The sequence below is a fragment of the Aricia agestis genome, chromosome 9, assembly GCF_905147365.1.
Source record: "Aricia agestis chromosome 9, ilAriAges1.1, whole genome shotgun sequence".
NCBI lineage: Eukaryota > Metazoa > Arthropoda > Insecta > Lepidoptera > Lycaenidae > Aricia > Aricia agestis.
This window is the reverse complement of record NC_056414.1, coordinates 11,734,329-11,866,727: the sequence shown is the minus strand read 5'-3', so window position 1 is coordinate 11,866,727 and position 132,399 is coordinate 11,734,329. Positions and strand designations below refer to the sequence as shown.

The following is a 132,399-nucleotide window of genomic DNA, read 5'->3' as shown; positions in this document are numbered from 1 at the left end:
TAAATCAATCTGCAAACATTTTAGAATTGCAGGATTTTGTCACACACATGGACACTTACAGCATCAGAAGAGCTGCAGGTGCGTTGCCGGCCTTTTAAGAGGGAATAGGGTAATAGGGGAGGGTAGGGATGGGAAGGGAAAGGAATAGGGGAGGATAGGAAAGGGAATTGGGCCTCCGCTAAACTCACTCACTCAGCGAAACACAGCGCAAGCGCTGTTTCACGGCGGTTTTCTGTGAGAACGTGCTTCTTGTTGTAGGGTAGTCTTGGATAAAACTTTTTGTTTATGCTTTTCTTTTTGTTTTTCTTGTATCAATAATTATAAATAACTAAAATAAAATGAGCACCATAAGATGAGATGTTAAAAAATATGATAAAAATTTTGGCTTACATGTCAAGCCTGCTTCAGAACACTCGACTTCATCGAAAATTCTGAAGACTGGCGATGTGATCCCACTAGACTGCCAGCGCATTGTAGGATAGAAAGTTATATTTTTAGGAGTGCGCTTCTACCTTTTTTATTAAAAGAAAAGCGAATAAAATATGACCATGTCACATTATATAGGCACATGTCAACCGACTTACATAGCTAATCGAGTGCGACCGGCGCGGGCGCAGTGACAGAGCCCCGATATTTTCACAGTACGTGAGCACTGCAATTTCTGCATTATGCAGTTCCGGCTTAACTATTCAGGACTAAGAAATCTTCGCTGACCTTATTGTTGCCGGGTAAGTATTCGAAGTGAAAAGCGGAGTTGGACACTTTTTTGGAATCAGAGAAAATTTTAAAATCGCAAAAGAACACGTCGTTATGTAACAAAAATTTGTATAAGGCGGAGGCGGCGCAGACTTTGCATAGGAGAGAATATAATGCCCCCCAATCTTAATTATACCTCAAGGCGAATATGTTTACGCTATCTGATATTCTCTCGTTATTCATTTTTTATAAGAAGGGTTTTATTTTGTAGTCTAATGAGATTCTGTGTATGACTGTTTTGTTAAAGTGATGACAAAAATCCAAATCATATTCTGTGAAAACTTGTTGTATATCTTATAATGATAGAGATAGAGACAACTGTCACAGTCTGGCAGCAGACGCCCGAAACAACGGACAGACAGATCGACAACGAAATCTCATCGACAGGATTCCATTGTCAACCGTAAAAAAACATTTTTTTTTATGCGCCAGATCGCTTCGTAGCACGCGTAGCATTTGAGCGTGATTGCGTTAAGAAAAGACTTCAACGCGGTCGTGTCTCTTAAAATTTTAGATTTCTTTAAACATTAATAATTCTCACATATCGGAAAACTTTAAAAGAATAATTTAAAATTCTAATAAAATTAATTAATTTAAAAGCCTATAAAAAGTAGTCAGCCATAAAAATATGCATAATTCGTTTTTGTCCATTTTAAAATGCAAACGTAACGTTGCAATAAAAATAATGCATGTTATGTAACGTAAGTGTCAACTTTCTCATTATCTGAAGACAAATTAACGACACTGACTTTCAATTAAATGGGTTTTAAACTGTGTGAAAGCACTACACTTTGCAACCTAATTTTTGGTGTAGTTAATATTATGTCATGTTTTTAGATATATTTAATGCAGCTTATATAAGTTATAACAAATAATTAGCAGTCAACACTCGTTATCAAATTGTACTTATTAAAAAAAAACTCAATAGTCTTCTTGAATCTGAAAAAAATATTTTTATCATTTGAATACAAAATATAATATCAAAACAAAATGTTTAATTTATAGAAGATCATTATACGAAATTTTATAGGTTTAAACTTTAAAATATTACAAAAATTAATGTTCCTACTTTAATTTGTTTTAGATTACAATTTCACAGAACATGCTATATAGGACAGCTGCAGTTATTAAGTGTAATAGATTTTTCTAATTACTACTAATAAAATTAATATAGTAGAGTACATTCATATAAGTTACTAAACGCAACATCATTCTATATTCGTCCTTATCTATCATATAACAGATAGTATGGTGTGAAAGAGACACGTGGAGTAAAAGCGCGGCTTATCCGAGCGCATGTCGAAATTAAAACAGAAAGTAATCTCCGAATTCGTGCACTCACAATGGGCAATTTGACGATTTCACTCTTTCCGCCAATTTCATATTTCTGCGGGCGCTGTTACGTTATGCTGATAATGATGTTATTTCATTACTTTTTTTATGAAATAAGGGGGCAAATGAGGAAACGGGTCACCTGATGGAAAGCAACTTCCGTCGCCCATGGACTCTCGCACCATCAGAAGAGCTGCAGGTGCGTTGCCGGCCTTTTAAGAGGGAATAGGGTAATAGGGGAGGGTAGGGATGGGAAGGGAAGGGAATAGGGGAGGATAAGGAAAAGAATTGGGCCTCCGGTAAACTCACTCACTCGGCGAAACACAGCGCAAGCGCTGTTTCTCGCCGGTTTTCTGTGAGAACGTGGTATTTCTCCTGTCAAGCCGGCCCATTCGTGCCGAAGCATGGCTCTCCCACGTATATTTTGATTATATTGGATTGGTATGATAAAGATTGATCAAATATATTTTCCGTATTGATCTAGATCTACACTGTTAGTATTAATTCATAAAACGGATATATATTTTGTTTGTTTCCACTTCCACTAATTCCTATAAATAACCATTGGGCCGAATTTGATAACATTTGGCACATAATATGAAATATTCAAGATGATTTCAAAAGGATGTCTTTGATAGATTTTTGGGCAGCTAGACAGGCAGTTTCGAACTCTCACGCAAAGCGGTTAATTTCTTTTTACGCTTTGCTACAATATTATTAGGAGAGTGGGTTTTCACACCTGGTAACGATAAAAACTAAATACAGAAATCAACTATGTACAGAGTCAGAATAAAGGTAAAAAATTGTCCAAAATTACTCCTAACATTGAATACATTTACGAAAAGAAACAAGCACATCTATCATATTATTAGCATCAGAAAGACATTTCTTTTGAGTGTTGGCACTTTATGTGTTACCTTTTATTCAAATAAAAACCTTATTTTCTTCAACAGTCAGTTTTATACCAGGGTATATCATTAGTAAGGGGTTCCCTGTCACCTGGAAATTTTACCAGGGGTTCGTGGAGCCGAAAATTTGAGAAACCCTGCTGCAGGGTAACGGAAAAAAATTTAAACGCTCATTATAAATAATAGGTTCTCGGGCTATGCTTTCTTTCTAAAGATAATTTTGACCTGCCTGTCATTTCTGTAAAATAAAAATTACTGAGCACTATAATTAGCAATTTGGCTTTATCTGCTGTTTACTCGAAATTAAATTTAGATCAATTCATTTTAATCTTAATACGATACATTTTAACTGACCAATAATGTGTCATTGTAGGTATTTCTTGCTGGAGGTTAATGCTTAATGCGTATATTTTTATTGGTAGCATTTTAACCCATATTAACAAGTTTGATTTACATTAATTACATTCAAACAAATTAAAGGAGAGTGTAGACTGTAGTCACAACAAAGCCGTAAGTTGGCCAAACCCCTGGCGGAATTCGCGAGTGTTGTCACCTTGCCAAGTTCCGCGGCAAGTCCGCCTTGCACAACCATGTCACTTGGGCCAGATGCGTCACATGATGTGACGTGACGCGAATGTGGGTCACGCCGAAACTGACAACACAATGAGACAGTAATTTTGTAATTAGAAGACTGTAAATCTCATATTGTTTACTCTAATTTCAACAATTGTAAACAATTTTGTTTGGAGAATCCACACTTATATTATAAAAAATGTATCTTTCTACCTGTTACCTCCTCTCACTTTAACCGCTGAATCGATTTTACTAAGTTTTGTATAAACTATGGAAAAAAAGAGAGACTTGGAGAGCCCGTAAAATATGATTTAAAATAGGACTTATGCTGAAATGTAGGTAAGTATATAGTTTTGACACCTCCGTGGTCTAGTGGTTTCGAGCGTGGCTCTCGACTAGGATGTCGTGGGTTCGATTCCCGCGTTGGAAACATGTTATTTCCATATTTGGTTAGGACAATGCAGGCCGATCACCTGATTGTCTGACAAGTAAGATGATCCATGCGTCGAATGGGCATGTAAAAAGTCGGTCCTGCGGCTGATCTCTCGCCAGTCGTGTCGGTCTTCCGTCCCACTGGGTTATGAGATTGAAAGGAATAGAGAGTGCTTTTGTGTACTGCGCACACACTTGGGCACTATAAAATTACTCCTGCGTAACAGGCCTAGTTTTAATTAAACTGGCCACCGTCACCAAAACCGGTGTGGGGAGAGTATTATCATCTATACTAATATTATAAAGCGGAAGAGTTTGTTAGTTTGTTTGTTTATTTGTTTGAACGCGCTAATCTCAGGAACTACTGGTCCGATTTGAAAAATTCTTTCAGTGTTAGATAGTCCATTTATCGAGGAAGGCTATAAGCTATATTTTATCTCACTAAGACTAATAGGAGCGAGGAAATAGAGGAAAATGTGGGGAAAACGGGCGGAAATTATTTGAAAGGGCTCTAGTAGTCTAGAGCATTTTTTTTGTTATTTGGATCAGATAAGAAGTAGATCACGTGAAGGATCATAAGCTTTTTTTGTGGACTATATGAGAAATATCTCATTTACGTGGGCAAAGCTGCGCGTATATTTCGCGTGGTCACGACATCACGCGTAAACAGCTGGACCCATTTTGCTGAAATTTGGTATAAAGATACTTTGAGTCCCGAAAAAGAACATAGGATACATTTTGTCCCGGAAAAATGTACGGTTACTGCACAAAATACTTTATGATTTGTGCATAAACTATTCAATCTATATTGATGGAATTTGGTATCGAGATACTTTGAGTCTCGGGAAAGGACAAGGAATACTAATTTTGTCCCGGAAAATATACGGTTCCCGCACAATAAACTTTTATGATTATATTCGCCTAAACTATTCAATCTATTTTGATGAAATTTGGTATGGCAATACTTTTAGTCTCGGGAAAGGACAACGGATACTTTTTATGCAGGAAAATACAGGTTCCCGCACAATAAACTTTTATCATTCTCGCCTAAACTATTTAATCTATTTTGAGGAAATTTGGCATAGAGATTGAGGATACTAATTTGAATCTGGGACAAGGACTGTTTGTCACCGACCGGAAAAATGTGCGGTTCCCATACAATATACTTTTCTGATTTGCGCGTAAACGATTCAATCGAAGTACGGGAATAACTATAAACTTAAGTCCACGCGGACGAAGTCGCGGGCAACAGCTAGTTATAATATAGTTTTGGAATGACAAACTATTTTTGGTGCAACGAAGTTGCGGGAAAACTCTTACTTTTGAAATTAAGTATATTTTTACGAAATAATTTAATATAAAATCTTTTTTCCAATATCATTAAATATTCTAATGTTTGAATTAATAATTGATCAGTTGTTCCACATACACTTATAAGTACACATTGTCTGCCGTAGTCGGTAATCGTTATTTAATATTTAATTACGCATACAATGAGTGCCATTGACCATTATGTATTATAGCTTATGTAACTGCTGCATACCATACATCATATTATTATATAGATGTCATACAGTGCTTTCAGGGTTGATAAAAAATGTATTTCTAGGAAAATCTATTTGAAATTCTTTCAAATTGTCATGTTGATAATTTAGTGTGGAAAAACCAGCAATGTTTTATGAAATACTGTTTTAGATTACTTAGTTAAATTGTATTAATTTTGTTTTGGGTTTTATATTTAAAACAAAAACGTTATTCAAGTTATTTTGAATTTTATCTTTCTGAATTTAAATTTTCACGACTTTGTTAATCCCCGACGATAACAGCCCCTCCGTTTTATTAAGTTTGTCTTCCTATCTGTGTGTGTGTCCATGGCATCGTAGAGTTCTTAGCCATAATTAATTATCATAAATTCGCTAGAGTGCTGGACAATTTTGAAGGTTTTTTTTCTAATCATATATTTTGTCAGCCCTAGCGCATTGGGGCAGACGGATATGAAATCATAGTTATGACTGATGAGGGGACGAATCATAGCGGGGGACGAAGTCGAAGCGGTGTACGATGCGGGGGACGAAGTGTTTCATAACACGCACCTCGGAGATAGAACCTTGAACGGAGTGAAAGTGCTACGCAAAAGGGAACTTAGGATTGAGTTATCGCTTGTAAATAAATCTGAAAACGGATATCCGGGCTTAGACATAAATTAACTTCACAACATAATATTATTCTTCTCTACTCGTATAAATATATCTCTCTTAATGTAGATGCAACGATAAATGCAAAATTAGATCTATCTCGTCAACAGATTAATATTATGGGGAAATCCTATCCTACTATCCTACTTCCTACTTATCCTATCCTACTAATATTATAAAGGCGAAAGTTTGTTTGGATGTATGGATGTGTGGATGTATGGATGTTTGTTACTCTTTCACGCAAAAACTACTGAACGGATTTTAATGAAACTTTACAATAATATAGCTTATACATCAGAATAACATATAGGCTACAATTTTAACCGACTTTCAACATGGGGGAGGTGTTATGTTCATTTTCTTATGTTCAACGATTACTCCGCCGTTTGTTAACCGATTTTCAAAATTTTTCTTTTGGTATATAGGGTATCATCCCAATTTGGTATTATTTGCACAAAAGTGGTGATCTGATGAAGGATGCATAAGTAATCGAGGGAACTCAAAATTTATATGGAAACATGTGGTGACTTCGGTTTCGTGAGAAGTATTCTAAGCATATGCTACCAACAAGTAAGATTTTGCACCGAGATATACCTGGTATACCGTGGTTCGGAAGGTGCTGAGAGAACTCCTGATTCTTTATAGATACAAGTTTGGGAGTTTCGGCGTTGTTTTAAGAACGGAAAGCATATGCTACTGTGCAAATTACATTCATCATCATCACTATCATCACTACCATATTATTATACCATACATCGTCCCATGGTTATGACTTATGAGCCTATAATGACCCTGTCATTGGTACTTTTCATAGTCTTTTAGATCAAGACACGAGTTTGTCAAGCGATAATTGAAAAAAATCTATACTTAATATTATAAACCTGAAGAGTTTAGAGTATGTTTGCTTGAACGCACTTATCTCAGGAACTACTGGTCCGATTTAGAAACTTATTTCAGTGTTATATAGAGCGCTAATTTATCGAGTAAGACTATAGACTATATTATTTTATCACGCTAAGACTAATGCGACCGAAGAAACTCAGGAAAATGTGGGAAATATGTGGGAAATATTAGAAATTACGAACTATTGGAGCAATTTTTATGGCAATATTTGGCACAGATATAGAGTAGACCAAGTGAAGGGAGTAGGGACATGAGAGCTATTTTTTATGGGAAAATGTACGGTTTCCGTAAAATTCCTAATTTACGCGGGCGAAGCCGCGCGGGACATCTAGTTCTAATATATAGCCCGGTATTTGCCTATGTTTTTTTGTCTTATAGACTTTATAAAATCTCTTTAAAACAACTACTTCTCAATTTTACTTCGATCTTGTTAATTATCCTTACATTTCACAAATCGTGAACTAGATTTTTACAATCCAGTCTGTAATTTCTAATGCGTTTTGTGTAGAGTAATGAGTGTGTAGAGATGACACTGAATATTCATGGCATTGTCTCGGTCTAGTGTTAATCTCGTCGAATCAGCCATTAATTAGACTCATGGGATTTTCACGGACCTAGAGTATACTTTCGCTACGCCTGCGCATAATGAGTTCTTTTGTAAATAAGTTTTGTCTGTTTGTAACGTGATTATTCACACAGGTGTCGGCTGCGTTCTTATTTCTTAATTTAATTATGTCTTCAAGATATCAGGAGCTTGATAGTACTGTGAATGGATGGTGATGGTGCTGTGAATGGACAACAGTTTTATAACGAATTGTTTTTAGTTTTTCGATATTAATTGAAACAGTGCGCCAGTATCACGACAAATAACTATAAAATAATGATTTTTCCGTTATCCACAGGTACAAGCTTTGATAAATATTTTTATAATTTCAGGTAACATATTATAATATGTAAATAGAAAAGAAAGATATTTTGAACCTACAACTAACGCAATTTGATTGCCGCAAGAGGACCTATAATACCAAAGTATGTTTCTGTAGGATATGACTGTATGACATTAAAATAAATTCGCCGCAAACGAGGTTGTATATTACATCACGTTACATTTGAATTGAATCATTGTGTCGGATATGGCGCGTGTTTCACAATAGGACAGCCCAGCAGTCCAGCGTAACACGTGACTCACGGAGAAAGTGGTCTCTATTGCTAAATTACTCTATATTAAAATACAAACCTCAAGAAAAAAGGTCTACAGTGTATGCAGACGTTAAGGTTATGCAATGTTTACTACGTCTTAATACTGATACGTTAGAAAAGTGACGCAGACAACGATTAAACACTGTAGGTATAGGTAAATAAAACTTAATATCAGTGTTAATCTTTAATGAAGTTCAACGTTTTATTATACTTTATTTTTTTTTTATTAAAGTTTAATTTTGTAATGTACGTTCCTTCTTTTATATTTCTCTTTAACTGAATACAAAAATTCTTAAGTATCTACTTTATATGAATAAAAACTTTCTTTCTGACATAAGTGGGAAGTTGTTACATCATATTATGTTCTATTGTTTAATAAGTACTAAAGACGCTTGTTACATGACTAACATCCCAATTTAGTACTTAAAACGCTTGTTATATCCCAAGGGCCCTTCAGACGTTGAGACACGATTAATAACCATTATTGCTAAGCTGTCTATGCACAACATACCTCTTCACACGTTCGCAATCGTTCGCAAAATGTCCCTACATTGCAGAGAGGCTGCATAGAAAAGTTGGTCTCCTATATTCACTAGACCGAACACTTTCATTACACGCGTGTGGAAAGTAATAATTATATTTGATTTAATACGATTGACTTTCGTTTTTGTCTCAATTAATGCCCTTCACTGTGTAGTTAAAAGTAGTTAAGCTACCGAAATCTTTTGGTAATTAAAACGACTTCGAGAAAACCATGCAGTATTTCTGTAAAAGTTATACATAAAAGTAACAGAATAATAACCTCCTCCTTTTTTTAAGTCGGTTAAAAAGGTCAGATTTATCCTCATAGATGTGTAGAATCGAATAGGCACTTGAAGGTTACCAAACTTGTTGCTTAAATGATGAAATATTTATTTCTGCTAGGAACTCACAGCTAAACAATTATCTAAGTTTTTTTTAATGATATAAGGGGGCAAACGAGCAAACGGGTCCCCTGATGGAAAGCAACATCCGTCGCCCATGGACACTCGCAACATCAGAAGAGCTGCAGGTGCGTTGTCGGCCTTTTAAGAGGGAATACGCTCTTTTCTTGAAGGTTTGCAGGTCGTATAGGTCCAGAAATACTGCTGGTGACAGTTTGTTCCAGAGTTTTACAGTGCACGGCAGAAAGTTACGCGCGAAACGCACGGTGGAAGGCTGACACTCATCAACGTGATGAGTATGGAAAAAAGTGGAAAAAAGTTACATTATAATCTATCCATGTACCTAAAAAAAGGTGGATGGTTTAATTTTATCCGACAACGATGTACTTCTATGGTATTGCTAGGCCAAAAGATAGGTCAGAGCATGATTTTGGCAGTCTATGTACCTATGTAATCTTTATACATAAAACTCAAAGGTGACTGACTGACATGCTGATCTATCAACGCACAGCAAAAACCACTGAACCGATCGGGCTGAAATTTGGCATGCAGGTAGATGATATGACGTAGGCATCCGTTAAGAAAAGATTTTGATCAATTCTACCTCCAAGGGGTTAAAATAGGGGATGAAAGTTTGTATATAATAATACTTCTTAACGCGAGCGAAGCCGCGGGCAAAAGCTCGTTATACATATTTTCTTACACCGTAGCGCCAGTAGCAGCCGTAGTTTTTCATTATTTCAATAATTAAGTCAAATGTGGCTAATCTATTTAATTACCTTAATCTAAGCAAATTGTCTTTGCCCGGTTTCTAATGTTTTTTGACTGGAGTTTATACATTCACAAGTTCTTTTAATTGGCAAACTTCAAAATATTAGCCAATTAACACTGCTGGGAATAGAAAAATTGTTAAAAAAACTTCTCAGAAACTGGACACCAATTTAAGAAAATGTTAGACAAGTTACCTTTTAAAGTTTTGAACTTTTGATTGTATAGGTACTTTGTATCTTTAGGGCCTGTTTCACTACTTCCTGATAAGTGCCGAATAGGCTATCCACCACTTAACTTGACAGAATATGGAATATGGAGAATCTGTAAAAAAAAGTTGTGCCCATACGGCACTTTATCACAAAGTGGTGAAACAGGCCCTTAATATTGTAGGAGCATCTTAACCAATAGTAACACCGAATTAAGTAATGTATGATTAAGTCACTCGCAAGCCGGATACATGACATAAAGGCAGTAACGTAGCGGGCAGACAATTGCCTACGTCAGTGAAAGTCCAACAAGAATGTCTGACATTTTCTAATTTTACTCGACTATGCCATTTTGTGATATTATACTTGTGTCGTAACCGCGGATTTAACTGCCTCGTTTAACACTTTGTTAGATTAATCCCTTATGATTTAAATGGTTAGAAATTGTGTCCAAAATAACACAAAGCGGTATACTAAATTTATACTAATATTGAAATGCCAAAGTCAGTCTGTTTATTATATTTTTATGTTTAACCGCTCAACCGAATATGATAAAATTTGGTATAGATATAATATTAATTATTATATACTTTGAGCCCGGGGAAGGCAAACACAACAACACAAAAACAAAACGAAAAACGTGCCTTAGAAAAAATTATACATGTATTATTAAATGACTTAACAAGTCGAATGTTTTGAAAATGAGTCAAGTATCTAAAAATAAAAAGATATAAACCATGACGTCAATAAAAACTTTTATTGTTGTTCCAAATACAATGTTCGCAAAGTTGTCACGTATTAGGAAATCAGAGAATTTAAGAAGAGATTATGTTTGTTCCCTTCAAGAAGAATGTTTTTAAATAGATTTTAACTGACTTTCCACAAAGGAGGTGATATTCTTTTCTTTATTTTTTTTCCTGGAATTCTCAATTAATTTAACCCTGTTTCACAGCCTGGCTGTAAGTGTATGGTCTGATCGGGCTGGCTTTTCCCTGGGAGTCGTAGAAGGTGATCAGCTGCTTCACGCTACCAGGCCCCGGAGTCGTGATGGGGTTCGCAGGCTGAGGGGGGTTAACCGGCTTCGGCGGGATCTGGGGTGGGGTTGGTTTGTGTGGTACCGTCGGTGTGGGCTCCTGTTTAGGTACGGGTTTGGGCGTGGATGGGGTATGTTGGGTTTGTGGTGAGGATGGTGCTGGCTGTACTGGTTGTGGTTTAACTGGTGCTGGTGCGGGGTTTGGAGCGCGGACCCCACCAGCCTCCATGTTTATGAAGGCGGTGTTGGCGCTCTTGTCGATCGGCAGAACTTTGCGACCTGTAATAAATATACACGGTTTAGAATTAACCATTAACTTAGCCATTGAAGTTATGCAAGAGACTTTCTGAGATCGACATAAAATTGCTTCATGTTAAAAAAGAAAAATTATCTTGTTATTTTATTTACGATTAGGCACTGTGTAAGCACTGTCAATAACTCTACATTCTACACAAAACACCCTGCAATCTAAAGTTTTTAAAAAAAACCGGCCAAGTGCGAGTTGGACTCGCCCATGAAGGGTTCCGCAGCAGCAACAAGGTTTATTTTTATGAAATTAAAAGGTTTTTGGTTTATTTTTATATTTCAATTGATTTAATGAAAGTTAATTTAAGGTTTACCATTTATGACGTATAAAAAAACTACTTGCTAGATCTCGTTCAAACCAATTTTCGTTGGTAGTTTTTATAGTAATGTACATCATATATTATTTTTAGACTTATCATGCCCCTACTTTAGAAGTAAGAGGGGGGGGGGGGGGGGCACAAATTTTTCTACTTTGGAAGAGTCTCTCTCGCAAACTATTCAGGTTACAAAAACATTATATAAGAAACTTCAATATGATTTTTAAAGACCTATCCATAGATACCCCACATGCATAGGTAGATGGAAAAATTTTTTTTTGTTGGTTTAAGGTTTACCATTTATGACGTATAAAAAAACTACTTGCTAGATCTCGTTCAAACTAATTTTTATTGGTAGTTTTTATAGTAATGTACATCATATATTTTGTTTAGACTTATCATGCCCCTACTTTAGAAGTTAGTGGGGGGGGACACACATTTTACCACTTTGGAAGAGTCTCTCTCGGAAACTATTCAGGTTAGAAAAAAATGATACTAGAAACCTTAATATTATTTTTGGAGACCTATCCATAAATACCCCACACGCATAGGTTAGATGAATTTTTTTTTTTTTCAGTTGTACCTATGGGGACCCCTAAAATTTTTTATAATTTTTCCATGTTTGTATCAAAATCTTAAGGCGGTTTACAGATTACATCTACTTACCAAGTTTCAAAAGTATAGCTCTTACAGTTTCGGAGAAAAGTGGCTGTGACATACGGACGGACAGACAGACATACATGACGAATCTATAAGGGTTCCGTTTTTTGCCATTTGGCTACGGAACCCTAAAAAAAGACGGCTAATAAAGCCCTGTGACACCATCAATAAAATCGTGTCTTCTAAACATTACGTTGTCAAAATTAGGTATAAAAGCAAAAGAAACATAAACCAAATAGTTACAAAACACGCCTTAGCTCACAGAAAACCGGCGTGAAACAGGGCTTGAGCTATGTTTCGCCGAGTGAGTGAGTTTACCGGAGGCCGAATCCCTACCCTTTTCCCTTCCCTGCCCTCCCCTATTTCCTTCCCTACCCTCCCCTATTCCCTTCCCTACCCTCCCCTATTACCCGATTCCCTCTTAAAAGGCCGGCAACGCACCTGCAGCTCTTCTGATGCTGCGAGTGTCCATGGGCGACGGAAGTTGCTTTTCATCAGGTGACCCGTTCGCTTGTTTGCCCCCCTTATTTCATAAATAATAATAATAATAAATGCATAAACATGATAAACATACAAAGGAAAGTGTTTATGCACTACTTACGAGTATATTTTTTAAATTCACAATTAAAGCAGAGACCCACGACTGCCTTGATGCGAAAATTTCTAAGCCATTAATTTACTCATCTCAGATAGTATCAAGAAAGTACAATACTCACAGTCACCATAACAAAAGACAAACAGAAGAATTAAGAAGCACTTCATGTTCACACGACGACAAAACTATTCTGTGTTAGAATTTTAAACGATATGGCCAGTGTTTGGCGTTGCGAAAGAAAAAGAATTTTAAAATTCGAATTTAAAAATAAGATAAGCCGGCCAGGGCTTGCTCGAGTCTTAATGTTGACTGGCAGCAGGTTGGGCATCGAGTGACCTCTGGCAGGCTGACCTTGGTTGAGCGATAATGTTCCAAGAATATGCCGAGATGTAGATATATTATGATTTATGTGTAATATAAGCCATTCGGATTGTGATCATGTATTCGATTTATTAATTAATATTTTAAAATTTTCGTGAATTATTCTTAAATTTGTAAATGTGAGAACGTGGTATTTATCCGGCCGGCTCGACCGGATAAATACCACGTTCTCACAGAAAACCGGCGTGAAACAGCGCTTGCGCTGTGTTTCGCCGAGTGAGTGAGTTTACCGGAGGCCCAATCCCCTAACTCCTACCCTATTCCCTTCCCTACCCTCAACTATTCCCTTCCCTTCCCTTTCCTACCCTCCCCTATTACCCTATTCCCTCTTAAAAGGCCGGCAACGCACTTGCAGCTCTTCTGATGCTGCGAGTGTCCATGGGCGACGGAAGTTGCTTTCCATCAGGTGACCCGTTTGCTCGTTTGCCCCCTTATTTCATAAAAAAAAATTATAGCTTATTACGATCATTAATGGGTGGAGCATTTGGCGATTGCATGGAGATATTTGTTTTTTCTTGTATTTACTTACTTAGAAACTACTGGTAGCAAAATGTAGTAAGTACTTATATTATAACTTACTACATTTATCTCACATATTTAAGTTACATAAAGTAGAAAAAGAAAGTAGTTAGTAAATATACATAGCGAACGCATTATCACTTACAGATTGAGTAAAACTATATCTTTCCTACATTTTAAGTGGTTGGAAAACAACGCTTTCAAAATTTCGCTCGGACGCCATATCGTGATGACGACTATCTTTATATTTTAATCTCAGGTCATTAATTAAAAACTTAGGCTTTTCAAATTTAAAAGACATGTGTAATTTTCTCTTAAAGTTTAGAAATTAGTTATTTATATATTTCCTAATTTTAAAGTGGCAACATTTTATAAAATTTTAGATTTCTTGCGTGAAGTGATGATATTGTTTAGGTTTTCCTGCTTCCTAAACTTCAAAAGACCCAATAGCTTTGTCCACATTGTGCCTTTTTCTGTTCATCAAGGGCATGCCTTATAGCGCATGCCCGTAACGCGCGTTGAAATCGTAGCGCGCGCTATGACACTTTTCTTTCGAAGCGGGTGGATTTTGACGCGCGTCACGGGCATGCCGCATGCCACACCTTCGCTGTTGACTGCGCTATAACGCATGTTGTTGAACAAAAAAAGGCACAATGTGGACAAAGCTGATTAGGCAGAAAAGCCATCATGATTATTATTATATTTTTATTATATAATATTTTATTTTTAGAAAGATTAAGAACCCATTATGCCTCTGGCATAACACTTTGTGCAAGCTAGTCGCATTAACAATATATCTAGTAGGTGAAAATTTCCGAGATTTCTTCTCAGGAGGGCAACGAACCGCTCCGCCCCCTGTGTTATGGTATGAAATAGGGTTAACACGTCTAAAATAATAATAAATTTACCTCACACGACTCACGAGCCATCATCAAGATTGAACCTAATAATTATTATCGGGTCTTTAATTTATTTTCTATCAGAGTAGGTAACCAAGTCTACTCAGAGGCTGACTTTTAATATTAACTCTTGTTTCTTTACAAAAACAGAATCGTTAAAAATATTAAGAGTGTCAGATATAAAATTAACGATAGACATTTAGGTGGCAGCCCTGCCTGTGTATGTCAATCAAAAACTTTTTTCTACCCACACCGACTGACATTGAAATTAAAAGTTTCTACTAACTCAATTATCAATTTATGCGAGTTCCCAAAATTAATTGGACTTATGTCATTCTGTCTAGCAAATTAAAATGTTCACCTTGATGTTTTATAGTAGTAGTAAGATGTTCTAATATAAAAGTATTCTTTTCTCCTTCTTATTTTTTTTATCTTTATCCATTCTTCTTAGGGTACTTAAGTAGCCTTTAATGTTATAAAAAAATGTATGTGTTTCCAGGCAATCTGCTGATGGTAATGCATAATACATAAGATCTTTCTCGCACGCAACGCATTGCAGCGGCTCTCTCGCCCGCGACCGCAGGTAATGCCCGCAGCCCGCTGACTTTCAAACAAAATGTATATTAGCCGATTGTGCTTTCTTTATTAAAAAATCAATGAGCCGTTGCGAGATGTGATATCGAAAAGAGAGGGAAGGAGTCAGAGAAGTTGGTGAAAGAAGAGACGTGTTTCTGAAGCAAGCTTCAACTTTCGCGTCGTGGCATAGAACTTAAAAGCAATATTCTATCAAGGAGCCAGGATGATTTACATTTTCAAGCATTCTTAGGTATCTAGATAACCTAGATAAAAAAGTAGTAGAGCTTAAAAAATCCAAATATGACAGCAACATAGCACACCATCGTCATCGGAAGTATACAAATACATCTAGGACACTAGCGCGTATATCATTATAAGTAGTTCCAAGGTTGAATTTGTTTACTACTGCATTACCTATTCAGTACGACTACAAAACTGGAAATCCGCGAGTTGAATCTCGATCGTATGATGACGTCAGCCAAAGGTCGGCAGTGTCGGATTCGGCGGGCGCTGGTCACTAGTGCGCCGAGATCGCGCTACGACAAACGTTGCCATGAAGTTAACTATAGTTCTCCTCGTCCTGGTCGCAGCGTCCAACGCGGACGACCTAGCGTCGGCCGCCGGACAGATCTTCAAAGGGATCCTACCGAATCTCATCTCGAATGGCGTGACGGGCCAGCAAGGAAACTCCGCTACCAATACCCTGCAAACTATCGGTACCGTCGTCGGCGGAGTCGTGGACTATGCCAAGAAGAAGAGCTACGAGGACATGCTCCGCCAGGTCCAGGACTCTACCACTGACGAGGACCTGCTAAAACTCAGCGATGAGATGTTCAACACGGATATCAACAATGCACTCAACTACATTCAGGTTAATTTGCAAGGCAAAACCAGTCCGATGTCTAAAAACGATGAAGCGCAAAGCCAGTAAGTGGAATACGCTATTTGTTTAATTACTTTATGTAACTGCTTCTATTGTGCTAGATGTTGAGCGAAATGTTTTAATATAAGTATAGTGATCTAAATAATAGATTTCTATTCTGTCATTTGTGAATCTTGAGATTCTGTGTCATAAATCTTAACAATTTACCTCATTCATTCGTCAGATTTTATTCTCCATTCTAGAATTCCTGGAAACTAGATTTATTGTATGAGATACTAATTATCATTATCGAGTATTTACTCGGCCAATAATAATCACTTCGAGATAATTGGGTCAATCAATGTTATACTTATTCCGCGTGTTATGTTATTGGACACTATCATATTAAGCGTGGAACATTACACTATCTGCAAGAATAAGTATGACATAAATTCTCACTATAGCTAGTAGCTGCTACTGTATAGCGTCCGTAGTAATTTGTTTGTTAGTTTGTAGTGACTAATGCTTACACAGTCTTTGTGTCTATACTTGTTACTACATGAGACATGTAGTGTTACTACATGAGACAAAGACTGTGTTCTATCTTTTTATTGTGATTAAAAAATTGATATTTTTTTCAAATGGTATTGAATTAACATTAATTATTAAATGAGTTAATTTGTACGAAACTGAAGTTACTATATTACAGGCTTTGGCCCACCACACACTCCCACCACTGTATCTCCTGTGTCGCCAGGATCGACAGCGGTATCCAACCACGTAAAATGTACTTAGTCAAAGCCACTGAAATTGTCAAATAACTTTGTGACTGTATGTTGTAGCCTCCTGAATGTCCCCGAGAACGTGTGGAACGGACCCACCATCAGGCCCTTCGCAGCGCTCTTCGACAACTACCACAAGAATGTTATCAGGCCAGAGTTTGTCACGCCTAATGTAAGTTAAGGTACAAGTTGGAAGCCGGCTACATGAAGCGGCAGCAGACGACGTGTCGTCGCGACACTACTGGTTTCTATGTATTTATATGAAAAGTGTCGCTAGCTTCGTGTCGCAAGCTGCGCATGGTATTTCATAGAAATACATACAAACCAGTAGTGTCGCTGCGACACGTCGTGTACGTTTGCTTAATGTCGCCCGCTGCCAACTGGCACCTTCATAACTAGATTTATGGCTGGTCTGAAGAATTTGACAGGAGTTTATCTATCGGTTATTCTTGTCAAGTAAAAACATAAAGTTAATTACCTACCTACATACCTAGTAGCTATAATTGCAGGGATACTTTATAAAGTGATTAACAGACTTGATACCATGGCCATCGGTGTCACAGATCAGAAATAAGTTTATGTCAGTTGGGCCTGTATAATAATTATAGCCATTGTAATGCGCTTGAAAATGTACTATCAAGAAGTTTATTCATAGACAAATGGCTGACCTACGTATTTTGGTCGCGTTAAATCAAATCCATCCGATAGCTCACAGCTAAACATTGAATTGACACAATCCAACCAAGTGACGCAGGTCCATCAACTGCCTATGATTTATGAATAAATTTCTTCGATGGTACTAAGCTAACCTGCTGTCAGAAAAACTCAGAAACCAGGCATACCTAAGTGCTGTTTCACTTTGTAATGGTAGCGGGTGCCTCTATCGCTGGAATTTGATCATTACTGTATCAATATATTATCATAATTATATTGTTACATAACATGGAGTAGCAGGAACGCCGTCGTATCAATTTGGACACTTATCATGTTTATATTAACGCAAAAGAAAATTGATGATTTCATGCGTCAATCTGGTCTCATGGAAAATATCCGAAACAATTGAAATTGAAGTAGAAAATGTCCGCATCGGAGATCAATTTAATGCCTTAATTCCATTGGTATCTACTCGATAGTATTACAACTTAACGCCTTTGTACGTACGAAAAAAAATCATAGCAAGTCGAACTAAACATATTTTGTCTCCGCAATCGAGTCGAGCAGTGATGAAAGAGTAACTTTTTTTTTACATTTGTAGGTATGGGGAAATTCCTGACGTAGAGGGGAGCTTACCCATACAAGCGCTGCTACTTTCACAGTGAACTCTATACAAGGCAGTGCCGTAAATAGGGCGGTGCTACCGGTGCCCAGGCACAGGGCGTAGACTCTGGGGGGGCGCAAGAATGGCCAGACTAGGCAGACTCTTATTCTTTCGAATTGCTCCCGATAAGTACTTCCCGCTGCGCCCCAGAGATGTTTTTCAATGTAGTAAGTAAAAATCTACAGCCGAATATCCTCCTTTTTGGAAGCCAGTTGAAAGACAAGGGTGCAGTTATGCAGCTCGCACAGGGCGCAAAAAAGGCTATTTACGGCACTGATACAAGGGACACCCTAAAGTATTATCACTTAGTTCTGTTACGCCCTGTGTATATACCTATTCGTTTTTTGTCCACAGGAAGAAACGGAGCAGGTGACATTCATCAACACGATCCTCGCCACCGGACCCATCAGGACGTTAATGACATTCCTCGCCAATAAAGGTAAAAGGATTTCTTATGCTAAATGCAAATATTGTTTAGGGCTCTAAACGCTCACGGATTTTGTCGCTTACGCTTGCCTTTTTCCCGCTGCTTTGGTTACTTTCATTCAGTACATACTTCACTTCCGTTACATCGGTCTCTGGAAAGTGACCAAAACGCCGGGTAAAAATATGCGTTGCAACTTGCAACGTTTAAATGTATAAACATTAGCCAATTCTAAAGTTTAGTGGTCTTAGACCTTAGTGGTACCTACCTGGTACCTAGATATAATATCTACTTACATAACAAATCGCTCGTGATTTTTCATCCAAACATGATTTCTACGCTCGTTTGCGAAAAGGAAACCGATATCTAATAAAGAATGTAACATCCTGACACGGTGATATATTAGTCATTGGCGGCGGACAGTAACAAAGTGGTTTACCATCAACAGGCTTGTCCTCATCAATAACTAGCGAAGAGGTCAAAACATTGCTGTTTTAAAAGTTTTTTCCCCTACCTATTTTATTAGGTACAAACACTACAGTCTACAAAGTATACTCAACTACAAGTACTAGCTCTGGGGTTCCCAATCTTTTTAAGAGCGCATATGACCCTAACTTGACTACATACTTTAACCTAGATCTCAAAATCTGTAAGGCCTAGAAAACTGATTTTATGACACAAGTAACTTCAGTTCATAAAGATGAAATGCTCAAGACGAAAACACGATTAGGTACTCAAAAAATGCTCGATAGTTTCTTTTTTACAAAAAACCTTTTTGGTTGGACCTTCGAAGTTTGCTGTCTTTTCTTTAATATTTTTTCATATCTAAAAAGGTATTGATAAAACCTAAATTTGCTCAAAACACTTTTTTCATAATCATTATACTCGTAGTTCGTCTTTTATTCAAGTAAAACTAACTTTGCGATGATTCCGCGCCGTCATATTATGCCAGGTGAAAAAGGACGGCGTTACGACCTACTCGGAAGTACAATTGAAAACATAAATTATATATTTCTTATCATACTTAGGTCTATCAGGATCTGATGTCAAATTTTGACAGCAGATTTTCAAAAAATATCCTTGATCATTGGATAAATTTTTATATTTGCATGTTTAACACACAGAATAAGCCGCTATATGGAAAAAAAGGGATCAAAATGTTTTATACCAAGTACCCCGGTCTTGCTAGTCAATTTAATTTCTCACTTTTTGCCTTCAGATTCTGGTAGACCTATAACAATCTCATCTCACATTTCCAAAGTTTCACTTGTTTGTTGCATGGTCACTATCAAGTGAGATTTCGCTGATCAGAAAGTTATTGCACAATGCACAGTGCACTGGCAACTAGAGCCATCTAGTAGCGAGTTGTGAAAACAAAACTTCGAGAGATTTCCGCTAAAAACAACTTTTGGTTGGAAATTTCTAATTGGAAATTTAAGCAAACCTTTTCTAACCTACGCATCAGTTATTTTAAGACCAAAACTAATGTTACCCATTCGCTCTCTTATTGCAATCCATTAATAAATATAAATATTGTGAAATTGTGAAACATTTATAGGTACTATCACAATGTAGAGTTTTGGCAAACTCTACAGTATTTTTACCCAATATACTTAGAATTTTCTCACACAGAACTACCTAGTCAGTGTTTCAACCTTTCAGCATTCAACATTAATCAACATATCCCCCAACTTTTTAACCGACTTCCAAAAAGGAGGAGGTTATATGTTCGGCTGTGGATATTTTTTTTTATTTTTATTTGTGTATGTTTAACGATTACTCCGCCGTTTGTGGACCGATTTTTGAAATTTTTGTTTTGTTGTATTAGGTTTCACTCCAATTTGGTACCATGTTCACAAAAGTGGTGACCTGATGATGGGATCCATGAGTAATCGAGGGAACTCTTCGAAATTTATATGGAAACATATGGTGATTTTAGTTTTATAAGAAGAATCCTAAGCATATGCTACCAAAACGCAAGACTTTGCACCGAGGTATACTATGGTTCCGAAGATACTAAGAGAACTCCGGATTCCTTATAAATACAAGTTCGCGGGTTTAGGCGCTGTTTTAAGAACTGAAAGCATATGCTACTATGCAAATTACATTCATCATCATCATCATCATTACCACGTCAGGGTCACCAATGTCACCAAAGTTAAACATAACAAATTCAGCCTTAACTCCAGAGCGTAAGGCACACATTTGACATTACTTATATTATATATATTAGAAGTAAGCTGTTTCGATAATACAAGTAAGTACATGCATGTCTCCGAGGGATATACGTGGGAGATACATGCTTCGGCACGAATGGGCCGGCTCGATAATTTTGAAGTCTGGCACCGACTTCAAAATTATCGAGCCGAAATTCCAAAAGTTTCAAATATTCTGGCAGACTGAAGATTCAGCTATCTGGTACCGACTTCAAAATGATGAAGATTGAGTACAGAAATAGTAGAGTTTTAGCCGAATTCGGAAAAAGGCACTATTAGATAGGGAAAAATATTTAATACTTTTTAGTTCATATTATAAGGATATTATTATTCTTTTACCTTGGAAGTCGGTTTTAATTTTTTGTTAAAAATAATTATTCCCTCTATTCTTCAGGTTTAACCCAACTGAACGAGTACAATGAGCAAGTGGAACTGCTGAAGAAGATCTGGTTCACGAAGTACGCGCGCCACTGGACCGGCCTGTGCAAGTGCAGCTGCGCCTTTGAAAACATCTTCATGGCTGAACTCAAATCTAATGAAGTTTTGGGTAAGCATACAATAGATTATAGACAGGGTGTAACAAAAGTAAATGATATAATACTTTCGGGTGTTGATGTGCTCCTCCGTATATAAAGTAGAGCAGTTTTTATTGTGATTTATATTATGGGTAACCACCAGCGTCCCCAGTTGGCTGCCCCCCCCTGGATCATGTTGACGTCCCTACTAAGTATCTTATCTAGTACTTTTATCTATAAAAATTAAAAATTAAGGAAACGAATTTTTGCCATTTGTTTGCAATACAATATTTTAACAATTATGTACTAAAAATTATTAACTTTTTATTCTTTATAAACACCCTAGCTTATAAAAAATCTGATTTGCCCCCCCTGGCCCAGAACCTGGTACGCCCATGTGGCCACAGCTTCTTGAATTTATACTTACCCACATGTGGGTAAGTAAATTCAAGAAGCTGGGGCGCTCATGCGCGCATGATCGAAAACACAAAAAATTGCTCTCTCAGCGCTGCTACTTTCACGGTGGACTCTATATTATATTAAATAAGGATCACATACACATCCTAAAGTTAGCATTTAGTTTTGTTACACTCTGTATTTTATGCTAAATAAAAAGCATTGCTGTAATGCCCTTGGAAATTGATTTTCGGTGTTAGGGTTAGACTAAATTGAAATGAAAAGCCACAGGCAAAAGGTTATCACAATATCATGCCCGGATCTACGTTTTAAAAAGGGGGGAGCAAAATCCCAATTTGCCGCCCTCCAAGCAAAAATAGGTAATAATTTTCATGGTCACATAGGTTTTAACCGCAGAACGAGTTCTACGGAACTTTATTGAATTGAAGTGGCGATGGTGAGAAGTCACCCCGAGGTCCTTGGCGACAAGGGACGCCTCCAAGTCTTTTAACAACAGATATAATTCTGCGAAAAAACGTTGACGGGGTAGTTGGAGGTGGCCTCCGGCCGCCCCCCAATCTTTGCCGCCCGGGGCAAGTGCACCCTTTCCATCCATTCCATAATATGATCCATGCGTTGGATGGGCATGTAAAGTCAGTCCTGCACCTGAACTCTCGCCAGTCGTGTCGGTCTTCCGTCCCACTGGGTTATGAGTGCTCTTGTGTAGGTACTGCGCACACACTTGGGCACTATAAAATTACTCCTGCGTAGCTGGCCTGGTTTCAATGAAACCGGCCACCGTCAATGAAACCAGTGTGGGAGCTATTATTATTCTTCTGTCTGTCTGGGTCTGCTGCCCCTTCATGTAGCTGGCTTCCAACTTGTATCTACCTTTACTATAATTACTATTAATGACGTTATCTTTCATAGGTCTTCACAGCTGGTTGTTCTTCGCCAAGCGCGAGATGGACAACAAAGCCAACTACTTGGGATACATCGACAAACTAGATCTCAATGGAGTAAGTAACATTACATTTAAAGGTGGATGCATATTAGAAAGCTGACCTATTAGTGTGTTCAACCATTACTGACTACAACCTGAATCCTTGCGCCAGAGGCGTAGTTAAAGTTAAGGTTAAAGTTATGGTTATAGTTAAGGCTAAATTTAGCTTTAACTTTAACCTTAACTTTGACCGGAGAAATTGACAGATGACAGCTGGTCCAACAAGGTTATAAATGAACGTGGGCGGGGGCGCTACTGGTAAAGGAGAACTGTCAAAAATGGCGTTTTTGTATTATGACAGCGTTAGTTCCTTTTTTCGCCACGTGCATTTAAAACCTTGTCGAGCTCTATGGTTAAGGTGAAATATGGCGTCTTGATTGCGTCCATTTTTAACTTTAATTAAGATTTGACATTTTGCATTGTATTTAAAGTTATAGTTATAGTTACAGTTACAGTTGGTGCAACCCAACCTTAATCAATATTTTCATATTGGGGGCTTATTTTAGTCTTGTTCTTATTTTAGGCGTAAGTACCCCAAAACTCGTGTAGAAGAGTACAAAAAATGATGAAACCATCCGAAAGCTATACGCCACTGCTTCTTTTGTAATAGAATTATATGATTATAACTAATAATATTATATAAACTTCTGCATTACAGAAAGGCCTCATCCTGAAACAACACTCCGTGCTTAGCGAGACCAAAGACGCCCCTCAGATCACCATGTTCGTGGGCACCTCACCCGAATTGGAGCTGGCGTTATACACTGTGTGTTTCATGGCGCGACCGGACAGGCCGTGCAGAGTCACAGCCGGTAATGTACCATTCACTATCCAGACGAAGACACTAAAGTCGGATAATGTCCTGCTCATTGATACAGCGTACCCCGTTTTTTAAGTTAAAGTTTTAATAAATTATTAGTTTTTGGGTTACTGTTGTTTTATTTGTAGGTGAGTGGTTGTTTTGTTAAACATTGTGTGTCATAAAACGATATCAATAAGGCAGTATGAGGCATTAAACAATGATCATAGTGATAACATGATTATCGTCGATGTCGGGCATAACCTATAAGAGACAGAATAGCTACTACACTCAATCTATGGATAACTAATGCCTGTTTTCACCGCCTCCTAACGCTAAGTGGTCCCCTAGCGGCCACTAAGGGTATATATCCTTCAAGATTTCACGAATTCTTGTGTGTCACGTTCGTCTTTAGGGCGTAAGAACTTTTGCAAAACATTACTTTTTTTTAATGTGTTTGTTATAAGAGATATTTGACCCGCAAAGATCGCTAGGGAACACTTAGCGTTAGGAGACCGTTGGTGAAAACAGGCGTAAGAAACTCAATTGTATTGAAGAAGATCAATAATGATTGTATTGTGCATATAACGCTTCAATTTTATTGAATAGTTTACTTGATTAGATTGAAGGCGCGCAATATTTAATATCAACCCTAGACGGTCAATAATATTACGCAATATGTGATATTATAATATATTATACTTACCTTAATCTGTGACGTGATATTGCACAGTAAAGCCGAGTCTCCACTAGGCAACAATTCACGCGCAACATGCTGGACAACAAGTTGCCCAACATGTTGAAAGTCAGCGCGGGACTTTTGATGAACAACGTTGTCTGTCTACGCATCTACTTTACGTCAGTTGTCGCCAACATGTCGCCAGAGGAACTTGTGTTGATTTTAGTGGCAGTGGTTATAATTTTTTTTATAGTATCTGTGAGCAGTATCCCATAGACTTTCATAGTTTTGGTACAGTTCGCTTAATTTGAGCACTTGTTCGTTAGACCACACTACGGACATTGTTGCGCGCGTCTCCACTTGACGACAATTGATGCAATTCTCTTTAAACAAACAACAAGCCGCGCGTCATGTTGCGCGTCAGCTGGCAACATCGCGCGCTGTTGTGCAGCGTTGCCGTACATGTTGAGCGTCACGTGTCGCGCGCTAAATGTTGCTTAGTGGAGACTTGGCTTAAAGTTGCTCGTCTAGGTTAACTTAACGCTTAACTTTAGCGTTTAGATAATAATATATAAATTTTTGAAATAAAATTTTGAAAGTCATTTCATTAAACTATGATATCTGCTGGAGCGTAAAATTATTTTTAATTCCTAACAAATTAATTCCAAACAATAAATAAGCTGGGTCATACAATAAATAAGCTCAACTAAATTTTCAACATGTTTATTGTCTATAATGGCACAACAAGGTTATCTATCAAAGGTTGCGACACGATTAGCTATCGCGCTAACGACCAACGACTTATCGCAGCAGCATAGCCGATAGGATAAATCTTACAACGAATATACTGGCAAGAATAAAACTCAACAATAAACTAAATGAGGTAACATGAGAATACAGAAAGAAAATTCGTCTAAAAATATTATAATGTAAATGCAAAATAACTATTAATAAAAACATAGGAACATTCGAGTCAAATTTATTACAAAGCAATAAATATGAAATTAATCTGTTTCTACATTTTATATACAGAAATAGATATTTTACATTTTAACATGAGTTAAATTATAATGAGTAAAATAACAAGGAAACTTAACAACAAAACTTATAATAAATCTACTATTTCATAACAAAGTCCTATTGCAATTTCGTATTGATGTCGAAAGCTAGATAATAAGATATTCGAAAGCATAATAATATTATTAGATAGAGTCCGGTCGTAAAGCATGTAGTATTCGTACATTGACACATCTACCCATCCCTTTCACTCACGCACGAATAGCAATAATAAATTCTTGCGCGAGTGAAATGGCGCACGCACTTTAATTGCACTCAGATCTTTCTGTAAGGTTTTATACAACACTCATGAAGCACACCATTACACATCATATTATCTGGGAGCACGGCAGTGCTCCAGCCAAGCTTTTTAGCAAAGGCACGGCCGTACCATACTTTTCTCGAAGCGGTTCGCGGCTTTTTCACACCCCCTTTATCTTCGATGTTAATATTATTTTTATATTGAATATTTACTAAACATTAAAATATTATCATTTTGTATTAATATCTATCGAGTAAGATTAAAAAAGCTGTAAAGAGATATTACGGATACAAAATTCTACAACATATTCAGTATTTTTGACATAGTGTTGAAACGATATATGCATGGTCTAACAATAATAATAATCGGTTTTAAAAAAATTCCAAGATTTCGACTAATTTGACAAGATTTATTAATATTTCCTAATTCCTAGCAAGCAAATATACACATACATTTCGCTTTAAATTGTAATTTCGTACTAATTTAAACAAATCTACTGATTGATATGAGTAAAATTGACTAGAACCTATGGCTAATAATAATGTTTTGTTAGGTAAATGTTTAAAAATATACAAACTTTAAAAACCTTTATCAAATTTTAAAATATAATGTATGTACTTACATAAAAATGTAAACGTTTTAAAGTATACATTTATTTACAAACAACAATATACATTTATTTACAAAAAGTATACATTTACTTATAAAAATTCAATTAGAAAAAGTGGAAATGAACCCGAATTATAAACTGTGGTATATCTAGAAATAATAAAATTATTTGTTGCAAAAATAAAATATCATAAACACTTTAAGCAACTATCCAACAACACAAGCAGGCCCTTCTATTCTAATTAGATCTTGTTTGTAATCATAAAACGGATAAAAATTCTCTAAAATATTCTGAGTTGATATTCTAAGTAGTAATACAAAATATTGTCGTTGTAAAGTATCTAGAAATACTGCCTATTTAATACTTATGAAAATAGTTTACAATCTACCTGAGGCATGATCTTCGTCTTTTGAATCTCGATCCTCAAAAATCTTGCGCGAGTGATACAGGCTGAGAATAGAACCAAGATCCATCCACAGATAACTTTGAATTATAATATTATTTAAAAAACGTACATATAATATTTGCTTGACCAATACTCGGCGGGAAAATTAAAATGTTAGTGTTGCCAACCTATTACTATTTAGGTCGAATGTCAATGTCACTTTGACATTTAAAATGTGAACCATAGAGCAAAAATATTTCTACGAACAGACGATGATTAGACCTTAGTTTTAGTCAACTTGAACACATGATATACAAAAACAGTTTTACTTACATTTATCCTTACTGACAACACAGTTGCTTATCTACATCGATTCGATTTCGTCCGCTTATTTCGACTGATTGAGTCTTAATCTATACGAAGTAAGATCCATATTCGTGTGGCATAACACCACGTCGGGGGTAGAATGTGTGCGTGAGCGAGTAGTTGAGTAGGTTCCGTATATTGGAGGTGTATATGTCGGCGAAACGGAACAGTCGCCGGGAGAAATAAGTCGGGTTGTGATACGTCCGGAACACAGAGCCGAACTGCGGGTTAAACACCGACTTCGTCTCGTTCCTGAAAAACAAAATGGCGGTTAACACTTTGACAGATACGCCGTTAGCACACTGACGCCGCAGACCGCAGATAAGCAGTTGATAGATTTTCTTTCCAAAATATCAAACGATATTAAATGCGAGAGAGAGCGAAGCCACAAACAACAAAAACACAAAACGACGCAACGCATTACGCAAAGTTGCAATCCGTTGTTTTGCGTCAACGCTGCGTTGTTTCACACATAACTTTTATTTAGATGATATAATATTTCATGCTACATTCATACGTTACGTCGTCGGTTTATATTTCGTTGATGTTTCGTCTCAATTGGACGTATGAGGTGTACCGCAACACCTTGTTTTTAGTTGTCGCGCGTCGACATAATGCAGATTCGATGTACCATAAAAGAAACTGATTCAAAGGCTATTATATAGAACTATTTCATTTGGTTCCCAAAAAAATGTTAGTTGTGAATTGTGATGGGTCAGCTGGGTTTGACATAACGCGAACGTAACTAAGTCACGTATGTGCCCATGATTTATGAAGTTTAGTATGAACCAACTTCTCTGATGGCACAATTGCGACGACGCAACGTAACGCAGAAATGTGGGCTCGCTCTGAGCGATAGACGATCAATTTTATTGTGCAATATCACGTATTGTATAGAGTTAGTATTGAACGCCTTTCAATGTTGTTGTCAAATAAGTTGTTCAATAAATATTGTGTGTGATATTACGCAATAAAATTGATCGTCTAGACTCTAGGGGCTGGCTCTCTTACATCACGTTCTATTGCTTTATCGCCGCTTAATCCGCAGTTTGCGACATCAGTGTGCTAACGGCGTTATCTCCTGAATAAGACGAATTAGTCCGATACAGTACTTCCTGCTTTTGCCGATTTTTGGACAAGCGTGAAAACAAACAATTTACATTGCAACAGACGTTAGAACCAATCAAATACTTACTTTTCTCTGACTATCAATTTGGATAAAATTATTTTAGGTACGCCAGTTTTCGCAAAAGCAAAACATTTTAATTACATTTAACGAAATTTTGATATACCTCATATAGAACAACTGACTTTTATTATAACGACAATTTGTACAGTTTCATTTTTATATTTTATAGATACGGGCAATCTTATATTATACAGTGTGTAACAAAAATAAGTGAGTAAGTATTAACTTTAGGGTGTGTACGTGTTCAGAGAGTTCACTGTGAAAGTAGCAGCTCTGAAAGACGATTTTTTTTCACTTTTGTATGGGCAAGGGCCCGTGCGTCACGAGTTTCCCCATACAAAAGTGAAAAAAAATTTTTGGTCTTTTAGCTCTGCTACCTTCACAGTGAACTCTCTACAAGGAACACCTACACACCCTAAAGTATTATCACTTATTTTTGTTACACGCTGTATATATTACTGCACAACATCATTTCACTAACATGTCACTAAGCATCAAGTTGCGGACAGCAGACGAATCATTAGTACATAAATTATTATGTTCAAATTAATTAATAAAGCTTAAGACCTGTTTACATTAACCAATTATTATTTACATTTTCACAATACAAAACATTGATCCGGTACCATAATAGAGGCGTTTGTCCACAATGGCTCTATTCAATACAGAACAAGTGACGGTCTTGCTGAATATTGGCCAATCAGAGCGCAGTTTGCTGTGCATCACGGGTTTAGCGGAGTTTATCCATGCTAATATTTAAATTCAAAAGAGTGTTTGTCTGTCTATTAATTGTGACTGCTACCTCTTCACGCTATAACCGTTGAATAGATCTTTATGAAATTTGATACGATACTTTAAAGGGCTGTTTCACCACTTCCTAATAAGTGCCGGATATGCTATCCACAACTTATCTGACAGATACTTCATACTCTATCTGACAGATACTCTATACTCTGTCTGACAGATAATCCATACTCTATCTGTCAGATAATTTGTGGATAGCTTATCCGGCACTTATCAGTAAGTGGTGAAACAGGCCCTTAAGACTAGGGTTACACGGTCAGCCTGGCGTCAGTTCAGTCCATCAGTCTCAGACTGACGCCAGAATGATAGCCGGAAAGTACATAATAAAAAAAAAATCACAGACCGTCAATCACACGGTTACACGATAATTCTTTCGTCAAGGCATTTAAAATTCGGTCCTGCGCTTGATCTCTCGCCAGTCGTGTCGGTCTTCCGTCCCACTGGGTTACGAGAGTGAAGGAATAGAGAGTGCTCTTGTGTACTGCGCTCACACTTGGGCACTATAAAAATTACTCCTGCTTGGCCTGGTTTCAATGAAACTGGCCACTGTCACAGAAATCGGTGTGGGGAGTATTATTATATATACCTGAGCTGGTCTCTCTCGGCCATCCACTCCGCGAGGACGGCGACGGCCTCGGGGTCGGTCTGGTCCTGATGGTCCTCAATCAGCTGGGTCAGCATCTGCAGCCAATTGGCATTCTTCTTGAACTTCTCCATATTCAGCGTGTTGATCTCGTGCTGGAAAGTCGACAAGACTGGTAAGTTATACTAATGGAAATTAATGCTATTTTCTATTAATTTAGTTGTGTAATTTTAGTAGTGCTAATTTTCGTACATAGCATGCTAAGCTATTGAGTTGCTATTTGCTAAAATCGCAGCATCGAGAATTCTCAGGCTTATACTATCTTGAGTTGTGTGTGAACAAATAATAATTTATATATTTATAACAAGTACCTAAAATCCCGGGCTGCTATATTTAAATAAAAAGAACAGTTGTAAGGTATAATATTCGAGACTTTATTTTACAAGTAGGAATGTTTATTGTTTTAAGTTGTCTTGTTAAAAATTTGCAATATAACTCCTCCTTTTTGTACAATTTATATTTGAAACTTTGTCCACTAAAGGTGATCGCACATTTATCAGCACGCACGTGCCGAACGCGCCGCATTTCGAGTACTATGCGGTGCGTTCAACGCGTACGGCGCGTACGGTGCTGACGAATGTGCGATCAGCTTAAAAACTCCTATACAAGTACCGTGAGCTCGTTAATGCTGACGCTTGTTAAGGCGTAGCGCAGACGACACACTATCCATGACGCACTTTTTAGTCCGTGGAAATAGACGACACGACGCGCAGCGCAGACGTGTGCGTTACTGCATATAATTGCATACGTTATATTTCCATGGACTAAAAAGTACGTCACGGATAGTGTGTCGTCTGCGCTGCGCCTTATGCTCGCTAATTTTGCTCTATAATGGTACGGAACCCATCGTGCGTGAGTCTGACTCGCACTTGGCCAATTTTTATCTACCTCCAGTGGTCTAATTAATTCAAAACTTTGCATACGCATTAAAAGCCAATAACAATGCAATTTTTTTAAATTATAGTTTGTGCGTTCTAAGACTGGGTTGCACCAGAGGCGTGGGTAAAGTTAAAGTTAAATATGGCGTCCAAACACCCCATATTCTCATACGACATCTGTCAATTTTTCCGGTTATAGTTAAGGTAAAAGTCAAAGTTAGTTGGTGCAACCCAGTCTAAGATGATATGGGTGACAGTTTTCATGTTCCTTGCTACGGGTTTTTTTACAAGAAAACAAAAAAAAACAAAATGTAATAAATTATAATATTCCATCTACAAAAACAAATGTTTCCTATAATTATAAATGAATAAAAACGAAAAGATAATAAATGCTAACTTATTAATAAAAATTATAAATATTAACTGTGAAATAGGAGTATAAAATTATTGTTACGAAAACATTTGAAAAATGTCATATGCTTGAAACGGAACTTATGTCAATAGAGATTGACTCTGTTGAATCGAAATCAAATCGATAAAAAAGGGCTGCCATCTTAAATCGCCGGCACCTCTGAAATGTCAGTACGAAATCGATAATTTCGATTGCAATTCTTTTACGAAGTGATTCGATATTTTTAAACTATCGATTAATCTTTGTTAGGTAACTTCCCTACTATTGTCAATTATAATGTGTCACGCATATCATCATAAAACGCACAAACTATAGATAGCTAACCTCCGTCGAATCGACGGACGGCGCAAACTAATATCGCCATATCTTTTTAATTTCGCGTCCAAAGTGCAGCACCTGGTGACCGCACCACCCCGTCAGCTCCTGCAGCTACAGCACCGTGCCCCGGAGACATGAGCTGTGGTTGTGTACTCACAGTGAGCTCGTTGATGATGGCGCCGGTCCACCAGCCGTGCTCCAGCGTGACGTCGGCGAGGTCGGAGTAGGGGTGGTCGCCGAAGTACAGCACCTGGTGACCGCACCATCCCATCGGCTCCTGCAGCTGCAGCACCGTGCCCCGGAAACATGAGCTGTGGTTGTCTACTCACAGTGAGCTCGTTGATGATGGCGCCGGTCCGCCAGCCGTGCTCCAAGGTAACGTCAGCGAGGTCGGAGTAGGGGTGGTCGCCGAAGTACAGCACCTGTTGACCGCACCACCCCGTCAGCTCCTGCAACTGCTGCACCGTGCCCCGGAGACATGAGCTGTGGTTGTGTACTCACAGTGAGCTCGCTGATGATGGCGCCGGTCCGCCAGCCGTGCTCCAAGGTAACGTCAGCGAGGTCGGAGTAGGGGTGGTCGCCGAAGTACAGCACCTGGTGACCGCACCACCCTGTCAGCTCCTGCAGCTGTTACACCGTGCCCCGGAGACATGAGCTGTGGTTGTGTACTCACAGTGAGCTCGTTGATGATGGCGCCGGTCCGCCAGCCGTGCTCCAGCGTGACGTCGGCGAGGTCGGAGTAGGGATGGTCGCCGAAGTACAGCACCTGGTGACCGCACCACCCCGTCAGCTCCTGCAGCTGCTTCACTGTGCCCTACAGACATCAGTTAAGTTTGAATATGCTATGAATATTATGTAAGTACTAATAAAATTGTTTATAGACAGATAGCTGTTTTACCATGCCCTGGGGACATTGGCTATGTGTGTATGCTTTGAATATGTACTTATTTTTCTTAAGTTGATGGCTGTTTCACTCGATGAAGACATTACATCTATTCTATAAATGTTATGAATATGTGCTAATTATTCTTAGGAAATCACACCCATGTTTGAAGATTCGAGAAATCGACTTATTCAATACACCACTCAAAATATTATCACTTTGTTTTGCTTAGATTTTTAACAAACAAGCTTTTATTAGCTTGAGCTGTATGTATGTAACGGAATCTTTGAGTACGATTTTCACCCATCTCCAGTAGTCTAATTAATTCAAAACACGGGATAATTTGTCGTTTCGATAGATCGTCATGAAAATAATCCAATCGATCTTTTGACCATAAAATCGTTTGCGATATTGCTACACACGTACAATTTGTCGTTCGATTTTAACATCGAGGCGACAAATCGTTACGATAATTGTCCTGTGTATGGTCATCTTTAGAAGCCAATGACAATGCAATAAATTTTTTTTGTTTTTTTTTTTTACTATTATAATATTATTATTAATGCTCAAAGCCTACCTCATAGTATATAACGCCTTTCTCTAACGAGGTGACCTTCTCCCAAATATGGCAGTTGGCGTTCTTGTCGAACACGCGTATCGGCCGCGACACTTCCGTGAAGAACTTGGGCTTGTTAGCGTTCACGATCACCACGTCGAAGAATTCCCGCCAGTCGCGGCCTACTAGCATCTCCATGCCGGCATTGCTGAAAAATTTTTAAGTCCAAACGATTTTTAAGCTATTGCATAGCTTTTATTGTGGGCTTTGAGTGCGGCGTCCGAATCAAGAGATTTCGTAACGAAAATTAACCTAACAACCCCCACTCCGACCGGCACAGCGGTGCAGCATTGAACGCCGTGCATCGTCTAGTGTCGATTAGTTCGGCAGACTTCGGCACGGTGTTAGTATGCGTGCGACTAGATGTATGCGTGTAGACTAGATGTTAACTGCTCATAACTGATTCTATCTCTTACAGACACAATGCTTTTTTTATTTGTCTGTCAAAATATTGTATAACAATAATGTCTTTCAAAACACTATGCCGATCTATTTATATTTAGGGGGTTTAAATACATCGTTTAATACTACCATTTAACTTACACAAAATGATAGGGACTGTTGGTCACCAGGAACAACTTCTTGCCTCCCTCCTGCAGCAACTGGAAATATCGCTTCAGGTCGGCGTTTGGCCTGATGTATTCTTCCACATTTTTCGCCACTATCTGGTGCATAATCGGGTGACAGCTTTGGACCGAATTCTGAAAGTTACAATGTAACAAATTAGTGGGCTGAGTGTCAGTATATGTCACATCATGAGAACGTAAATTACAAAGGGGTATGAAGATTTTTATATGGAGCCTGGCCGACCTACTGTCCGCCATTGTGTTTTTCCGCGTTCACGAATATATTATTTCAAAAATGGATAGCCAAAGTTGCATCATCATAATATTAATACGCGAACGAAAAACTTTGTAACCCTTTTTACGAAAATTTGGGAAACGTAGGTGCATGAAATTTTGCACAGTTATAGTTTATATGGTGAAGGAGTGCATCGAACTAATATTATTTTGAAATTATGATTTTATCAACCATTTTTTTAACATATAAAACATTACACACACTACAACACACACACATGAGAAATGACAGATTTTTGAGTGACAAGCCTATACATACGAATTATACTCTTTTATTTATGGTTGAAGTCTGTTGACAACAAGTTGACAAATTGAAAATGGATTATAGTTTTTTTTATTGTATCTAAGATACTATTAGACAATTCTTACACGGCCAGTCTGAGATCAGCTAAGACCCAGAGACAAGAGTTGAAAAAAAATTATAAAGTCAATATGTCCTAATGTCGTTAAAACTAAGGTCGAATTTCGACCATTGGGCGATCTCTAGTTATTTTAAATTGGTAAAACTTTGGCCGCTCATATCTTCGAAATGTGACACTTTACGTGGTTTTGTCCAAGATAATTTTTTGTTTGTATTGGTATTAGCTATCCATTTTTGAAAAAAATATTCGTGAACGCGAAAAAACACAATAAGTGACAGTAGGTCGGCCAAAATCTTCATAGCCCAAGAATCAAAACAACATGCCTAGTGGCAAACAGTACTAAGTGATTCGACGTCATTTAAATTTTCGTTAACGTGTTAACGCTAAGAAGTAACTAAACTGACATTCAGGGCTCCGTAGTAAGATGGTATTGTCAAGAACCTCTCCATCCTTTTTCTCAGTAACGTACCACAATAACGTCGCACAACAAAACAATACTTATTGTGACTGTATGTATGACGTTATCAATGGTTTTTCTGTAAATTCACTACTGAATTACGTAAAAATTAGTTCATTGACCTATACTACTTATCTCTTTCACACACTCAATATAATTATATTTTTATCTCGTTTTGTCGTATACGAATACGATAGCTAAGCGAGATGGGAATATTTTTCTATAAAGATATAAGTAGCGATAGGTATGTACGAATTTCTTCATGATTCAGGATCGGCCTATTTCAATCTATTATTCATTATTCAGGATCGGCCTATTTCAATCTATTCTTCATGATTCAGGATCGGCCTATTTCAATCTATTCTTCGTGATTCAGGATCGGCCTATTTCAATCTATTCTTCATGATTCAGGATCGGCCTATTTCAATCTATTCTTCATGATTCAGGATCGGCCTATTTCAATCTATTCTTCTGAGAATTAGCTTACTCTATACTGGGATAAAAATAAAACAATACCTTCACATCTAAAAATAGGATCTCAGGGTGGTAGTCGATTTGGTTCTTGATGAAATACTCGGCGACGTTACACAGCAGACCCATCTCGGGCACGGAGAACAGATCAGCCAAGTGTACCATTTTCGCTCGACTCGCCTGGAAATAGAAAATAAAAATTTAAAACAAATCTACTACAAATTGCAAGCCACAAATTCTTTCAGAACAGTAATTGTATACTCTGAACTATTGAAATACGCAGCATTTATTCCAATAAAAATATCTTTGGGCTCTCATAAAACAATGTGTCTAGGCGCTAAACAAGTTTTTCTATGGTAATGACAGGATAAATCGATAATTTGTCATTTACCGGGGACTCGCATATTATCTCCGTAACATAATTAATCAAAATCGATTCGATCGAATCAAAGAGATAACAGCTAGACTTTTCCATTTATATTATTAGCTGGATAATCGGATGACTTTTTTTTTATTAACTAGATGACGCCCGCAACTCCGTTGCGCCATAATTCGTTATCGCGCAGGAACCATACATTTTCCCGGGATAAAAGTATCCTATATGTCCTTTCCCAAGACTCAAAGTACCCCATACCTAATTTCAGCAAAATCGGTTCAGCGGTTTGGGCGTGAAGCAGACAGACACACTTTCGCTTTTATAATATTAGTATAGATATGGATTTTATGCCGTTTTTATAGATGCACTATAATGCACATCACAAGTACAAGGGGGAGTGATGAATTGATTGCTGACAAGTGGTATGATTGCTCACAGCGTTGCAGCTGTATTAGTTACAATATTCTGATATATACGCACTGTTTTATTACCCAGTGGCGTAGCGAGAGTTTGGAGGCCCCGAAATTTGAGGGCTTCCAGTCTAAATATTTTATATTGTACAGTCCACAACCAATAATATGCCAGGGCCATTTATCCTACAATAAACGTAATTTTATTTTTATTGTACTTTAATCGAGAAAATGTAATTTTAATTTATTTAACTAATATTATTTTCTTACGTTTAAAGCTAAAACGTTATAAAATATAAACGAATAATAATTTATAGCTAAATCTAGTACAGCATATTTAAAATTTACAACTCATTAGGTGTAACGAATCGCCGTTTCTTTGCCAACTACACATAATATGTTCTGCCTACGTGCATAATGATGTATATATGTATAGTATTATAGCTTGGCGTGACACCGTATGTGAGGGACGACACGTGCGAATTATTTACTAAAATAATCAGAATCACACATGTATGTAGACCAAGTCAATATGTTCTATACGTCTAAACATGATTACACCATCATTCAAACTGATTACAGTTCATTCTCATACTGCTCAACCGGTGACGATTTTCATGAAATTTGATGGTATTTTGAGTTCGAGAAATGGACATGCGATAGTTTTTTTGATAAATAAAGTACGATTCCCGATCGATGCGCATTTGATGGCGACGAAGTTAGCAACATAAGAGTACCTGATTAAGGACACGAAAACCACAAAGGCTATTCAATATACTGTACCAATTAGAAACCTATATACCTAGTAGCCTTTAAATAATAAATATCTATAGCATATTAGGTAGATAGCTTGTTTACGATTCTCAGATGATGAGATTTGACTGCCTTTTTAGTGATAGAAAAAAAGCTAGTATTTGCCACTTGTATCTGTAATAGACCAATGAATCTGTGGATTCTATGGTCTCCCAAGAATATCACAGACGAAAGACATCTCAAGTCTCAACTCATATATATTTACGACACATCTAGATTAATGCAAATTTAAATTTTAACATTTGAGTACATGTCACCTTATTTATGGCCATAACAAGGTCAATACTCAATTATATACAACTAGCTGTCCCGGCAAACGTTGTTTTGCCATAAAATTATTTTCCCTATTTTCCTGCTTTTCTCTTGAAGGTTTTTCTGATTTTTTTTTCTATAGACCTCACGGAGCCCGAGACCTTTCCAACGAATGCAAAACCGTGGAAATCGGTTCGTGCGTTCTGGAGTTATAGCGCCAGGAAGGAAAACCGAAGGAAAATGTCGTGATTCTAGTGTTTCGCCATAAAGCAGGGAGCACACAATGGCTCTGGTGGCGGAACCAATAATGGCAATCTTAGGTATTATTTTCGGTTAATAAAAAATTTTCGAAAATTAATGTCTAAAACAAACAAATATAACAGTACCTGAACTTTGTAGACATTTTACAAAAAATAAATACACTTCCGGGGGAGGCAACATGTGCGCAATAATCATCAAAACCTATTTCAAAAATGCTTCATAAAAATAAACATAATCAATAAGTAATAAAATAAGTCTTGTCTTCTAAATTACAAAATTATAAAAATTCCCGGTGACTCTGCTGGTAATTTTCGCCGGTAAATTTGTCATGACCTTCTTCGCCCTTTGACTCCTGCAAGATGACGTCTCGTACTTTATCGTCTAGTCTTGCCGGTTCAGCCAGCTTCCGACGTAGTGTGCGGTGTGGCGGTCCGGCCGACGTACAAATGTTTCGTATCAGAAATTTCGGACAATGTGCGGCCGGGCTAAAGGTCTCAGCAACCAGGCCATAAGCTCCAAAAAAAATAGTTGTTACACTATTTGACAGGATTGGACAACAAATGTTTGACATGTAATAAACAAATCAGCATCTACGAGTATTGAAATGATAAAGTATTCATTAATCATTACACATTTCGAGTATTCATTGTTTTTAAGATGTATTCTGCTATTCGGGACGGAAACATATCCAACAAATCAAAAACCATGGCAATCGGTCCAGCCGTTCTCGAGTTATAAGTGTTGTAACAAACACGACTTTCTTTTATATATATATAGATTTATAATGACATTAAAACATACCTTATTAGCTCTCATATCTCCTTCCACATATGCAATTGGAATTATTCTGTTCTTGTATATCTTAAGAACTTCCTCTGTAGAGACGGGAGTAAGGCCTCTGTATACGGCACCAAACTGGATTTGGAGAAACGAGTCCAGCTTCAGAAGTAAACCTTTTTCAATGTCATAATGCAGACCACGTACAGCAAAATGGGGCTTGTATTCCAATTTTGAAATCTCTGGAGGATACTGTGAGAAAAGGATGATATTTTAAAATTACAATGTAACACAAACAAAAAATCATGAGACTTTATTTGATGACACCGGAATGGTGTAGTTTTATGGTATCACCAGCTGAGTCTCAAGACATTTTAAGCAATTGTTAATTTTAATATTACTATTACTAGTTACTAATTAGTGTACTATTTAAATACAACATAGTTTAAAAATTAAAGTAAAGAACCTTAAACTTTCATATTCTTTAATCACTGCCTGGTTTGTTTCAATCACATTTTTTACAGTTAGTAAGTTTTAAATTTGACTTTTCTTATCCCAAAGAAAAGACATAAACACAGAACTGAAAATCAGTATAATATTAGGTATATTAAAGGCTACTTGCACACCAATTACGTACATATATGTATAAGATTCTACATTTACACGGCTTTCTTCTTTACATATTATTCTATAAAATATACTTTCACAAATATATATAGTTATATAATATATATTACCTTACACATAATAAGAACAAAGTTATTAAATCATTATTTGCTTGACAAACTTTTCTCTTGTGGCAAGCAAGGAAATGCTTATTGGTAAGGAAGCATAATATTTTGCTTATTAAACTTGCATGAAATTTTTAAACAGTATTTAGAAATTATAATGTAAATTGTAATCACTAAGCTTACTATGGCGTTTTAAGATATGGGTGACAGTTTTCATATTCCTTGCTACGGGTTTTTTTACAAGAAAACAAAAAAAATCAAAATGTAATAAATTATGTTCCATCTACAAAAACAAATGTTTCCTATAATTGTAAATGAACAAAAATGAAAAGTTGCTAAATGCTAACTTATTAATATAAAATTATAAATATTAACTGTGAAATAGGAGTATAAAATTATTGTTACGAAAACATTTGAAAAATGTCATATGCATGAAACGAAACTTATGTCAATAGAGATTGTCTGTTGAATCAAAATCAAATTGATAAAAAAGGGTGGCCATCTTAAATCGCAGGCACCACTGAAATATCAGTACGAAATTGATACTTTCAATTGCAATTCCTTTACGAAGTGATTCAATATTTTTAAATTATCGATTAACTTTTGTTAGGTAACTTCCCTACTATTGTCAATTATAATGTGTCACACACCATCATAAAACGCACAAACTATAAACAGTTAGCTTAGGCCATAACATATTCAGTTACCTTATATTTTTCCAGTAGCATATCCCTTCCTAGATTATAAAGTAAATGTTCTAGAGTCGGTTTATAGTGTGCTAAAGTGTAATCATAGTCAAAGCCATAAACATGAACCTCTGTAAGATCCAGCTCATTACAAGCAAACACACCCTGTGGATTCACATCCTGAGGCAGCTTTTTAGCTAAAAAAATTAAATGTAAGAAATTTCAACACCTTAAACATTAAATTATTTTTTAACTAGATGGGGCCCACAACTCCTTTGCGCCAAAATTCGTTTGAAAACCGTAATTTTTCCCCGGATAAAAAGTATCCTATGTCCTTTCCAGGAACACAAAGTATCTCCAATACATAATTTTAGCATAATCAGTTCAGCGATTCTGACGTGAAGAGGTAACAGACACTCACACAAACAGACAGACACTTTCCCATTTATAATCTTAGTATCCATATAAAGATTTTAATTTACATATACGAATATTTAAAGCATTCCACTTACATCTGTATTTTAATCTTGTTCGACAGTAAGCCTCCTTCAGAAGTTCTTTGGTCGAGTAATATTTGCAGGAACCTCCTATTTTAGTCGACACATTCTTCTGTGATAAAGTTGATTTAAGATTTTTGTAGATTATATTTCTTAGACTCATTTTTGTTTGAATTTTCTTAGCACTCTTGTATTTTTATAAACATGACACAAACATTCGTTAATTAACTTTTATTAATGCAGCTTCTAAAAGCTTTTATTAATACAATATTGTACACGTTGCATAATTCGAAAATAAATCCTTGTACATTGTATAACCATTTTATTTAACGAAAATATGAAATGAGACGAGTTTCACGATCACACGTTCGCCAATAAATTTATGACTTTGAAGTTTGAGTTTTGACAAGTTACACTTCACAAATCACAATAAAACGCCACTGTCAAAATATGGTAGCAAATATTTTTCACAATGGCAACAATATACCAAAGTGTGTTGTTGGCTTGTAATATACCTACTCTACCTAAAAATTTTGATAATAACAAACAAAGAAAAATAGTCTGTCAAGAAAGTAAAGAAATTAAAAAGTGGCAACATCATAGTGTCATCCCTTTCAAATCAATCTAAGAAATTTGAAAGGGATGACACTACGATATTGCCACTTTTTAATTTCTTCACTTTCTTGACAGGCTATAAAAAGGATATTGCGCGGGAATTTTACATTTTTCTCGGATTAATTTCACTGAGTACCTATCTCAATATTTAATTTCAACAAAATCGATTTAGCATTTTAAGCGTGAATAATTAGGATTTTCTTATTTATTTGTTTCGTCAAATTCACCGGTTCCTGTTATACCGGTCGTAGTCATCATAATATTATTCAGACCGACACTTGCCCAAACTGGGAAACAATATTTATACTTATTTATACATATTATAAAACAAAGTCGCTTTGTTCCCTCATTTCGATTTGTTCCCTTTAATCTTTAAACTACGCAACGGATTTTGATGATTTTTTCAGTGTTAGATATAAGATAGCCCATTTATCGCGGAAGGGTATAGGCTATATTTTATCATGCTAAGACTAATAGGAGCGAATAAATAGAGGAAAATGTGGAAAAAACGGGGAAAATGATTTGAAAGGGCTAACTTGAACGCTCTAATCTCAGGAACTACTGGTCCGATTAGAAAAATTATTTCAGTGTTAGATAGCCCATTTATTGAGGAAGGCTATAGGCTATATTTTGTCACGCTAAGACAAATAGGAGAATGTGAAAAAAACGGGGGAAATTATTTGAAAGGGCTTATCTCGCGAACTACTGGAGCAATTTTTGTTATTTGGCACAGATAAGAAGTAGACCACGCGAAGGATCATAGGTAGGTTAGGTTAGTGGCTATATATTTTATACCCGTGCGACGCCGGGGCTGGTCGCTAGTTTATAACAAAAGCAGGATTAAGTTTTTATAAAATGCTTAGGTATATGATTTTAAATATAAATAAAAATCGCCCAAGTGCGAGTCGGACTCGCGCACGAAGGGTTCCGTACCATTCAAAATTAGGCCATGTATTTTTTGTATGGGAATTAATTTATTTTATTTTAAAATTATTATTAAATATTAATGTACACATATAATTAAGGACTATGAGAAAAATTCAAGTACCTACCTGTTGTAATGACAACAGGTAGGTACTTGAATTTTTCTCATAGTCCTTAATTATATACTTTTTTGCTCTATCAATAATGATTGATAGAGCAAAAAAGTCCAAAAAAATCATGTTTGTTGTATGGGAGCCCCCCTTAAATTTAAATTTTATTTTGATTTTAGTATTTAGTGTTATAGCGGCAACAGATATACATAATCTGTGAAAATTTCAACTCTCTAGCTATTACCGTTCTTGAGTAACAGCCTGGAGACAGACAGACAGACAGACAGACAGACAGACAGACAGACAGACAGACAGACAGACAGACAGACAGACAGACAGACAGACAGACAGACAGACAGACAGAATGACAGACAGACGGACAGACAACGAAGTCTTAGTAATAGGGTCCCGTTTTTACCCTTTGGGTACGGAACCCTTAAAAAAGAAATCGGATCGAGATAATTGTTTAAAAAACCATACTGCTTGCTAGAAAAATATTTATTGTAATAAAAAATGTTGATGAAGATATTTTAAACATTAGAGAAAAATAATTATAATCAAGGCTCTAGAATCTAGGGTAAGCGCTACCGATATAGTTTTTACTACGATACCTATAATTGTGTGTCAGTATGTCGACATCTTTTGATCCTAGCTTGAGATTACAATCTTTACCCTCTCTTGTAACGTAGCATAAAGTGTAGAGCGCCATTTCTAGTTCAGGCGAAAAACCGATGAAAAAGCTTCCCACTGGTTTGTGAAGTCCTTGTTCAATATACGGCAATGACAAAACGCTTCCCTTCTGAAAATGGATACAAAATTAAGTTCATTTCAATTAATTATGTACATTTTTTCATAGGTAGCCCATCGACATAATATCAGCGATTTAACAAGTACCAACTAACAGTTTTTTTAATAATTTTTTCCTTTACCAGATTAAAAACTTCATATTTGAAACCGGTTTTATTAGTTGATAATTATTCAATATAACTAAAAAATACTTACGTCGCCTAAAGAAAGGTACTTAAGATATCCTAAATAATTAACACGATTTGCAGCCTCTTCCTTTGAATAATAAATCCAATTGTGCAGTCCTGTAAGAGAAACATTAAAATTAGTATTTTTGACAGGGTTAAAAATATCTTTAACTCAACACTAGGAGTCACCCGCGGCTACACCCGCGTGGATGTAGGTTACCGCTGCAAAAAGCCTACCCAGGAAAGACTCGGTCAGCAAAAATATGATTCCGAGGTCAATTTACAGACTCCAACATTAACAACGACGACACAGTCATTATACGCAGGTTGCACACTGCACAGCTATATACATATAAAAAAGTACTCTGTGCTGCACAGATTGTCTTCCTCCTACACGCACACCCCCGCCTTGGTGACGCCTACTACGATAGTGGGCGTCACCAAGGTTTTCGCCATAATTTCAAAACCAAACGTCAAAGGGGTTTGGGTAATATTGGCGTCATTTTCAAATTTCGCGGCCACTCACCAAACCGGCATATTATGAAAAAACATAGCAAGGGGAGTAAACTTTATTATGGGGGACATATAGCTAAACTATATCGGAGCCGAGATGTTAGGCATTTTAAGTTCGTATTTTCAACTTAAAGTAAATTAAATCATAACATGAATACTCAGGAAAATAAAAAAACGGCATTTTTATTAGCTTAAAGCCTTCCTCGATATATGGGCTATCCAATTCAAAAATATTTTTTTAGATTTTTTAGAGATTAGCACTTTCAAACACACAAACACTTCAGCTTCATAATATTAGTATACAGGGTATAACAGAACTAAGTGATAATACTTTAGGGTGTGTACTGTGTACGAGTCTCGTATATAGAGTTTAGTGTAAAAGTAGTAGCGCTGAAAGAGAACATATTTTTTTCACTTTTGTATGGGGGTACTCTGTACGCCAGGGCGCTTGCCCATGCAAATCACAAAAAAAAATCAATAAAACATTCCTGCAGCTACACGTGTATGAGCCGGAAAGTAGATTATAAGCTAGAATAAAAATTCTGTCGAAAGGTGGCCTCTGGCGTCATAACTCATACTGAACTATGGCCAAAATTCTGGGGTATGTTTTTCATATTATATCGTTGCCTACAACACATTAATACACAAGAACAATAATTATAATTGCCTAATATTGCATCCGGCCCTTTGAAAACCTGTCTAGTGAAATATAGTCTCAAGTCTGGCTATATTTTAGTTGGACGAGAGTTAAACTGAGTGTGAAAATATATATGAAAAATTATTCATATTAGGTATATTTGACGCGGACGAAGTCGTGGGCAATATCTAGTGAGAAATATATATCCAACAGATTAATATACCCTTCCTATACCTGTTTGTTAAGGATAGCTCCATAAAGTAACGTTAATTACTATTGATTTTGTGAACATAAGGCGCAAAAATAAATACACTAAAATAATCGTAGCTCAGCCCCGATATTACTTAGAACAATTTTTATTACTATTATATGTTTCTCTAATGTAGTGCTACAAAATAGTATTGGTTTAATCCCTGGCCGCTGGAAAAAAAATGACGCCACAGGTTCATACAAAGTTACTCAATGCCCTTTTAATCATTCAAATACCAATATAATATTATTTACATAAACTGTACTTAGTGATGAAACATTTTTTTTTGATAAAGATTATTAGCATGAGTAAAATAAACGCGTTTAAATGTAGTCCAAAAAAAAATTAAGTTTTTTAACCTCTTATCCATAAAAAAAAATGGTTATTGTGCCTCACTCGAGAGATATGTATACTTAATAGTGTGTCGCGGACTTTTTTGTAGATTATAAGATCTACAATTACTTTTATGGTTCTATCTTTTATAGTTTAGGCAGCGTACGCAAAATAAGTAACATTTCTGGTTGAATTTTTACACCTTGTGTCCGAAAAACCCAAATATCTTACGGAACCCCTTTTTTCTCCAAAATAAAATTTAGCCTATGTTCAGCAGAAATAATGTAAGATTTCAATGATATAAAAAATTTTCAAATAGGTCTAGTAGTTTCGGAGCCTATTCAATTGAAACAAACAAACAAAAAATCAAATCTTTCCCCTTTGTAGATAGTTCAGTTTTAATTAAAGGAGGCCTTAATGGCTTTTTCGCCTCAAATCTCAATATAACAACATTTCTAGAATGGTTTTATCTATCGATTACCTAATGTTTTTGGAAATTATAATCTTACCTATAGGTTCACCGTTCTTGAGTTCAGACAAAAATACATGTTCAAAGCCAGAACTACTTATTTTTCCTTGACCTCTGGAGTACATACCAAACCACATTTGTTTAACAAAATCTCGTTGTTGCTTAGGGTCTGGTGTTACGTAACCTGCAATTTTAGTTCAAATAAAAATAAGACGTTGCATTTATTAAAAGGAGAAAAAAAAAACTACGCTTTCAACTAACCTTTCTCTTTTAAGAACGTCATTAAATGGCGCATTACAGAAGTAGACATAACAGCATCCATGAATGCATTTTCTTCGGTTCTTTCCTAGAAAACAAATAGTAGAAATGTAATAAATTTGATTATAATATTCTAGCTAAATAGATTATAGAAAGACGAAAAATCTAGAACATTTTGTAGGTATTAGGTATAGATAAAAGTATAATAATACAAAGTAATTTAATACCAATGCGGAAAGCACGTACGTCGGTTTACGAACGGAGTACAAAGTGTTTAAATAATATGTAAGTAAGTATAATGTACAGAATGAAAAGAATATAAAAAAAAATACAAAACCTGCGCTGTAACATATTCATTTACTGTAGCATCTCTTTCATAGTTATCTAAAAGCGGTAGTAGCAATTGCACTGTTGGTATATTCCATGCCTCAGGTGCGATCGTGAGTAATCTGTAAACAAAGGTTGATTGATCATGCTTTGATTCGACACACATTCGAGGTTTTTAAGGATGATATCATAATATTATTAGGTTATTGATATATAGGTTTTTTTTTTAATGAGATAAGTGGGCAAACGAGCAAACGGGTCACCTGATGGAAAGCAAGCCCATGGACACTCGCAGCATCAGAAGAGTGCGTTGCCGGCCTTTTAAGAGGGAATAGGGGTATAGGGGAGGGTATGGAATAGGGTAGGGGATTGGGCCTACCCTATTCCTTTGTTCCTATCTCTCAAAATTGTGTCAACAAAAATAGGCAATAGTGCCTGTATAACAAGTTTTGATGTCCTACGACCTACACAATATGTAACACAACACGTCGTTTTACCTTTTTAACCGACTTTCTAGTATCGATTTTGTTAGAGAGGATATGATTTTAGAATGTTGAATATAGCTTACGATATACGAAGAAATTAACTCCGTATTAAGTACCTTAGGTGCTCGGATTTCGTGAAGACCTTCGGCATTGTAATCGAATTAAAGCGATTTTTGTACAGCTAACAATACGAAGGTAACTTTATTTCAATGAAGATTTCATTTTGTAACTAAGGGCTATTTGAAGGCAACAAGTACTTAAATCTTATACTTACGGCAATGGAGCCTTGTCGTCTTTCGAGCTCGAGGTAGTTTTTTCTTGATAATTTATAGTCACGTATTTAGCAGCGTTATTTGTATCTTTCTTTAATAATTCCTCGCTTAAAGTTTGGAGTTCGGCATCAGTGGGGCCGCTATTCTTTGAGCCTTGATTGTTAATGTTGCTTAAAATGGAACTTGGAAGGACGGGCTTTTTTGGTGAGTTTGCAGGCACAAGTCCACTTGTCGCGGGTTTAGTGGGGCTCCCGGGTGTAAAGGAGGTGGGAGTTGGTGAAACGTTACCCCTATTGTTAGATTCTGATACAACATTGCCGAAGCTTAATGGTTTACCGGGAGCATTCGGACTTTTTGGAGTTGATGGCAAAGTTTGTTTGTTATTATTTCCTTGTAAAATTGAGCTGAAGCTAGGTTGTTTGGTAGTACCCGGGGTGTTTTGCCCCTTATTATCATAAAAATTGATCAAATCTTTAACGTTTCCTGAGCTAGGCTGACGATTTGGCGATGATGGTGGCAATGGCGTGTTTTTCACTGGCTTTAAAGTTGGGAATTGGGGAGCAACATAATCTCTCTTTGGGTTCGGGTTAGAATTAGTAGCACCTGCTTTATTATTATTTGGGGACAATGAAGGCAATGGTGTAGTTCCTATAGGCTTTAAAGTAGGGAATTGGGAAGCAACGTAATCGCGTTTTGGTGGTAAATTAGGAGTACTTGCTCGCGTACCTGGGATACTTTGAGTTGATTTCGTAGTTGCAGCATTTGGAGGACTAGTAGGTCTTTGAGGAGCCACATAATCTCTTTTGCCGTTTGTAGGCGTAGGGGGTGAACTCACAGGACTCGCCGGTCCTGCTTGACTAGAAGGCTTTAAAGCGGGGAATTGGTTTACATAATCTCTTTTAGAATCGTATGCGACGCCACCATTTTCATGCAATAAAAAGTCAGTGCTGGGATTATATCTTTGGTCCTTATTGAAAGCTGTAAAATATTAAAGAATGTACAATAAACTGGAGAAATTAGTCTTTTTTTTACAAAGCACTATAAAACTTTTGTTTACTCGCTTCAAAATTATTATAACTTGCACGGCACCATCTTCTTGATGATGACGTCAGTTTTAAGAGAAATATATAAATATAAAAATATTTAATTAATAAGTATTTAAGTTATTGATTTTAAAGTTATTGTTAAAAATTAATATCAGTAGCTTTAGCTACCGTATATCTAGGTTTGTCTAGCCTTGACATCTTCAACTCTTAATCAACATGATAGTCTGATAGAACAACATACTTACCAGTTTTTATTTGAAATGTAAACAAAATACATAAAAGTAGAATATAACTTTCACTTCTCATTTTACCACAACTTAATAGTCCTTCTTGATGATTCTTGCTTAGTTAAAATTATCGTTCTTGAAATACGTAACTTGTTCGCGATGTAAAGAAATAAAATATACCAACACGATGACCCATCCGCTTAACGTCAACAACTAGTTCTTAAGTAGGTGTGTAATCTGTATTATACCAACAAATATTTCCTGTAGATGTAGACTGCATTTTTTATCATCATACAGTATAATCTATGGACTATCACTGAACTTTATTTTCCACGACATACAATATGATTGTAAAGTTATGTTCTAAAATATATAACAATTAATCAATATAGTATTTAGAAATAAAATTTTGTCAACAGGATTATGCTAATAAGTATCAATTTACATACGGCGAAGTATGTCACAGCCCACAGGACGTCCATCTGACATTGACAGTTAACACTTCACAATAGAAATGACAAGCCAAACAAAACATCTCAAAACGCCGGTATCGGTAACCAAAACACTCCAAAATAAAACAGTAATTTTTATTTTATAGATACGGTAAAATGTGAAAATTACTCGTGTAAAATGAAAAGTCCAGTAAAATCTTTAGAATTGTATTCATATTTTTTGATTTGGACCTGCTCTACCATATATTCGCTTTTTAGACTGTTTGAAGCTCAAGAAGGTATGTTCAGTAACTATACCTACCGGTAAACTCTTTTTCTGTAAGTACAAGTTAAAATAAGTATAATAGTTAAAATTTTATTCTCTTACAGATATTTTACAAAGGAACAAAGAATCTCTGCCACAGTTAAATGACTTGAAGCCTGGGTGGGGATTTACATCGAGGCTTAAAGATGTTTCGGATATCGAATGGAGCAGCTGGAAATATTTTATACAGACCTTCTGGTATCACTTGATAATCCAGTTCACAATATCTGAAATTATTCGGATATTATATTGTAAACTTTTAAAGTACTGGTACATTGCTTCCACAGTTATTTTCATTTTCTTGAACATGGGTGTCAAGCAAATGCTGGTTATAGTCGTCCAGCCTGTATTTTTTCTGATCGTTATATATTATGGAGGGAAGAAACTCAGTATTTGGATTGTTAGCATGATCCTACTCCTTACTTACAATTCCTTGAAGGATGTGTCCTTTTTCTGGGACTTTTTGGACCCTAACAATGCTAATAATGAAGAAGTGTATTTAACATTGTTTAGTATAGCTTGGATACAGCTCAGGTGTATTAGTTACTCGCTAGATTACATTGAGAATAGAGAAAATGAACAAATAACAAGAAATAGTATATTAAACATGTTTACGTACATACTATACTTGCCTCTATTATACACTGGTCCTATTGTTCTTTATGAGGAATTTGAAAAGAGCTTTACAGCAAAACCTGAATACCTCCTAACCAGACTAAAGAGATTTATCGGAGATATGATATTGTATTTATTTTACACATTTATCTTGGACCTGCTATTTCATTACATCTATTTCTTTGCAATGCAGAGTGACATAGAAGTAAGTATTGAAACATAATATACCCTTTGACATTAAAATGATCACTGTATATACAAACATTAGTTATACTATGTTTTGCCCTTGTCTGCTAAGCCACTTCTCTCATGTCAGATAAGGAAAAAACACTGTTATAACTCATAAATATACAAACAGTGAAGATTTTGACGTGGGAGAGCCATGCTTCGGCACGAATGGGCCGGCTCGACCGGAGAGAGATACCACGTCCTCACAGAAAACCGGCATGAAACAGCGCTTCCGCTGTGTTTCGCCAAGTAAGTGAGTTTACCGGAGGCCCAATCCTCTACCGTTTTCCTTTCCCTACCCTCCCCTATTTCCTTCCGTACCCTCCCCTATTCCCTTCCCTACCCTCCCCTATTAACCCTTAAAAGGCCGGCAATGCACCTGCAGCTCTTCTGATGCTGCGAGTGTCCATGGGCGACGGAAGTTGCTTTCCATCAGGTGACCCGTTTGCTCGTTTGCCCCCTTATTTCATAAAAAAAAAGATCTTTATTTAAGTAAGAGGATTTTTCCATGTGAACAGAACATTTATACCTATTTTTATTTTTAGATGGTGCGGCAATTTCCTACTTTTGCATTATGCGGAGGGGGCCTGTGGATGGGTCTGGAATTTCATTTGAAGTATGTTATATCATATGGAACAACAACAGCTTTTGCCAGACTTGACAATATAGAACCTCCACCAACTCCAAGATGTATAGCGAGGATTCATGTATACTCTCACATGTGGAGATATTTTGATGTTGGTCTTTACAGATTTTTAGTCAAGTAAGACAACTTTTAATAACATTTAACTAAATTTATTTATTGCTAGACTATTTTATTGCAAACTTGTAATAAGGGTGTTGAAAAGGTGATCCAAATTATTTTCCGACTTTTTGGTTCATTTTATACAAAATGGACTTTCTCTGTTTGAACCATAAAGTTAATATACCTAGTGGAATAGAGCTTGAGCAAGCGAGATGTCACTATCCGTAACACTGAGTGGTAAAAAGAGACGTGTGATACATGACAGCAGCACTCTTTTTTTGACGTCCAGTCGGCACGTGCCGCACATTGACAATTTAATCTCATAAAAATCATGTTGAATCATGCTTGTGTAAGTGTATACATACACATATTTTTACACACAGATGAAACCAATTTCGGTTACGTTTTACAGCTCGCGATTGTTGCTCTATTCCGCATTTATAAAGGTATATGGTTTGAACTCTATTTTTGTTTTTTTTTTAATCTTTTTCACTTGAACTTGCAATGTCATTCTTTTATTTTCAGATATATCTACAGACCGAGCTATAGTGCAATTTGTGAAAACTTCAGGTTACCAAGGGTTGTGTATAAGTTAATGGCTTCATTGTTGACATTTATTTTTATATTCATGTGGCATGGGACAGTGTGGCACATATTTTTATGGTCACTATTCAACTACTGTGGGATCACGTTGGAGCAGTTTGGAAAAGTAGTTGCTAAACAAAAACTGTACAAATCCTTTAAGGAGAAACTTCTTAAGACTGACGCCATGGAGGCTCGTTTTATTGCTTTTTTATGTTCACCTTTGTTGGCACTATCTGCTATATCTAACTTCTATCTGTTTGCTGGCAATGATGTTGGTAATTTATTTTTCGAATGTTTCTCTGATCCAGCTTCATTTAATGTTATTATTTTAATTACTTCATTATACTGTTGTTGCCATGTATCAATGGCCTTGGAGGACGTACCTTCAAGAACCGCTAAGAAAATTGAAAAAGTTTTATGACACTAACTTTAGTAGATGTAATTTACTTGATACTTGTATTGTAACTTTTACATCACATTTGAAGTCACAAAACTTAACATGTAATAATATTTATTTTATACAACATATTTTATACACTTTTAAAGAGCAATAAATTGATATACATTTGAGGCTTTTAATAACAAGTGTGAGTTTATGTGCATCATTTCTATGAGGTCGCTTGCATCCCCTGCAATACCAGCAGCCTTATGTATCTGTATTAACTCCTGTCTTGAGAACACATCCTTGTTATATTGTTGAGTAGCCCTTGATATTGCATCTAAAAACTTTTTGGCCTGAAACAAAGTTTCTTAGTGAATCACCATCATCATCGAAGCAATCAATAATAATATTATAATGGGATGAATTAACCACAAATTCATCACATAATTAATTTAAACTTACCAGGATCTTAAAAAAAACATTGCACTAATCTTTTATTTTTGGCACATTATAACAAGCAATTTTTGTTGAGTGGCTACAAATGCAATTAAGTAATGGCATATACATTTGACTGTTCAACAGCTTTAGTTGACAAATAATATTATAAGCTATAAAGCCATACATTTCAAGCAGTATGCAACGGGCACATAAGACCAAATTATACGACACATAGATTTCCTGAGTAAATTTTGACAAGAGTTTATCTATTCAATAACACTTTCGACTGGCTACAAGTAATCAACAACACTATGAAAAAGATAAACTCTACGAAGAGTGAACACACAATATTATGTATTCAAAGTTCCGTTCATAAAACAAAACTTTCTTACCTTACTAGCGCGACCTTTGGTGGAACTTTGCGTTGGCTTTGACAGTGGAATGTTGCCATACTCGTCACAGAATGTGTCTATGAGGGAGTGTTTCATAAGGCTGATGACGTCATCCGCATCTTCTATTGTCGCCTCCTCCCGTAGCTCTGCTCTGGCTCTAGCCTTAAAAAGTGTAGATGTTATTATTTATTTAAACATGACATTACATCTAAACGTTTTCCCACAAAACTATTGACTACAATTTATTAAGTATTTAGATCAAGGAAAAGAAAATATTAAACAATATAATTATTATTGAGCGTTTTCATTTTGTATACAATGACTTGTACTGATAGCGCCAGCTACTGGCCAAGCTTACAAAGGATTAGTGTATAAAGTGATTCTACTGCTATTTACTGTATCAAAGTAAATCAGCTATTATACCTGTGTCAATCTAATACACGCTTCAAGTTGCCTAGTCGTGATGGGCGTTCCGTCGACGCCGACTCCTTGATTCTGTCGAAGCTCGACGTAGAAATCATGCAGTCTGTTGGCCGCTGCGGCGCTCAGTTTGGGGTGAACGTATCTCTTGGCGTATGCGATGTATTTGCGAAGTAATACTGTTGGTAAGACGTCAATATACTCCCCTGGCTCCAGCCGTAGTTTGTCACTGAAAGATATATGCATTAGACAAATTATTTATTTATAGGGTTTGTATAATAATAATAATAGCTCCCACACCGGTTTCGGTGACGGTGGCTGGTTTCATTGAAACCAGGCCAGCTACGCAAGAGTCATTTTATAGTGCCCAAGTGTGTGCGCAGTACACAAGAGCACTCTCTATTCTACTATGGGACGGGAGACCGACACGACCGGCGAGAGATTAGGCGCAGGACCGACTTTTTACATGCCCATCCGACGCATGGATCATCTTACTTGTCAGACAATCAGGTGATCATCCTGCATTGTCCTAACCAAACTTGGAAATAACATGGTTCCAACGCGGGAATCGAACCCACTACCTCGGAGTCAAGAGCCGCGCTCTATACCACTAGACCACGGAGGCGTACAGGGGTTTGTATACTTTATGCTTGACGCTACAGTTCTGTGGAACGTGAAATGTCGCGTCGCGTCGTTGCCGAGTAGTGCTGCATCTTGCGGTCTAAGTTCTAACCTATATTAGTCCATGTCGCCTACTGCTATGAACTATAAGTAAAATATCAATTTTGAAAATTTTCTTTTACCTGAGTGAAATATCGCCTTCGTTTTCCGGTGAGTTCGCAGTTTTACTAAGCTTAGACCCGTCATTTGAGTCTCTCATTCGATTATTTTTACTTCCTTTGTGTAGACCTAAAATATGTTCAGAGAGCATGGCATCCATTTTCTAAAAAGAAAGAAGATCTAAGAACAATATAATAAACCAATAGAAAACAAACATTTAAAAATCATTATTTTAATCACCTCATTAGGCTGGTCCAACAAAATGAAAACAATGTCGAATCTGGACAATAGAGCTGGATGAAGTTTCAAATTTTCAATCACTGTTTTAGCTCTGCAACAATAATAAAATACATACTTACGTTAATTATATGTACTGCCGAGTGTTTCGTAGTTTATCATGTTAAAACAGTAATACTGGTGACAAAAATATTAAGACATACAATCCTATAAGGATCTTTTGATGATTGGGTGGCAGAGTCATGGCGGCATGGATATGACTCAAAATCGCAGGAACGCAACTTCATAACTCAGCCACATGCTGAAGATTACTGGATCACACAAATGCTGTGGGAGCCGGCAGCTAGCAGTGATACTTGTAGCATTGACACAGACCTGTTGTAGGAGCCGTGCGCCGGGTTGGCGGCGGCGAGCACGGCGGCGCGCGCGGCCAGGCTGCACACCACGCCGCCGCGCGCCACCGACACGCGCTGCTGCTCCATCGCCTCCAGCAGGTTGCTGTGGTACGCCGGCATCTGGTGAAGTTTGGTAGAATTGTTGAACAATTGTAGTTGACATTATGGTGTTTGTTAATTAGGCATCTTATCATCTAAGGGCCTCTTAGATATTATGATTAAACTAAACTCTCACCACTGTATGAACAGTGCTGAGGCTGACGAGGCGGATGCCAGCCGCGGACGGTGCGAGTTTTTACACGCGTTCGCCACGGCCACCCATCCAAACCCTCATTTTAAGACACTTACTAACAAAAAACCAATCCAGTAAATAACTATAAAAGGTCTACACGTTTTGGGCATATTGGAAACGTCATAATATGACGAGTTATAAACTTTGTAAAAAAATATTTGTATTTTGGACAAAGCGGCGGGTAGCGTAGTTTAGTTTATCACGAAATTCCATTACTTGTAACGTCTAGACTTTAGTTTAATAATAAGATTACTTTATCCAGCTCGTCGATGCAGCAGACTCCTTTGTCAGCGAGCACAAGCGCGCCGGCCTCCATAGCTAAGTCCTTGCCCACGTGACCTAGCGACACCGTCAGTCCCACGCCCGACGCGGACGCTCCGCATGCGTACACACCTGAAAATCATTTAAGCTTTTAAAATCTTTTCCTTCTTTTTTAGAAATGACTCTGAAGTAAATTGCCATGTTAAGAGTTCTGCTTGAGACCTTTTACATTAGCGATTCACTACTCTCGGTCGTATTTATACACCATCTTTTGCAGCTTTGCTTGTTATAGCGTCTAAGCTGCTAAACCTATTTAATAATAATTAATAAGGTGTGAGCAGATTAACCTTAACAAAAACCAATGATCCGGGGCCGGTTTTATATGTGTAGTTGGGTTGTTTTGAAAGTATTAAGCTTAGGAAGCGTTAAAATATTATGCAATGTTGTTAAGGAGACAGGGGCTCAAAATACCTGACGATGTCACATAAAGGGTCTCAAAATACCTGACGATGTCACATAAAGTATTCAAATACCTCTAGGTGACGCATTTAGCGCTGCTCTCAGTAGTTGTGACTTCCCCAGCCCTGGATCACCAACTACAAGTATGTGTGGGTTGGATCGTGTGCCATCTTCTCTTTCTGTTCCGCCAAACAACCCAAGTATTAAACCAGCCTTCACCAACTCATGACCAAATATTGCTGGACATAGCGAGTGTACAAGTAATCTGAACACATTCTTATAATCATGGATTTCCTGTAAATAAAATATTATAATGCTATTAAACAATAGATATATGAAAGATGGCAAAATTAGTAGATTGCCCATTAGTATGCTTAACCAATAACCAGCAATAATAATAAACCAATAATAGTGTAGCATCGATTAGTTTCATTTTTCGCCACTAGGGGCGCTGTGTCTATGTCACACAAATAAAAGTAAAGGTGGCTTTCCGATCCTTGTCGCAAACGACCGCGATTGACAAAAAATCAAATAAAATGCCACTTTATGTACTAGGATATAGGTTTCATTTTCTTGCTTCTACCGATTGGTCTAGCGACCCATGCCGTCGCTGCTTAGTTGTGACTTGTGGCGTAAAGCAAAACGTATAACCTATAGTCTAGGTAGGTAGGGAAACACACTTTTTGTTTTATCCTTACCTGAATCGCATAATAATCTTTTAAAGTGAATGACACTGTTGGATTGCTTATATTTTTATCATTTTGTACAGATATGGCTTCTATGTACAACAACAACAGTCTAGCTGCTTTCTTCCCATCATCACCACCTTTTGTTTCATTCCGCACCTGAAAACAAATTATTCAAAATGTTACTTTTTGTCGTCGGTTAAACATTATCAAAGAACTAGTAGTTATAGTTCTGTAATCTATTATCTAAGCCGGCCTCTAAACGAGCAATTTTATTGTCAATATCACACCTCAATATTATTTAACAGTTTATTTTATTTAACGTAGGCCGCGCGCGGCCTACGACTGTCGTCGGCCGCGCGCGGCTTACGACTGTCGCGATGCACGGAATTGTACCTTTAACTTATTACATTATAGTAAGTTAAGTGGCTCTCTTTTCAGCTTGTAAAGTCGGTAAAATAGAATAGATTTTGGTTACCTGTACAATACCAGTGACGGAAAGGAAATCTCCTGGTCGGGTACATCCAACTAAGTCACCTAGAAGTTCAACTTCTATACTCTTAGGAATAGTTCCTGTCGAGCTCTAAAAGGAATGAGAAGGTTACTTTTTCTAGCATATTTTTTTAATTGATGTATGAGGTGAATATCATAATATTATATTGGATAAATGCAACATAAACACAAACAAAAGACACCTGTGACTGGAGTTCTTGAATAATAACAATCTGTGAGTCAGTTGTAACTGTGTAGGGAGAAGACTGTAATGGCTGAAACTTGTTACCACTCCTACATTTTGGACAGACATTAGGAGCTAAAAAACAAAATAAAAATAAATCAAAAGCAAAAATTTTAATAATAAACAAAGCTAATAAGTATGTTTGATTCAATATCTAGATAGAATGACTACATTTAGCCGACTTCCAAAAAGGAGGAGGTTATGGTCTATGGAGTACACAAAGTATCAAAAAGCTATTAGAGAGTTTAGAGGCTAGTCAAAGATTTTTTTTCTTTTTAATTAAAAAACATGACATAAAAATAAAAGAGTTTTATTTTTCATTGAAGTATTAAAGATACAGCTCAAAGACATACCTGTGAATATTCCCTGTGGTTGCATTATAGCTTGGACATTCCGACAGCCTGAGCACTCAAATGCCATTGATGTGCAAACTAATCCAGTGCAACTAATCCGTGTAACAGTGCCTTTGATTGTTATTAATTTACCTGAAAGTCAAAATATTTTGCCCATCATTATGTCTCTTCTCCGTCTGTCAGGAACAGACTGATTTTAAAACAATTTTTTAATATTTTAGGATATAGGTTCCTAATATTTGCAATATTATATTGTGTTTGTTTGAAGATGTAGCCAGTAGCTGATAAACAACATAAAAAAGTCATAGCAAATTTTTTAAAGGAATTTTTAGAAATTTATAACCATGCTTACCAAAATAATTAAGTTTTAGTTCTCCTATAAGTATGGGGGGCTGGTGATTTGATATTCTTACTTTTATTTTAGATTGGCAGTTGAATTTCTGAAAGAGGAACAAGAAATATTTATTTGATAATATTATAACATTATGCAGTATCATTATTTTGTATGTGAACATTTTCATATTTTTTTTAACCTACATTCATAAAAAACAATCAGATAAAAACTTACTTCATGTATGCAAAATTCCAAAAGAGGCAATGTTGTTTCTGGCTTATCAAACAGATCACTATGAAACGTTGGCCATTCTGCTTTCAATACTTCATCGCTATACATTTTCTGAGCATCCAAAGGGACACTGTGTGTTTGGTTCATCTTTTCCAAATCAAAAGTAGCCCTGTATTTATCAATATAGCTTTGAACACATTTAATATGCTTGATAACTTCGGGATCACTGGGATTGTCTGTAAGTTAAGAATAGTGTTATTGTGTGTACAAAACATAAAGATAATATACCTAGCGGAATAGAGGGAAAGGCCTGAGCAAGAGAGATGTCACTATCAGTAACACTGCGTGGTAAAAAGAGACGTGTGATACATGACAGCAGCACTCTTTTTTGGACGTCCAGTCGGCAGGTGCCGCACGTTGACAATTTAATGTCATAAAAATCATGTTCAATCATGTTTGTGTAAGTGTATACGTACACATATTTTTACTCACTCTCTATTCCGCTAGGTACCTCTATTAACTTTATGGTACAAAATAACAGATTTATGAATAGTTTTTGACTGAAGAGCTTGAGGTCTAGAAATTCTAGAAATAAAGGAAATAAAATAAAATAATATTTTTTCTAATAAATTACGGTAAGCAGTATATTTTTGAGAAGTGAAGAACCAAAACAATTGTAAAACAACTTTACTGTTTATGTCACCAAGAAAGTAAATATAACGAAATACAAAAAGATTACCTTCAATGGGGAAGTATAACTTCCATATATTATTATTTGAATTGATAGGAATCACTATGGGCATTTGGTTTGCCGGTGGTTTTGAGGAAGAAGAACCGGCATCAGATATGGAAGCCATAACCGAGCATGATGCATTATTAACACTTTGACTGTCTTTTTTCCTGTTACTCCAATTACTTCTACCTCGTCCTCTCCAATTACGTCGCATTTTTAAATTAACATCAAAACAAAATCAATTATTTCGAATTATAAAAAACCAAGGAAAAAAAAACGTTTCAGTTTTCGGAGCCACAGATTACTAGTATAAATTTGTTCGGAGCTCTTTGTTTATTTATTTTTTATTTTTTTGATGTTTCTTTTTTTTTGAAGTCTTCTTTGTCTACCTTATTAGTTATTATATACGTTTTGCCAGCACCAATTGGCAAAGGCCAAAGGGAGCTTTTGTATATTTTTTTGTATTCTTAATTCATATATATATTTCTTGCATTTGTCTCACAGAATACAAATTACTCACATGGTTTCGGCGTTTGTTTCACAAATGTCATGTTCCTTCATGGCAACATAAAGTTAATATACCTAGCGGAATAGAGCAACAATCTCGAGCTGTCAAACGCAACCAAAATTGGTTTTCATCTGTGTGAGTAATATGTACACGCACGGACGTAAAAAAAATACGGACGGATCGCCATTAAGAAATGAGTGAAGCACCCTTAATAAGCCCAAGCCATCATATGTACACATCTTGCACAAACACTCGCACTGTAATAAGCCGATCGTACCGCCATTACGCAATTAGACTGCATCGCGGTGAGTGGTGACACATCTTTGTCATTCATAAATAAAAATAAATATGCCATCTTGTGTTGTAAAATGGTGCAAGAACAATACAACCTTACACAAAAAACATCAAGGAATAATATTTCATAGGTAAGATAACATATTTTTAAAGTATTTTGATAAAATAATGTAAATATTAATTCAACTTCAACAGGTCAGTAATGTCCATAACAAAGTGGGGAAATTTTCCCCAAACCGGGGAAAAATTTAAATTATTTTTAAATAATCAAATAATTAATTTTATTGTCTTTTATTAGTGTCATGTAAGTATTTAGCATACTATTGACCAGTAATTAGGCAGGAATACAATAATAGGGGTGTAGACAGTAAACGAAATCTAATACAAATTATTGTTTTTTTGAGAGTTTGTATTATAGAATAACCGAAAATGGACATATTTTACTTAATAACTTTATAATATTTTTTATATTTAATAAGTGATTTTTTTTATTGAAATAAGAGTGTATTTATTTTTTATACATATTTTTAGGTGTAACAAAATACTTATGTACTATCAGAGAAGTTGATTCCTATGCAAATCGGGGACATAAGTAGTTTGGTTGCGTTACTTCAAACCCAGCCGACAGATCACAATAATTTATTAACATTGAATTGACATAAGTATTCGACCAAATAACGTTGGTCTGTCAGTTGCATAGGAATCAACTTCCTTGATGGTACATCTGTAAAATAAATATATTTCCTAAAAATAGTCTACACCCCTATTAATTTCTTAATTTACAAAAGTGGATATAACTGCTGTTTGACGACTTCTGTGGCTCAGTGGGGTGGGCTGTCGGTGGCTCAAGCCGGGGGTCGCGGGTTCGAATCCTGCCGACGGAACAAAAAGTTTTCAAAGTTCCTGGGTCATGGGTGTGTATTAAATATGTGTATCATATAATAAAAATCTTAAATATATGTATAGTATAACAGTATTAAATATATTTTCGTTTTCTGGTACCCGTAACACAAGTCCTTCAGGTACTTATCACGGGGTCAGACTGACGTGGTGTGAAGCGTCCATAGATAAAATTGTTGTCTTAGATTTCCTTCAGTAGTAGGGGAGGGAAGGTGCTATTGGTGTAGTCACCCGAGCGTCATTGAGACCTAGTAGGAATGAAAATATTGAATGGACCTCTAGACCAGGAATAAATTTAACACCATGTTAAGTGATTTGATTTGACGTTAGCGCATGGTAGAACTCTCGATAGCTCTAACAGGTCGTTAACTGATTTAACAAGCCATTATTTATTTAACATTACTTGATTGTTTGATGAAACGGGTTACGGGACTTAAGTATCTTATATCTTTTCGTATACAGGTTTCTTATATAGGTTTCGGGGGCGATAAATCTGTCTAGCTAGGAATTATTTTTAGAAAATGTCATTTTATTCGTGTTTTATCGAATACCGAGCAAAGCTCGGTCAAATAGCTAGTAATAATTTTATTATTGTAAACGTTTGTACATAATCATTATTACTAATAATGTTATGTAAATAATATACTTCTCTGTACGTAACATGTGTTTTTTTCTATCTATAGTGTCATAAAAATAATATTTTCATTATGACATCTTTAACAACCGCTTACATTTCTGAAGCGAAAAAAACATAAAAATATGTTTAACTATAAAAAATACATTTAACTTGTCTGAGTTTACAAAATTTAAAAGTAGGGAAATTTATGATTTATATGGCAACCCTCATATCACGCACACGTCCTACACGGGCGGCCATAACTAGGCTTCACTCGTGATTAGAGAAGGTTACGTCCGTACTTTTTTTACGTCTGTGTGTACACGTATACACTTACACAAGCATGATTGAATATGAATTCTATGAGTTTAAGAGCTCACCTGACTCTAAAAATCAAACATCGTCCTTCTCTCTTCACGCTCACGCCCGTCTTTCATATGCCAGGTGAAAAAAGACGGCGCGAAATCATCGCCGAGTTAGTTTTACTTGAATAAAAGACGAACTATATTGATTATGAAAAAAGTGTTTTGAGCAAATTTAGGTTTTATCAATACCTTTTTAGATATTAAAAATATTAAAGAAAAGACAGCAAACTTCGAAGATCCAAGCAAAAATGTGTCTAAAACAAGGTTTTTTGTAAAAAAGAAACTATCGAGCATTTTTTGAGTAATCGTGTTTTCGTCTTGAGCATTTAATCTTTATGAACTGAAGTTACTTGTGTCAAAAAATCAGTTTTCTAGACCTTACAGATTTTGAGATCTAGGTTAATGGATGTAGTCAAGTTAGGGTCATATGGGCTCTTAAATTATTGTGAACGTGCGGCACGTGCCGACTGGACATCAAAAAAAGAGTGCTGCTGTCATGTATCACACGTCTCTTTTTAACCCCCGAAAGAAAAAAGAGGGGTGTTATAAGTTTGACGTGTCTGTCTGTCTGTCTGTCTGTCTGTCTGTTTGTCTGTGTGTGTATCTGTCCGTGGCATCGTAGCATCCAAACGGGTGGACCGATTTTGATCTAGTTTTTTTTGTTTGAAAGCTGACATAATCGAGAGTGTTCTTAGCTATAATTCATCATCATCAGCCCGCTCAGTGCTGGACAATCAGGGTTTATCTGGTTCATGAAAGGCCGTTAGCAACTTGTAGTCGTTTGATGGGTTTTACATTTCATTATAGTTCATGACATTTGTGAATATACAATATACGTATACACATATTAATGGAAAGTTGACCTGGTACTGCAGCATCACCTGGTAATCAATAGGATATCCAACTCCTCGCCGACTTAGAGCAGAGGTGTTTGGGCTCATTTTAATGGGCATTGTCCAAAAAAAATCACATGTACTTTTTATATTTTTTTTCGTTAAAAATAGGGTATTTTAAGAATATGAATTAAATAATTTTGAAATTCGTTGGCTAGTTTTTTCTCAATAAGTTTTTAAAGTTTCGCTCTGACGTCATCATCGGCCACAATTGTGAATTGACCTCTGTAGTACTTATGTTTTAAATTTCCTTTCAATCTTATTAATAATGGCTGGTTCGTCAAATAAAAGTTTTCATTATGTGAAAGCTGATACGAGAAGCTTACCAAAAGTTCGAAACTTAATGTTGGTCGAATTTATTGCTAATTTAACGCCATTGAAGGTCAAACAAAGGTTAAACATATTTGTTCAAAAATATAAGTAACTAATGGGTATTTTTTTCGTTTATATACAGAAAAACGATCACTGACCTTATTCCTCGAAATGTTTTTGTAATGAGCAAAATTTAAAAAAAAATGGACAATCCCCATTGCGACAACCAGTAAGAAGTAGGTAGACAGTAAATATTTACATGCTGCTGCTGCAGCATCACCTGGATTCTATAGGAACCGAGCTTCGTATGAACCCAAAGTGGAGGTTTCATGTTTGGGCTCATATTAACGGCCTCATCGAAAAGGACATTGATAGATGGTAATAATGAGAATATGATGCTGTTGATAGAAATTATTCTGCACTATAACCAACACAAGATTAAAAAGTATGAAATAAAGTTATATCAAGAAATTTAAAAAAAACCCCGCCAAACAACTTTAAAAAGTAATGAAATAATATTTACTGCCTTTAAGTTCAAATAATTCCTAACTTGTGTAAAGTAATATTTTAGTCCATAATTGATGTCAAGGTGTGTCGGGGGACCGCTAAATATGTAGATGTTTGATTTCACATAACATTATAGTTTAAGGATCAGTTCACAGCGAACTGAATCGAGATAATCAGGTGCAGCGACTTGGCGGTTGTAGCCTGTAGGTTGTAGTTTCCTTGGCGGTCCCCCGACACACCTTGACAATAATTATGGACTAAAATATTACTTAACACAAGTTAGGAATTATTTGAACTTAAAGGTAGTAAATATTATTTCATTACTTTTTAAAGTTGTTTGGCGGGGGTTTTTTTAAATTTCTTATTTACTTACCACGCAGTGTTACTGATAGTGACATCTCTCTTGCTCAGGCCTTTGTTTTTCTATTCCGCTAGGTATAATAATTATCTTTATGAATGGCAATGATATTAAATTATTAAAAGAAAGACTAAGGCTAAGAACACACGGCGCGGTTTTTTCCCGCGCCCGCCGCGGTTGCGGGCCCGCAGCATTCGTAGAATCCAGTTTTGTATGTAATAAAATATTTTTTAACAAAAAATTAAAACCGACTTCCAAGGTAAAAACAATAAGAATATTAACTAAAACGTATTAAATAATTCTTTCTCTAATAGTGCCTTTTCCAGAATTCGTCAAAATCTCAACTATTTCTGTACATATTATAGTCTTCATTACTTTGAAGTCGGTACCAGTCAATGATTTAATATGAAAAACTTAAAGCAGATATGTTACTACCGCGCGCGTTGTGAAGCTTCAAATACCGCCCAATTGGGCCGTCTGTAGTTAAGTCTGCATTGAGCGCAGTCACGAACGTGCCACGTCTTGTCTTACCTAAATAAATGGGAAATGCCGTCGTGTTTGTTTCGAAAATGTACCAATTATGACTCAAAAGTAAACAAAACACATGGAATCTATTACCACATGTTTTATATGCAATAAATACCTCGATTATTTACATTTTCAATTATTTTTTTGAACAATCTGGGAATATTTAATTTTCATCATAGCTCAGGCGAAGAAAGAGACAGCGATACGGTTTTGACGCAAGAACAATAAGGATGGTTGCGCTGCAGCATCTAAGAGTAGTTAGTGCAGACTCGCCACATGACTGTTAGATCGTGACTTAAATGCCTACAATTGCAGTTTATTTGTATTCTATTTTATACGCTATGCGATATAGTGGTCCCATCGTTCACTTTTCCATAGCCTAGCCAAGACTGACGAGTTGATTTACGTGTAGATAGAGATTCAACTTTGTTGACCCAACCAAGGTGACTCTGTTGGCGGTTGGAACCGATCGTGTAGAGTCGCGGTGGAACTTGGAAGACTGCGGAGAACTGGGAAAGTTAAACATAATACGTAACATTAGAAAACATACTGCATTACCTACATCAAAAAACTTAGAAGCGGTAAACCGTAAAAGAGAATAAGAAGCGGTGGAACTTGGAAGAATGCGGAGAATAATAATTATATTATACGTGTAGGTACGTAATTTAGTTTATTTCCGATGTTTTATAGCTAACACAAAAAACTTGTTAACTTTCGTCCAATATTAGTTACCGGAGGGCGGAGGCACAAGAAGGTTGTGGAATGCAAACTGTTTACAACAGCAGGTTATTTGCAATTTATACAAGCGTACTGCGTAACTCGACGCGAGCTCGTTTACCATTGCTTACTATCAGGTAATATACTGCTCGTTTTCTGGCCCATTGCACAAGAATATAAAAAATCTACTGAGAAAATCAAAATATTATTTGAATTTTATGAAATTGACGCATTTCTGACATTTGAATCCATAATCACACGAAGCTATCAATATCTTGTAATATTCATAAAATAAATAAATAATTATATATCAAAAAATAAAATAAATCAGCGATTCTATACCGAACAAAGAACCCATGATAATAAGTTTAGGTTCGCCAAAACATGTCTGAAGAAGTAGGGAAAGGTAAATACGTAAAACAAAAAACAACTGACGAAGGTAAGGAGCCACTCGACACAAAACATGGCACCACTGAGAAAGGTAAAAAACCTGATGTTAAAGATAATCCAGCTGCAGAACATACAGTGGAGGTTGAGGAAACAGCCGCTAAGATAGAGGAAATTGAGAAGAGGCTATCCGAGAGGCAGGCAGAGAATAGATCATCTATGAATCAAGCAACCGCTTCGACCAGCGAGATAGATATCCTAAACATAGATAGAACGGCACTTGAAGCTATTTTAGACGTTAGCTATCGATTGCAAGACTTTCAAAAGAAAAAACATTCAATGAGTACAATTGCTTTGGGGCAAGAATCTTATAAAGACAAACAAGTAATACTTTTGAAATGAATTCAAATTTAGTGTATTCGAGTCTTAATACATTTTAATACAACATTGTATTTTAGGCAAAAGCAAAAGAGGCGAGGAGCTACAGGTCAAGCAATTTGAAAGCTCAATGTCGTTATTTGATTGAGTCAGCGGCTACGGTTCTAAATAAGAGCGTTGACTATGTATTGGTAAAATTTACTTCCTTTATAAGTTCTTTAACATATTATAAGATCAACAAATAGACATGTTAAGATTGCTGTTTAAATATTAATGCTGCACATAATATTAAAGAGCATAATATCATAATATTAAAAAAGCAAGAGCACTGTGAAGCTACGAGTAATAATATTGTATGTCCTTCTTCAATAATTACTGTTAATCTGTTTAATCGATTTAAACAGGATGGAGTGTTCGATGCAGATGTGCATGTAGACATATTGAATGAAGCTATTTCCGAAGGAGGAAGGCACTGCTTTGTTATATGCGATGCTCTGCTGCCGTCATTGAAAATGGGTATGCTTCAAATGTTTTCGCTTCTCATTACTATGAATATACTTTTATTAGTAAAAACGTTAAGATTTTGTATCTCACTTGATAGTTCGCCTGCAATTCGCTCTTTATGCTTGCAGCTTGTCATACTTTTTACTGGAAGAATGTCATCTAGTACAGATGTTCAAATTACACTATTTTAAAGCATTCTGTCAAACACTCTACACTTGCAATCTGTGGGTCAACTATACGCAGCTGGCCATCAACGCTCTCCGAGTACAATATAATAATGCTTTCAGGGTGTTGGTGGGGCTCCCTCGCTGGTGTAGTGCATCGGCGATGTTTGCGCACGCCCGCACAGACGGTTTTCACACCGTGCTGCGACGTCGCATTGCATCGCTGATGTTCCGCACGCGGGGCAGCTCCAACAGCATTCTGAAAGTGCTCAGCGCCAAGCTGGATAGCCCCTTCTGGGGCACTGGATCCATACATAATAATATGTGCATGCCCGGAGCGCCAGAAGGTGGCAAATACTTAAACTAATTTATTTTTTGTAACTGATTCTAGCTTAGTTTTTAGGTTTATTGTTTACTAACATATTATGGGTTCAAACCGCCTGAAATAAACATTTTTTAAAATTTAATTTTATATTATGTTAGCTATTGTAATATAATATGGGTGTGTTATCGTAGGCATGTTAGCTAGTAAAATGCATTTTTAAAGCACCCATACAATATATTTTTAGAATCCGGCCGTTTTATACCGAATCAAAAAGGGAGAATGGAAAGGACCTACGTGTCAGATGCCAACTCGATCGGAACTGTAGGAACGTGTGTCGCGTTTTATAGGATTAAGAATAAGGCGATAGATAATAAAAATGTTGCTGACGTAAGTGATTCATAACAATTTTAAAACAGATTCAAATAAGTTTTTAAAGGATTGAAAGCAGCTCTCGTGTTAATAGTTACTGATGTTAAAATATGGTTAAATATTATATCGAGACCTGATTCTAGGTCCCTAAGTAGACCAACTGCAACTTCTGACTTAATTTTGTTGACTACTGATCCTGCCATTTTAGATCATCATTTTTGGTAAATTCTTTCAGGATTATTATCTGGCTATTTTCGACATGAACCAAAAGACTGGGAATGTTGTTTCGGGTATTTTCAACACGTTTCGTGACGTCTATGTCCCAGCCCTGAAAAATTGCGGTGCCTGGGGTGATCTGAACCCACCTAATCCAAAAAGTCGCGATGTTATCAGCGCATACATTTCGAAAATAATGCTTTTCATTGACTACTTGGAGAGTATGTATATTTTGCAATTTGTCTTTAATCTTTGCTCTTCTGAAATAAATTAATTGGTAAAGATGAGAGAGCACAGGCATCTACCGACAAGCCTCTCTCTTAGATTTTAGAATTAAGCATAAGTTGTTTTATAGAAACTAAAATGGATTTGGATTGTTGTGCAAAATTCGATATCAATCTAACGTTATACGAAGAAGAACTGTCCGACAATGATAAAATGAAAAATGCTATAACGAAAACAGCCGTTTTGGAAGAAATCTGCTCCTTTGTGAAGCAATGGATGAAGCAGATAACAACGGTAAATAAGCAAAAGCATTCTTACCTCTACCTTCCAAAAATGATAAGTGGCTATCAACACGAAAAAAATGAGAAAATGTTAATAGCGACGGAATTGATACCAGTCTTGAGATGTGTAACACTTTTCGTCTTTTCGATACAGTGACTTGTCTTAGGGGGGCAAAAAGTTTTAAATTTTATGTCATGTAAAGTTTTTGTCGCTGATAATGAATCGTCTGTTACTTCAGATCCTAGTTCAAAGTCAACAACTACGTCGGGAGCCTCCTAACATTGGTCCTCTCGCTGAGTTAGACCATTGGCGTCGACAGCTTACAACTTTCACCTCTATTATAGAGCACATGAAGTATGAGCCCTGCCAAATGTATATTCATGCCCTGGTCCGAGCTAAATCGAAGTTGATAAAGGTATAAAGAATACTCTAAATTGCAGAACATAAACATCACATTCACATTCGCATCTTTTGAGAATAATAAAAATAAAATTTAACTAAGACGATGACTACCTTTTAACTTTGAATTCAAACAACTATCAAGATACCTCCTACCTACATCTTCTAATGAACGGAAAGGCAATTAATATTTTATCACACTTTTTGTCTATAGAAATGGAGAACTCTGGATAACGAAGTTACAGATTTCTACAACGAAGCGTATGATAACGTGAAATATTTGTATGCACTTGAGAAATACTGTGAACCTTTATATAGGTAAGCTCTAATGTTACCGTAGCCTCTGAAAATACGTTTCTTTTTATAACTTCCTAATAGTTGAGTGTATCACATGTTTGTATTTAAGATACCTACTTTCACATCTTGTAATCTCTCTAACTCACAGAAATCGTCTTCTCAAGTCCAAATAATCTGCACTGGTAGCAAATCGAATTGTTTTTGATTCTTCTTCAAATAGAAAATTAGAGTCTCTATCCATATCAAGGTTTTCAGATGTGATCCAGTAACGTTACAGCAATTCATACCTGGTCTGTTATACACCATTCGTATGGTGTACGCGACGTCTCGCTACTATAACACGACCAAACAGATATCTACCCTACTGGTGAAAGTCACCAACCAAATTCTCAACATGTGCATGGTATACCTCACCAACGATGGCAAGAAGACCATTTGGAACCAGGACAAAATAAGATTCATTCATAAAGCGAAGGTAGGGCAACTATTGATTAATTTATGCATTACGGAGATGAATTTAAATTGGAACATGTTAAAGATTTTCTTCCTCTTTTAGTTGTGCTTGTATCTATACAGTTTCTATCGTGAGTGTTACAATGAGACGCAAAAGGAGATGATCGAAGCGGCTGATGAGAAACCCTTCAATTGTTCAGACATGTATATTTTCGGAAAGTTTAAAACATTCCAAAAGAGGTTAATCAAGGTAAAGAGCGAATTTTCTTACTACTCTCCTGATTTAATATGTAAATATCATAGGTTGTTGTTGATCTTTTAAATCGTACATTTTATTTCAATTCATCTGAAAAAAATCTATTGCTACTTAAAACATTCGAAATAAAAATTTATGTCGTCTGAAAGTACGTTGAAACAAAGATGGCTTTTATAGCAATTGAAAACTTTCTAACTTTCCTCATTTTAGATCGTAGACTTATTTCAAACTTACATTACTTATTACGTGCTCAATAAAACTACTATCGAGGGGATCGAAGAATTTGCAGCGACTTTCAATAAGTTATTCAAAACTATATCGTCAAAGACATACGATGCTCTGGATCACAGGTAAAAAAGTAAAAAATAAACATGTGATAGAAGCAGCAAAATACATATTAATTGTTCTATTTTTGTTTATTACAGGCGTCCTGATTTTGATAAAGACTACAAAATCTATAAAGATGCTGTCGCAACCCAGGAACTCCAATTGGAGAACTTCATGATAAGTGTAAGACTAAATAAAAATACTTTGATGAGTAATTATGCGTATGTCATTAATATTATTAATAAAACATTTTATGATACTGTAAGTGCTAATAGGAACAATAATAATAATTGTGGTGAATAAATTATCTAAATAATTTCAGAGTGTAAACAAATGCCCTACAACTGAAATCGCATTGCATTTACTAGCGCGATTCGAAACACTAAAATTGAATTGCTTGTATTTGGAGGATCAGTATTATGATCTTATAAGCAAATATACCGAAGAGATTGAAAATATACGTGACAGGTGAATATAAAGGAATCCCACGTTAACTGTACATTTTCTCATTATAATAAGTGGCTTATTTCCTGTTCATTCCATATCTGTGCAAAGTTTTATTCAGGAATTTCAGGACTTAAACGATACAACCAAACAAATCATTCCTCTTCGTAACATTATTTGTTAATGGTTCTGCGCTTGGGTATAATGCAAGAGTCGATAGATTTTTTCTGATTCTAGGTATAACGAAGAAAGGGAGGATCCGGAACTACCACGTAACATGCCTCCAGTTGCAGGAAGGATAATGTGGATTCGCTTCTATGACAAAAACATCAGAATGCCAATGGAAGTGTTCAAAAAACATCGCGAAGTTATCACGCATATGGTGCATTTTGAAAGAGTATTTTTGCTAGAATCTACAAGATCCTTGTTCCCCATAAATAAGCTCTTATCAAATATAATATTTGTTTTTTAATTTTAGAAGAGATCTATAGATAATTTGGTGTAGTTTCATTTGATCCTATTTGTCAGAATTTTGGGAACGAAAGTCAAGTCTTTTAACGATGGATTTCCTTTAGAACTTTTATTTTATTTTTTGCTACTTTTTATATTTTAAAGTTCCCCACTTTTTCTAGAACACGCAACGTTGCATTAAGCTGTACAACGTGATGAGAATTGTTTTCACGGAGTTCGAATTGATCTATCACAGTGCATGGGCAGAAAATGTTGGTCAAGTAAGAATCATTCTATATTTCCTTTGTGTAGTGCTAAAGTATATTATATTTTTCATTCATTAACAGTTCTTTCAATGATACCACAAATTCTAAAAAAATGAAAAAAATGACATAAAATCACATACATATTATCGATGATTTATTTTTAAATATCTTCTTCGCTGGATATTAACCTAATTTTCTATTACTTAGGTAAAGTTAGGCCTAACGGCTCCTTTGTTAATTCGCCACCCAGTTACCAACATGTATATCGTGAACTTCAGCGTCTTTATACCAGAATGTATCAGAGAAGTGGAGTATATGTGGCAGTTGGGTCTCAGTAAGATATTCTCTACTACAATAATCTCATTATCCTATGTAAAAATAATTAATCAATTATTATACTTTTCAAATTCATATTACGATCAGTTTTAATTTTACAATTCTCAATCTATTGCCGTTACTATCTTGACGAAATATTTATGAAAATAGTCAGTATACTAAAAGTTTTTCAATTTTAGGAGTGCCTGAAGCGGCCCAAATAGTCGCATATTGCAAGGACAAGATATACGGAAACCATGAAAAGATTAAATATTTAGTTGAACGCAATAACCAAATTCGAAAGTGAGACTATTTTTATAAGACTACTATGGCTTACTTTAGCCACTTGATTAAAATTACTAATATAGAATAAGGCCTACTTTCTCCACTTGCATCAAGTGATTAATATAAAATATATTTGCAGCAACATGCCAAAATTATTTTTACCGTTACTGCGGGCGCAGCTTGTGAAAATGGAAAAAGCTTTCCAAGCAGGCCTTTCAACTATAACGTGGAGCTCTTTAGAAATTCCCTCTTATTGTAAGAATATAGAAAAGGTTTTAAATGAAGTCGACGTTTTCGTAAAGGAGGTAATTAAGCCAAATGTATCACAATGGCGTCAAATATTACATTATATCAATTAATTTATATTACAAATAAATTGACGACCTCTGTAGCTCAGTGGGTGGGCTGTCGGTAGCTCAAGCCGGGGGTCGCGGGTTCGAATCCCGCCGACGGAACAAAAAGTTTTCAAAGCTCCTGGGTCATGGATGTGTATTAAATATGTGTATCATATAATAAAAAAAATCTTAAATATATGTATAGTATAAAAAAAGTATTAAATATATTTCCGTTGTTTGGTACCCGTAACACAAGTCCTTCAGGTACTTACCACGGGGCCAAACTGACGTGGTGTGAAGCGTCCTTTTAAAAAAAAATAGTATCTAATAGGACAAAATAATGTTCGTGATGAATTTCTTCTAGGTGGTAGACATGAAAGAGGCTCGTATTGACATAATATTAAAATCGATAAGTAAAACTAATTTAGTTTCATTACCAGACAAAGCAGTAGATCCTACTATATTTTATGATGACAATTTGCTACGACGAGAAGAAGTTTGTAAGTTAATGAACTAATAATGATCACTGGTGGCTTTATTTATTTTATTGCTTTTTCATTTGTTTTTTAATTACCAAGGGAATAACACATATTTTTTGTTTTGTTATAGCAACCGACTTGCAGCAAAAGTCATGGAATGCTGAAACAGCCGTATTCGAACTGATTAACAAATTTATAGATAGTGTTCCATCTCGTGAGATAAAAGCTTTGAAGGATAATTGGTAAGGATTTATGGATGATTTAATATTGACATTTTCTTGCTGATTATCATTGATTTTAAATAACTAAAATTAATTCGATTTCTTAGGCTAGACCCTGAAAAAGCTCTAAAACAAGTAACTTCTGCAACAAGAGTTTTTCCTGAGAATGCTGGTATGATTTTCTAGCCGTATAATATTTTATACATTAATTATTTTGATTATATTATTACTCTGAAATAAAACATAATATTATGTTATAGCTTTTCTAGAAATAGAAAATCCTGACCGATTTGAAGTACTTCATGTAGTTAATGAATGTAATGAACTATTTGCTTACTTTGCAACTAAGTGCTTGGAGGCTCTAATCAAATGTACGAGAAACAGCTTGGATCTGCTTAGGAGAAGAGCTTCGGTGTCTAGGTAATTTTAAAAGACATATTAAGTACAATAAACATACAATAAATATATAGAATAAGTAAATATAATAGTTATTCATTATTACAGTAAATATGTAATTTCTGCTAATTGACATTTTCTACCAATTAAAATTCTAGTTTCCTTACGATGACTACAGACCCTGAACAACAGAAACAATTGAAGCCACTCATGCTAACACAGATGTATCTGGAAATACCGCGGATTGTAATAAAACCTACCCTCGAGGAGATACAAAGTGCTTTTTCACAGGTATTAAATGTAATTAATAATCAAGAAAGCTTGCAAAAATCAGTACGTGAATTAGGAGTTCACGTCAAAAAGACATAAAAGGTTATACAAAAAGTTATTTTAATAATATTTTTAAAGTCCTGCCTGAAATTATTAAAAAATATGAATGTTAATTCGGTTATAGGTAGTGCTAAATTGCATAATGGATGTTCATCGATACGTCTACATGTGGGGACAGCAAGATGCAATAAAGGAAAGGATGTCCCTGGGAACCGGGGCGAATCCAAGTAGTAAGTTTACGATAATAAATGGTGGAAATATTATAATAGAATTTTTTCCAGGATTGATGATTTGAGCCTTATGAAAAAGAAAATCGTAACATTTGTAGTAACAAAGGTTATTATTTTCAGTTGGTTCCAGGGCAAGTTCCACTACTGGCGGAATACGTGTTTTCTTCAGAGTTGTCTCAGAACACAAAGAAATAGTGCGTTCTGTAATGGCTCTACAAGGCATGATGTTTATGTATAAGCCAGATATTCAGAAGTTACTTAAAGTTGGTGTATTCTTATATTTTATACGTATACATAATTTGTCACATTTGTTAATTAATTATTAAAAAAAAGTATTAATGTGCTCAAAATAACAACAATTAACTTTCTTTTAACAGTCGTATCTAAAATTTGATTATTTGTGGGCTGAAGATAAAGTACAACAGATACAAAAGTTTATTGACTCAAATCCCTTGAACGTTTTTATGCGAGACATGCTCAAGCAATACGAAAACCAAACTGAGGAAGTATTAGCTTTGCCAGAGCAACACATCATTGGTTCTATTCAGATGGATACAGGTAATAAAAAAATGCCTTTTTAATCTTGTATCTGTTTTATTGAAAATTTAATAAACACAAAAGTGACTAATAAAATTTCGTTAAATTTAGAGAATCTGAAACTAGCTCTACACTTGGAAGCAGTCGAATGGAAACGTCTTTTGGGAAAACTTTTAAATCTATCTTATAGAGATCGTGTCTTGAAACTTATGCAGTTTATAAAAGAACGCATGAAAACTATGAGTAAAAAGCTAAGCGATTTAGACGACGTTCGTATAGCAATGATGTGCTTGGAAATGATACGCGATGAATTTATAAGGTAATCTATTTCTTTTGAATGGAAAATAAAAATAAATAGATAATTATAATTTTATTATTTATAATTTAATTGTTATTTTTAGTATGGATATAGAATTGGATCTGATAGAAGAAAGTTATGCGACATTCAATCAATTTAATGTCGACATTCCCAAAGAAGACGCTGATATGGTCTATGGATTGCGTTTTGCGTTTAAAAATATGCTGCTAACTGTTAGTAAATTTGATTATTATTAATCTAAATTTAACACTGTTCTTATGAAAAATGTAAAATATGTAAAGAAAAAAGAAGCATATAGTGTAATATTAAAAAACATAATATTTTAAGGCGCAACAAGTACAACAAAGGATTGTAGATATGCAAGGTCCTCTACAACAGGAGCTCACTGAGGGTGTCGCTACTTTTAAAGACGAGGTGCTGAAGTTCGATGCTGATTATGACGCCTTTGGACCAATGACTCCTGGTCTATCTGCTAGGGATGCTAGTGATAGGTATCTTAACTATAATTGTTATGCTCTTACTGTTTTATCATATTCTCGAAATTTTGATGAGAAAGCCAATTATCACCTATTTCAATTTTCAAATCTTTTAGGGTCATCCTATTCCAATCTCGGTTTGACGAGTTGTGGCGCAGATTCGAAATGTACTCCAGTGGTGAAAAGCTGTTTGGACTGGAAGTACAAGATTATCCTATACTACATCAAAAGAGAAAAGAATTCAACCTGTTAAATAAATTGTAAGTGTTACTTAATTTTTCACTAGCGTAATTTTTATAACGCCTGTTTTATATCATTCCTTATACTTCTCTTACAGGTACAGTTTGTATCTGGCTGTCATGAATTCTATAGATGGATATTTTGATACGCCATGGGTAGAAATTAATATTGAACAAATTATTTCTCAATTGCAAGATTTTGACATCAGGTAAACCGTAAAACTTAATATTAATACACACAGTAAAAATGACGCCCATAGCTCTGTTGCGCCAAAATGCGTTTATCGCTCGTGAACCGTACATTTTTCCGGGATAATCAAAAAGCAAAATCGGTTTAGCAGCTTGGGCGTAAAGAAGTAACAGATAGACATACATGCTTCCGCATTTATAATATTAGCAAGAATGATTTTACAGGTGCCGCAAATTACCACGAGGCATGAAGGAATGGCCCGCATACTTAGATCTGAAAAAGAAGATAGATGACTTCAACCAAACTTGCCCGCTCCTGGAATTGATGGCTAGCAAGGCAATGAAAGAACGTCATTGGAAAAGATTGGAGGATCTTATGGGTGGGTACCTTGATGGAAATTTTATTACTACGAAATCTTAAAGAATTAAATTAAAATGGTAGTTGAAGAAACAGAACAGTTTAATTTAAAATGTATAAAACTTTCCTAGGTTGCATATTAGATGTTGAGTCAGAATCGTTTACATTGGCTAACGTTATGGAAGCGCCCCTATTACAATACAAGGAAGAAGTTGAAGTATGTATTTTGAAAGTAAACCTTTTAAGTTCTTACGAATTCAAGTTGGATGATCTATCTTAAATTTTAGGACATATGTATAAGTGCTGTTAAAGAGAAGGATATAGAATCAAAGCTTAAACAGACTATAGCCGACTGGGCTGTAGTAGATCTAACCTTTGCGAATTTCAAAAACAGAGGTGAACTACTTATTAAGCCTCAAGAAACTTTAGATGTTATAACAATGCTTGAAGATTCATTGATGATTCTAAACTCGTTAGCGTCAAATCGGTAAGTTTCCAAAAAATACACTTATAGACCATCATCTCTACTTCAAAATTGCAAATAATATATTTAATTTTTTTCAAATCAGATACAATGCACCGTTTAAGAAAGATATTCTATTGTGGATCAATAAACTGGTTGGGACTTCTGAGATTTTAGAGAAGTGGTTACAAGTACAAACTCTATGGATGTATTTAGAGGCAGTGTTCGTCGGCGGGGATATTGCTAAGCAGCTGCCTGCTGAAGCAAAACGATTTGGGGTACGGTATGCTATGTGTAATATAAATAATTCTATAGTCAAAACCCTAAACCTCAAGAAACGGCATAAAACTTTCATATTAAATGGCAAAATGTATAGGAAATTTTTTGCTCTTCTTCGTAGAGTTTAAAGTTTAGATCATAGTAATATCAGATTCTGTTCGTTTAGTACGTAAAGTTGTGAAAGTTAATTTGTGATTCGTTTGTGGTTTATTTCTAGCAAATCGATAAAGCTTACGTAAAGATTATGTATCGTGCGCGAGATATTGTAAATTGCGTGGAGACGTGCACTTCAGATGATACATTGAAGCAACTCTTGCCTCATCTGTTTGAGCAATTGGAAGCATGTCAAAAGTCACTTTCTGGTTATTTGGAGACCAAGCGGCTTATCTTCCCAAGATTTTTCTTCGTGTCCGATCCGGTGCTTTTAGAAATTCTGGGCCAAGCATCCGATCCTCGATCCATTCAGGTTCCTATTGTTTTATTGTTGTTTATTATATTATTTGTCTTTTACTTAAATTACTCATAATATTTTGTAATTGTAGCCCCATTTACCTAGTATTTTCGATGCTATATACACAGTTGAATTCGACGATAAGGATAGAATTGTTAAAATGAATTCTGATAATGGAGAAACTATTCCATTTGAAAGACCCGTCGTTTGCCTGGGAGGTGTTGAGGTATATAATTTAACTATTTTGAAAGTAGTCTTATATAATAAATAACATTTTTTCAATACTTTTTAAGTGTAGTAATCAATTGTATTGACTTCTAGAACTGGCTAAATGTTTTGTTGGACTCTATGAAAGAGACAGTTAAGAATATGATTGCAAATATTGCTCAAACTATGGCATCTGACGCTGAATTCGAGTTTTTAACAGGATTTTGGAACTTTTCGGGACAGGTCTGTAAAAATATCGAATAAATTATAATATTTTGCTTTAATTGTAAAGTTTATTAAGTATTTTATTTAATTTATTCGTTTTCAGGCTAGCTTATTAGGAATGCAAATTTTATGGACGAGCGACGCTGAGTATGCTTTGAAGAAATCAAGAGTTGATCGATTTATTATGAGACTAACGAATCAAAAGAATCTCGATTTGCTAAATGGGCTTATTGATCAAACTGTGATGGATCTAGCTCCTTTGGATAGGACTAGAGTAGAGACTATGATAACCATACATGTGCATCAAAGGTAACAGTTTCTACAGCCTTTCATTCAAAGTCTTTCTGTATTGATGTTTTGACTACTTATTTTGCACACATTTTATCATTTCTTTAGAGATATATTTGATGATCTTGTAAGGATGAGAATAAGAAATGTAAAAGATTTTGAGTGGCAAAAGCAAGCCCGTTTCTATTATTTCGAAGACACTGACGATTGTACTGTATCTATTACGGATGTGGACTTCTTATATCAAGTAAGCTAACCTAAGTTTTAGCAGAGATAAAACGGCATTGAAATTATAAATGACAGAATAATATTATAAGATGTAAGTAGTACCTAGTCTAGAATCTAAATTAACAGATAAGACACGTCAAAAGTTATAACGCTATTCTGTGACTGATTAAATGCAGTTAAATTATATATTAGCCTAAATCTCTATATGGGAACTCAATTTTATTTTTTAAAATATTGTATCCGTACACTAAATCGGAATACTACTCTTTATAGAATGAATATCTGGGTATCACTGAACGTCTCGTTATCACACCACTGACGGACCGTTGTTACATAACGCTGGCACAAGCTATTGGCATGAACATGGGCGGTGCGCCGGCCGGGCCCGCAGGGACTGGCAAGACCGAGACCACCAAAGACATGGGGCGGGCGCTCGGCAAACTTGTCATCGTCTTCAATTGCTCCGATCAGATGGATTTTAGAGGTGAAAGAAAATGTGGCAGATATCCAAAACCGGCAGAGTGATTACTTATCTTGTTACAGCTAAGCAACAGGCGTTAAACAGCAGAATAATATAAAAGGCATTCAATCAATCGCCTTTTGCATAACTGTCACCTGATACGAAATCAGTAATTACTAATCATCCTGCGGTTATAACCTAAAATAAAACCATAATATTATCTTTATCTTATTTCCATTCGACACTTTTGTTACGTTTTGACAATGTACAAAAACTTGTAAATTCCAATTCCAAATCATTTAAAAAAATTTACAAAACCAGCTGTGAAAGTAGATATAAATTTCCTTCGTTATAAATCTGGCCCATTAATTTTAAGGGACCATAAATTCTAAGCCTGAATCTTATCAAAGTCTTATTCGAAAGGTCTTGGACGTATTTATAAGGGGCTGGCACAATCTGGGACATGGGGTTGCTTTGATGAATTCAATCGGATTGAACTGCCAGTGTTATCCGTCGCCGCCCAGCAAATTTACATTTGCCTCACTGCGAGACGCGAGAAAAAGGACTTCTTTATATTCAGGTATAGATCGTATCAATGTCTACTCGATTTCGATTCTGTTTCACTGAAGGTATTTTATCGCTACAAAAATAATATCTAAAAAACATACAGTTTAGCAAATTTGTTGATTAGTAAAATTGTAAAATGTTCTTCATTCAGTTAGATTATATTAGATCTAACTGAATGAAGAAATAGTTCTACAAAGTGTAACAAAACTAAGTGATAATACTTTAGGGTGTGAATACTACAGAGTTCGGTGTGAAAGTAGCAGCGCTGAAAGAGTAACTTTTTTACCTTTGAATGGATAAATTCATGAAGCTGTTCACCTATATAAATCACAAAAAAAAAGATTTGCTCTTTCAACGCTGCTACTTTTAGAGTGAACTTTGTATAAGGGACACATACACACCCTAAAGTGTTATTTAGTTTTGTTAGTGGCTTCATTTTATATAGACGACTTTATTATGCAGTGACGGTGACACAGTGAGTCTGAACCCGGAATTTGCTTTCATCATCACAATGAACCCGGGCTACGCCGGCCGTCAGGAGTTGCCGGAGAACCTCAAGATCCAGTTCCGCTCCGTAGCGATGATGGTGCCCGACAGACAGATCATCATCAGAGTCAAGTTGGCCAGCTGTGGCTTTAAAGATAACATACTATTAGGTGTTGTAAATACTTCACTAAGGTTATTTATTGCCAGGACATAAAAATAGTCCCCTTTTCTAATCAAAACTGTTTGTTGTATGTATCATTAATAGTAATTTCCGATGTATCAGCTGGATATAGATGTTTAAATGTAGAGCTGATAGCTCTACAATAATTATGTTTATATTGGAAATAAGGTATTCTAGTACGTAACGATCTAAGGCTTGTAATTATACTCTTATTGTTTTTTGACAAAATGCTAATAGTCAAGCTCTATGTTTATCTCCTATGTTTCATAGCTCGAAAGTTTTTCACTCTATATAAGCTGTGTGAGGAGCAATTGTCGAAGCAAGTCCACTACGATTTTGGTTTGAGGAACATTCTATCTGTTTTGCGGACTATGGGCTCGCAGAAACGAGCGAATCCTGATAACACTGAGGAAACTATCATGATGAGAGTATTGAAGTAAGCAATCACTTTAATATTAAAAAAATATTAACAAATTTTGATATATGCTCTTTACTGTTTTATATTTAATACTTCCAGAGAAATGAATGTTTCTAAGCTTGTGGACGAAGATGAACCATTATTTATGTCACTCATTGAAGATCTATTCCCTGGAATCAAACTCAGTCAAACAATGCACAAGTAAAGTTTAACTTATACTTGGGAATTAAATACTTATCTAAAAGATTTTTTTTCAAATGATCAATTCATTTAGGGAAATGCAAAAAGCTATAGCGGAAGTGACATCAAAGATTGGGTTAGTAAATCATCCAGATTGGAATTTGAAGATAATTCAACTATATGAAACGTCTTTGGTGAGACACGGCTTGATGACAATGGGACCGACGGGTTCTGGCAAGACAACATGTATACACACACTAATGGCTGCGCTGACGTTGGTTGGAAAACCTCACCGTGAAATGAGGATGAATCCGAAGGTACAGATGAAGATTCCATTACTAAATATTGTAACTTTAAAGTATAACAGCGATAACATTTAAATGTATAGCAACTATAAAGGATGGTTTGTTTTTTAGGCTATCACTGCACCGCAAATGTTTGGTCGTCTGGACGTAGCTACTAACGACTGGACTGATGGCATATTCTCTACGCTTTGGCGACGTGCTTTGAAAGTTAAGAAAACAGATACGACGTGGATAGTTCTAGGTATGTGTGCCATTATGAATATTATTTTATTGAGAAGAACAGTTTGAAGAACATAAAGATTTGAAAATGAAACAATACGAGTAATAATTTTTGTCAACAGATGGTCCAGTAGATGCAGTTTGGATTGAAAATTTAAATTCCGTACTTGATGACAACAAAACTTTGACGTTGGCCAACGGTGATCGTATTCCAATGGCACAGAATAGCAAGCTGGTATTTGAGCCTGATAACGTTGACAACGCCTCTCCTGCTACTGTCAGTCGAATGGGCATGGTGTTTCTGTCCTCGTCAGTTCTAAAGTGGCAACCTATTCTAGAGGTATTATTTTTATTATTTTAAATTGTATTTCGTAATGTAGCGTTTCTAGACTAAACTAGATTCAAACTGAATACTATAATGATCAATGCAACTTATACTATTGCTATTAACGAGATATTATTTACATAGGGATGGTTAATGAAACGTGCCCAGAAAGAATCGGACGTGCTCCGGGCAACTTTCAACAAAGTTTACGATGATATCCATTCATTTGTACAACAGAAGTTGCCAGCTAAGATAAAACTTCTGGAAGCTATTTATATAAGGTAATAAACTAAAATTACAATAGTACATAATATATTATTATCATATTTTGTGGATGTATAAAGATTTTATGCCTTAAATAAATAATAATTGATTATAATTTGTAGGCAATGTATCGACGTCTTAGAAGGACTTTTGGCAATTGAAACACCAAGTGGAAGTAAGTAAAGCTATGTTTAATTACTAGCAGGAAATCTTAATACATTTATTACATGTTTTCATAGTTCCTTATTTGAGTTACTTAAAAAGTTCTGTATCTAAAATGTAACCTTGTAGAACCCCACACGGACCGGCATTTGGAGCGCTTGTTTGTGTTTGCGATGATGTGGTCGCTAGGCGCTGTTCTCGAGCTAGAGGACCGTTTGCGTATGGCGGAGTTCATGACGAAGCTACCCGTAAGAATAGATTGGCCAGGAGGCAAGTCCAAGGAGTTTGTGATGCCCTTTGAATATATGGTCAACCAGAGCGGGCAGTGGCAGCATTGGTTAGTCCGATTTTGGGATTTTTTGTCAATATTAATTGATGATATTACGGATAGATGAAATAAAGCAATGCAGCGAAAATATATCGTAGTAAGTTTCAAATACAATGTTATACTTTCCAAATTTTTTGCTTTAAGGTCTGAAAGCGTCGAAGATTACATTTACCCACCAGATTCTATACCAGAGTACGCTTCTATCTTAGTACCAAATATCGACAACGTGTGCATTTCATTCCTCATCGATACGATAGCGAAACAAAATAAGGCGGTACTGTTGATCGGCGAACAGGGAACCGCAAAAACTGTGATGCTGAAGAGCTACATGGCTAAATACGATAATGAGGTTAAGCTGTTCAAAGTTGTCAATTTTTCGTCTGCAACTACACCTAATATGTTCCAAGTAAGTTATAAATTCTGCAGTTGTTACTTGATTTTTTTTACAATCGCAAGAAAGAAGCCAAGGCAAGTTAATTTAGCTAAAAAACAAAAACATCCTTATATATGCCAATTTGTTCACTCAAACACTCAAAAACATATCCTTGTTCTGACGCAGACGTGCATCAGAAATCAGTGAATAACTCTAATTACTTGTAAATCTTTTTAGCGTATTATTGAATCGTATGTAGAGAAAAGAGTTGGTTCTACTTTTGGGCCACCCGGTGGAAAAGCAATGACTGTCTTTGTGGACGATATCAATATGCCTGTTGTCAATGAGTGGGGAGACCAGGTAATGACAGAACTTTTACGAAAACTGAGTGTCAAAACGTTTATGGATAAAAACTCAAAGAAAAAGAATAGATTTATATTGACTTAATTATATCGCAAGTTCTTATAAGTAATAACTTATTAGTTGTAATTATCTAAATCGTCTAGGTGACAAATGAAATAGTTCGACAAATGATGGAAGGTGGTGGTTTCTATTCCCTGGAGAAGCCCGGAGAGTTTACAACAATTGCTGATATCCAAATGTTCGGAGCTATGATCCATCCAGGTTTGGCATATTCTTATTTAAATACCTAATATTATGCTGTTCAATATAAAAATATAGAACGCAATAATCTGATCTATTAATGTCATAATATTCTAATTCATTTAATTAAGTACTATGATTTGTCTTAATTTTCTTTTTTATAGGTGGTGGAAGAAACGACATACCGCCAAGACTCAAAAGACAGTTCAATGTGTTTAACTGCACGTTACCAAGCACCGTGTCCATGGATAAAATATTCCGTAAGTATTGACCAATTCATATTTCATACCTTTGAAACTTTATAAAATTAGGCCATGCTTTTTGAAAGCGAAAAAGTAAATCAAACTCCTTTGAATTCGAAAGTTAGCGATAGGAAACATGGTGTCAAGAGATTCTTACTGAATACGCAACAAGATTCCAGCAACGAATTATCGCGCTGAAGCCGTATTTTCCTTATGTCCTTTCACATGTCTCTTAAAGTATTTTCGTGCCTTTCAAATCCGATTTATATGCCGTGTAAGCGTGAACAGGTAACAGATAGATAGATAGCCACGTATTTATAATAATTTTAGTTTATACGTATCTTATATACTTAAACGAGCAATTATAATTGGAATCTCGGAATCGGCTCCAACGATTTTCATGAAATTTAGTATAGAGGGGGTTTCGGGGGCGATAAATCGATCTAGCTAGGAATCATTTTCAGAAAATGTCTTTTTATTCGTGTTTTATCGAATACGAGTACTGAGCAAAGCTCGGTCAAATAGCTAGTTTACTTAATACACGAAGTCAATGAGTGTTTGCTATACCGAGCAAAGCTCGGTCATCCAGGTACTTTATAATAATTTTAGTTTGAATCTACGAATAATAAAAACTAGTTTTTATTATTCTTAGGTTTGAATTAGTAAAAAAAATGATAAACGTATTTGGTACAGAAACTATAAGCGCTGGATACTTCTGTAAGACGAGGTTCGACAAAGCGATAGTGGAGTTCATGCCACGTCTTGTGCCCGTGACCAGAATAATTTGGCAGCAAACCAAGGTGAATAAATTGCGATGACTTACTGCTTTTACCCTTATCAAATAGGATTACCATCACATTTTGAACAGGCGATATTTTATTTATGGATCATTCTTTATAATTTGGCAAAATGACAAGGAGATAGTGTTTTCAGGTATATTTTTTTTTATTCAGAAAATAAAGCGTTAGGACTTTAGAAATATCTTTGCAACGAAATTGAATGCATTAAAATTTTACTATGATATTACTTTGCAGATAAAAATGTTACCTACGCCAGCCAAATTCCACTACGTTTTCAATTTGAGAGATTTGTCTCGCATATGGGAAGGAATTTTGTTCATAAAGAAGGAGGAACTACAAACCATCGAAACTGCACTAAAGTTGTGGTTCCACGAGTGTTTGAGAATTATCTCTGACAGGTTAATACTAAGCAAGAAATCGTGAATCTTGTAATATTACACGCAGAAATTAACTTCCCTAAAGTTTCCCTAGAACGAGGTGCCTAAATTATCAAAAGCATTGTTTTACTATGCCTGTAGCATCGTACTCGTATCATCGAAATGGTTGGACAGACTTTTTAAACGATTTTTATCTCGTTTTCTTGGCTTAATAACTATTTTGTAATCTGTGTCTATATTCATCAATTTCATCATCATCATTATCTTAATTTATCATCTTCCGCTCGCTCTAGGCTAGATATTTTCGTTTTTTTAATTACTTAATTTATTTTATTAGGTTCACAACATTTGAGGATAAGGACTGGTTTGTTGAAAACTTTTGGAGGACGGCTGCTCAGGAACTACCAGATTATGTCAGCTCGTTTCCAACAGAGGAGACGTACTTCGTGAATTTCCTCAGGGAGCCAATAGAACCAACCGGCGATGAGGGCGAGGACTTCAGTATAGAAGCTCCGAAGATTTATGAAGAAATGCCCTCGTAAGTAGATACTAAAATGAATTTCAGATTTCCTCATAGCTGATTCTTAGGGAAAAAAGTCACATAGTATAAATCCATTTAGATCCTAATGTTACCAAAGCTCAGCATGAGCGGATATAATGCTGCCATATTTAACTAATATCGTAAAAGTCACGCTTATCGGGCAATAAATAAATACAATAGAACATTAATTAAGTGGAGTTTGAATTTGTTTAAATCTTATTCAAAATTGATTGAAACGGAAAGGAGCATAGAGATGAAATTTATGAATTTCTCCAACTGAAATTAGGACTAATCGCACGATATAACATACTTGAAACCTTATTTTATTTTGTTGATTTTGATGAAAACTTATGTTTGCAGATGGGAGTTTGTTCTGTCCAAACTGTATTCATTTCAAGATCAGTTCAACGAGCAAATTCGTGGTGCTCATATGGACTTGGTATTGTTTCACGATGCAATGGTCCATTTGTTCATTATATCTCGAATTATCAATACGCCAAGGTAATTTTTTTTTTAATGAAATAAGGGTTCAAACGAGCAAACGGGTCACCTGATGGAAAGAAACTTCCGTCGCCCATGGACACTCGCAGCATCAGAAGAGCTGCAGGTGCGTTGCCGGCCTTTTAAGGGGTAACAGGGGAACGGGTAGGGAAGGGAATTACAGGGGAGGGTGAGGAAGGAAATAGGGGAGGGTAGGGAAGGGAATAGGGTAGGGGATTGGGCCTCCGGTAAACTCACTCACTCGGCGAAACACAGCGCAAGCGCTGTTTCACGCCGGTTTTCTGTGAGGACGTGGTATTTCTCCGGTCGAGCCGGCCCATTCGTGCCGAAACATGGCTCTCCCACGTCAGCTTTTAGCATTAGTCTATATTGGGCAAACAATTGTTGCATTGAAATTATGTTATCCTCTAATGATCGTAAACTATTCCAGAATAAATAAAATCCCTGTCTTTTCCCAGTACATACTCAACTTCTTCGTACAAAATTTTATTAAAATCGTTTTAGTAGTTTGGGCGTGAAAAGGTACCGGATAGACAAGAAGACATATTATACATACTTTGTAGTATTATTAGTATGGATTTTAACCATCAAATCATACAAAATGTCTATTATTTCGTAGGGGCAACGCTTTACTGGTTGGAGTCGGCGGATCCGGAAAACAGAGCCTAACGAAATTAGCGTCATTCATAGCGAACTACTCATACTATCAAATAACATTAACTAGGTAAGTTTTGATTGCATTAGCGGCAAGTTGAAACGCTCAGGGCCTGTTTCATTACTTCGATAAGATGACAGATTCTCCATACTCTATCTGTCAAGTTAAGTGGTGGATAGTCTATCCGGCACTTGTCAGGAAGTGGTGAAACAGGCCCTAAGTATGCGTCCTAACTCCTTCTATACCCAATAGTATCTAGAGCTAGTCCTTGAAATACAACTTGAACGATTTACCAAAAGTGTAATTAGTGAAATAAATACAAACAAGTATTTATAATTTTATCCTAATTTATGTTTCATTATTTTGTAGTTATCTCTAAATCCTTTTGTTAATTGTACCTATAAATTAGATTTGCTATCTAGCTCGGCTTTGTTTAAGCTAATATAATTTTGGACTAATCTCTGAGCTTTCCGGACTAAGTGTATTTGCGGCGAGTATGGCTGACCGAAAATTATCTTGTTCATGATATAATTGGGATGGTATAATTTCAAAAAATATCCTTGATCATTGGATACATTTTTATATTTGCATGTTTCACACATAATTATAATCATCCGTTATAAGGAAAAAAAAGGGATCGAAATACTTTATTCCAATCACCCCGGTATTGCTAGAGTCAATTTCTTTTCTCACTTTTTGCCATCAGTTTCTGGTAGACCTATAACCATGTAGAAATTTGGCCATTGATAACAGTTATGTCTCTACTTATGTTTTTATTCGCGCACTCATCTTCAAGCATTCTTGTATCAGCAGGCGATAAGTGATTGATCAGCAAGATCTTTATTTGCGAATGTAAGAGAGAGAAAGGAAGAGAAAAATCATTGACTGGATTTCTACATAGTTTGTGGCCAGTTTATAGCAGAATACTAGTTGTAAGGAGTAAACCGTAAGGAGATTTTACAAAGTTTCACATTGCTCCAGGGCATACAACGTGGGCAACTTTATGGACGATATTAAGATTCTGTACCGCATTGCGGGGCTGCAGGGGAAAGGCGTGTCGTTCATTTTCACGGATAACGACATTAAGGACGAACAATTTTTGGAGTTCCTGAATAATATTCTTAGTTCCGGCGAGATTGCGAATCTCTTCCCCAAGGATGAAATGGGTAAAGTTTCGCTTAATTGCACGCCGAGTTAATAATGCCTACGGAGAGTTTGTTATGTCCGCTTTAAAAATTAAGCACTCAAAACAAGGGAAAATTTATCTGCATAATGTCAAAAAAAGACAAAAAAAAGTTCACTTAAATAATATATAGCGAATGCCTTTTAAAAGTAAAATAATGATAGATTAAATTTATTTTAGATGAAATTCTAAACGAATTAACGCCAATAATGAAGAAGGAAGCTCCTAAACGTATTCCCGTCAACGACGTCCTCTATGAGTACTTTATAATGAGGTCACGATCTAATTTGCACGTTGTTTTATGTTTCTCACCGGTAAATAATTAAAATATAATATTTTATCTTAAAATAATCAAAAAAAGTTATGCAATTTTTGAGAGTTATGATAACTTTTTAAACTAGGTCGGTGAGAAGTTTAGAAGCCGTGCATTGAAATTCCCCGGTCTTATATCTGGATCTGTAATGGATTGGTTCCAAAAGTGGCCAAAAGAAGCGCTCATCGAAGTGGCAGAGCATTTTCTGACGGATTTCAGCGTAAGTTTTTCTTTTGGAGCAAAAGTTGTTTGTCCGCACAAAAATACTTCCCTGTCAGCCTTTTTGTGGATTCGATATCGCTCTCGTTATAATGTAACCCAATATCACTTTGTTATCGATATTATCTTGGGACTGGTAAAGTAACCACAATTTTTTACACAGTATCTTATTTTCGTAGTAGCCAAACTGAATAAAAGTTATTATCTTTAGCGAAAGTATTTATTTTTATCGATTTAAAACAAAATCATTATATTTTTAGGTTGTATGCGCAGTAGAGACGAAACATCAACTAATTGAAATTATGGGAATGGTTCAGGATAATGTGGCTGACACTTGCGTAAAATACTATGATAGGTTCCGGAGACAAGCTCATGTTACGCCCAAATCGTATTTGTCGTTCTTGGAAGGATACAAAAAGTTGTATACTGATAAGCATAGAAGTATCGCTGAAATGGCTAAAAGGTAAGACAAAATTGCTAAAAGGGTGAATAGTTAGTTGAAGTGAGAATTAAGAGCACCTGTTCTCTGTTTTAATATTTTCTTTTATTATAAAGTATATTAATGTAATTCCCCAGAATGACTACAGGACTGGATAAATTAGTTGAGGCAGCACAGAGTGTGGACATACTCAAAAAAGAATTAGAAGTTAAGGAAACAGAAATCAAAGTAGCAACGGCAGCTGCGGAAGAGGCAAGAACCTTTCTAGCTATAGCTAAATCCACATTTTCTTTTATGAAGCATATTTTCTAAAAAGACTATTATAGGTTCTTCAAGCGGTAGCAGAATCTGCAGCAGCAGCGGAGGTAGTAAAAGCAGGAGTGGTAGAAGTAAAAGAACGCGCCGTGCAAATTGTCAACGTCATCGCTGCGGAAACCGCTGTAGCTGAGGACAAGTTAGCAGCAGCTAAGCCAGCTTTGGATGCTGCTGAAGCTGCTTTAATGGTAAAACTCATAATTTAAAGCTTTGGTATGTAGCCAGATTTACATAAAATAATGCACATAATTGGTACTTTCGTTTTCAGACTATAAACGCTGCCGATATAGCCACAGTTCGAAAATTAGGAAAGCCACCATATCTTATTACACTTATTATGGATGCAGTACTTTTGTTGTTCAGAAAACGTGTTGATCCTATTAAGCCGGATGCTGACAAAGAATTCTTGACACCGTCGTGGGCAGAGTCCCTAAAGGTACCTATAGATTGTGTCTCTCAGTCAAAACTTCAAATACTTTGTTATATAATTTTCTTGTTTATTGGTTATTGCCTGAGGTTATTCAAGGTAAAGTAAAATTTTCAGGTGATGGCTGATACCAAATTCTTGAATAACTTGAAGTTTTATCCAAGAGATGAAATAAATGCTGAAATGGTCGATTTACTGCAACCTTATTTCAGATATCGGTATGTCTTATTAGAATATTTTGCTGTTATTTTGCTTGGAACTATATTAAGGATGTATATTTAATTTTTTAGGAATTACACTTTCGAAGCAGCAAAGGTTGCTTGCGGTAATGTTGCTGGCTTGATATCTTGGACAATTGCAATGGCTCAGTTCTATGGCGTTAATAAAGATGTCTTGCCATTAAAAGCAAACTTAGCAGTTCTACAAGCAAAATACGAAGCTGCTAAAAGGGAATTGGATGCAGCGGAAACTATGCTGGAGGCTAAAGAGGTAGGATTTTGGGCTTTGTTAAACGATCATCTTTCTGAATGTTGAGCTTTATTATGGGTATAATTTTAAGAATAATGATTTTATTTTGTTTGTCCAATTTAGCGAGAATTAGCGGAAGTCCAAAAGAAGTTTGAGGAAGCAATGGCTCTCAAACAAGCGGTTTTAGATGATGCTGCTAAATGTCAAGAGAAGATGGATGCAGCGTCTGCGCTTATCAACGGTCTAAGCGGCGAGAGAATACGTTGGACTGACCAGTGTGCTCAGTTCCGGTCGGAGATTGAAAGACTTGTTGGAGACGTTTTGCTTTTGACTGGGTAAATAAAGAGTCTATAAATTTGATTTCTACCAACATTACTACATTAGTTGTATTATTCAATATAATAAGCGCTGTTTTATTCTTACTTCCGGTTAACTAATGCCTTTCAAGTTGTGTTTGTGTAAACCCAAATATATTTTAGTTTCTTATCATACGCGGGCCCGTTCAATCAAGAGTTTCGAATACTACTGCACACCAGCTGGCTAAACGAACTTCTCAAAAGAAAGATTCCGGTGTCTGTGAGTCTAAATATAACGGAGCAACTAACTGATACTGCAACGGTAACTAATAAATAAATATTATTGAATACATAATGATACCATATGGCATACGCTGTACAGTAATAGCTGCATTAGACGAAAGCAATAATTCGAATGATTTGAAGCTTGTCGTCATACTTTCAAATGTTTTTGATTTTAGATTGGCGAATGGAATTTGTGTGGTCTACCAACAGATGAACTGTCCATACAGAATGGCATTATTGTCAACAAAGCGTCCCGATTCCCCTTACTTATCGATCCACAAACCCAGGGAAAGATCTGGATAAAGAATATGGAAAAACTTAATGATTTGATTGTAACTACGCTCAATCACAAATACTTCAGGTAGATCTGCAAATACCAGCCATTAGAAAACAAAATTCTACAAATTATAATAACGTATCAATACTGCTATGGTAAACTTTATTAATTTTGTAGGAACCATATCGAAGATTGCGTGTCTTTGGGAAGACCATTATTGATTGAAGATGTAGCTGAAGAATTGGATCCAGCATTAGACAATATTTTAGAAAAGAATTATATTAAAATTGGTTCTACTTATAAAGTAAGTTTATTAAAAGTCGATAAGTTTGTCACTTATTTATATTAAATTTGCTCAGTATTTAACTTTTTAAATGTAGGTCAAACTAGGTGATAAAGAAATTGACGTAGCTCCAGAACACAAAATATACATTACAACGAAATTGCCGAATCCGGCTTACACACCAGAAATATCTGCACGTACTTCCATCATCGACTTTACGGTTACTATGCAAGGTATTTCAAATTATTATTATTTTATAATGAATCTTTTTAAACGAAACTTTGCTCTGCGAATATGTATTTTTATATTTACTACGTATATTTTGAGATTTCCTGTTTCAAATATGCTGAAAGTATTTGCGCTCTGTTCACTCCGAGTCTGCCTAAAAATCTATATCTTTTAGGGTTGGAGGATCAACTATTAGGTCGAGTGATACTGACAGAGAAGGCTGAAATGGAAGCGGAGCGCACTCAGCTTATTATGGACGTGACGGCCAATAGACGCAAGATGCAGGAACTTGAGGCCAATCTACTGCACAAACTCACCACTATACAGGGTTCGCTGGTAGAAGACGTGTCACTCATACAAGTTCTCAACGTCACCAAAGCTACTGCTACAGAGGTATTTACCATTTCTTTAAATCGGTTGCTTAAATTTGCTTTGCTGCTGTCATCCTTAATTAGCGAAATTGTTTAAAAAACTTGTAAACATACAGTGCGCTCTTTGGTTCAAAATATTATAACAATAGTGCGTTAATGAGATTGCGTATTGGGAACTTATTATTGTTCCACCAGTCTTTTAATTTGCTTTGTTATAATTTAAAATAAGCCTTATTTAAAAACCATCATTGTGAATGAAATAGGTAAAAGAGAAACTGGAAACAGCTAAAGAAACAGAGATGAAGATCAACGCGGCTCGCGAGGAGTACAGGCCGGTGGCTACGCGAGGCTCTGTATTGTATTTTCTCATCTGCAATATGTCCCTCGTGTGTAACATGTATCAGACCTCGTTGGCACAGTTCTTGGAACGCTTCGACATATCCATGGAGAGGTCGCCGCAAAGTCCCATCACATATAAGAGAATCGCTTCCATTATTGAATACTTGGTAAGTTTCATATTGCTCACTTAATTTTGCGCCACGACCTCTGTGGCTACTGGCTCAGTGGTGAGCGCGTTGGTAGCTCAAGCCGGAGGTCGCGGGTTCGAATCCCGCCGACGGAACAAAGAGTTTTCAATGTTCCCGGGTCTGGATGTGTATTAAATATGTGTATGATATAATAAAAATCTTAAATATATGTATAGTATAAAAGTATTAAATATATTTCCGTTGTCTGGTACCTGTAACACAAGTCCTTTAGGTACTTAGCACGGGGCCAGACTGACGTGGTGTGAAGCGTCCATAGATATTATATTAAAATATTATTTTAATAGCATTGATATGGAAAATAATATACTTATGTATCTAGAAGTGATTCTGAATGCTTCTCTAGCTTTATTATAATGTTTGCTTGGAAGATATTTATATTATTAGGATGTAGACAGTAATCAAAAAGTAATAACGCTTATCATTCATCAGACGTACGACGTATGGAAATTCATAAGCCGAGGCTTCTACGAAAAGCACAAGTACCTCTTTACATTGCTGTTGACTCTGAAAATTGATTTACAAAGAGAGTACATTTCCTTTGAGGAGTTCCAAACGTTCATTAAGGGTAAAGTGTACTTAAATACATATTATTTAGAAATAATAAGCAATTTAATAAAGTTTCGTTACTTAAATTAAACTTTTGGTATTTTTTTAAACCTTACTTTAACTACAACTAATTTAATGCCGGTTTATAGGACTAATAAGTAAGACCTATTCAATATGTATCATGTTGCGATTAACAGGTCTAAGGATCAGAAGTCAGAACTAATTTGTATATCTAAAAAATATATTGGTAATATACTTACATAATATAATTTTAATTTCTGTAGGTGGAGCTGCATTGGATTTGAACGCATGCCCACCGAAACCATTTAAGTGGATAACGGATATGTCGTGGTTAAATTTAGTACAACTGTCCAGTTTAAGGAAGTTCGGAACTATTATAAATCAAGTTACGAACAACGAAAAGGGCTGGAAATCCTGGTAAATTTTATTGAGTTGCGGTCGATGTATTTTTTAATGTAAAGAGATTAGACTATAAGAATGAATTTCGAACACTTTTAAAAATGCACAAAGATCCAACAAAGTTTTAATTTTAAGGTTCGACAAAGAAGCACCAGAAGACGAACCGCTACCAGACGGATATCACACTTTGGATGTGTTTAGAAAACTTTTAGTTGTTAGAGCATGGTGTCCAGATAGGACACTGTCGCAGAGTTTGTAAGTCATAATCATTGTGGCTATCGTAACATATTATTTGCATAATTTCTCATTCTCAAGCCTTTGGAGATCAAAGTTTTAATACACCTTTATCTTTTAGGAAATATGTTATCGATTCTATTGGTACACAATATTCGGAAGCGGTTATCGTGAATTATGAAGTAAGAATGTTTTTACTTATTTTAACAATTTGATAAAGCCGGATGAACTAAAACAAACATTTTTTGTTTTGTAGCAAATGGTTTTAGAATCTCGCCCATTGGTACCCTTGATAGGTTTCCTATCTATGGGCTCGGATCCGACTCCTTCAATAGAGATGACGGCAAAACGCCTAGAGTGCACTTGTATGTCTATTTCGATGGGGCAGGGCCAAGAAGTACATGCAAGGAAACTAATTTTACGAGCTTTATCCGAGGTATATCATTGATTATTATTATTATAGCAATCACACTATATCATAACTCATAACATTATAAATAGACGCATGATTAGATTACTTCAAACGTTTTATTTCATTGTATCTTTGATTGTAGGGCTTATGGGTGTTATTACAAAATTGTCATCTTGGTTTGGATTATATGGTTGAAGTCATGGAACAATTTGGTGAGCTAGAAAAACATCTAGAAACGATCCACGAATCATTCAGGTAAATGAGAAAAAAATGCCACTTTGACGATTCTATTCTGATAGAATGACTTTATAATAATATTTTATTTTTAAGGCTTTGGATAACTACAGAGGTTCATCCGAAATTCCCAATAACTTTGCTGCAGATGTCTATTAAGTATACTTGTGAACCACCTTCAGGTAAGGCTGATGATATCTGCTTTGTTCTGTTTCATGAGATTAGTAAGTAATAGTATTCATAATAATTTAACATTCTTCTTAGGTATCAAAGCTGGACTTCTAAGGACTTACGATTCAATGGGACAAGACTTCCTAGACTACAGTGACAGTCCTTTCTACCGTCCTCTTATCTACACCATATCTTTCCTCCACACTGTCGTACAGGAGAGACGCAAATTCGGACCCCTCGGTTGGAACATACCGTATGAATTCAATTCCGCAGATTGGCTGGCTTCGTGTTATTTCGTTCAGAACCATTTGGATATGTTGGAGCCAGGACAGTTTGTCAGCTGGAATACTGTTAGGTTAGTATGATGTGAACTAAAGGTAGAAAATATGTGACTTGTGCTGTTGAGAAAAAAATATATTTGTAGGCGGAAGAGAGACCTACGTTATTTGTTCGGCTTATGTCAAGTAAATGTAAGTTGTTATCTGTTGGCTGGTATATAAGTCGAACATATTAAGTAAGTTCGCCATCTGCCTTTAAATCAATTTCTATAGTAGTACTTACAAAACGTTGATAATAAACTTTTTTCAGGTATATGGTATCAGAAGTACAATATGGTGGACGAGTAACAGACGATTTGGACACGCGGCTGCTAGTTACGTTCTGCAAAGTGTGGTTCTCTGACCAGTTATTTACCGACGACTTCCAATTCTACAAGGGATATGGTATCATGAAGTTTAAGAACATTCCGGAGTACATAGAGGAAATTGATAAAATGAAAACTGTTGATCCTCCTCAGGCATATGGATTACACAGCAATGCCAACATTACGTAAGCTATTTAAAACAATAATTAGTATGAATTGGATTTCAATAGGGGATATATTCTGTTATGTTGTTAAAACAATAATTATTATTAATCTCTATTTCTACCATTGCTGATGCCTGATGGTCCTTGTAGAACTATCAAAAACCTAAAAATGCAAAAATGCGTTCATGACTCATAAAACTATTGTTTTAATAGGTATCAGCGTGACGTAACTCAGGACTTGTTAGATACAATTTTGTCGATTCAGCCAAAAGAATCTAGTTCTGGTGGAGGCGAGACTCGAGAAGCGTCTGTCTACAGACAGGCCAAAGAAATGCTTGAGAAAGTACCACCGAATTTCGACCCACATGAAGTCAGGGAAAGGTTAATACAACCTCAAATATGATATCAATTAAATTTAGATTTTATGTTACGGAATTTATTTTAATAATATTTTTCAGGCTTAAACTCTATGGTATCCTTAACTCAATGGTCATATTTTTACGTCAAGAGATTGATAGAATGCAGAGAGTTATATCACTTGTTCGGAGTACTCTTTTAGATTTATTACTAGCCATTGATGGTACGATAATTATGAATGAGGTGAGGATAATTCAATATCTGCGTTCAACCATTTTCATTAAATTAATAAATTATTATGTTCAACCAGGTCTTATCCTATTTTTTAATTAGAGCATGAAAGTTTTTACCGAGTTCCCATTCACTTTTGCTCTATTTCCCGTTCAGGATTAAACGATTGATGAATTTGTTTTTTGAAAATGTCTTTCTCTGTCTATTAGGCACTTCGGGATTCTCTGGATAATATTTACGACGCTAAAGTCCCTAGCGTGTGGCTCAAGAATTCCTGGTCTTCGTCAACTCTCGGCTTCTGGTTCACTGAGTTTCTGGAGCGGAACATCCAGTTCTCATCGTGGTGTTTCCAAGCGCGGCCTCATTCGTTTTGGATGACCGGCTTCTTCAATCCTCAAGGTTTAGTTGATTTTGTCACACTTATAATAATTTGTAGAGAAAACTTGTTATTGGCATGTCGCTATTTAATATGTATTATTACCGTTATTGTCATTTGTCATATGCTGTGAGTTTTCCCAATAAAATAATAATAATAATTAAAATATAATGAATGCTTCTACTTGTCTGACGTTCGGGATGTATGATATTTTACTAAACCTCATTGTACGCGATCAGGGTTTTTGACGGCGATGCGTCAAGAGGTAACGAGAGCGCACAAGGGCTGGGCCCTCGATATGGTGTCCCTGCATAATGACGTCACAAAGTTTACCCTAGACGAGATTAAAGCTCCACCACCGGTACTTTATAAAGCATTTTTAAATGTTTGTTTTAATTATAATGTAGATTCAAGAACTTGTTTTAAAGTAGGAATGCAAGTTTCTGCCTATTTAACTTCCGTATTACATTTATGGTTAATTTGATTAAGTACTTATGTATCTTGTGATTTTTTGCTCTTATTTTAGCAGTAAGATCCATTTAAAGTAGTTTCATATTTTTGTCAGTTTTATTTTCGTAAGTATCAGAGCTGGCCAGGTTGAGTTATACAATATCTTTATTTGTGTCAGATCTTTATGTAATTAGCTGGTTTTCTATCATAATAATATTATAATAAGATTGAAAAGTAAGTTCGCTTTTTGTTAATTAACTTACATGTTGATAACAAGCAAGTATGTCATTAGTTCCTATTTTAGCCGGCTTAGAAAATCACTTCTATAATTGGTTTCAGGAAGGTGTATACATCCACGGTCTATTCTTGGACGGCGCTGGCTGGGACAAGAGGAACATGCGTCTCGGTGAATCGACACTGAAAGTTTTGTACACGCCCCTGCCCGTTGTACACGTGTATGCTATCAATTCCACTGCGCCCAAGGATCCGAAACTCTATGAGGTTTGTGTCTACTATCATCTAAAATTATATAAGGACTAGCGTTGCGCTGAAATTCGTTTTACGCGCGAGAATTTCAATCTTTAAATATTTTTTCGCAACAAAAACTATCCTATATCATTTCCTGTCTTTGCAAGTACCTCCTAACTAGATTTCACCTAAATCAGTTCAAACACATATATTGAAATATTATTTGTAAGGAGTTAGGACATTTTGATGACAGGAAATTAGAAATGGTCTATGAACTTTGTTAAAAGGATGCCTCTAGACTCTAGAGAATTGCATTTTTTGATGGAGTTGGGTTGTTTCATGGCTATTTGATTGAATTCGTGACTATAGCTATTCATCTCTAACTATTAACTCTATCTATCTACTTTTATAGTAGCTCATATTTATATTGAACATGAGCTACTATAAAAGTAGCTTCTTTTGGAGCTGTTTAAGCAGAATGATTTATATTTCCTCACCTCTCATGTTTTACAGTGTCCGGTATATAAGAATGCTCGTCGTACAGGCCTCACCTACATTACCCCTTTGTGGCTGCCAACAATAAAAAGTCCCGATCATTGGATACTGAGAGGCGTGGCCATGTTATGTGACACTAAATAAGTATGTTGTGTTTCTTTTCTTTACTTGTTAATGCATAGGTTCCTTAATTTATTGTTTGTGTGTTTATTAACTTTATTGTTTATCTTTAATTGCGCTAAATAAAAACTCAACAACTGTTTTAACATTTTAATTTTTTAACGTACAATTGGAAGCATTAAGAGGTATCGCGATATTTAAATTTTAGCAATACTGATTTTATACACCTTTAAAATTATTTACAAAAAGATTTCGATTTCGTTCGCACGGAGTCACTCACTCGTTGCTTACAAAAGTGTCTAATCTGTAAATCGGAGATGCATCCTAACGAAAGTTGTATACTAATTGACGAATCCAATTACTATGTATTAGTGGACGGAGCTCAATGGCTGAGTAGTAGCTGCATTACTGAGTACTGAGATAACAGACATATGTTTAAACATTTGTCAAGTGTCATACTGTATAAGGCTTAACAGACATTCGTTATATCGATCAGTTTGTAAAACACTATTACAATATTTGATTGCTTTTACCCGGCTACACATAGCTTCTAAGTGATTCTGATTGAGTTCTACTACTGTTAGGGCCGGAACACATAAACACGATACGACGTCGTGTCGTACCACGATGCAGCGTTGTTTTACGATGCGCCGTCGCGTCGTGGAAATCTACGACGAGCATCGTAAAAAACTACGTCGCGACATCGTAACGTGCCACGACACGCCACAACGCCGTCGATATAATGCGGGGTGAATTTTCACAGCTAATTTCTTTGAATTTTGAATAACACGCATCGTGTATAGGGGCAGGTTACGATGTCGCGACGTAGTTTTTTACGATGCTCGTCATATATTCCCACGACGCGACGTTGCATCGTGAAACGACGCCGCATCGTGGTACGACATGACGTCGTATCGTGTTTATGTGTCCCGGCCCTTAGACATAGGTTCTATTGGAGAAATTGATTCACAGGCAGATAGCAGACCTACTTTGTTTGGTTGGGTTAAATGTCAAGTCAATGTTAAAATAATAATGAATTATAACTTTTCCTGGGCTTTGCACAATCCGACAGAATTACGTAGGTCCGCCATCTCTCTATGAATCAATTTTTGTAACAATTTTTCTATTGAATAGTCCCAACAGAAAGTTTATCGGTTTCTTAAATTATTGTTAGTAAAATCGTACATTATGATGAAAAACTTGAGTAAAAAGTGGAAATTCGAAAATGTTACGTATAATTGAGGAATGAACAACTTTACTATTTGTTAATGAAGTGAGATTATATTCAGTTCTTTTACATGTATAAAATATACAATTAAATATTACTCACATTATTACTAAGACTTTGGTAGCAAGCATAGGTACACGATAGAAAAAAAAATCGTATCAGTCTATGTATTTTAAGTGATGGGCCTGTAAAATCGATTACTAATATTTAGCACTAAAATAACATACTTTTACAAATTACTGTATATATCGAGATCTAGCACTTCTAATGAGATAACAGTATTAAAGAGTAAACTAATCCTGTCTATGCGTAGTCGATAAAATTTATCCAGTCTTATATTCACATGTATATTTGTAAAGTAACATAATATTATTATTCAAAACACGTTTGTAACTTTGCTAGTTTTAGCAGAGTCACAACAAACTTAAATATCTTATAAATATTTTATCCTCTAAATAGACGACGAAATTCGTTGTAACAACAACCATAACATATACCATCATTACAAGTGCAGTACTACGTACTTTAACCAATAAACTTAATATTATAATAGCAATATCAATAAAGTGTATACAAGCTTTGCCTTTGGCCTTACTATGATACAGAAAAATAAGATACATTATTGCACTCGAAAAAAAAAACACCTTTGGAGATCCACGATGTTACTGTTATTCTCTTTTATTGTCGTTCCGAAAATTTCCCAGAGGTTCCACAGATCTTGACCTAGGAGCTCTGAAACGAGTATTTATGGTATCAAATTTCAATTTGCTTGGACTAATATGGGTTTGGACTAAAATAATTAAATATTATTTACCTTCTTCTTGAAAGCGTCAATTCTATTTTTCCTTCCTTGACTTGTTTAAACAGCGATATGGCTCCAGCATGACTTAGACCACGTGTGGGTACATTATTAACTGATAATATTTCGTCACCTGAAACAAATTATAGGCGAGTTAAGTGGAGGTTTAGATCAATGAATAAAATCGTTTACGACATTGAACATTTATATTTAAATGTGTTTACCTTCAAATATTGTACCCTTATCAGCTGCCTGCCCATTTGGGAATACCGTTTTTACGAAAATTCCCATCTGACCTTTAGGCGAATCAGTCCCTCCAACGATACTAAATCCGAGGCTTTTTTGTCCCGGACCTTTCCAGAATTCCGCTTTATGTAGTGTGTTATGTGACGTTTGGTAGTTATCATGCTGGGGTACATTAGATCCATTATAATCTTGACAACGTGACACATGCGGCGTATAGTGTTGAGAAGATCGTGTAGATCCAACTCTATTGAAGAATCTGCTCCGACTGCTACATCTTAATTGATCGGGAATGCTTTCAAAAGATCTGTTTTGGTATAGTCTTGGAACGTGTTTAATATAATGTGTAGAATTTTCTTTGATTTCGTTTGAAGAGTTTTCATTGTGGACAGATAAACCAATCACAGGTTGAGGCCGAGAACAATGAAGCGATATAGGCCTATAATTGTTTCCTGTATGTCTAGGAGTTGGTGATGATCGCATAGAAATTTCTATATTAGTGATATTTTGCAACGAAGAATGTGGCTGCGTAAAATTATTACGCTCTAATAACTTTTCGTCGTCACTTTTTTGATTTGATAACAATAGACTATTGTTAACTTGCACTCCGACTTCACATTTTTGATTTTTCTCTTCTCGACTGTTGGCTTGTTGCGTTTGATGATTTTCATGAGCATAATGTGTTTCTATACTTATTTTATTAGGTGGCATATCGACGGTTTGGGAAATGATATCTGGCGGTACATTTGATTTTGTTACTATCGGTTTCGTATCGGTACTTTGATTGTTAATAATTCGACTTAGCGTGATTGGTGTTATTTCATCATGCGCCATTACAAGATCAACTTGATATCTTTGGAAAAGTGTACTTTCTTCTACAGCCGCTGCTTCTGTAGAACAAGAATTTACTATATGCTGTACATCTCTTAGAGAAGAGAGGCCTCGTAAAACTTTGCCATTTACATTCACAATTTCGTCACCTATTCTTAGACGTCCATCTCTGTGAGCGATGCCATCGAAATCTAGTTTAACTACAATGTATCGAATTTCATAGTTACATCCGCTATTGTCAAAGTCTACTCTATGCTGTGCTAAATACACCCCTAAACTTTCGTCTAATCTGGTTTTTAGTAGCCTTATTTTTCTGAATCTTTTTGTGCAAGGTCCTCGTCCGAGGATATCTGTTTCCTGTCGCTTGTGATCGTTCTCGTCAGAAATACTTAGCATGCTATGATTTAAATTAGGCGTTGATGAATGTTCAACGGTTACTTGTGAATTTAATAATTTATTTTTACGTGTTTGCATACGCTCATCTTGATTCATGGTTTTATAAATATAAGGATTCTTTTGTTTTAACATCTTTTTCGGTAAAGGCGGTGGCTTAGCATCATTATAGTCAAACCCGAGATGTTGTTGATGAACATTGTTCTTAAATTTTAGGTTTTCTTCATTACCATTTTCTAATTCGCTATTAGAACTTTTTTCAATAGGAAATAATGCACAAGGAGTCGAACTTCTTCTGGCTGGGATTTGGACTCTGCTTACATTTATTTTATGATTGAGACTCAATTGTCTTGAAAATGTCATGTGATTATTTTCTCGGTAATTATTAGAATTTATATTGTTGTTTACATACCTTGGAGGTGAATGATTTGTATGTTCATCAGTTGGTCTGCCATCACTATCGTATCCAGACTCATTAGAACTTACATAGTTACTAAGCCGATGTGCTTGTAAAACATCTTGATGGATACTTTGATTAGACGAAGCAAGATCTGTTTTTAAATCCTGAACGGAACCAAGAAGTGAGCAATAGTCATATACTGGCAGACTATTTCTATTTCTCGGAATCAGCATGGGATCGTAGTCAAAAGGTGGCCTTTGAGATATCATTGAAGACCGTCTTGAAACTTCTTCAACGTTTAGGTTAGGTCTAGGTTGAAACATTATATGCTCGTCACCATCATTAATGCTTCTAACTGAACTTCTGGCAAACTCACAATTACTTCGAAGACCAGTATTGATTTGAATATGCTCTTCGTTAATTGATATGTTATCGCTACTTTGGTATCTCTCTTCTGACCTAGAGTTCGTGACATACCTTCGTTCTCTCAAAAACTTTGGAGATTTTCGGTCAATTCTTTCTGAAAAACTTTGTCTCATGGATATGGACCTATGTTGAGAAGCCATACTGTTTTCTTCTGGTAAAACAGATAGTTTAGATCTTAAAAACGCATATGGGAAATTAGGTTTTTTGCTCGTGCCTGTATTTTGTTGCCCGTCAAGCTTGTTAATATTATCACAACTCATTGCTTTTGCCGACGAACTAACTAGATTGTCATCAGCTATATTATTATTCGTTTTTTGTTTAGTAGGAGAGATTTTATTTTCAGAATTTTGCAAATCAATATCATCGGAAGGATCATCAGCCTTGACATACGTGGATAAGTGTGATGTAGAGCAGCTGCGATATAAAGACGCTCCATTCGCTACAGGATAGGATTCAGATGTTTTAGAATTGTTAAGGGATTGTGATTTTGATGAATTCAGCATGCCCGTTGATCCCATTCTGTGGAAAAAGGATTTGAAAGGACTCGGGGATCTTTCTCTCGAACCACTTCTTATAGAATCCGTATCGTTATCTTTTTTAAGAGAGGCAGAGTCGGAGCTGCTCCTGCCCATTTTCCAGTTTTGCTTCTTTTTATATTGTCCCGTAATAGGCGTCGTAGAGTTTTCGTTTTCATTTTTGGACGTATCCTCGGACGTTTCTTTTGATTCTACTTTTTTTAGCATGTCTAACTTTTTTCCCATACGACGACCCCACGTTGCAAACACTGCAAAAGAAAATCTTTTTTGAGCTAAAACCATTACATGGGCTGTTATATCAATGAAGTTTTTGTGGAACATAATAATGAGGGCCTGTTTCACGACTTCCTACTAAGTGCTGGATAGGCTATCCACAACTTGCTAGCTAACAGATGAAATAGAAAGTATGGAGTATCTGTCAGATCAGATGTAGATAGCCTATCCTGAACTTATCAGTAAGTGGTAAAACAGCCCCTGAGAGTTTAATCTCTTCAAACTTTGTAGTTCAATTGTGATTCATACAACACTATGATATTTATCTCTCACTTATGTTTAGACGTTACCTTTCTTCATCTCCTTAACATCGTCCTCCATGACCATGGCGGGGAGTGCGGTGACGAGCGTGTAGTCATGTGGGGCCTGCGAGCCGGCGGCGACGTCTCGGCGCGGAGACGCCGTGGCCACGTGCTGCCCGGTCACTTCCCTGCGCTTCGGCCCTCGGAAGAGGCGCATGATGACCAATTACGCAACCATTGCGCCACACCACATACGCAGTCTGTGCTGAAATAGTAATTATGTCCTCGTTAAACCTACGATTATACATTACGAGATTCGCTACGCTGGGAAGATTTTTCGCAAATGATAGGCTATTTTTTTTTCATATTTTCGTCACACAGTGATTCCACTGTGATATTAATACTGCATTTGGAGGTTTTGCAAAATTCCTCGATTGATCTTAATTGTGATTTTTTGTAGAAACAAAATTAGTATAGGTAGTGCATAAAGAAACATTACAGTATGAACTTATGAAATATTATACTGTAGTCAGCGGTCAACAATAATTTTATAAATAACGATTTCGCTAAAGATTCAATACATCTGATAACGTGTTAAGTAATCCCGCATTGTTTACGTCAATTATACTTTATCTAGCCGATCTGAACGGAATTTTGTAATAGCAGAAGGTTGTTGTAATTGATTTGCCAGATTTTACGTAATTTGTACGCGTATTTAACTCAGTATTTTATTACGTGTTGCAAGACGCACTAGTGTGTAGCCTTAACATGCCTGCACGCGATTTTGTATGTAAATAAACAACTTTTTGTCTTGATTATGTTATTCCATATTTGTGAATTTAACTTTTAATTGTCTTACATTACGAGTCAGGATACTCGATTTTATTACCGCACTGTCATAAAACTTTAATTGCAAGAAAGCCATGTTATTCCTTTTATTGATTCTTTATCATTATAATTTAATCTGCAAAAACTACATTTTCAAATATATACAAATTGCAAATATATCTAAAGTCATCTACACATAGAGTATTTGTGGTGTCCGCTCACGCAGCAAGACGGGATGTGTACTATTTATATAATTACTTAACCAGCAGTAACTATATTTGTTGCGGAAATGAGATTAACTGTAGTGGACAAACAAACGGTAAAATCTAAGGATGCGGTATTGAAGGCTATCATTAGAAAATTATGTTTGTCAGCGTCGCGTCAGCGTAATTAAAAACATACTATGTTGAGTCGAGCTCTACAATGTTGGGTTCCGTAGCGGCTTGGAATAAGACTGATAGTAATGCTACGTCCTGTAATTGTCACTATTCAATTCTTGTTAAATAGTAAATTCCTAAGTTTCGGTAGCATTAGCATTTCAGCAGTATTTTATTTTGTCTAATTACCCGACTTGAGTGAAGTTAGAAGCTTTATTCAAGAACAAAAGTAATTCAAACCCGAGACATTATTATTTCAATTAAAATATGAAGATATCATTTAATCTACCAAATACAAATCCCCTAATAATAAGATCCACGCTTGACGTAGATGAGATTACTACTTGATCGGAAATTGACGAGAAACTAAAAACCAAAAACAAACATACAAGGACCAAAGTTGCAAATATTGCATAAAATAGAAGAAACAGAGTACAGAACTCTAAAGTTAGCACCGCGAGTGTTCATTAGAGCTTATCAGTATTGGTCGCCTGAGTCAGGTATCTCAGTAATCAGACGAGCGGCTGATCGGCCGGAAACCCGAGCCGCTCTAAACGCCCATAATTTTCTCTAACTCACCGTGATGCGCCATAATAACTCTCTTTTTATATTCTTGGTTATGTAATTGACCATAAACTATCCGAACAATTTAAATGCCAGTATTAAGAGGATTTTCAATATTTTATGCGTCTAATTTTATTACGTCTCCAGTTTATGCTGTTTCCAATAAATAATAATGTTTGATAATAGCGATAGAACTTGCATTTGTGCATTATGTTTTTTTGTAAGCTCCGGAAATATTATTTGTTATTACTTAAATACTTAAAAGTTCGGTATTCGGATGGAGAGTAATTTGTCTTGACGTGCACACGAAATTGTTGGTATTATTTTTCTGTGCGTGTGAGGAAGAAAAGCAGATTGTACAATGGTCAAGTTTATTTAGTGACAGGACTTTAGAACATTCTCGAATTCGTTGTTTGCTGTTGGACATACTGTCCTACGCTGTAGTTAAAGTTGCGACTTGCGATAGAGTGTCACGAGTATACCAACAATATTAAATGTCTGACTATTTAAATAGACAATTTTTCTTAAATTGCAATTGTTATTAAAATAACAACAATTTGTTTTACTAATCGACTCTAACGATATGAATTTTATTGAGTTGCCTGTAGATACAGTACGAGGTCTATTAGAGTCAATTGGTTTATTTATTGCTTCATACAGAACTGATTGGGTACCAATCAAGGGGTGTGCGTTGAATGCTGGGAATGATTTCATAGCTGTTGCTTATAAAATGCCACCCACTGTAACTTCAAGTGGCGTGGGGCTCTCACAATAGGTAGAGGTATCAGTCAAAATGATTCGTAGGCAGATGAAGAACGCACGTTAATTGGTCGGATTATATCAAGTTTCAGGTGGTTATGGTCTGTCGCCTGGACTTGACATAGTCTTACTAAATCACGCAGGTTCACCATCTACATTTGAATCAATTTCTCTGATATTACCTACATTTTCTTATAAATTTCTACTAATGCCATGTTCTGATATTATTCGTACTAGAATATCGTATAAATAGGCATTACGTTGTGGTTTGTCCTGATACCTTTATTATTATGTCATTTTACAATATCGTATCTTTATCTTTACGTAGAGTTACCCATCAATACAGACTGCATTTTGGTTCTTTATTGTAGGTCAATGTCAAGAAGTACCAATGACGCGTAGCTAAAAACTTTGCATGATATAATGTATATCTTTTAACAGAATGCTGCAAAATATAAGCCGCAAGTCCTTAGAAGAAATGCTAAGTAGAGTAAATGCACTGGTAATACTTTTGAGGCACTTTCAACAAATAAACTGGAAACTAAAAAATAAACCATCGTTACACGGTTGAATTCTACAGAAAAAAAAAGATTTCGCAAATTGACATGTCAAAAAGCGTATAGAAAAGACGAAAAATTAGATAGAAGAAGACAAAGATGGCGTAATCTTTGTCTTCTTCACTTTTACCGTTACACACATTTACCCGATTATAGAATCCCCTAAAATTCTTTCTACCCATTGTAAAAGTTTCTCTTTACTAAAATTATTAGGAAATTAAGAAAACCCTCTATAGCCTGTTTGTATACAACTAAAAATTTGTTCTTTCCAAAACCATCTTTGCTCTTGGTATACATGTCTATGGTTATTGGTAACATTTTTTGTAAAATAGCCAACCCCCATAAATATCCCCATATTCATCAGCTATTCAATATTATCATCATTTTAAAGAATATTTACTGCAGATTTCGTCAAATTGCATTTCCCATCGCTTTAAACATCTGCATGACGGAGTAATGTTCCTCCAAGGTTCAAGATCCTTAGATTACGGTACGGTTGCGATCCTCGGTATACCTAGAACACTACCATTCTCGGAGGCGATTTGTTTACGCGCTAAGTAATTACGTTTTAAACGGCGCCTGCGCATGCCCGGACGTACCGCTCGCGCTACCGAATTGGACCCTCGAGCCAGAAGTCGCTATTGTTTGGTTTCCTCATGTCATAGACTGTGGTTTCTATTGAGTTTGTGAAATAGATGTTACACGTCACCTGGGTCTGAACTATTAACGACTGTTTGTTTCTTATTTAGATTTTTCAAATTACAGTTTTTCTCTTCTAGATTTTTCGTTGCATTGAAGTTCGTTAATCGCGTGGGAACTGCACATTTTCCGGGATAGAACCTATGTTCTTTGCCGGGATTCAGAGCATCTTCACTTAATTTAATCAAAACCAGACAAAAACGCTTGCTCATTAAACATATTAGCCTGGATTTGATTTCTCTCTCATCATGTTTGACTATTTTCCATAAAACCACTAAGATCCAAAGTGGAATCATTAACTTTCTGAAGTCAACCGAGCATTAAAACACGGGAAGCGGACACCGCACACGATGTACATAGATAAAATATATTATTCAAATTTTTACATTGTCGGTAATTGTATGCAAACACCTCAACGCTCGTAATTATGGTGAAACTGAAGGCGAGTGCTAATTGAGATCGTAAACAGAGTTAAGCACTAATGGGGTAAAACTTATCTTTAAAATCTTAGTTACGCAATTAAGTCGTGTTTGCACTATTTGTTTGTGCGAGTGGCGCTGCTGGGCCGCGTTTGACGGACGTTGACATCGGCAGGTGCACTCCACGTTCTAATAGTGGACTCACGAATATGACCACTTGCAGCGCGTTTGTTTCTCTCAGAACATAATAATAAGCTTGTATATTATGAGTATTCTGTAAAACATTTTTATCATTGAATGGAAAAAACGTTTTCTTTAATGAGCTATCAGATTTGCTATCAGATGAATTGATTTATAGGCTGACGACGGACCTACGTTATTGGGTCACGTTATGCCACACTCAGCCAAGATCATGATTAACATTGAGTTGACATAACCCGACCAAATAACGTAATTCTGATAGCTGCCTATGAATAAATTCAATGGTACGATCTTATAATAGCGTTGCCTGATGATTATGCCTGTCAAGCGCAGACATAAAAGCCTCATCCAATCAAATTGGTATAAAAATATGAAAGTCACTTCCGAATACCAATATCTCTAGTATACGGCTACGGAAACCCAATTTGACAGCAAATCGATCGGGGATACTGGGAATTAGGCGATGACTGGTTTGTCAGTTGAAATTCTCTATTTTCTGACGAGAATAGATATCTCTTAAAACGTACTTGATTGATCGAGCCATGTTCAATTTTATTCCTCTAACTGGTTACCAAAATATCACGTTAAGTTTAATATTTAACAACACATAAAGAATCGAAGCACAAAACGTTTAAGTATGTTAAGCAAGTCGTAACTGCAGAAAATATATTAAGTATTAATATTATATTTATTGTTCCATACGTACAAAGCCTAGGAACATCAATCAATGACTAGAGCTACTTATGGCAGCAGAATCAAAGACGGTAGCAAATAAGGACACGGGAGTAACAAATATGGCGTATTTTAGGCCATTTATTTTATAAATAGCTCGAGATGACTCACCTCATACCAGGAATGCTCATCGACCAGACGGCGGCGTGCGCAAGCGACGCTCGGCTGAAAAAGAAAGAAATCAATGTACTTGTGTACTTATTATGACGGGGGTACTTTGTTAATTAGCCCTTTCCCCAGTGCATTTGGTACGCACATTTAGTCTGGTAATTGAAAACTTGTTCTTGTAATATTGGATTTCGTTGGACGTCGTTTATTTATTTGATCACTATCAGAATGGCCATCGTAGGCAGGGTTTCTTTAATAGAAGCATATAAACAAATTGATAAATAAAACAAGTCGTTTGGTTCCTATCCGTCAGTACCTATGTTTATTCTTTCGCATTTTTGTTGTGGCTATGCTTAGCCTGCACAGGGTAGTTAAAAGGAAAATTAAAAGGCAAAATATAAGTTTGTACAATTTTGTTGAAATCAAAATGATGCAACCGATTTTCATGCAATTTGTATACGAATCCCTAACACGCTACACACACGTCGAAAACACAATAAAATAATGAATATGATAATAATGATTAAACACCAAGTAGGACGTGATATATTGGTGATACGTGTAATAATTAATGACAATACAAGAGTTACGCCGCTGTGCGAAGTTATCGGAAACATAAAAATTCCATCACGTAGGGGATTTGTCGTCTTGGAGGACAATAGTGCGGTAGCCGGCAAGAGATTCCATGGTGACAATACCACCAGTGAGTTGCATGGGACTAATCACTTTAAGTTAAAGAAGTGCTCACAAACAATGAACTTTTTATCGGCTAACTCAGTTAATGATAACAATGTTTGGACGATGTGGGAGCTTTAAAATGCAAATTGTTTATCATTGTCTATAACATTAGAAAATACGCTTAATAGACAAGAACAAAATTATTATTTTTTAAAATAATGTTATTGGGCATGCATTGCGTAGAATTGTAGAGGAGTAAATATTATAGTATACTCATGGCAATGTTTTGATTTTATTACATCCTCAATTATTAAGTGTAAGTAAATCTTATTCTTGGCTTTAGCTCTAATGAAAATAGTCCAGGTTCCCTAGTCCTAAAATATGGATTGTTCTATTTGTAGGACAATGTTACTCTTAAATTATATAACCAATAACCTATCAATATACATAAAATTTCTCGTTCGGGTTCCGTTTTAGGGTACTGTAATCAACAAAACTTGGTTGACTACGGAACGGAACCCTAAAACGGAACCCTAACCAGCTGATTTTTTATATATTGATAGGTTAATAGTTATTTTATTTAAAAGTAACATTTTCCTACAAATATAACAATCCATATTTTAGGACCATCAAATCAAAGTATGAAACCCTTATCTCTGTTAGCTACCACTTTCGAGATTTTTCGCAAATAAAATTGTTGTTCGTCTTCAAAATGAAGCTACTCACAAAAAATCAGCTTGATCGTAATAAAAAAAAATGTTCTAGGGAACCTGTACCATAAAGGAAAGGTAGATAATAATATTAGTTTTTGTTTTTGTTTTAATGCTAACAATTATTCTTCTTTCAAGTCATGTCAAAAATCTCGAGTAGTTTCTATAAATTATTCTAGTTATAGAAACAACTCAAGTCAAAATGTATGCAAGCTTGCAAAACTGCCAAAGGTTACTAATGTTCACTCCGCAAAATTAATTCTAATTTCTAGTTTACCTACTTGAATGCGACTTAAGTAGATTAATTTAAGTCGTAACTGTCGATTCTCGAGACATTTACCCATTTGATATTTAACCAGCAACAAATGAGGGATTGTGGTTATACTATCCGTTCGGAGTAATTTTGATCTCTCATGGTCCTTTCGGAGAACGACATAGGGATCAGAATAGAATAAAGTCCAGGTAAAATGAGCCTGAATGGGCTACCTCGTAATCTGCAAGTCCACTCAGTATGACAGGCACGCTAGAAATTGACTATGATTAACACGAGTTCTGTTACGGGAAAAATGGCTCGGTTCGCCTTAGCGCGGAATGCGCACAGAATTACTCAAGAATTTAACTTTAAATATCGCAGTTAGTTGTACTGTGGCGTATAATTTTTAACCCGTTTTCATAGCTATCATTTTAGTAATTAAACTTTGGAATTCTCGGCATACCGCTCCATCTACTCGAATAGTTTACATGCACGTGCAGTACACAAATAAAATATGTTTATGATATAGTAGGTCCGTAAATCGTAATGTTATAAATATTACCATAATGTATAATATTTAGAGCAGTTCTATTAGCGCATCTGTTTCGACGGGTCACGGGATTTCCCCTCGATAAAAAAGTTATAAATATAATAATAACATTTTTTGTTTTGAATTCCAGTGGATCGTGAAATAACTTTTTATTATTTCATTGAAACAATGGTCTACTAAATAACTCTTAACTCAAACTAAACCACGAACCTAATCATAAAGCTTATTACTAAAGGTTTGGAGTTTGGACCATAGACCACCAAACCAGCAGACCAAACACCTCATATAACATTGCTACGGCAAGTGGTTTTCAACAATGGGTTAACCATTAGAAACTTGAGTGACGTGATTCTTAAAAGACGAGAATTATCGTACCTACACAATGTTCAGAATTTTAGGTAGATGTAAGATTTCTTAAATATTGTACTTAGTACTTTACGCCTAAGAGATTGGGTACTATGATAACAAAAATCAAATACAAGTATATTTATAGATAGATAAGCCTAGGAATTAACTAGATATCAAAAGACATAAGTGTTTAGATCTGGGCTTAGAAAGAAAACAATTTAAGGCAACCTATGTGATATGTCTGACGTCGAGAACTTAAGGATAATTTTAAAAAACTTATTCAATAAGAAGGCCGTTTTAGTCTCATCACGATAAAAAATCAAGTAAGTACTTATCTCATCCTAACATACATTTGAATTTCTTAAATGTAATGAAAGAGAAATGAACGGGCATTTTTATTGTATCTCGAAAAGCAAAAACATGCCGAGTCATATTGGTAAACACGTATTTACGCCGCAATAAAACTGAGAACCTTCTGCAGAATTTACACAGGCGATGGCAAATATCATTAAAGTCTATAATTTATTTGTCAAGCGTCATAGAAAGTGAGATTTTATATAGATAAAATCTCATTAACGACTCGGTTTCACTGGCGAAGTAATTATGTAAACAAATGAATCGCGAAGATCTAATCTTAAGCCTAATCTTGTTATAAAGCGTTAGGTTTTACTTGGTTACATTTTACTTTAATTAGACGGATTATCACGGCTTAAAGGCCATTTCACCAGAAACGAAACCTGAAAGAATAATTCAAAACTATAATAAGGGCCTGTTTCACTACTTCCTGATAAGTGACGAATAGGCTATCCACCAATTAACTTATTTATTTATTTATTAACTTGACAGATCAAGTATGGAGAATCTGTCAAAAAAGTTGTGAATAGCCTATTCGGCACTTTATCAGAAAGTGGTGAAACAGCCCCTAAATCTAATAACATAACTGTGCTCTTCAATCACTATAATATACACTGTGCCAGAGGTTTGCTGACTGAATAATTATGTTAACCAAGGTAAACGAATAATTATGTTAGCCGGCCGGCGAAGCCCCAATGTTGGTGACTTCTTCAGATTGTCCAAGTGAGTGTTATAGTATACGAGCTTTTGCCCCCGACTTCGCTCGCGTTAAGAAGTATTATTATATACAAACTTTCATCCCCTATTTGAACCCCTTGGGGTTAGAATTTATAAAAATCCTTTCTTAGCGGATGCCTGCGTCGTAACATCTACCTGCATACCAAATTTCACCCCGATCCGTCCAGTGGTTTGGGCTCTGCGTTGATAGATCACTATGTCAATCAGTCAGCCTTTGAGTTTTATATATAGTATATAATTGTTCTTTTCTACAACTGGGACTAGTCACAAAGTATTAAAGCGCAATCTTCAGGGAATGCAGTTGCCTCTCTAGCGAATATTTTACGTTAGGCGATAAACAGTACAATCTACGCTTTATTGGTGCACAATTTAAAATAATCGGCTGATTAAATAACAAATATTATAATAAACCACTAGATGAGGAGTTTATCGCGCGGGAATTTTTTTTTCGAGTTAAAAGTATCTTAATACTAGATAATGCCTGCAACTCCGTTGCGCCAAAACTCGTTAATTGCGCGGGGACCGTACATTTTTTCGGAACAAAAAGTATCATAATATGTCCTTTCCCGGGACTCAAAGACCAAAGTATCTCCGTGCCAAATTTCAGCAAAATCGGTTCAGCGGTTTGGGCGTGAAGGGGTAACAGACAGACAGATAGACAGACACACTTTCGCATTTATAATATTATTAGTATGGATGTTCTTTCCCGGGACTCAAAGTAATTTCATACCCAGCAAATTCGATTCAGCGATTTGGACGTGAAGAGGTATACAGACAGACACAAATTCGCATTTAAACTATTAGTAAGGATTTAATATGGACACTAAGAAAATTAGTAACAAGTAACGCATCAACTATTAGGGCCCGTTTCACCACTTCCTGATAAGTGCCGAATAGGCTATCCACCACTTAACTTGATAGATGAAGTATGGAGAAACTGTCAAAAAAGCAGTGAATGGCCTATTCGGCACTTTATCAGAGAGTGGCGAAACGGGCCCTTAGTCTAGCTAGATAACTAATCGTTAGTGTTTTTACAATATTTTGTTGTACCTCCAGTTTTCCGGGGTTTCGCTCACGATTTCTAATGGTCGTTCATATTAGCCTAAGTTATTTTTAATTGGAAATGAGTAGATTAGTTACATAATGTGAGTTTTATGTAATACATAATATCAGTTTTGTTGGTAACTTAATGGAATATGTATATTGGATAGTGCTTATAGTATAGTAATTTCAATTTTTAATCAGAACACCATCGTTTAAATATTGATCAATATTGAAAAAGTATTTTTACCTAATGAATCCCCATTTTCCTGAGTAATAGCAAAACGAGTGAGCAGCTGGAACGGTTTTGATGAAAGGAGAATGAAGTAAAGTGGTCCAAATTTCCACCACTAACAAGACCCATATTGACTTATTATCCATTAAAAATATAGAATAAATTTCATGTTCAAAGTTATGACTAGGTATAAGAAAAAAATATGTTTTTGAATGAAAATATTGATATTGATATATAAATGCCTAGCGATATGACATAACATAGATTGAGTAGTTAAAAGTGCAATGTATCATAATATACTCTTCTTCTTCTTCTTCTTCTTCTTCTTTTGGCGTAAGCCTCCCCATTTAGGAGTTGCCAAATAATATACTCATATTCTATGAAATAAAGCGGTAGAAAACTTATTCATTCCGTCATAACTTTTTATTTTAGCGGGATGTTTTTGATTGCGGTCTGGTTATAATAATTCAGTATTTAGTGGACAATTTTACTATATAGGTCTCGTTATTTGTGGAAATTTGGACCAGACTCCATATATTTTAAAACATACTCCTTAGGCGCAAGTTTGAAATGGACCATCCATTATTATTATAATTATTGATAACAACCAATAATAACTCATAGGATACTTTTTATCGAAGTTATCAAGTCGCAAGAATTTATTTTGCATCCGCCACCGACGACTCACGATGTTGCGTGAGCAGATAGTTTTCAATATTATGTTATGTCCTGTAAAGTAATTAAGGACATAGGTAAATATTCTTGTGAGACACTATGTAAGTGTCTCACAAGAATCATCCTAATAAATGAAGACACCATCGATATAACTCATTGTCTTCTTGAAAGACAAAGACAACAACATGGATTAGGTACTCTTATTCTTTCCGTTAACAAGGCCGTTAAGCTTTCTTTTAAAGAAGTTGAAAGGGGTATGTATAAGGATAATTTGTCGTGTGCGGCTGTTAAGAGAACAATTTATAAGCGCGGGGGCGGCCGGCCGTGGGCGGACAAAGTTGACGAGAAATGCCCTCGTGGCACATGTTAATAAAAATTGTCTATGGTCTACAAACATTAACAAAATCTACATAATACACAATAATAGTGATATTTACGACTAAATATTTGTTTTCAATTCATTTACTATTAAGTACAACTTACAAGTCAACTTAATATGTACTCAAACACAGATAAAGTGAGGAAACACCTTTACAATGATACTCGAAATGTAAACAATCAGCGAGTACATTTTGAACACAATGTAAACTATTTGTAAACTCTTTGCTATTGTTAAACAACTCCAAACTATTCTAGTGCTTTGTTGATCTTTGGTTCATTTAACCGAGTGCGTTGCTCCGTCTGTTCATAGTTAATTTACCTCAGTTTATCCGAAAACTATCCTTAAGTTGTAAACATTAAGGTTTTATTACAGGTAGAATAACTCTAAACGCATTTTAGATGTAAGCGGTAGCAGCTCCGCCCAAAACCCATGCTGGTTAATCGATTTCATTATTAACCTACGATTGAACATACATAATATCTTTATAATCATTAGGTACAGGTCACACCGAGACGAGGCAACGACGTCACGCAATTTTATATTATGTACATAAAAGTGGCACGCTCGTTTTCATACAAATGGAGCGACATGCGATTACTATCTTGATCTATATCTGTGATTTCAATATAAACGGCGCTTCTAGGACATACAGTATAATATAATCCAACCAAAATCCAACATGTTACACACTTCTTATCGGAATATTGACAGAAACGTCGAACAAAACTTTTTGTTTATTGTCTGTGCAGGACGCTGGTGCTGCCTCTAGCGTAAAAACATTGTAGTGATGACAAAAATTATTACAAAAATTAGCAGGTCATTACGAATATCGACGTTAAGGACATTAAAATAACATTCAATACGAGTATCAGCGCGCCTTGTACAGTGGCGGTTACGACGCTCGTCGCTTTCTTGATAGGGCGAAAATGAAGAAAGAGAGCGTTTCTTATTTTTCTTATAAATGGAAATGTTATTTATTTTTATATTAAATATTTAGCTATTCGTACAGGGGACTAAATAAGCAAAAATTTTTTTGTATATTTATTTTCCTTAGTTCAGTGTATTTAGCTATAATGGTACCTAATCAAACCCCATTTTTTAATCTTTTGCGATAATTGTGATGGTTAAAACGTATTTATGTGAAAAATGTGTATGGGGTTAAGTATAAGATTTTTATGGTGTAGACGTGGAGATCTTTCATTTGAAACTAAAATATCCTCGCAGTGTGACTCCTAATTCTTTAAAATAGTACCTGAAAATTGCTGATATTTGTGAAAAAATGTGATAGCGTCCTTAACATGTCGTGCTTTTTTTTTTTTATGAGATAAGGCAAACGAGCAAACGGGTGACCTGATGGAAAGCAACTTCCGTCGCCCATGGACACTCGCAGCATCAGAAGAGCTGCAGGTGCGTTGCCGGCCTTTTAAGAGGGAATAGGGTAATAGGGGAAGGTAGGGATGGAAAGGGAACGGAATAAGGGAGGGTAGGGAAGGGAATAGGGTAGGGGATTGGGCCTCCGGTAAACTCACTCACTCGGCGAAACACAGCGCAAGCGCTGTTTCACGCCGGTTTTCTGTGAGGACGTGGTATTTCTCCGGTCGAGCCGGCCCATTCGTGCCAAAGCATGGCTCTCCCACGTCTAAATTGTGCTTCATTTCATCTCGTTCCTGTATGAATAGACCTTTATCGTCTGTAGATTCAACATAATATTATTATTAATAATTGGTATCAGAAGGAAGTGCTTCCTTTTTATGATCTACGTTTTGTCTATTAAAGTTATGATCACTATCATGAACTTCAAACTTGTTATTTCCAGACGTAAATCCACTCATATTATTTTTTATATTCTTTGTTACCTTAATTGATTTTTTTATAGTTTTGATTATAATAGCCTATTAGTATATTTTTTATTCTTCAAAATTCACTTTAGACGAATATTAAGCTTCTTAATTATTATAATAAAGATGCGCCTATTACCTAATTCACAATTATATTATGACAAGTGACTTAAAACCCGAATCACACAAATTAATTATTATTACTTAGGAACTCCTTTATTTCAACCATGTTTCAAAATTACCTCTGTAATTTAAACCGAGTATAAAAGATTTAGGATAATATTATGGCACTATTGGTACCAAAGTTACACGAATAACATTAAAACTCTAGCTTTAGTTTATACAGGGTGTAACAAAAATAAGTGATAATACTTTGGGGTGTGTACGTGTTCCTTGTAGAGAGTTTACTGTGAAAGTAGCAGCGCTGAAAGACCAAATTTTTTTTCACTTTTGTATGGGGAAACTCGTGACGCTCGGGCCCTGGCCCATACAAAAGAGAATTTTTTTTCGTCTTTCAGCGCTGCTACTTTCACAGTGAACTCTCTACAAAGAACACGTACACACCCTAAAGTATTATCATTTATTTTTGTTACACACTGTATAAGTAGCTTGTCACTTATTTCTTCGCGAAACGCCTATATTATTAAATGCCAAGTCTTTTGACGAAGAATTATTATTTTAAAGATCTGTAACTTTTACAAAACAAGTAGATCGAATCGGCGCGAGTCATCCGGAACTGAGATTGGTTCCATGTGTGATGATGAATCTGATGAGAGCAATTATATTTGCTCCGCTTCACGGTCGCGGTGCAAAAAATAGAAAATATCGAAATTCGAAAGCCTTTCTAGTGATGTAATCGTTACGTATGAGTATGATTTTACGAGTACGTTACTAGTTGGAGAATAAAGTAAAACATAAATTATCTTACTAAATAATGTTGCTTTTAGTCAATCGTCCAACGATTTGTCTATGCAAGAACGATTATAATAGCCAATAGTTTCAGAAGTGTTCACTGTTTTAAGTTTCAAACAACAAATTCTTTGTTCAAATACAATCCTACAAGGATGCGTATGGCCGAACTTTGAAGCAGCGCGGCCTTGCCATCTTACGTAGTTGTTGTTTAACGGCCGTTCCCAATATTTGATCTATCTCTGGTTTTGCCCTACTAGAGATAGGAATAGCTCACAATTGACATAATTTATGTCTAATGTGAGCTATTCCTATCTCTAGTAGGGCAAAACCAGATATAGATCAAATATTGGGAATGGCCGTTAGAGATAGCTTGGGCAACAACTGCACGCCTGTCAATATCATCTAACGTAGTATACATTTAGTATACAATATATTATTATCAAAGCTGATTGGATCATTTTAATCATCACTGTCAGTGACAGCAGCTATTGTGCATCCCCATGAGGCCATGACAATATCATCCGCAACAAAAACAACGTTCGTAGTTACTCGGTAACTAGTTTACTTGGTAGTGTTTTGATTGAGAATGATAAAGAGGGGTGATCATTATTGCGATGGAGATAAATTGTGTGTCTGCCGTCTGGAGTCGTAATACATCAACAATCAGAGCAAATAGCTCCCGTCCGAAGTAATACAGTAATCCGTTAATACGAAACCATGGTTTTGCTGCTCTATTTGCAGATACTTTCTTACAAGAATTAAGATTAATACACTTCGTAAAATTAATGTAACTATAATTTGTATGATCTTTTTATTAGGTATATTGTTAGTAGTTTTTATTATTCGTAGATTGTTAGTAAATAAAATAATTGAATAACTTATGAGGTATGGGAGTTAAAAGGAGCGTGAGTCATTGCCCATTAGTACTCGTTTCACCAAGTGATTACAATAATTATTACCGGAGGCCTTAAAAGGAATTTTAAGGACCAATAACACAGCACTACAAAATATTTTACAATTTTGTAGTGCTGTGTTACTATAAAATACAAAAAAAACCATTACACTCCAAAAAAAAAAAAAAAATTGCATAATGCATAAATTAATATTATGTTCAGTTCCAAAGAAAAAATGTACTGCATACTTGGTACTAAACTCATATCAATTATCAACACACCTATCATATCCGCCTGCTATACTTTATTCCGTATCTCTACTATTTTTATAACTTCAAAGATAAGCACCGTATTACGATTAAAAGGGTGCTCCCAAAATAAATTTAAATGTAAGATAATCTTTAAGGTTCTTTTATGTTCTTGCATTGAACTTGAGCGAGGAAAGTTAATGGCTGTCTATTAATAGAAGTCCTATAAAGATAAGAGAGTTAGTAGAGTTTGGTACTACTAATATTATTTAAATTCGTGTTTTGGTAGTTAATATTGTAATGTAGCAAGTTTGTTTGAGTTGTTACATTTTTGAGAGCCATATATAACAATAAAATAAATAAAATGTGTAAATTTTAAAATGTTTTACGACGAATAATAATAGTTTTTATTATTCGTATGTTTTAACTTCACGCGAGCCACTGACAAACTTTTTGGATCAACACAAACGTTGGATCTCTGTTCATTAAGGGAATGTCCCTCTACTTGAAGTCGATGTTATCAAATGTAGAAATTGATTTTTTTGTGACTAGACTTCAGGTTTGGACCATAGCTCTCAATATTGAATAGGGTAACTCTCCAGATGACGTGCCCCTCGCAGATTTAAGCCGCTTTTTATTGCTGCTTAAAAGGTGTGGATTTAACAAGGGGTCAATTCACGTTGCAACGTAGTGAGACGTTAAAACACATTTTTTTAATGATCTATTCAAATTTGGAACAGGCAGCCTAACTTCCATTACAACTTAATCCAATTTTTCATCTTTTTTTTATAAAATTAGAGGGCAAACGAGCATCGGGTCACCTGATGGAAAGCATCCACCGTCGCCCATGGACATTCGCAATAATATCAGAAGAGAGCTTTCTTCTTAAAGGTTTGCAGGGTTCCGTTTTAGGGTTCTGTAATCAACAAAACTTGCTTGACTACGGTACCCGAAAACGGAACCCTAACCAGCTGATTTTTGGTATATTGGTAGGTTTAAATAGTTTTATATAATTTTAATTTAAGAGTAACATTGTCCTACAAATAGAACAATCCATATTCCAAGTATGAAATCTTTTCTATCTCTGTTAGCTACCACTTTCAAGATTTTTCACACATAAAAATGTTATTTGTCTTATCAAAATGAAGCTACTCACAAAAATTTGCTTGATAGTAATAAAAAAAATGTTCTAGGGCTCCCTGACCCTGCTCCTTCTTGTAATGCATCTCATATCACCGTCGTGTCTTTCAAATTCTTAAACAATTCTGGCAATGTGAACTAATCCTAAGCGGGAATATTACGGGAACAAACATATTCGACACGTCATATATAAGGCCTTTCCCTCACTTTCTTCAATATACTTTCTTTATGCTGTAATGGCAGTAAAACACTCATTATACACTTTGTTAACATTACGACTTGTTAAGAACAACAAGTTAACACTTACTTGAATGTTAATTTCCATTAACGTCGCACGGCACGTTGCAACCTTTGTTTTAGTTTAGTTATAACTTATAAGCATTTAGTAGTTGCAATTTAAAATGTCTTAATTCAGGTGTGCCGTTAAAAACAAATTATGTTATTATATTTGACGTGAGCAACTATTATCTATTCTGTGACGTGAGAGAGCCATGCTTCGGCACGAATGGGCCGGCTCGACCGGAGAAATACCACGCGCTCACAGAAAGCCGGCGTGAAACAGCGCTTGCGCTGTGTTTCGCCGAGTGAGTGAGTTTACCGGAGGTCCAATCCCCTACCCTTTTCCCGTCCCTACCCTCCCCTATTCCCTTTTATACCCTCGTCCTCGTACTCCATGGGCGACGGAAGTTGCTTTCCATCAGGTGACCCGTTTGCTCGTTTGCACCCTTATTTCATTAAAAAAAATCCGCGTGCTGATAAAAAGACTAGCAGAATGATGTAGGAAAAGTTTAATTTTCGTTTTACTATCTAGCATTACATATAATTAATTATTATAGTTTTAATTTAGTAATGGCTACACCAATTACTTGTTTAATTATGTGACTGTATCAAAATTATATCGTAGGTGTATAATGTACAACATTAAATAGAAGAAACATAAAATAGAAGAATTTGGTCTCTTTTACAATTTGCTAAACGAATGAAAGAGAAACCTCATCTCTCAAATTTTGGGGGCAACGACATTACAAGGTATACTAGACAACAAAGCCTTTCCAGCTGAGTTCCTCACATAAATTGAACTTATACATATTTCTAGACGTCTAGACGACTAAATTCTGTCTGGACAAACCCTAATTAGCATCATCAACCTAGGTATAAAACTTAAATATGCATAATTAGTGTTTTTCAACGTTTTTATGGTGCGTGGTATGAAAATAATATTTCGCGATTTTGACCCCCCGGGGGTCGTGGTTGCCAAACAGTGGCCTGATTGATAAAAGATTTTCCTCTGCAATGAATAAAAAATCACGAATTTTTGTTGACATTGTGATTTGTGACTAAGCTCTACAAAAGATTAGACGTGTTTAATTGACGAATATCTAATAATTATTTTTATTAATATGTTCTTCTGTTTAAAAATCAAAGCTGATAGTCGGTTAGACAAGATCAAAATTGTATATCAGGAAAACTAAAACCAAAGAGCTAGAAATGTGAAATTGTATTTTAAACGATGAAGGGGTCATAAAGAAGATTTTTTCAAAATACTCCCAACGTGATTAAATAGGGTAAGTATCAAATATTATTTAACGAGGAATCTACAATAACAACAGTTCCTATTTCAATCACCCCACAATAATGGAAGGTTTTACTGCTTATGACTTATTATTCTGACTGACTTCATATTCATGGGACAATGTGACACGAATTCTTCTCTTTCAATAACTCAGGCCGGGCGACACGTCCGCGCTTCCTGATGAATGCCGTTGAACCACGCTCGGCTATTGAGAAAATTTCAAATTACCCCCACCATTGTGTTCATTGTTCGTTTTATGTCTTTGTTAATAAATATGTTCGTATTTACTAAATGTTTGACTCTACCTAGGAAGTGAATTTTTGACGAAATATTTTTTTCAGTAGGTATGGGGAACAAGAAATAAAGCTGCATTATTGTTGCATTATAAAAGTAGAATCAGGTTAGAATTGTGATTAAGCAGCAACATTGATAGTAAACAGAAATGTAACATAGTAATTACTATAGGTTGTGAAGTTTTTGACTGTAGGTACTAGGTAGTTCATCTTTTCTACTTTGTTGTTGACTGTTTAATATTTCAGTATTAACTAATCAAAAACACTAGTATTAAGATAAACTCCCATCTAGAAATCTTATAAAACTGGCACTGGAGATGGGTTATATTATATTTTATTATATTCTCATCAATTTTTATATATTAAACGTCCACAATAATGTCGACAGCGAAGTCGACATTAGTAATTACAAAATGACTAGGTAGTAGGTACTATATAAAGCTGAAGAAACATAACACTCATAATAATAAAAATCTATGTTCAATAAAGTCCTTTCAAAGTTCAGTAAAATAACGGATATGGTATTTTAATGTTCCATAATGGTGGAATATGAACAGGCTAAAGTAATAGCTAGCAATCATACGTTATAACATCGTCACAAATTATCTGAGTTACCTAAAACGATTGCGTGAGGATCCGAATGTAATAACGAGTCTTATTCAGTGAAAGCTACAATACTTGATCTACGTAACCTCCATTGTAAATCTTCTTCAATTATCGCCCTTCGCAAGTTTGTATGCAAGATGAGACGTAGAATTATTTACCTGTTACATTTATTTCTGCGGTAACCAAATCTATGGTTTGGCCGTGAAGAGATAACAGACAGACAGACAGACAGACAGACAGACAGACAGACAGACAGACTGACAGACACACTTTTGCATTTATAATATTAGCATGCATTATAATAATTTATAAGCGTTCAATGAACGGAATTCGTCTAAATCGAAACATAAATAACGTTTAATAACCGAAATCGTTAATGAGATGCGATAACTCAAACTTAATTGTTCATCAGAATCAATTAGTACCGTCATAGTTGAGGACATGAGTGGATAAAGTGGGTAACTAACATTTTACAACGTAAGAGCATTTATATTTTTTTCCTTCTATTTTGAACAAACATTGTAACTTACCTCCACCACCATCCATCACCATCGTCTGGCTAATATTATGTGGCTATACATAAAATTCACTCCTTTTGATTTTAAATCATTTTCCGGTCCTAAAGCCTCCAGTCATGCAAAAAACGTCAGTTTTCAAACTGTTACTTACCCACCTCATACACTCACGTCTTCTTATAAAGAAGCGATCGCGACTGATGGAAGAACCAGTCGGCGCTCAGCTTCCGGAATTACTCTCACAAACGCACCCATTTGTTTCTCAAATCTCATTATACGAGGCAATTAAAAGTATTTTAAAATCATTTAAATTAATACGATATTGAGTAGCTCCGGGGCATAGATAAAGATGATAGCTACTATCTAAATGCTAATTGGTATCGAGTTCTTTACTTTAATTAATTGAAAATATACAAGTTTTTAATTATTGATATCGTGCTATTAACATATTCGCGTATTTCGCGTCGCATAACGAAGAATTAAGTATAATGATATTAAATTTATTAGGGTGTTAAATCTATTAATAAACTACTGATAATAATTAGTTGACAATAGTATGCTACGATTTCAATAAGACATTATTGGAGCTTTATTTCTTGTTTAGTATGTTTTTTATGAAACTGCAAAACGAAATTCTATTAAATATTAAGCATTATGGATTGATATATCATAGGAATTCCGTTTTGTACGTTTTTATGAAAATATGTAGTCTATTTTGTAGTTTAGGAAATGGACTGGATCGAACGAGGGGCGAAACTGAATTGATGATGGATTAAAATAGTGGAATTTACGGACCAACGTTTACAGTAATGGTCATGATTACAAATTAGCTACGTTACGTTCAGTAGACTCAGTCAGAGACGATTATTAATTACTTAACTGTAATTAATTTAAGATTGTGACACAAGTTCCATACATTGTCTGTCAAAATCTTCATTAATTAATAATTAAGTACTAGCTGTCCCGGTGGACTTCGTGTCACTTTAAAACCTTCCCTGGACTTCTACGAATATTTTAATACTAAAATCAGTTTAATCCGTTCAGCCGTTTTCGAGTTTTAGCGCGACTAACACATTTGAAAATCCATTTTTATATATAAGACTAGCTGTCCCGGTGAACTTCGTGTCACTTTAAAACCTTCCCTGGACTTCTACGAATATTTTAAGACTAAAATCAGCCCAATCCGTTCAGCCGTTTTCGAGTTTTAGCGCGACTAACACATTTGAAAATCCATTTTTATATATAAGATTAACCGCCATACTCAGAGACATTTAATTATGATTAACCTTCAATTGAATGAAGAGTTTGACAGATAGTTTATTCATGAGGCTTAAATGAATTAATTACATTTAAGAAATTAATGTTCCACCCTGAGTGCGGCCCGTACCTACCTATCGCAAAACAGAATTATCTAAGAACACTTTTCAGAATAATTCCTGATCCTTTTTCCTGGAACCTTCCGGAAACCATTTCCTCAATCAAAGAGATACCATTAGATTAGGTGTGTAAATTATGTCTTAGTGGTAGGACTAATACGAGGTATACTTATCCGGAATTCCCGAAAGGGAAGTAAAACATTTATCGTTGTCCGAATCGGAGTCGAAACATTGATCTTCTGAAGTGCGTAAACTTCTTTTGTTAATGGTTCTTCGTTTGAAAGATTTAATTTGTAAAAGGAAACAGTATAGACTTATCAAATAGAAACTATGGTTTAAAATACCTTTCGTATTTATCACATTATGTTATGATCGAACCAATAAGGTACAAAAATTACAAATTACAAAATACTTATTAAAATTGTTTCTTAAATAATCAAATGTCGCGTTTATTGCTATTATTGTTACAGGTTGCATACAGTACAGCATGTTTTTTGAAAAGCAAAATATTTCAGGAAATAAACTAAAGGTTGATGATGCTATTAGTTTCATAATATAAATAACAGTTTACCTACGACTGCACAGTCTTCTCGTTATGAATTGCAGGATTAAAATAAGACCTAGATCTCGCAAGACAAATAATAAATGCTGCGACCCATTTTATGAGGAGGAGTATTCAGGTTAAAATGTCGTGCGTTATGTTACGTAACAGCTACTAATTACTCGTTAAGAAATAATTACTCGTATGTCATGCAAGGAAGACTCCTTCACGCAATAATATGCATTGAGAATTGAGATTGTCGTAAAGTTTTCGTTGTTTTTGCTGTTTTTATCAAAAATTGTCCAGAAAATTGTATGTCTCATTCTAAATTTTTTGCAGCAAATTTTATCACTCAATTAAAATGATATTTTATTATGAAGTCATTAGTCGTTTTATTAGAGATTTACATTTTGATTTCATTAATTATTTTGATGAAAGATCAGTGAATTAATGATTTTTAATTTGTAAAAAGCATACATTATGGTTTTTTCCTATTTTTTTTTCTCCGGCTGAGATTATTATTTTTGTTGTATCTTTATTAATTTAAGATTCAACATTAATTTATTTAAGAATCTTTGAATCGTTTAAGACGGTAGCAAGCGGTAAAATATGCAAAAAAATTGTGCATATTTTTGCCTATTTCGTGCGTCAATACGGCAAGACATTGTTTACTTTTACTTTAATTACGGTCCGTTAGTGGGCCCGCCGTTTTAATTAATCGCTCGGACGCATCCAGGTCGATGCGGAGTTGCGGCTCCACATATGCCCTCTTTGTCTATAAAAGGAGAACTATAATCGCTATGAATAAAATTTCAATCTTCAGAATTTAGCTTCAGAATATTTCATTTGCTCATCAAGGCAACTTTCATTGATACTTGCTGATTGCTGTAGATGTAGAAGAAAAGCTAAGTAAAAAAATCAATTTGCTAATAGCTCTTAGCAATCTGAAAAAAAACAGACGGAATGAAAAAAAAACGTCGATTGACGCATCGATTGTATCTAAATGAGTATGAAATATCGCAAACTACTAGCTCTACTCAACTTCTGCAGTCAAATTTTGCATACATATTTCCGCTCAGTTTCTGTACATAGCACCCCCAAAAAAATATTTCGAAAATAGCCGAATCAATAAACGAAGACGCGTCGTCCAACTAGTTCATAATATTACAGTTGTAAAGTGTTGTAACTTGTGAGTATATTAAACATTCTAACCTGTAATCGGCTGGTCGATTTAGTTTTTATGGCGACTCGAGTAGTAGTCATATAACGGTATAGAAACGCATTAACCCTTTGGACAAAAACTGTTTCTATGTAGAATAGATAGTATAGACTCGAGAACGCTGTGCCGAGTAAGGTAATGATGAAGAATGAAGATACACATAGGGACATCTAAAGGTTATTATCATCCAGCTAAATAAAAATTTCTACCAGGCAATTATTTTGCTAAAATAACAGCTGAAAATATAATGTCTACAGGCTCTACAGCTGAAGAATAAGACCGCCTCATGAAAAAAAGTGCGTCCATTGGAATAACAATATAAATTATTACCAATTCTTGTTTCATATAATTATTTATTAGTTTTACTGCGCCACTAAATATATTTTATCATACAAAAGAATATAATTTTATATAAATTATATTACTGTATTGAAAACACAATTGCGTGAGAATTTGGTACGCATAATATAATATCAACTTAATATTTTAAGATAAATAGGTACCTATTATTATTATTATTGTAAAAAATCTCAGAAGGAGGTTCAATGACCAAAAACAATCATGTACACGACCCTTAAGGAATAATATTATAATGATAAACTGAATAGTATTGCATTGGCCTTATTTGTTATTACGTCTTATTACTCACGGGAACCCTACCTTTTCCAATTAGGCAGAAATAATCCTATTTAAGGTGAAGCCATACTTCGTTTAAAAATAAAATATGATTTTTATTTGTGTCACTGTTTAAAAATAAACTTATAATTCATTTTTATTTCAAGTTTATATAGAAATGAAATATTTTATGCATATTTAAGTTAACGTATAATTTCTAGAACATAAAACTAATATGCATACAATATATCGATTAAATCGACATAATATTATTACTAATTTTATATTTATTTTGATTTAATCATAAGATATCATGTTTTACTACCGATTTTATGTTTCAGATACTATAGAATAAAGTTGAACAGTTATTCATTGTTACTTTTATTTTATGACCAGACTGTTAAAATTTTAGCATCAATAACATAATCTTAAATCAAAGGGACATTAAAATGAGATTTCCAGTTTAACGCATTCTTAAGCGAACAAAAACTATAAGGGTTCCTTGTTGATTACGGAACCCTAAAAAAGACAAAATTTTAGATTTGTTCAAGGGAACAGGCTTTAACGTTTAACGGTTTCGTTATCACTCGTAATTATTATAAAAAAGGTATAAAATGGCAGAAATCTCATAATTGCTTACCTGTGTTAAGAAGCTATCTTAAACAGGTATGTATTTATGTAAACATAAGGTAAATATGTTATAATAATAATGTAAAATAAGCGCTATATAATATGACATTTAATTCCCATTTAAATAATAATACCTCGTAATGAATCGTAAGTAACTTAAGTGTGAGGGCACATTACAAGAATATTTACATATATTATGTACAAACTGGATACTAGCTCGTTTAATAGTAAATGTAAATTCGTGTTTAAAAATGATGCGTTTTTACACGTTTTTTACAACTCGATAATTTTACCATTTACAGTGCAAACTACGAGTTACACAAGAAATAATAGCCAGGTCAGTGGTCGATTATTAAAATGGTTGTATGCCATTTAAAACCTATTATGCCCTGAAATTATCGTTCACTAAGTTGTTTCTAGTAATTTAAGATGTTGCTTAAAAGCATATTACAGTACTGAAATATTAAAAAAATAGGTTTGAACGCATAATTTTGGTGTAAAAGCATATTTTTGTATTTTATGTATTTTGTTTTTGTGCGAAATTTTAATGTAAACTTTCTTGAAAAAACCTTCAGAATTTTTGTAATTATTATTGTATTATGGATAACAATCATTGCTTATGCATATATTTTAACATCTTTATTAAAAGTGAAAGTTTTTGGAATTTATTTATTATTAAATACGTAATAGTAACTCTACAACACATTTCGAACATAACTTGAGTTACAACTCTTAAACACTATTTCTTACCGTGGTTTAATTATTTTGAAAAATGTAATAAAAATAAATTCACATAATAAATACCTATAAATACTAGTATAACTTGTAAAAAGAAAAATATTTGACTTAATTTGCGTAATACTTAAAGATCAATTTTAGAGCACAATATGCCAGTTTTCTACAAAACTAAGTTTATCTACAGTGATATTTACAGAAAAAGGACACTTCATGCGAAGGAATTTGTTAAAAATAAAAATTCACCGCACGTTTTATACATGTATGCGGATTTTCTTGGATAAACCACGATTTACGAAAATAAATCGTTTTCATGTGGTTTGAGCATATTTTAGTCTGTCAAAGCCTTGTACGAAATTATTTTGAGCTTGCCCTTAATGCATTTAAGCATATTTTAGTCTAAGGGCCTGTTTTACTACTGCCTGATAAGTGCCGGATATGCTTTCCAAAATTACTTATCTGACAGATAGAGTATGGAGTATCTGTCAGAGAAATACTGAATAGCCTATCCGATACTTATCAGGCAGTGGTGAAGTGAAACAGGTCCTAAGTGTTTTACGAAAATATTTTGAGCTTGCCCTTAATGAATATATTTTAGTCTGTCAAAGTCTTGTACTAAAATTATTTGAAGCTTGCCCTTAATGTTTGTTTTCGTTGGGTAAAAATAAACATGGTGTTCGACACCGCTTATGACACGGATGTCTTTTGTCCCTTCCCGGTGTGAAATCTAATTATACGACCAGAGAAAGCTGTAAAACATACTTTATGAATATTCTATGGTGATTACGGTAATACATATAAAATTTAAATAATATATAAGTTTAAACTACTCGTATTATATAATGAATTATTTATTTACGAAAGCTCAGCCTATTGATATGTATTAATAACAAATTTGTCAAGTGAATTAATTTATTGTTTTGATAGTTCTAACTTCTAGATTTATTGCTGATGTAAATATCCATAATTGGCTGCTGCATCTGTCAAGTGAACCCGACACACATTGTTCTGCCGCCCCTATACTTATTTTCCCCGCAATTTTTCCAGATTTTCTCCCCGCTTTAATCTTCTCTTAACTTAAAAGACTACTTAAATACTAAAATTTGTAAAAATAAGTCATGTTTGATTTTTTTGTAGGACATTCAAATTGCAATCCACTTTTTACATGAAATCTTAAAATATAAATAAAAAAGTGCACTTACTGCAAAATTAACTTGTCATAACAAAACAAAAATCCAATAACTGATAACACAACACTACGGCACTACGTCACAGGGGGTAGGGGGTGGCGTACGTGAATCGAGACGTAGACACAAATCGATGGCAATGCGGGATTGTTTTTGTAAGGGCGGGTACGCAAGCTGTGTGTTCTCCGGCCGTCGGGAGGGAACTGAACTGGGGCCTCCGCGCCGAGCGACTGACTGTAATCCTCGGAGGCAGCACATCAAGCGCTGCGCAGCGCTGTAACACTATCTCTATAGTCTATAATATGATAATTCCAGCGCTGTAGAGTCAAAGAACGGCGATAAGCTGCGACAAGTGCATTCATTCATTTGTATTGTAAAATTAACTTCGTAATGTGATTATGAATCAACAATCACCACGCAGGGGGATAATAGTTAATAATACTTAATAGCATTAGACGTAATTATTCTGAAATGATTAGTGTTTCTTTCAGAAGTTTTGTTGTGTATCATCATAATCATGAAAGTTGTCCATGAACTTTGAAAGACATATTGTAGAGAAGTAGAGTAAATTTAACATTTTGATGTTCGTTAATAAGTTAGATACATTTTCACATTTTACTGCTCAAAATCTCCTAATGGTACAAAAAATAGGCTTTAAAATAAGTATTTCAATTACATGCTAATTTCATAATGATAAAGAAAGACGAGAGATCGAAAAAATATAGAGTAAGCAAATCAGTGACAATATGTATATTTAGCAGTTTGTTATATTATAACATCTAAGTGCTTTTTTATATAATAAGGGGGCTAACGAGCAAACGGGTCACCTGATGGAAAGCAACTTCCGTCGCCCATGGACACTCGCAACATCAAAAGAGCTGCAGGTGCGTTGTCGGCCTTTTAAGAGGGAATAGGTAAGGGTAAGGAAGGGAATAAGGAAGGTTAGGGAAGGGAATAGGGCAGGGGAATGGGCCTCCGGTAAACTCACTCATTTGGCGAAAAACAGCGCAAGCGCTGTTTCACGCTGGTTTTCTGTGAGCCCGTGGTATTTCTCCGGTCGAGCCAGCCCATTCGTGCCGAAGCATGGCCCTACCACGTTAGGTAGGTGCTTTATGATGAAAAACTTTAGAGCCTATATTCTCCGGCAAAGTGTCAAGTAAGTTGTGTATCGAGGTCAGTGTATTAATAACGTAAAACTGAAAGTCAAGAATTAGATGCGCCATACTTACTACGTTTAACATCTTCGTTTCCATAATCATAATATGGATCTAAATTCCGAGCAATGCATCACTTTAATAGAAAGTATGTTTGAAAATTATTATCTACAAAAACAAACGCCGAAACAACTAAATACATGATTATAGGAACATGGAGTATGAGAATCTTTAAAGATGGCTTTAAAGCATTCATTATGTTAGAAATTAGAATAAATTATGGAATTTATTCTAATTTCTAACATTATGAATGCGATAGAACAAGAAAAGTGAGGAAGAACAAGTCGGACAGATAGAACGCTGTCGGCTAAATATCAGTCAACTTTTCAGGCTATTATTTAGGTATGGAGATAGACCAAATCCCGGGAAAGCCATAACATTATGGTAGTTATAATTATGGCAAAATGAACGGCTCCCACGCGATAAACGAATTTCTTATATCTTTTTTTATGAAAGAAGGGGACAAACGAGCAAACAGGTCACCTGATGGAAAGCAACTTCCATCGCTCATGGACACTCGCAGCATCAGAAGAGCTGCAGGTGCGTTGCCGGTCTTTTAAGAGGGAATAGGGTAATAGGGGAGGGTAGGGATGGGAAGGGAATAGGGTAGGGGATTGGGCCTCCGGTAAACTCACTCACTCGGCGAAACACAGCGCAAGCGCTGTTTCACGCCGGTTTTCTGTGAGAACGTGGAATTTCTCCGGTCGAGCCGGTCCATTCGTGCCGAAGCATGGCTCTCCCACGTATAACCTACTAAGTTTCAAATAACAAAGATGCTGAATATCTTTGATATAAAGCTAGACGACTCTGTGAACTTCCTATTCTCTACTCCTGTAACTCCTCCTTATATAAAGCTGCCCTGGACTTTATAAATGTAAATAACAACAAGACTAAAATTACCCATATCGGTTTAGCTGTTCTTGAGTTTAAGTGAGAGTTGAGACTAACAAAATTTAAAATTCATTTTTATTTATATAGATAAACTAAGCTTAAGCTTGTTCCTTTTCTAATTTATCTCTACTTTTATCTGGGCTTCGCGGAAGCGTCGTTTATAGATAAACACGCGTATCTATGGCAGCTCAACGCCGCAGGAAGAAGGAAGTTGTTTTGTTTCTTTTAGAGAGCAAATTAACATGCGAACAGGCTAAATATAATGTTTCATAAATAGACAATTCATTGACTCGACCGGTTAATTACGTGGTCTTAGGATAGTAATTATATTATACAAGAGGTTACTATCCGCCAAGAAAGTGAAGAAATTAAAAAGTGGCAACATCGTAGTTTCACCCCTTTTTTCTTAGATTGATTTGAAAGGGTGTTGCCATTTTTTAATTTCTTTACTTTCTTGACAGACTATAATATACTGTATATCTCCTACTCCTATACTTCCTTTCTTCTGATTAATTTCGTTGCGGGTCCCAAGACAGATTTAGCTTGTCCCTCGGGCATCCCTGAGATCATATCAAAGGGTTTTCGTGGTTGGTTACCACTGTTGATCCTGGTGACACAGGAGTTGCAGTGCTTGCGATGTGTTTCGCCGAGTGAGTGAGTTTACTGGAGGCCCAATCCCCTACCCTATTCCCTTCCCTACCCTTCCCTATTCTCTTCCTTACCCTTACCTTACACCTATTCCATCTTTAAAGGCTGGCAACGGACCTGCAGCTCTTCTGATGTTGCGAGTGTCCATGGGCGACGGAAGTTGCTTTCCATCAGGTGACCCGTTTGCGCGTTTGCCCCCTTATTTTATAAAAATAAAAATTCTTCATCTTAACATTGTGTCATTCTGTTTACATTGCACAAGGGAAATGCCTTGTTTAAGACGCAAATATTCCGTAGATAAAAGGTATCACTTCGTGAGAATACTTGAGTTATAGAGGAACGAGACTTGAGAGTGCACAGCGGTGATAGATGGCGGGAAGATTTTAATTCCTTTTGCCGCACTCAGAAACATTTAACGATGATCAAACTTCAATTTAAGGGGGCGACTAACCCTAAAGTGTCGATTTTATAATTCATTTTTATACTTGAAAATAAGCCCCGAATTGTTTCATTTTATAAAATTAGATACTACATTATATTTCCGAGAATTCGATCTGAGGAAAAACACGATATCTTAAAATTTTCTCGATAGAAAAAAATCACAAAGATGCATCTAATTTTCACGAATTTTTCATTTACTGCCATAACCGTGCATTGAACTAAGTTAATATTTTAACACATTGTGTATAATTCTATCATTGAGAGATCGACCTAGCGGATTTTTAAAATGTTGTATATTTATGGAGTTATTGAGAAAAAACTAATTTGGCGATGAATCCGCGTCGTTGTTTTTCACCTGGCATATGAAAGACGGGCGTGAGTGTGAAGACAGAAGGACGATATTTGACTTATGGGGTTAGTCGCCCTCTTAATGTAGAGTTTGGTAGGTAAGTCTAACGGCCGTTCCCAATATTTGATCTATCTCTGGTTTTGCCCTACTAGAGATAGGAATAGCTCACAATTGACATAAAATATATGTCTCTAATGTCTAATGTGAGCTATTTCTATCTCTAGTAGGGCAAAACCATAGATCAAATATTGGGAACGGCCGTAAGTAGTTAAGTACTCATAATCTTCGATAATGTATGGGGCTTAATATGTCAAAACCTTCATTAAATTACAGTTAAACAATTAATACGTGGGAGAGCCATACTTCGGCATGAATGGGCCGGCTCGACCGGAGAAATACCACGTTCTCATAGAAAACCAGCGTGAAACAGCGCTTGCGCTGTGTTTCGCCGAGTGAGTGAATTTACCGGAGGCCGAATCCCCTACCCCATTCCCTTCCCTGCCCTCCCCTATTACCCTATTCCCTCTTAAAAGGCCGGCAACGCACTTGCAGCTCTTCTGATGCTGTGAGTGTCCATGGGCGACGGAAGTTACTTTCCATCAGGTAACCCGTTTGCTCGTTTGACCCTTTATTTCATAAAAAAAAATATTCGTCTCTGAGTGAGGTAGTCAGTCTTTTTTCTTGACTAGCTGGCTGGACGGACATTGTCTCTTCACATCTATGAAGTCTAAATTTGTTAAAAGTGGTAAGTTTACGGTTTAAGTATACAGAGGTGAAATATTTTTCAAGTTTTCGACGTAATTTTAGTATATTTTTCTTCTTATGAACCTTCTTCCTAAAATAGCTTTACACAAAAAAAAAGAATTACTTAGCGAAATCGGTTCAGCTGTTCTCGACATTAGCTTATTTGGCGCTTAGCAACACAAAAGCACAGCTCAACTTTCAAGTATAGCTCTACAACCTACCTCTAAATATAACGTAACACCATACATTTAAAATATAATATTATTATTTATTATTAAGCATAAAATAATGTAAATTATTATGTACCATGAAAGTGATTTATATGTTAATTAATATACAAGTGCATATTATGTATTACGAGTGCTTTCGGCCGTGTTACATAATATTCTGTTAAAACATCATAAGCTACCGAAAAAATTACGGTACAAGAATTTAACGGTAATCTACTTACACTGGAACTAATTAACGGTGAATATAGCTCTTTTAAATTAAGGGAGTGAGACAAATCATGTCTTATATGAACATACCTTGAGTTCAAAGCGTCGCGGTCGTCTACTTTAAAATACTGACTATAGATATAGTGCTTAGATGAATGATTGGTCTCGCGCTCGCGCTACGACTAGATACCGTCGGAGTACTTGAAAAATGCGGCAACAAATAATACGCCTCATCGGGCGTAACCGCGCCAGTCGCGCCGCAAGCTTCGGGTGAGGTAGATGCGTCGATAATTTTCGAAATTTTAAGTTACGTCCGTAGCAAAATGCCAATTTGCGTAGTGAGACTATGCAATAATAACACTACAAGAAACAAGAAAGGTACTGGCATCACATACCATCAGTAAATATTATATAAATCGTCATAAACACAGAAAAATAATATAAACCTGAAAATTCGGATCGGAGTACCGCTTGATGTTCAGTGTTGCCAATTACCATAAACTAAAAATTCCCAAATTTTTTTGAGGTTGTGATTTTTATTTATTTTTTTATTATATCTTATTTTTTTATATATACATAGTGGATGAGTGGATGAGCGCATTAAAATCTCTAGCTAGGGTAGCTGGTTCGAATCCCGCCAACGGAACAAAAAGTTTTCAAAGTTCCTGGTTCATGAATGTGTATTAATAAATATGAATTATGAGTATCATATTATAATAAAAATCTTAAATACAGTTTATATTTTATGTAAGTACACAAATGAGAAAACAAATTTAACATTTGCTTTTTTATGCATATTCTTAACTTTCGTTAAACTTCCTACCATTGTTTTTGTATTGTTTTCTCATCAATATTGTACCCATTATATTTCGTTGACCTAAACAACGTTGTTATTTTATCGCATTCTTTTCGAATGGACTTTATTCCAATGGTAAAGTTTATCTGGTGATTGAAAAATCAGCACTTACTATACAATAATAATAAATTACAAGACCACATCAACTAATTTTTCCCCATTAATTGGGCACCAGTCACGTATCTGGCAACCCGATTATCTACGCACACAACAATATTTGTGCATTGTTTTACACACACTACAATATTGAGGTGCCGCATTCGGGAATCTGTGTTTTCTATACAGCGCGGTATCTAGTCGAGCGCGCGCGCGAGACCAATCATTTATCTAAGATATAGTGCTTAGTAAATAATAATCGGCCAAGTTCAAGCCGGACTCGCGCACGATGGGTTTCGTACCGTTATAGAGGAAAAATAGTAAAAAAATTGTGTTTATACAAAAACCCCCCTTAATTTTTTATTTTATATTAATATTATTCTTAAATATTGAAGTAGACATATTATAATTAAGGCTTTTGTGAAAATATCAAGTGCCTATTTTGCCATTGCCATTATTGATATCGAGCAAAAATGGCCAAAAAATCACGTTTCTTGTATGGGAGCCCCTTTTAAATATTAATTTTATTTTGTTTTAGTATTTGTTGTTATAGCGGCAACAGATATACACAATCTGTGAAAATTTCAGAACTCTAGCTACAGCGGTTCTTGAGATACAGTCTGGAGGACAGACGGACAGACGGACAGACAGACGGACAGACAGACATCGACGTCTCATGAATAGGGTCCCGTTTACACCCTTTGGGTATGAAAAATTTGGGTATGGAACCCTAAAAACAGCAAATATTGCAGGACAAACCAAATGATACTATTATTTTAATAAATCAACAAAAAATTCAAATAAGAAAACATAAATTATAACTTTTATGAATAATTTTGGTTATTTATTAAATATTTGGCCGTCATACACTGTTTTCTTGTAAATAATTTAAATATCGTTGTTTTTTTTCACAATTTGATG

General features: G+C 35.6%; 8 protein-coding genes and 1 long non-coding RNA gene across 12 annotated transcripts; 3 read left to right on the top strand and 6 right to left on the bottom strand.

The window, feature by feature from the left end:
• Positions 1 to 10,937: 10,937 nt before the first annotated feature.
• Positions 10,938 to 13,430, bottom strand: LOC121730375 (alpha carbonic anhydrase 8-like). The gene is made up of 2 exons (XM_042119394.1): positions 13,232 to 13,430; positions 10,938 to 11,511 (listed from the first exon to the last, which is right to left on the bottom strand). Exons 1-2 carry the CDS (start codon positions 13,275 to 13,277, stop codon positions 11,135 to 11,137), a joined length of 423 nt encoding a protein of 140 aa, XP_041975328.1. The 5' UTR covers positions 13,278 to 13,430; the 3' UTR covers positions 10,938 to 11,134.
• A 2,555-nt stretch (positions 13,431 to 15,985) lies between these two features.
• On the top strand, positions 15,986 to 23,931 carry LOC121730374 (poly(U)-specific endoribonuclease homolog). The gene is made up of 6 exons (XM_042119393.1): positions 15,986 to 16,412; positions 17,190 to 17,301; positions 18,802 to 18,886; positions 21,482 to 21,634; positions 22,929 to 23,017; positions 23,660 to 23,931. The coding sequence occupies exons 1-6, from the start codon at positions 16,039 to 16,041 to the stop codon at positions 23,894 to 23,896; spliced, it is 1,050 nt and encodes a 349-aa protein (XP_041975327.1). The 5' UTR covers positions 15,986 to 16,038; the 3' UTR covers positions 23,897 to 23,931.
• A 2,593-nt stretch (positions 23,932 to 26,524) lies between these two features.
• On the bottom strand, positions 26,525 to 40,224 carry LOC121730373 (5'-nucleotidase domain-containing protein 3). The gene is made up of 9 exons (XM_042119391.1): positions 39,870 to 40,224; positions 39,379 to 39,554; positions 37,965 to 38,192; positions 35,097 to 35,231; positions 33,445 to 33,602; positions 32,863 to 33,049; positions 32,076 to 32,216; positions 29,738 to 29,889; positions 26,525 to 27,410 (listed from the first exon to the last, which is right to left on the bottom strand). Exons 1-9 carry the CDS (start codon positions 40,015 to 40,017, stop codon positions 27,206 to 27,208), a joined length of 1,530 nt encoding a protein of 509 aa, XP_041975325.1. The 5' UTR covers positions 40,018 to 40,224; the 3' UTR covers positions 26,525 to 27,205.
• A 1,766-nt stretch (positions 40,225 to 41,990) lies between these two features.
• Positions 41,991 to 68,141, bottom strand: LOC121730370 (poly(U)-specific endoribonuclease homolog). Of its 3 annotated transcripts, XM_042119388.1 has the most exons (9): positions 68,136 to 68,141; positions 60,170 to 60,172; positions 47,313 to 47,393; positions 46,024 to 46,999; positions 45,275 to 45,386; positions 44,941 to 45,025; positions 44,720 to 44,863; positions 42,506 to 42,594; positions 41,991 to 42,302 (listed from the first exon to the last, which is right to left on the bottom strand). In XM_042119388.1, the coding sequence occupies exons 3-9, from the start codon at positions 47,371 to 47,373 to the stop codon at positions 42,069 to 42,071; spliced, it is 1,701 nt and encodes a 566-aa protein (XP_041975322.1). In that variant the 5' UTR covers positions 47,374 to 47,393; positions 60,170 to 60,172; positions 68,136 to 68,141; the 3' UTR covers positions 41,991 to 42,068. The 3 variants fall into 3 exon arrangements, with proteins under 3 accessions (XP_041975322.1, XP_041975323.1, XP_041975321.1); XM_042119389.1 differs by lacking the exons at positions 60,170 to 60,172; positions 68,136 to 68,141 and having other exon boundaries at positions 46,024 to 46,548; positions 46,666 to 46,999; positions 47,313 to 47,624; XM_042119387.1 differs by lacking the exons at positions 60,170 to 60,172; positions 68,136 to 68,141 and having other exon boundaries at positions 47,313 to 47,625.
• LOC121730372 (protein-cysteine N-palmitoyltransferase Rasp) lies at positions 47,826 to 50,788 on the top strand. The gene is made up of 4 exons (XM_042119390.1): positions 47,826 to 48,024; positions 48,116 to 48,870; positions 49,439 to 49,656; positions 50,164 to 50,788. The coding sequence occupies exons 1-4, from the start codon at positions 47,925 to 47,927 to the stop codon at positions 50,642 to 50,644; spliced, it is 1,554 nt and encodes a 517-aa protein (XP_041975324.1). The 5' UTR covers positions 47,826 to 47,924; the 3' UTR covers positions 50,645 to 50,788.
• Positions 50,714 to 57,609, bottom strand: LOC121730368 (DNA helicase MCM8-like). The gene is made up of 15 exons (XM_042119381.1): positions 57,359 to 57,609; positions 56,623 to 56,855; positions 56,407 to 56,494; positions 56,055 to 56,186; positions 55,661 to 55,776; positions 55,444 to 55,548; positions 54,978 to 55,124; positions 54,354 to 54,573; positions 53,813 to 53,952; positions 53,248 to 53,387; positions 52,876 to 52,966; positions 52,659 to 52,798; positions 51,859 to 52,084; positions 51,436 to 51,597; positions 50,714 to 50,958 (listed from the first exon to the last, which is right to left on the bottom strand). Exons 1-15 carry the CDS (start codon positions 57,564 to 57,566, stop codon positions 50,764 to 50,766), a joined length of 2,343 nt encoding a protein of 780 aa, XP_041975315.1. The 5' UTR covers positions 57,567 to 57,609; the 3' UTR covers positions 50,714 to 50,763.
• Positions 63,865 to 95,044, top strand: LOC121730366 (dynein axonemal heavy chain 8). The gene is made up of 91 exons (XM_042119377.1): positions 63,865 to 64,121; positions 64,196 to 64,306; positions 64,520 to 64,631; positions 65,353 to 65,495; positions 65,713 to 65,914; positions 66,049 to 66,212; positions 66,439 to 66,615; positions 66,814 to 66,917; positions 67,152 to 67,371; positions 67,453 to 67,599; positions 67,816 to 67,955; positions 68,031 to 68,115; positions 68,255 to 68,400; positions 68,614 to 68,758; positions 69,009 to 69,107; positions 69,300 to 69,426; positions 69,608 to 69,710; positions 69,832 to 69,997; positions 70,392 to 70,527; positions 70,637 to 70,748; positions 70,835 to 70,899; positions 70,988 to 71,147; positions 71,282 to 71,414; positions 71,578 to 71,683; positions 71,804 to 71,946; positions 72,061 to 72,241; positions 72,332 to 72,539; positions 72,622 to 72,751; positions 72,867 to 73,030; positions 73,132 to 73,275; positions 73,353 to 73,463; positions 73,669 to 73,823; positions 73,933 to 74,018; positions 74,089 to 74,288; positions 74,371 to 74,542; positions 74,761 to 75,009; positions 75,086 to 75,220; positions 75,316 to 75,444; positions 75,530 to 75,735; positions 75,823 to 75,961; positions 76,216 to 76,426; positions 76,826 to 76,982; positions 77,432 to 77,625; positions 77,907 to 78,072; positions 78,154 to 78,255; positions 78,329 to 78,551; positions 78,651 to 78,780; positions 78,881 to 79,098; positions 79,228 to 79,364; positions 79,470 to 79,522; positions 79,639 to 79,846; positions 79,982 to 80,243; positions 80,448 to 80,570; positions 80,717 to 80,834; positions 80,978 to 81,073; positions 81,749 to 81,855; positions 82,090 to 82,253; positions 82,570 to 82,770; positions 83,134 to 83,274; positions 83,894 to 83,998; positions 84,911 to 85,095; positions 85,293 to 85,426; positions 85,514 to 85,645; positions 85,905 to 86,107; positions 86,221 to 86,335; positions 86,410 to 86,586; positions 86,667 to 86,834; positions 86,943 to 87,043; positions 87,116 to 87,314; positions 87,417 to 87,628; positions 87,773 to 87,911; positions 88,051 to 88,235; positions 88,329 to 88,455; positions 88,532 to 88,667; positions 88,838 to 89,055; positions 89,297 to 89,539; positions 90,011 to 90,146; positions 90,412 to 90,565; positions 90,683 to 90,802; positions 90,903 to 90,963; positions 91,038 to 91,217; positions 91,336 to 91,448; positions 91,524 to 91,609; positions 91,692 to 91,953; positions 92,187 to 92,426; positions 92,619 to 92,786; positions 92,864 to 93,005; positions 93,203 to 93,392; positions 93,609 to 93,730; positions 94,159 to 94,320; positions 94,801 to 95,044. Exons 1-91 carry the CDS (start codon positions 63,957 to 63,959, stop codon positions 94,924 to 94,926), a joined length of 13,872 nt encoding a protein of 4,623 aa, XP_041975311.1. The 5' UTR covers positions 63,865 to 63,956; the 3' UTR covers positions 94,927 to 95,044.
• On the bottom strand, positions 95,039 to 96,736 carry LOC121730377. The gene is made up of 3 exons (XR_006036104.1): positions 96,726 to 96,736; positions 96,364 to 96,369; positions 95,039 to 95,310 (listed from the first exon to the last, which is right to left on the bottom strand). It is a non-coding gene; the product is annotated as an uncharacterized LOC121730377 (long non-coding RNA).
• A 60-nt stretch (positions 96,737 to 96,796) lies between these two features.
• On the bottom strand, positions 96,797 to 126,021 carry LOC121730367. 2 transcript variants are annotated; one of them, XM_042119378.1, is made up of 6 exons: positions 125,818 to 126,021; positions 105,521 to 105,574; positions 100,322 to 100,538; positions 97,154 to 100,006; positions 96,945 to 97,062; positions 96,797 to 96,862 (listed from the first exon to the last, which is right to left on the bottom strand). In XM_042119378.1, exons 3-6 carry the CDS (start codon positions 100,488 to 100,490, stop codon positions 96,799 to 96,801), a joined length of 3,204 nt encoding a protein of 1,067 aa, XP_041975312.1. In that variant the 5' UTR covers positions 100,491 to 100,538; positions 105,521 to 105,574; positions 125,818 to 126,021; the 3' UTR covers positions 96,797 to 96,798. The 2 variants fall into 2 exon arrangements, with proteins under 2 accessions (XP_041975312.1, XP_041975314.1); XM_042119380.1 differs by having other exon boundaries at positions 100,322 to 100,533.
• Between the last annotated feature and the right edge of the window lie 6,378 nt (positions 126,022 to 132,399).

What these genes read in the sequence shown, in the direction of transcription:
- LOC121730375 (XM_042119394.1), bottom strand. Translation starts at nt 13,277, where the DNA reads ATGAAGTGCTTCTTAATTCTTCTGTTTGTCTTTTGTTATGGTGACT. An exon ending in TGTCTTTTGTTATGGTGACT is followed by an intron (nt 11,512 to 13,231) that starts GTGAGTATTGTA and finishes TATTTATTACAG; the next exon opens with GTCGCAAAGTTCTGCCGATC.
- LOC121730374 (XM_042119393.1), top strand. Translation starts at nt 16,039, where the DNA reads ATGAAGTTAACTATAGTTCTCCTCGTCCTGGTCGCAGCGTCCAACGCG. An exon ending in CAGAGTTTGTCACGCCTAAT is followed by an intron (nt 17,302 to 18,801) that starts GTAAGTTAAGGT and finishes TTTTGTCCACAG; the next exon opens with GAAGAAACGGAGCAGGTGAC. An exon ending in GACATTCCTCGCCAATAAAG is followed by an intron (nt 18,887 to 21,481) that starts GTAAAAGGATTT and finishes TCTATTCTTCAG; the next exon opens with GTTTAACCCAACTGAACGAG.
- LOC121730373 (XM_042119391.1), bottom strand. Translation starts at nt 40,017, where the DNA reads ATGAGTCTAAGAAATATAATCTACAAAAATCTTAAATCAACTTTATCA. An exon ending in TGCTACTGGAAAAATATAAG is followed by an intron (nt 38,193 to 39,378) that starts GTAACTGAATAT and finishes CTTTTCTCACAG; the next exon opens with TATCCTCCAGAGATTTCAAA. An exon ending in AAGGCGTTATATACTATGAG is followed by an intron (nt 32,217 to 32,862) that starts GTAGGCTTTGAG and finishes TGATGTCTGTAG; the next exon opens with GGCACAGTGAAGCAGCTGCA.
- LOC121730370 (XM_042119388.1), bottom strand. Translation starts at nt 47,373, where the DNA reads ATGAGAAGTGAAAGTTATATTCTACTTTTATGTATTTTGTTTACATTT. An exon ending in GACGACAAGGCTCCATTGCC is followed by an intron (nt 45,387 to 46,023) that starts GTAAGTATAAGA and finishes CTTTGTTTACAG; the next exon opens with ATTACTCACGATCGCACCTG. An exon ending in AGTACCTTTCTTTAGGCGAC is followed by an intron (nt 42,303 to 42,505) that starts GTAAGTATTTTT and finishes ATCCATTTTCAG; the next exon opens with AAGGGAAGCGTTTTGTCATT.
- LOC121730372 (XM_042119390.1), top strand. Translation starts at nt 47,925, where the DNA reads ATGAAAAGTCCAGTAAAATCTTTAGAATTGTATTCATATTTTTTGATT. An exon ending in CAATGCAGAGTGACATAGAA is followed by an intron (nt 48,871 to 49,438) that starts GTAAGTATTGAA and finishes TTTTATTTTTAG; the next exon opens with ATGGTGCGGCAATTTCCTAC. An exon ending in CTTTACAGATTTTTAGTCAA is followed by an intron (nt 49,657 to 50,163) that starts GTAAGACAACTT and finishes TTTTATTTTCAG; the next exon opens with ATATATCTACAGACCGAGCT.
- LOC121730368 (XM_042119381.1), bottom strand. Translation starts at nt 57,566, where the DNA reads ATGCGACGTAATTGGAGAGGACGAGGTAGAAGTAATTGGAGTAACAGG. An exon ending in TGTTGGACCAGCCTAATGAG is followed by an intron (nt 52,799 to 52,875) that starts GTGATTAAAATA and finishes CTTTCTTTTTAG; the next exon opens with AAAATGGATGCCATGCTCTC. An exon ending in CGTGTATTAGATTGACACAG is followed by an intron (nt 51,598 to 51,858) that starts GTATAATAGCTG and finishes ACACTTTTTAAG; the next exon opens with GCTAGAGCCAGAGCAGAGCT.
- LOC121730366 (XM_042119377.1), top strand. Translation starts at nt 63,957, where the DNA reads ATGAATCAAGCAACCGCTTCGACCAGCGAGATAGATATCCTAAACATA. An exon ending in CGGAGCTATGATCCATCCAG is followed by an intron (nt 80,835 to 80,977) that starts GTTTGGCATATT and finishes TCTTTTTTATAG; the next exon opens with GTGGTGGAAGAAACGACATA. An exon ending in CAACCTTATTTCAGATATCG is followed by an intron (nt 87,044 to 87,115) that starts GTATGTCTTATT and finishes TTAATTTTTTAG; the next exon opens with GAATTACACTTTCGAAGCAG.
- LOC121730367 (XM_042119378.1), bottom strand. Translation starts at nt 100,490, where the DNA reads ATGCGCCTCTTCCGAGGGCCGAAGCGCAGGGAAGTGACCGGGCAGCAC. An exon ending in TGTTAAGGAGATGAAGAAAG is followed by an intron (nt 100,007 to 100,321) that starts GTAACGTCTAAA and finishes TTTCTTTTGCAG; the next exon opens with TGTTTGCAACGTGGGGTCGT. An exon ending in TAAGGGTACAATATTTGAAG is followed by an intron (nt 97,063 to 97,153) that starts GTAAACACATTT and finishes AATTTGTTTCAG; the next exon opens with GTGACGAAATATTATCAGTT.